Source organism: Hyla sarda, chromosome 1, assembly GCF_029499605.1.
Source record: "Hyla sarda isolate aHylSar1 chromosome 1, aHylSar1.hap1, whole genome shotgun sequence".
In the NCBI taxonomy this organism is placed as follows: Eukaryota; Metazoa; Chordata; class Amphibia; order Anura; family Hylidae; genus Hyla; species Hyla sarda.
Window position 1 is genome coordinate 602,575,688 of NC_079189.1, and position 136,192 is coordinate 602,711,879.

The 136,192-nt window shown below is 42.1% G+C and overlaps 2 protein-coding genes across 2 annotated transcripts; both read left to right on the top strand.

Moving 5' to 3' along the window:
- Positions 1-2,904: 2,904 nt before the first annotated feature.
- Positions 2,905-75,537, top strand: LOC130295582 (uncharacterized). Its single transcript, XM_056546464.1, has 11 exons — positions 2,905-4,751; positions 4,835-4,902; positions 9,854-10,550; positions 17,980-20,104; positions 23,422-23,556; positions 25,702-25,949; positions 30,025-30,215; positions 50,748-50,898; positions 50,982-51,049; positions 57,100-57,793; positions 72,198-75,537. Exons 1-11 carry the CDS (start codon positions 4,664-4,666, stop codon positions 75,287-75,289), a joined length of 7,557 nt encoding a protein of 2,518 aa, XP_056402439.1. The 5' UTR covers positions 2,905-4,663; the 3' UTR covers positions 75,290-75,537.
- A 13,688-nt stretch (positions 75,538-89,225) lies between these two features.
- Positions 89,226-118,471, top strand: LOC130296490 (zinc finger protein 665-like). Its single transcript, XM_056548067.1, is given in 3 exon segments — positions 89,226-89,914; positions 106,934-107,141; positions 115,973-118,471. Coding segments are annotated over 2 exon segments (2,679 nt in total). The 5' UTR covers positions 89,226-89,914; positions 106,934-106,936; the 3' UTR covers positions 118,447-118,471.
- Positions 118,472-136,192: the final 17,721 nt, after the last annotated feature.

Here is a 136,192-nt window from a genome sequence, read left to right on the forward strand (position 1 = left end):
GCTAGCCACAGTGTTATGGTAATCTCACAATTTAGCCATTTAGCCCCAAGACAAGCGCAGATCCTTCCTAAGCATGTCCATTACTGTCTGCCAGGTACCTATTAAAATCACCTTATGGTGGAGAAACCCTTTAAAGAAATGTGTCAAACATTTTGATTAGTCAGGGTCTCATTGCTGGGACCCCCACTGACCACATTACAGCGAGCGGGAAGGATCGAACAGTAATGCCCTTCACTCTCCAGCTCGCAGTAATTTCCTTCCAGCTTCCCTAGACGCCCCATAGACTTATAATGTGACTCGCTCCAAGAGCAGCGCCGCTTGTGCTGGAGGTCATATTATTTCTATTTAAAAAATGTTATCCTTCCAGTACTTATCAGCTGCTGTATGCTCTAAAGGAAGTTCTTTTCTTTTTGAATTTCCTTTCTGTCTGACCACAGTGCTCTCTGCTGACACCTCTGTCCATATCCGGAACTGTCCAGAGCAGGAGCAAATCCCCATAGCAAACCTCTCCTGCTCTGGACAGTTCCTGACATGGACAGAGGTGTCAGCAGAGAGCACTGTGGTCAGACAGAAAGGAAATTCCTGTGGAGCATACAGCAGCTGATAAGTACTGGAAGGATTAGGATTTTTAAATAAAGTGATTTACATTTCATTTTAACTTTCTGGCACCAGTTGATTAAAAAAAAAAAAATGTTTTCCAGTGGAGTACCCCTTTAAGATAACCTTTGTATATAAACATTGTGACTTGAGTATGAGTTGCGGGGATATTTCTGCTACGGTATACGTTGCTATTAACATTGCTCCTATTCGCTCGCTGTTAGAGTTGTCCCTTTAGCGCTGTTGGCCTTCGTTTGCTGTGCGTCCAGTTGTTACCCTTACATTATTGACAGTTTTGTTGCTCTATGCTTCATTCCTAAACATACGTTGTTTCTAGCATCGTTGTTGCATATATGTACTAGGGATGTCCCAATACCGATACTGGACATTATGTCACCGATACCTAATCCGATACCAGCGGGACCCCCACAGGCAGGTATAACGGAGGTGGCGAACTATGCAGCGCACCCATCAGCTGAGCGTGCGTCATAGCCGAGACCTGTGGCTAATGGCGAACATCACCGATCGCAGTCACGTCCGGCATTAACCTTTTAGACGCCACTATCAAAGTTAATTGCGGTGTCTAAAAGTCCTGAAGTTAACTGTCGGTTACCTCAGGGATACTGTGCGTAGTGAAATCGCGGTGTCCAGATCAGCTGTGAGGACGACCGGAGGTCCCTTACCCTGCTCTGTGCCGTCCAATTGTGGCTCCTTTACTGCTGCTAGCCATGGCAGGCACTATTAAAGGAGCGCCGATAACCCTGATCAATGCTATGCTATGGTATATCATTGATCAGTGTATACAATCTACAGATTGCATGTAATAGTGCCCTATGGGGACAAAAAAAAGTGGGAAAAAATGTGAATTAACCCCTTTTCTAATTAAAGTTTGAATCACACCTCCCCCTTTTAAATATAAAAAAGCCCTTCCTCGAATAAAAACCAAAAAAACACCCCTTTTTCCTGTAAAAAAAAAACAATTGGTATCGGCGAGTACTTTAAAAAAAGTATCGGTACTCGTACTTGGTCTTAAAAACATGGTATCCCTAATACGTACCTATGGTGTTCTTGCCATGTCACGTTACCTTTAAGCAGGTGTTTGGCGATTACTAATTTAGAGTTGGTTTTCGCATGTTACTTTAGCGTCCGTGCGTCGCAGGTTATTTTACCGTTGTTACATGTATAAGTTACTTTAGCTTTGGTGAAGTAAATGTTGTTACTACTCGTTACCTTAACGCGGGTCATTACACGGGTCTCCAGCTCCGGTTCTTGTACGCTCGTCACTTTAGATTTCTTCCGGCACATACGGTTATTACGTACACGGGTCTTACAGCTTCGTTACTGTGGCGCCTGAGCGTTGTTACCATTTATTTTACTCTTGCGTTACGGCAAGTTTCGTTATTTTCCACCATTGACGCATCTCATTGGTTCACTTGGGCATGGTTATTGCAGGGTAATTACAGGGCATTATTCATTACATATTTTATCACATCATGTGCATTTACACATTGTCAAGCAATTAATCATGATCCACTCGCAGCACATCCTTATAGATGCTATTAAATACTCTGCTTGTCTGCCACGTCCGCAGGGGAGTACACTAGATGACCTATTGTTTCTGACACGTTTTCAGAGCAATAGCAGCAGGACACATGGGCGGCTGTATACATGGCATGCCCGTCTTGTTTTCAGGTGAGATATACCGCTCACTTATTGTTGCTGACACATTTTACAGAGCAATAACATCACAACACATAGCCAGCTGTATACCTGTTATGCCTGTCCCGGTTTCAGGTGGGATGCACTGTGGGGCGTTGCTAGGTCTGCAAAAGACTGAGGGCTAGAACGCATAGCCCAAGCTATGCCCCTAACCACCCCCCAGTCACACCACATTACCACTGACTAATAACACTATATTTGTTACTGAATAAAATAAACTATACATCTGTGTACCATATAAGTGATTATATACAGAACCATATAAAGGTAAATACCAGATGTACACAGGATCTGTATACCATATAAGTGATTATACACAGAACCATATAAAGGTAGATACCAGCTGTACACAGGATCTGTATAACATATAAGTGATTGTATACAGAACCATCTAGAGGTAGATACCAGCTGTACACAGTATCTGTATACCATATAATTTATTATATGCAGGACCATATAGAGGTAGATACCAGCTGTACACAGTACCGAAAAGACAAAGAAAGTAACAGCTCAAATCCAAGGTTTCATTGTTCAAATCAGGGCTGAAGATTTATTGCATCATAAAACAAAGCATTTTCTGTTATATGGTGCAATAAATCTTCAGCCCTGATTTGAAAATCTAAACCTTGGAGTTGGACTCTATAAGTGATTATGGGTATGTTCACACCTGCGTATTTTCTGCTGGAAATTTGCTTCGCTGATTTTCACCAGTGGTCGCCCCCTTCCCATAGACTTTCGTTGAGGGGGCGGCCTCGAACACGGAAGCCCGCACCCAGTGTCTGTAGTAATAAACTTCCGGACGCTGCGAGCGGAACTCCGGAAGACAGGGCAGTGGAGAACCCCTTTAATGTCAGTGGGCATAGCCATAAAATGACATCTAGGGACTCACAATCACGTCTTTTCTGATCAGCGCCGTCCTCTTTCCTTTTCTTCTCCATTCAGATCAGACCAACATGACGGCTTCTTCCAGCCAAAACTTCATCTCTTCTGCATCTGCGGGACAAACATGTTAGACTCCGTATTTTGCTAGTGCCAGTGCCCTCCTCTACACAATCTCCCCATCTTTTCACTATGAGGTCTTTTCTCTTGTAGGTCCGTCATTGCTTTGAGGTTAGGTTAGAAACGCTACAGTCCCGTCATGTAGGTGGACGAGTGGCTTGTAGCAGTGGTTATAATCCAGGATTGGTCTCGTCAATCCCCTTTGTGGTCTTTGGGCGGAACTGGACCGATCACTGCTGTGGGCTCTAGAATTGAGCGCGGCCTCTCTCGTTCTCAAGTGATTTTTCTTTTCGGTAGGACTGGTTAAGTCTACACACACAGCGCACTTTTGTAATGTCCTATTCATATGGCTGTGGGGTTCTTATCATCGTTATTGTCCATACTTTTTCCTATGGCTTGTCGGGTTTGGCCCCTTTTGACATGCAAGCAGTGTATGATGGTCGTTTATTAGTGGGGGTCCACGTGGTCTAGTGGTGGGAGGAACCGGTTTTCATCAGTTTACCTGACAGGTTAATACGGTGAATGTGCACGTGGTGTTTAGGGAGTATTAGTGGCGTCTTGGCGAGTAAGGGTAATGGCAGGGGGGTCCTTAGTTCCACTGATACTTCACTAAGGACTGTTTGTGTAGGCCATGGTCCGTGTGCTAGTTCAGCAGTCGAGACCCTTGTCTTACCTCAAGTTTAAAGACTATGCTACTTCCCTATGTATGCTGGGGTTTGCCCTCTTAAGGTGTACCCCCCGATGGCAGCCTGGGCACACCTCTAGCTGCAGATTAGGTGAGGTAGGTATATGTTACTCGCACCTGTAGAGGCAGGTTAGGTGAGTTAGGGGTATGTGTCGCTTACACTTTCAGTCGTAGCTTAGTTTAGGTAGGTATACGTTCAGCATGCAAAAGGCCTTGGCCATAAATGATATATTTTATGTATTTTGCTTGGAGGTTTCCTTGTTTTCCTTGTAGATGTTTTTCAGTTATTTTCCTGAGTATCAAAATTATAATATTTGAGTAATTCTCTAATTTATTTTATTATTAATTTTGACACCTTTCTGTTTAGTGATAGTGACGTATACACTATTATTATTATTTTTATTAGTATTAATATTGTATAGTTTGTACGGTTGGAAAAAGCCTTAGGTCCATATGTCTGCAGATCTGCCATGCACAAGGCTCAAAACGTTGGTTATTCTGTATTTTTTTGTGCTATTTTCTGTACTTTCCTAATCTCACTAACCTGCCTGTCTGTGTCCCAATGGATGTAACTAATATAAAGTAACATTCCTTATATAGAGAACAGTGCTGAGGTCTCTCCAGGTTCCTATAAGGTGTCAGGACGTGGCGGTCTATTTCTCCATGGAGGAGTGGGAGTATGTAGAAGGACACAAGGATCAGTACAAGGATCAGGTGATGATGGAGGATCAGCAGCCCCTCACATCAGCAGGTAATAGACATGACTATATACACACGTCCTCTCATTATTTGTATGTAAAGAATGAATTCAGTCTCTGTATGTGTTCCCTACAGTCAGATCCAGTAAGAGAACAGCAGCAGAGAGGTGTCCCCGTCCTCTTCTTCCACAGGATCAGGATCAGGTAGATGGAGATATTCCCTATGATCTGTAGAAGGGCTGTGAAGCTCTTGTGTTCAGTCTTGTTTTATCCTACAGTATTATATGCTTTATACTTGTGGAATGAGAAAGGTGCACAGCTATGGGGCTCAGATAACTCCTCCTGTCATCTCAGTTTTGGCATCATGATAATGAAATGGTTACCATTATGGGGGGATGAATTTAGAGAGCACAGACACACAGAGACTGCACAGCGCTGGTCCTGGCAGCATTAACCCCATAGATGCCATTATCAATCCTGATCACGGCATCTGTGGTGTTGACAGGGGGAGGGTGCTCCCCCTGTTCACCAACGGCAGCTCCTCGATACGATCGCGGGTCGCTGTTGGTTACTATGGCAGCAGGAGGCCAGCTATGGAAGCCTGTGAGGTCCAGCCATAGTCTAGATCGCAGAGACTGTAGTGTGTGCAGCAGATCAGGTTATACTGTGCTGCAGTACAAATGTATTGCAGTACAGTATAACCTCTAAAAAGTGAAAAATAAAATAATAAAAGGTTCTTCAATAACAGTATAAAAAAAAATTACTAAATGCCCAATAAAAGCCCTTTATTATGGTAAAAAAAAAAACACACACACACAAATCATATACATACTAGGTATTGCCACATAATGACTTGTACTATAAAGCTATAATGTAAATTATCCCGCACGGAAAATAAAAACAACAAAAAAGCACAAAATTTGCCAACTTTGGTACAAATAGAGGAATAAAACGGATCAAAAGTTAGCACATATCACAAAAAATTTACCGCTGTCGGAACATAACACAAAAAATGGGAAAAGAAGAATTTTTCTCTGAAAAGGTAAAAGACCATAAAAAGCTATAAAAATGGGTATCGCCATAATTGTACTGACCCACAGAATAAATTTAACATCACTTTTACCGCACAGTGATCACCATAAAAAAATAATTAAATAAAAAACGCCCGAAATTTTCCAGTTTTTCACAATATTTTGGAGTTACTCACAAATAATGCTGGATGTGTCAACAAAAATGTACCGTATTTATCGGCGTATAACACGCGCCCCCATTTTAACAGGGAAATTTAAGTAAAAAAATAAAATGTAAAATAAATGACTTGGACTAAATGCCACATCATCCACCCAACTTCGTTTTCTTCTGCACCTCAGTTTGGTCCTGTCCCCTCCAGTGCCAAATCATTCCTTCCCTTTTATCAGTCCCTGTGCCACATTTACCCCTCTCATCACCGCCCCCCCCCCCCCATGTCTCATCATTTCCCCCTCATAGACCACCACTAGCCATACAGACATTAAGCATTTAGTGCCTCCCCCACCATCATTTCCCCCTGTCTCATCATGTCCCCCATCATCCCCCACCCTGTCTCATCATCCCCCACCCTGTCTCATCATCCCCCACACTGTCTCATCATGTCCCCCATCATTCCCCCCTCATCATTTCCCCCTGTCTCATCATCCCCCACCCTGTCTCCTCATCCCCCCAACCTGTCTCATCATCCCCCCAACCTGTCTCATCATGTCCCCCATCATTTCCCCCCCGTCTCATCATCCCCCACCCTGTCTCATCATCCCCCACCCTGTCTCATCATGTCCCCCACCCTGTCTCATCATGTCCCCCATCATTCCCCCCTCATCATTTCCCCCTCTCTCATCATCCCCCCAACCTGTCTCATCATGTCACCCATCATTCCCCCCTCATCATTTCCCCGTCTCATCATCCTCCCACCCTGTCTCATCATCCCCCACCCTGTCTCATCATGTCCCCCATCATTATCCCCCCACCGTGTCTCATCATGTCCCCCATCATTCCCCCTGTCTCATCATCCCCCCCACCCTGTCTCATCATGTCCCCCATCATTCCCCCCTCATCATCCCCCCACCCTGTCTCATCATGACCCCCATCAACCCACCCTCATCATTTCCCCGTCTCATCATCCCCCCCATCATGTTCCTCCTATGAGTGGTCTTCAACCTGCGGACCTCCAGATGTTGCAAAACTACAACTCCCAGCATGCCCGGACTCTTCCCCTTCCCTTACTTGTCTGCGCTTCGGCTGTCTTGTGGGCGGCGGGGTCAGTGCGGCATCAGGGGGCTCCTTGCGCGGTATCAGGGATGTCACTTTTCGGCGGCGACTACAGGAAATGAAAAGTGACGTTACTGATGCCGCGCAGAAAAGCCGACAGAGGACGTAACTCATCTGCTTCACTGACCGCAGCCCGCAAGACCCCCCGCCTGACCTGCCGAAGTGCAGCCAGGTAAGAAAAATAAACAAAACTATGAAAAGCAGGGAAAGGGGGAATGATGAGGGAGGGGGGAGGTAGGGGGAATGAAAAGTAAAACTGTCACTTGTTTTCTCCTGCACTATCCACAGGTACTGGTGTGGTGGATAGTGCGGGAGACGCTGATTAAAAGGTAGGGCAGATCCGGACAAGGTAGGGCTCATTTTAATCAGCGTCTCCCGCAGGGCTGTGGAGTCGAGAAGTCGGACGAAATTTTGGGTACCTGGAGTCGGAGTTGGCAAACAATGCACCGACTCCGACTCCTACAAAATTTTGATTGGAATAAAAAAAAAAAAAAGTACGTTTAAATGTCCCAATTTACAAAAAGTTATAATTAATGACTTCTCTACTTTAAGAATAAAGACCAATGCATGCAGTGCCTCACGTAACCGCAAAACGAACACGTTAAGTGACCGTGAAGAAGCATGCTTTTCATGTGCTTTACTTTATGGCACGCAACGCACAATTAGGAGCGGCAATACTTTCCATAGTGTTGTGTTCTGCTGTTACAGGGAACCCATGGGTAACCTAGCCTCTCACTGATAAGGGGTTAAGGAAATATGTTTTTTGCAGGACTAGAGACACTTGTATAAGTGAAGGGAATGGAGGGTCAATAGTTCAAGACTGAAGCGGTAAACCATTGGAAAAACTGCTGCCATTCAGCTAAGGCTATAAAAACTTGTAAACTCGATTGTTAGCTTAAAGGGGTACACTGCACCTAGACATCTTATCCCCTATCCAAAGGATAGGGGATAAGATGTCAGATCGCCAGGGTCCCGCTATCATTACTGCACAGTGCGAGTTCACTCTGTGCGTAATGACGGGCGATACAGGGGTTGGAGCACCGTTACGTCATGGCTCTGCCCCTTATGATGTCACGGCCAGCCCCCTCAATACAAGTCTATGGGAGGGGGCGTGGCGGTCTTCACGCCCCCTGCCATAGACTTGCATTAAGGGGTCGGGCCGTGATGTCACGGGGGGCAGAGCTATGACATTACGCTGCTCCGTCCACTGCATCGCTCTGTATACGTCCCCCGAACTCGCTCTGTGTAGTAATGAAAGCGCAGTGCCGCAGCGGCGATCCCGGGGGTCGCCAGCAGCGGGACCCCGGGGATAAGATGTCTAGGGGCGGAGTACCCCTTTAAACTTTAAACATGACTATGGGATTCTACAAGGGAAATCATGTTTCATAATAAATGCCCCTTCCTGGATCCTCCCACTGCCCTATCTTCAGCAGCAGATCAGCACACAAACTGTTCAATACAGTAGACTGTTGGCTCCCCAGCCAGTAGTCCTGTGGTAATGACAGGTATGTTGCCTTTCTTTCCTTCAAGGAATGTATAAAATACATTCGCATATTAATACAGGGGAGTCGGAGTCTGAGTTGGAAGTACAGAAAACTCCGGAGTCGGAACATTTATCTACCGACTCCACAGCCCTGGTCTCCCGCACTATCCACCACACCAGTACCTGTGGATAGTGCAGGAGAAAACAAGTGACAGTTTTACAGAGCGGGGAGGAGACGCCGCTGGTCACTGATTTAAAGTGGCCGCTAATACTTAACAAGCAGCCGCTTTAAATCGGTGACCAGAAGATTTATCGTCGTATAATACGCAGGCAGGATTTTTGCCTTAAATTTAAGTTTTAAAAGTGCGTTTTATACGCCGATAAATACAGTATATAAAGTACAATATGTCATGAAAAAACAATCTCCAAATCGCTCCGCTCTGAAAAAAACGTTCTAAAGGAATTCCCATTTAAAGGGACACATGTCAAAAAAAGAGCCTGCCATTAAGGTAAAAAATGGGTCCGTCCTTTAAGGGTTAATGGGCCAGTGCATGTGTTTCTAATATTTCCTTCACTTACCCTAGTTGTTTACCACCACTTTTCTACCTAAACTTGACTCCACTACCTCGCTTCCAGCCTACTACTAACACCTCCATACAGTCCCACCTCTGCCTGATTCCCGGTGCCTGCCACTTGGACCATCTGCCCCACTTGGCAAATGGCTACAGACACCAGGACCACTCACAGAAAATGTCCTGGTGTCTTCTACCAGCAGAGTTCCATCTTGAACATTCTGGAATGGGATAAAGGGTAGGAACCTTAGAGGGTACTTAGACTCGACAAGGTCACTCCCTGAGAGTAGTCCTAGCGCGGGTAGCTGCTTGCCAGGTAGGCGAAAAGGTCCCTATAGTGGAGTTGTACCCTACTCTGGTTGGGTAGAACAGCAGGTCCAGATCCATTGAATTTACCTCAATGCTTGATTTACAATGTAGACTACTCGCTACTGATCTGTAATGTCCTCCATGCTACAGCTGCTTTTTAGAGAGTACTATAAAGAGAAGAATAGGATCCTCTTCTCTGTGTGTGCAATGCATGGGAGACATCATAGAGGCTAGGCTGCACCCACCAGCTTAGGGACAACTAAAAATGAAAAATGAAGCCTCTAGAGCAGAAATCTGATGAAAAATGCCATATATGTTATTGTATATAATGGCCAGAAACAGCGCTACTTGTTATGTACACGCACAAGGAAGCTTATCCTGATAAGATACCTAAAATGACAGCTGTGCCTTAATAATCTTTTTTTTACCCTAAAACATTCTAAGTGACTTCTCCTACTGCCTGATGACTTCTACGATATTTCATCTACAGCTTATGGATCAGGGTAAAGCTCTGAACTATATTAATGCTACAGACATGAAGGAAGAAGAGACAGATGTGAGCGATAATGATCAGTATAAGGAGGACATTCCTACAGGGAAGGATCTGAACTATATTAATGCTACAGACATAAAGGAAGAAGAGGAGGAGACAGCTGTGAGCGGTGATGAGCAGTATAAAGAGGACATTCTTTCAGAAAAAGATCTGATTTATATTAATGCTACAGACATAAAGGAAGAAGAAGAGACAGATGTGAGCGGGATTGAGCAGTATAAGGAGGACATTCCTACAGGGAAAGATATGAACTATATTGATGCTACAGACATAAAGAAAGAAGAGACAGATGTGACTGGTGATGAGCAGTATAAGGAGTGCATTCCTACAGGCAAAGATCTGATCTATGTTAATGCTAGAGACATAAAGGAAGAAGAAGAAGAGACAGATGTGAGCGGTGAGGAGCAGTATAAGGAGGACATTCCTACAGGGAAAGATATGAACTATATTAATACTAAAGATATAAAGAAAGAAGAGACAGATGTGAGTGGTGATGAGCAGTATAAAGAGTGCATTCCTACAGGCAAAGATCTGATCTATGTTAATGCTACAGACATAAAGAAAGAAGAAGAAGAGACAGATGTGAGCGGTGATCAGCAGTATAAGGAGGAAATTCCTACAGGTAACCCACAAGGTGAGTAGTTACCATTAAATGTAGGGAAGCAGTTTCACAGGGAATTAACAAAAATATCTACAAATTAGTGTACGGCTGTTCTGTCACTTTTTGTGCTGTATATATTCCCCACTTAACCTAAATATGAATGAAATCTGGATAAAATTGTGACACTGTTATAGGCTATGACACATGCTGTGAGCTTATAATATGGATTTAGAATCATCTTCTGCTGTCAGTCATTATGAGGGAAATGTATTTTTTTTTACAGTTTTGGGGCTAAGACATATTGGGCCAGAGAGAAAAAGTGATTTTCCCAAAACAACCAATCACAGCTCAGCTAACGAGCTCTGGTAAACTGGAAGTTGAGCTGTGATTGGTTGTTGTGGAAAAATGACTCCACTTTTTCTCTTACACAGTTTGATAAATCTGGGCCAATATCATCTTTTATATGTTGGTGGATGTATTTGGAAGTCAGCAGGTGGCGCTGTGTTAAATGTGAATGTTTATCCATGTTCCTGGTTCCTCTGGTATTCTTATCCACTTTCCATCAGTCTTATCCACTTTCCATCAGTCTTCTCTGTATCCTCCATCTTATATCTCATGTACTTGTTCTCTGTTTCTAGTAAACAGGTAATTCTCGTACAATGTTTGAAGCTGAGGCTTATTTCCTCATCATCCATTGTCACTACTTAGAAGTGAAAAGTATTTTCCCAATTTTTTGACTATAAGCTCCTTTTATATGTAGATAAAAAGATAAAAGATTTGTTGAAATATAAGCAACAGCCGCAGATTTGTTAAATGTTGTCTGAAGTATATTTAAGTCAATAGGTGGCGCTGTGTTAAGTGTTTGTTGATGTGTACACTGATTTCTTTTGTATACAGAACCACTTTCTACAGTTATAAGGTTCATCTGCTCTGTGTCCTCCATCTTGGATCTGATGTACATGATGTTCTCTACATGTCCTAAAGAAGCACTCTGGCAAATGATTTGCTTATATAGTGCAGTATAGGCTATTGTTAGAGGACACAGAAGACAAACAAAAACAGACAGCAGAGGGGGAGGGGAGCACAAGAAGTAAGGGATCAAAAGAGGGATGGGAAGGGGTCAGGAAGGCCGTCCGTCTACCTAATGATCCCAGGGTTCCCATATGGAGGTAAATAAGTCCATAGTATTATTCAGTGAGGCTGTGAGGGTCTCCAAAGACCTAATTTCCTGTTCCCTGGCTATTAGGTCCAACAGGGAAGGGGGGGCTAACCTTTTTCCAGTATTTAGCTATCAGTGTTTTAGCCGCTAAAAGGACATGTAGAAGTAATATAACACCCTTCTACCCCAAGGAAGGAAGAGGGACAAGTGGAAGAGGTAAATCATAGGGTCCAAAGGTACAACCCCAAACAAATCCATCACCAACCGGCCAACCTCAGCCCAAAGCCCACCTATCAACGGGCATGACCAAAAGATATGAAGGGTCAACCCCCACCACCCCACCGCCATATCCCATATAACTGAGCAAGTGAGATTACCTATGAGCAGGCGCACCATCTCCCACCGGAGCATTATAAAATAGAGAACATATCATAGAGAAGGGCCTGGCTGCAGAGCTGTTCAAACTTCATAGGGATAGATAACGTCAGCGCCCCCAATTTGGAGACCATGATGGCGTATGTGTAGGTATCGCAGCCGTTCGGAGGAGGGAATTCTGTATTTAGGAAAGCAAAGTACAGGGAAATGGATCCACCACATCAGCGTAGCAAAAGAGGGTTTTTTGGGCCCCATATATGAACCATACCCGAAGTCACACTAGATGGGATTTCTGAGTGATAAAGGAAGAACTGCAGGGAGAAGAAGGAGAACAGAGCCCATACTTCCCAGAACAATAACCCCAGACATACTGGGAGAAGGACATAGGGCCTAGGAGGGGGTGTAATGGGGCAGTAAGAGGGTGGGTAGACCAAAGTAGGTAATTAGGGTGGATTGGGGTCAGCCTCAATTTATCAATCTCCATCCGCCTACTATAAACATAGGTAAATGAAAAGAAAACAATGCTCAGCTCACCACCCAATACGGACACGATGTAGAGGGACTCCGGCTGTAGTACAATTTCTGGAGCACGGACTATGCGGGCCGCTTCCCGGGTATAGAAAATGAATGGAGAAGGGGGTCCAGCTCTCAGATGAATCGCTGTTAAAACATAGCTTTTACTAAGTCATATTAAAACATGGAAAAGACAAAAAACTTAATAGTGCGTTAAAAACAGCACGCCGACGCGTTTCGAGCTTATGCCAAGTTCTTAGTCATGCCATAGCAATTTTACTGATAGTTTGCCTCAGACAGGCTGTGCCAGCATAGCATAGCATTGATCTGTATAAGCAATCTAGTGATTGCTTATAAATGCCCTTTTGAGAGACTTGGGGGAGAAAAAAAATGAATTTTAAGAAAAATATGCAAAGGCCATCCCCTAATAAAAATTAAAGTCACCTACACTTCCTTTTTTTTTTTTCAAATAAAATCTATGAACAAAAGAGAAAAAAATTCAGAATTATCAAAATATGTTATTGATCCCACATTGTAAAAGGAGTAATCAAAAAGAAATACTAAACGCCAGAATTGAGGATTTTTTTTTCATCTCAAAAAATGAAAGGCATAAAAAAATCTGTCAACAAATTCCCATCTACAAAATATGAGCCTCCATACAGACTTGGAGAGTGAAAAATAAAAAATTTGGACAATTGAAGGTCAGAATTGGGGGAGTTTGAATTGATATATATATATATATTTTTTAACAATAGTAAAATTAAACAAATGTTTTATAAAAAAATTAAGTAGTTTTGGATGCTTTAGTTTTTACAGTGCAATTTAGAGTAAAGCGGACCTGTTATTTTTTATTTTGTGGGTCAAGAAGATTAAAGCAAAGTGCACTGTAAAAACGAAAGCATCCAAAATTATTATTTCTCTTTTCTTTGTCTTTTTTTTTACCCGCAATTTTTTCCCCAGTTTTGAAGTACATTTTATGGTAACACGAAAGGTGTCATTACAAAGTACGATTGGTCTGTCAAAAAAACAAGCCATGGTTTAGGTCTGTGGGGAGGAAAAACGAAAACACAAAAATTAAAATTGACCCAGTCAATACATAATTAAAGGGGGTACTCTGGTGGAAAACAATAATATATATAATTTTTTTTTTTTTAAAGCATTTATTTATAACTTTTGCAATTTTAAACATTAAGGAAATACACACACGTGGCCGAGCACAAGGCCCCCAGCTCACCCCCCTGTGTACAACATCGAAGGATCACGTCAGGACCAATTACACCCCACAGGGAGTCCACACCCGGTCAACACTAAAACAGTAGACCCCTCAAATGTGGATGTAAAGTGATCTGCGGGTGCACTAGAGGGCTCAGAAGGGAAGGAACGACATTGGGCTTTTGGAGAGCAAATTTTGCTGAAATGGTTTTTGGGGGGCATGTCGCATTTAGGAAGCCCCCATGATGCCAGAACACATGGCTGCCAGCCTTTGGCTGTCTGGGCATGCTGGGAGTTGTAGTTTGCCAATTCCTAGAAGTCAGCAGTAAAGATCACTTTACGGCGATCTTTACTGCTACCTTCACCGCTGCTCCGCCGCCGCCGGTCTCGCAGCTGGTTGCCTGTCCCTCAGGTACCCACCGCCATCTTTCCCCCACTCTGCCCTGACATCCAGGGACGGGCAGAGCGGGTATTTCACCTTTAACCCCCCTATTTTCTGGGCTTTGGGGTCATCAGAGACCCGATCAGCCTGGAACCGCCACAAATCGCCGATCTGAATTGACCGGCGATTGCCAACATGGGGGGTCTCAGGACCCCCCTAGGCAATGCCACGGGATGCCTGCTGATAGATATCAGTAATCATCCCGGTCCCCGCCTGGCGCGCGGCGGGGACTGAAATTCCCACGGACGTACAGGTACGCCCTCCATCCTTAACCCCTTAAGGACTCAGGGTTTTTCCGTTTTTGCACTTTCATTTTTTCCTCCTTACCTTTAAAAAATCATAACCCTTTCAATTTTCCAAAATTGAAAAAAAAACGCCATTTTGTAAATTTTGGGGGCTTCCGTTTCTACGCAGTGCATATTTCGGTAAAAATGACACCTTATCATTGTTCTGTAGGTCCATACGGTTAAAATGATCCCCTACTTATATAGGTTTGATTTTGTCGCACTTCTGGAAAAAATCATAACTACATGCAGGAAAATGTATACGTTTAAAAATGTCATCTTCTGACCCCTATAACTTTTTTATTTTTCCACGTACGGGGCAGTATGAGGACTAATTTTTTGCGCCGTGATCTGAAGTTTTTGTTGGTATGATTTTTGTTTTGATCTGACTTTTTGATCACTTTTTATTCATTTTTTAATGTTATAAAAAGTTACCAAAATACGCTTTTTTGGCCTTTGGAATTTTTTTGCGCGTACGCCATTGACCGTACGGCTTAATTAATGATATATTTTTATAGTTCGGACATTTACGCACGCGGCGATACCACATATGTTTATTTTTATTTATTTTTTACACTGTTTTATTTTTCTTATGGGAAAAGGGGGGTGATTCAAACTTTTATTAGGGAAGGGGTTAAATGACCTTTATTAACACTTTTTTTTAACTTTTTTTTTGCAGTGTTATAGGTCCCATAGGGACCTATAACACTGCACACACTGATCATTGTCCCATAGGGACCTATAACACTGCACACACTGATCTCTCATCCTGATCACAGGCGTATATTAACACGCCTGTGATCAGCATTATCGGCGCTTGACTGCTCCTGCCTGGATCTCAGGCACGGAGCAGTCATTCGTCGATCGGACACCGAGGAGGCAGGTAAGAGCCCTCCCGGTGTCCGATCAGCTGTTCGGGACGCCGCGATTTCACCGCGGCGGTCCCGAACAGCCCGACTGAGCAGCCGGGATACTTTCAGTTTCACTTTAGAAGCGGCGGTCAGCTTTGACCGCCGTTTCTAAAGGGTTAATACCGCACATCGCCGCTATCGGCGATGTGTGGTATTAGCCGCGGGTCCCGGCCGTTGATTAGCGCCGGGACCCACGCGATATGATGCGGGATCGCGGCGCGATCCCGCTTCATATCGCGGGAGCCGGCGCAGGACGTAAATTTACGTCCTGCGTCGTTAAGGGGTTAAAGGGCTATTCCAGGAAAAAACTTTTTTTTTTTATATCAACTGGCTCCAGAAAGTTAAACAGATTCGTAAATTACTTCTATTAAAAAATCTTAATCCTTTCAATAATTATCAGCTGCTGAAGTTGAGTTGTTGTTTTCTGTCTGGCAACAGTGCTCTCTGCGGACATCTCTACTTGTCTCGGGAACTGCACAGAGTAGAAGAGGTTTGCTATGGGGGATTTGCTTCTAAACTGGGCGGTTCCCGAGACACGTGTCATCAGAGAGCACTTAGACAGAAAAGAACAATTCAACTTCAGCAGCTCATAAGTACTGAAAGGATAAAGATTTTTTAATAGAAGTAATTTACAAATCTGTTTAACTTTCTGGAGCCAGTTGATATATAAAAAAAAGTTTTTTTCCTGGATAACCCCTTTAAGTACCAGGACGCGATGGGGCGTACCTGTATGCCCTCCGTCCCCAACAGGTTAAGGAGGTTCTGTAAAATAGGAATCAGCCTCTCCTCATTCATCTGGTACCATCCCGAATCATACCATCTAATCCCGGGGTCTTTCCCGGCTGAAGGGAGGCAATAGCTACAGAGAACTCTTCATCCGAAAAAGGGGGCATCTAAAGTGTCCGCCTGGGCTGCAGTCAAGGGTGTAAGGGGCACACTCCTCAAAAAGGATACTAAGCCTTCAGGACCAGCTGGTAAATGGGAAGTATAAAGGTCACTATAAAAGTCCCGAAACACATTATTAATGACAACCGGGTCAGTTTCCAGTATCCCATTATCCCCTCTAATACAGGGAATAGCGGCCACAGGCCTACTCTCTATAGCCAGATACACCAGCAACCTACCATTCTTATCCCCAAATTCAAATATGGCCGCTTCCCTATCCTCCAATCGCTTCTGTACCTTCTCCTTCTGAAGGATTACTAGAGTTCCCTGGGCCTTTAACCAACAACAGGGGACGGGTCTCTTACACCTCCGCCTCCAAAACCCCAATTTTACAAATCTGTTTAACTGGTGCCAGAAAGTTAAACAGATTTGTAAATTACTTCTATATAAAAATCTTAATCCTTCCAGTACTTATCAGCTGCTGTATACTCCAGAGGAAGTTGTGTAGTTCTTTCCAGTCTGTCCACAGTGCTCTCTGCTGACGCCTCTGTCCATGTCAGGAACTGTCCAGAGCAGGAGAGGTTTGCTATAGGGATTTTGTCTTACTCTGGACAGTTCCTGACATGGACAGAGGTGTCAGCAGAGAGCACTGTGGTCAGGCTGGAAAGAACTACAAAGATAGATGTAAGGAGAATAGAAACAAGGTGACTCCATACACCAGTGTTTCCCAACAAGGGGGGCTTCAGTTGCCTTTGGCTGTCCGGGCATGATGGGAGTTGTAGTTTTGCAACAGCTGGAGGCACCATGGTTGGGAAGCACAGCCATACACAGTAGAGGAAAATATAATAGATTCTTTACTGCAGTGTAATATGCTGGGCTTTGTAGTGCCATCAGTGTTGTTGGGACATATCTGGGGATCAGAAAATGATTAGATCAGATGGGGAGAATGTTCTATGATGTCAATTTCTATTGTCAAATTCTATGATGTCCTGGAATAATTCAGCACTAACTATATATGTGACTGACTGGACATGTGACTGACTGGACATGTGACTGACTGGACATGTGACTGACTGTACATGTGACTGACTGTGCATGGGACTGACTGGACATGGGACTGACTGGACATGGGACTGACTGGACATGGGACTGACTGGACATGTGACTGACTGGACATGTGACTGACTGGACATGTGACTGACTGGACATGTGACTGTACATGGGACTGACTGTACATGGGACTGACTGGACATGGGACTGACTGGACATGGGACTGACTGGACATGGGACTGACTGGACATGGGACTGACTGGACATGGGACTGACTGGACATGGGACTGACTGGACAAGGGACTGACTGGACATGTGGCTGACTGTACATGGGGCTGACTGTACATGGGGCTGACTGTACATGTGACTGACTGGACATGGGGCTGACTGGACATGGGGCTGACTGTACATGGGGCTGACTGGACATGTGGCTGACTGTACATGGGACTGACTGGACATGTGACTGACTGTACATGTGGCTGACTGGACATGTGACTGACTGGACATGTGACTGACTGGACATGTGACTGACTGGACATGGGACTGACTGGACATGGGACTGACTGTACATATGTGCTAAATGTTTAAGGTTCTATTATTGATAAATAATAAACTGTTTTATCCTTGGCAGATGACTGTACCAGGAGATCAGAGGAGAATCTTCTATCTTCATATTATAAAGCAGATGATGATATCACACAAGATACATATGAAGAACATTCCATTATCCCAGATACACCCTCAGCCCTTCACAGACAAGATCTGTCATCTGTGAATGTTAAGTCACATCTTGTTGAGCATCAGAGAATTCACACAGGGAAGAAACTTTTTTCATGCCAAGAATGTGGAAAATGTTTTATTTTCAAATCGCAGTTTGATAGACATGTGAGAATTCACACAGGAGAGAAGCCATTTTCATGCCAAGAATGTGGGAAATGTTTTACTGTGAAATCGAATCTTGTTGCACATAAGACAATTCACACAGGGGAGAAGCCCATTTCATGCTCAGAATGTGGAAAATGTTTTATTTACAAATCACAGCTTGATAGACATGTGAGAATTCACACAGGAGAGAAGCCATTTTCATGTCAAGAATGTGGAAAATGTTTTACTATGAAATCATATCTTGTTGACCATCAGAGGATTCATGTGGAGGAGAAGCCATTTTCATGCTCAGAATGTGGAAAATGCTTTACTATGAAATCACATCTTGTTCGACATCAGAGAACTCACACAGGGGAGAAGCCATTTTCATGCCAAGAATGTGGGAAATGTTTTACTGTGAAATCACATCTTGTTCGACATCAGAGAACTCACACGGGAGAGAAGCCATTTTCATGTCAAGAATGTGGGAAATGTTTTATTTTCAAATCGCAGCTTGATAAACATGTGATAATTCACACAGGAGAGAAGCCATTTTCATGTCAAGAATGTGGGAAATGTTTTACTATGAAATCATATCTTGTTGACCATCAGAGGATTCATGTGGGGGAGAAGCCATTTTCGTGCTCAGTATGTGGAAAATGTTTTACTATGAAATCACATCTTGTTCGACATCAGAGAATTCACACAGGGGAGAAGCCATTTTCATGCCATGAATGTGGGAAATGTTTTACTATGAAATCATATCTTGTTGCACATCAGATAATTCACACAGGGGAGAAGCCCTTTTCATGCTCTGAATGTGGAAAATGTTTTATTTTCAAATCACAGCTTGATAACCATGTGAGAACTCACACTGGGGACAAGCCATTTCCATGCAAAGTATGTGCGAAATGTTTTATTTTCAAATCACAGCTTGATAGCCACGTGAGAATTCACACAGGGGAGAAGCCATTTCCATGCCAAGAATGTGGAAAATGTTTTGTTTTGAAATCACAGCTTGATAAACATATGCGAACTCACACAGGAGAGAAGCCATTTTCATGCCAAGAATGTGGCAAATGTTTTGCTATGAAATCAAATCTTGTTGACCATCAGCGGATTCACACAGGGGAGAAGCCTTTTTCCTGCTCAGAATGTGGGAAATGTTTTACTATGAAATCACATCTTGTTCAACATCAGAGAACTCACACAGGAGAGAAGCCATTTTCATGCCAAGAATGTGGGAAATGTTTTACTATGAAATCACATCTTGTTGCACATCAGATAATTCACACGGGGGAGAAGCGTTTATCATGCTCAGAATGTGGTAAATGTTTTATTTTCAAATCACAGCTAGATAGACATGTGAGAATTCACACAGGAGAGAAGCCATTTTCATGCCAAGAATGTGGGAAATGTTATACTATGAAATCATATCTTGTTGCACATGAGAGAATTCACACAGGGGAGAAGCCCTTTTCATGCTCAGAATGTGGAAAATGTTTTATTCTCAAATCAGAACTTTATAAGCATATGATTAATCACACAGGGAAGAAGCCATTTTCATGCCAAGAATGTGGGAAATGTTTTGCTATGAAATCAAATCTTGTTGACCATCAGCGGATTCACACAGGGGAGAAGCCATTTTCATGCCAAGAATGTGGGAAATGTTTTACTATGAAATCACATCTTGTTCGACATCAGAGAACTCACACAGGGGAGAAACCATTTTCATGCTTAGAATGTGGAAAATGTTTTGTGGAGAAAGCAAGGCTTGTTGAACATCAAAGAGCTCACACAGGGGAGAAGCCATTTTTATGTTCAGAATGTGGGAAATGTTTTACTCAGAAATCACATTTTGTTGAACATCAGATAATTCACACACAAAAGAAGCAAATTTCATGACCAGAATGTGGGAAAAATTTGTGTTGTTTAAAAAAAATAATAATTTTGGCGCAGTAAACGTGTTTTAGTTTTTTGTAACTTTTCATCTACCACACACTCAGTTTGGGTTCACTGGATGGTAATTTATGTGAAGTGCGAATTTCATGAACAGTTCCCAAAAAAACAACAACAATTGTATCCCATTTGTTCGTTGTGTATTTCACACACACACATACACTTGGTTATCTACACTATAATTGTGTGGAAATGAATAGTTTTTTTTATGGACATATATTATGTAATTAAAGGAGTACTCTGCCCTAAATATCTTATCCCCTATCCAATGCATATGGGATAAGATGTTAGATCACGAGGGTCCTGCCGCTGGGGACCCCTGCAATCGCTGGCGCGACGCCCTGTCGTTCAGCGCATGGAGCGAACTTCAATCTGTGCCCGATGACTGTCGATGCGGCCACCGCGCCCCCTCCATTCACTTCTATGGGAGGAGGCGTGACTGAGAGGTCATAGCCGTCACGCCTCCTCCTATTGACATAAATGTCACAGCGTGCTGCAAGCTTCCGCATTCCTATCACCGCCGCTGCTGCCGACACGGAGATCGCGGGGACACCGAATAAAGAAAAATAAATTTTTACCATAAATTGTACAGCGTGTAACCAAAACATTGCTGTTTTCTTTTCAATTTCCCCACACAAATAATATATTTTTTAATTTCGCCGTACATTTTATGGTAAAGTGAGTGATGTCATTACAAAGGACAACTGGTCACACAAAAAACAAGCCCTCATACTGAAGGGCGAGGAGGAAAAAACGAAAACGCAAAAATAAGTTTGTCTGCGTCCTTAAGGGGATTAATATCCCCATCATACAGGAGATATCTTTTATATTATAAGATGCAAAAAGAAACAGCGATTGGCAACAAAGTGGAAGCTTTATTCAGTGTTCGGTGCAAAGGCAGGCTTCAATCACCGGGACGCCGAGGAAGCTCGGACAACAGGTGAACAGCTGCTTTCGCACTGCTTTGTCAGACCAACCCCTTCCGGTACCTGGATCCAGGTAACTAGACCTCCCGGGGGCCACGTCACGGAAGGGGGTGTTACAAAACAAATAATGAACAAAAAAAGAATTACCCGTATTTTTCGTCCTATAGGACGCACCGGCGTATAAGACGCACCCAATTTATAGGTGCAAAATCTAAAAAAATAAAGATTTTGAACCCAATAGTGGTCTTCAACCTGCGGACCTCCAGATGTTGCAAAACTACAACTCCCAGCATGCCCGGACAGCCGTTGGCTGTCCGGGCATGCTGGGAGTTGTAGTTTTGCAACATCTGGAGGTCCGCAGATTGAAGACCGCTGCATAGGAGGTAATACTCACGTGTCCCCGCCGCTCCGGACCCGTCACCGCTGCCCTGGATGTGGCTCCATCGCTGTTGCCGTGTCCCCCGTCGCTCCGGAACGTCTCTGCTGCCGGCCGGGTATCCTTGCTCTCCGTTGCCGCCATCGCGTCGTTACACACGTACGCGACGACGTGATGACGAGGAAGGAGAGCGCCGGCCATACAGGGGATCCCTGAACAGAGAAGACACCGAGGAGGCAGGTAAGGTCCCTCCCGGTGTCCTGTAAGCACTAACCCGGCTATTCAGTCGGGCTGTTCGGGACCGCCGCGGTGATTTCACCGCGGCGGTCCCGAACAGCCCGACTGAACAGCCGGGTTAGTGTCACTTTCCCTTCAGACGTGGCGGTCCCGAACAGCCTGACTGAACAGCCGGGTTAGTGTCACTTTCCCTTCAGACGCGGCGGTCCCGAACAGCCTGACTGAACAGCCGGGTTAGTGTCACTTTCCCTTCAGACGCGGCGGTCAGCTTTGATCGCCGCGTCTGAAGGGTTAATACAGGGCATCACCGCGATCGGTGATGTCCTGTATTAGCCGCGGGTCCCGGCCGTTGATGGCCGCAGGGACCGCCGCGATAGGGGTGTATTCGCCATATAAGACGCACCGACTTTTCCCCCCCAGTTTTGGGAAAGAAAAAGTGCGTCTTATACGGCGAAAAATACGGTAGATTTGTGATTAACAAACAAATTTGAAAACAATTCTAACACATGGTTCCTTCACGGACTAGAATAAACAGAAACTAAATGAAAACATCCATTTCTAATCTGTCATTGAGTCCTGGATTACCCAGTGCAGTTGTCTTGAGAATCCAAGTTCCTTCCTTTTTACAAGAGGTTTGTACGTGTATCCACTCCATTGGCTGCATACACTCTTTCTATACCTAGGAATTGCAGGGCTGAGGGGTCACTATTATGTGACTCCCTTACATGTTGGATCAGTCTCGGGGAGCCTTTACCCGTTTTTAGGGAATTTTCATGCTCCCGAAATCTGACATTTAACGCCCGGGTAGTACACCCAATGTAGAATTTATGGCAAATGCAGCGAATGGCGTAGACCACGTTTTTTGTCCGACAACATATAAAATCCTTTTGTGGGATTTCTATGCCCCCCAAAGATACTAATGTATCTGTGCAACAATATGTGCGCCAGTTGCAACTGCCGCATTTACAAGTCCCCTTTAATGTCTGTGTTTTTTTAGATCGCTCCTTACCAGGAAATTTTTTTGACCTTTTAAAGGTTATTAGGGGACGACTACTTGACCATTGTTTTAAATCTGGGTCGTTTTGTAACAGAAACCAATTCCTATTTATCGTTTGTCTGATTCTGTCTGCTAAAGGGCTGTATACAAAGGAAAAGGAAAAACCTAGCCCGGTTTTTTTCTGTATTTGACTGTTTTTTAGAATTTCTTCGGAATTTCTTTTTCCCAAGTAGTTCATTCCTGTCAGAATTATAGGCTTTTTGAAAGGCTTCCTTCAGAACTTTTTCTGGGTAACCCCTTTGTTTTAACCTCGCCTGCAGTTCCCTAGCTTGCACTACAAAATCCTCCTCACGACTGTTAATTCGTCTCAGTCTGAGGAATTGCCCATAAGGGACAACTTTTTTCACGTGTAGAGGATGATAGCTCTCGTAGTGCAGTAGGGAATTGCAGGCGGTAGGTTTACGATACCCCTGGGTTGTAAAACCTTCATGTGACAGGATTACTTTAATGTCTAAAAATTCAAGCTCGGACCCTCCAATTTTCCAAGTAAATTTTAAGTTGAGGCCATTTTCATTGTTCGGGGCAGACACGAAGTCTACAAAGGTGGACTCCGTGCCTGTCCAAGCGATGAAAATGTCGTCAACAAATCTGTGATAACATGCTATTGAACTAATGTTTTTGTTCCTTTCTGAAAAAAATAAGCTTTTTTTCCAGCATGGCCACGTACAAGTTTGCCAAGGTGCACGCCACGGGTGTCCCCATGGCTACGCCTCCCACCTGTGTATACCACTCGTTGTTAAACACATTTGAGGATAACGCTAGTTTCAGGGAATCGCAGACAAAGTCGACGTAAGTGGAGCTTTTCCCAGAGCCAGCCAAAAACTCCCTAATAGCCTCTACACCCATTCCTTGTGGAATACTGGTGCATGTTATCACAGATTTGTTATGGTACATTCCTTAACCATATGGGCAATATAAGTACGTTCCTTAACCATATGGGCAACATAAGTACGTTCCTTAACCATATGGGCAACATAAGTACGTTCCTTAACCATATGGGCAACATAAGTACGTTCCTTAACCATATGGGCAACATAAGTACGTTCCTTAACCATATGGGCAACATAAGTACGTTCCTTAACCATATGGGCAACATAAGTACGTTCCTTAACCATATGGGCAACATAAGTACGTTCCTTAACCATATGGGCAACATAAGTACGTTCCTTAACCATATGGGCAACATAAGTACGTTCCTTAACCATATGAGCAACATAAGTACGTTCCTTAACCATATGGGCAACATAAGTAAGTTCCTTAACCATATGGGCAACATAAGTACGTTCCTTAACCATATGGGCAACATAAGTACGTTCCTTAACCATATGGGCAACATAAGTAGGTTCCTTAACCATATGGGCAACATAAGTAGGTTCCTTAACCATATGGGCAACATAAGTACGTTCCTTAACCATATGGGCAACATAAGTACGTTCCTTAACCATATGGGCAACATAAGTACGTTCCTTAACCATATGGGCAACATAAGTACGTTCCTTAACCATATGGGCAACATAAGTACGTTCCTTAACCATATGGGCAACATAAGTACGTTCCTTAACCATATGGGCAACATAAGTACGTTCCTTAACCATATGGGCAACATAAGTACGTTCCTTAACCATATGGGCAACATAAGTAGGTTCCTTAACCATATGGGCAATATAAACGGATAAGGAAAAACTGTACAGATGATGAAACCTTTAGAATGCAAGCAAATATCCTAACGAATAGGTTCAGGGAAAATAAATATCCTAAATCAATTATACAGGATGCATTCATGAAGGTGAAAGACAAAACACAAAATGACTGAAGACTAAAGATAAAATCATGGAAGAAAAACAGAGATTGGATTTTGTTACCACCTTTTGCAATTCTGCAAACAATATTAAAACAATCTTGAATAACCACTGGCATATATTGCAAAATGATGCGCTACTAAAAACCATAATACCCATGAGACCATTGGTCACTTTTAGGAGAGCTCCCACTCTCAAGAATATTTTAGCGCCCAGTGTTATTAAACAGCATAAATCCGGCCCCAAAAAAAGTAACTGTCACGATTCGGCTGGCTGGAGGTGGATCCTCTGTGCCAGAGAGGGATTGGCGTGGACCGTGTTGGTGGACCGGTTCTAAGTTGCTACTGGTATTCACCAGAGCCCGCCGCAAAGCGGGATGGTCTTGCAGCGGCGGTAGCAACCAGGTCGTATCCACCGGCAACGGCTCAACCTCTCTGACTGCTGAAGATAGGCGCGGTACAAGGGAGTAGACAAGAGCAAGGTCGGACGTAGCAGAAGGTCAGGGCAGGCAGCAAGGATCATAGTCAGGGGCAACGGCAGGAGGTCTGGAACACAGGCTAGGAACACACAAGGAAACGCTTTCACTGGCACAATGGCAACAAGATCCGGCAAGGGAGTGCAGGGGAAGTGAGGTATAAGTAGAGAAGTGCACAGGTGACGGTACTGATTAAAACCTCATGCGCCAATCAGTGGCGCACCGGCCCTTTAAATCGCAAAGACCCGGCGCGCGCCCTAAGGAGCGGGGCCGCGCGCGCCGGGACAGCACAGACGGGGAACAGGTCTGGTAAGCTAGTTGGGATGCGCATCGCGAGCGGGCGCGTCCTGCATCGCGAATCGCATCCCGGCTGGGAACATTATCACAGCGCACCCGGTCGGCAGGTCTGACCGGGGTGCTGCGAGAAGGAGAACGCTGTGAGCGCTCCGGGGAGGAGCAGGGACCCGGAGCGCTCGGCGTAACAGTACCTACCTATGGGTTCATATAGTTGTAACATGAAGAGGGGCCTATGTTGCAGGGAAATCAGAAACAAAAAAAAACTGATTTCATGTCGAATAGCACAGGAGAGAAGTTCAGAATGAAACATCAACTTACCTGTAACTCATCCTATGTAATATATCTTCTGGAGTGCAAATGCAGACTACAGTATGTGGGCCGGACCATTCAACCATTGAGGACCCGCCTGAATAACCATAGACAAAACATTAGAAACAAGTACCAGCTTCATGGAGTATCCAGACACTGCGCTTTACTCCACCCTGAAGTAACAGATGTCTACACGGTCATTCCCATCGATCATATCCCTGTTGAGTTTACCAACCGCTTTGATCTACTAAAAAAGAAAGAAATCTTTTGGATGTACAAATTATCTACGGTCGCACCAAAAGGTCTGAATGAGATAGTAGAAACAATATTATAGCCCCTCTGGTCAGAGCAAACCATTATTCTCCCCCTTATTTTAATATTTTAACACAACAATCTATCATCATTTTACACTTTGTTGTACTGTGTGTTTTGTAATGTATTCTTTCCTTTTTCTTGTTTCAAGGGGTCACGACTCTGCTCTTTGTTATATTTTGGACATTTACCGTATTTTTCGCCGTATAAGACGCACTTTTTCTGGGGGAAAAAGTCGGTGCGTCTTATTCGGCGAATACACCCCTATCGCGGCGGTCCCTGCGGCCATCAACGGCCGGGACCCGCGGCTAATACAGGACATGACCGATCGCGGTGATGCCCTGTATTAACCCTTCAGACGCGGCGATCAAAGCTGACCGCCGCGTCTGAAGGGAAAGTGACACTAACCTGGCTGTTCAGTCAGGCTGTTCGGGACCGCCGCGTCTGAAGGGAAAGTGACACTAACCCGGCTGTTCAGTCAGGCTGTTCGGGACCGCCACGTCTGAAGGGAAAGTGACACTAACCCGGCTGTTCAGTCAGGCTGTTCGGGACCGCCACGTCTGAAGGGAAAGTGACACTAACCCGGCTGTTCAGTCAGGCTGTTCGGGACCGCCACGTCTGAAGGGAAAGTGACACTAACCCGGCTGTTCAGTCAGGCTGTTCGGGACCGCCACGTCTGAAGGGAAAGTGACACTAACCCGGCTGTTCAGTCAGGCTGTTCGGGACCGCCGCGTCTGAAGGGAAAGTGACACTAACCCGGCTGTTCAGTCAGGCTGTTCGGGACCGCCGCGTCTGAAGGGAAAGTGACACTAACCCGGCTGTTCAGTCAGGCTGTTCGGGACCGTTTCACCGCGGCGGTCCTGAACAGCCCGACTGAATAGCCGGGTTAGTGCTTACAGGACACCGGGAGGGACCTTACCTGCCTCCTCGGTGTTTTCTCCGTTCAGGGATCCCCTGTATGGCCAGCGCTCTCCTTCCTCGTCATCACGTCGTCACATACGTGCGTCGGCGTGCGTAACGACGTGATGACGGCGACGGCGAGCGAGGATACCCGGCCGGCAGCAGAGACGTTCCGGAGCGATGGGGACACGGCGACAGCGATGGAGCGACATCCAGGGCAGCGGTGACGGGTCCGGAGCGGCGGGGACACGCGAGTATTACCTCCTATGCAGTGGTCTTCAATCTGCAGACCTCCATATGTTGCAAAACTACAACTCCCAGCATGCCCGGACAGCCAACGGCTGTCCGGGCATGCTGGGAGTTATAGTTTTGCGACATCTAGAGGTCCGCAGAATGAAGACCATTATTTCTTTAATTTTTTAGATTTTTCACCTAAAAATAGGGTGCGTCTCATACGCCGGTGCGTCCTATAGGGCGAAAAATACGGTAATTGTCGTGGTTAATGTCTGGGTCCTCGGCGTTGTGGACTCATGAATAGATATTTGGAAGACCTTGTGCCTATGAACAAACAACAGTTACCTACTTACAATTTACATCATTACACGATCAACAGCATATTTCCATACAGACCGTTATGGTCCTATCCGAGCGGTTCTCCACTACAGAGCGTTGACCGAGAACAAGCAGCATAGTATACACTAATCTCTCTTGGGGAGATTTATCAAAACCTGCCTAGAGGAAAAGATGCTGAGTTGCCCATAGCAACCAATCCGATCGCTTCTTTCATTTTTCACAGGCCTCTTTAAAAATGAAAGCAGCGATCTGATTGGTTGCTATGGGCAACTCAGCAACTTTTCCTCTGGACAGGTTTTGATAAATCTCCCCCCCCCCCCTATGTCCCATGCTCGGTGTGATGCAGTGTCTATTTACTTACTAGCAGCCTTGGTCTGATCGCATCCGCGCAAATGAGAGTCGGACACGTCATTTGTTCTTTGTTTACACGTTCCACCGTTCAGCCTCGTTCTGATTTTATTGCCAGAAATGGGAGCTGGACGCGTCAGGGCTCTCTGTTTACAAATCTCCACATGTCCGCCTCGCTCTGATCTCATCAGTACTGATAGACGCGTCAGGGCGCGTTGTTAACAATTCTTCCTTTTACGTGACCACCTCGTTTTAGTTTTATGAATGGCGCTGACTTGTGAGCCTCGTCCTTTAATTTAAGCTATAGCGCTGCTTGAGGATATGAGGTCGGGATATGGAGTTTATATATGTGGATTAGATACGAGGATAGGATATGAGGTCGGGATATGGGGTTTATATATGTGGGTAGGATATGAGGATAGGATATGAGGTCGGGATATGGGGTTTATATATGTGGATAGGATATGAGGTCAGGATATGGGGTTTATATATGTGGATTAGATACGAGGATAGGATATGAGGTCGGGATATGGGGTTTATATGTGGATTAGATACGAGGATAGGATATGAGGTCGGGATATGGGGTTTATATATGTGGATTAGATACGAGGATAGGATATGGGGTTTATATATGTGGATAGGATATGAGGATAGGATATGGGGTTTATATATGTGGATTAGATACGAGGATAGGATATGGGGTTTATATATGTGGATTAGATACGAGGATAGGATATAAGGTCGGGATATGGGGTTTATATATGTGGATAGGATATGAGGTCAGGATATGGGGTTTATATATGTGGATTAGATACGAGGATAGGATATGAGGTCGGGCCTCTTCTATGAATTATGATCTTTAGTTCTTTTCATAGATTTTCAATGGAATATAAGTCATGTGATCGGCCGGGCCATTTTAGCAGCTTTATTTCTTTCTGTGAAACCATTGTAGAGTTTCCTTGGCTGTGTGTTTGGGATCATTGTCCTCCCGAAATGTCCGCCCTTGTCTCATCATCATCCTGGTAGAACAATTTGCTGAAAAGCCAACCCCAACCCAAGATGTTCCCATCTCCAAACATCACTGTTGGTGTTCTTAGGGTGATGTGCGGGGACATTTCTCCTCCAAACATGATGTGTATTACGGCACCAGACAGTTCCACTTATGTTTTTATTTTGTTTTTTTAATTGTAATTTTTGAGGAATTTTTCATGGATACAAATCCAAATAAAGGAGAAAAAAAAAAACAACATACAAATGACAGCACAGAGGGCCGAAACCCAATAACAGTCGGTATGGTATGAATAAGAAAATAGGCAAATGGGAGGGCCAAGGGAGGCCAATGAAACCACGGAAATTCCGGCAAAGATGGTACCAAAATGTTAACATAATAAGACCATAACTTTAACCATTTAAAAGTTTAAACAGGCATAAGTCTACGCACTATCCTATAGAGGCAATTAGACCCAAAGGGCCACAAACAGTGGGAACACAATAACAAAGCACAAGAACCAAGGGGAAGAGAAGGGAAAAACAGAAGAGAGAGGAAAAGAAAGAGAAGGTGAGGCTGAGAAGTCAAAGTGGTCCCAAGGTTTCCAGACGGAGAGAAATGAGGGGATAGAATTATTTAAAGAGGCCTTGAGAAATTTCAAAGAGCGGATCTCATGTATACGGGTTACAGATCAGACTCAGAGGGAGGGAAGGTCCTCTTCCAATACTTAGCAATGAGGGTTTTAGCAGTTAAGGCAATATGCATGAAGAGCTTAAATGGCTTCTTAGATAGAGTGGGATGAGAGAGATGAAGAAAGTAAATAAGGGGGTCCAGAGGAACCGAAACACCCAGGGCATCAGATATCAAGCGCTAATCAGCCAAGAGAGGACAGGACCAAAAAATATGAAACGCTGTATCCAGCCCCACCCCACAATGCCAGCTTTGAGGAGGGATGTCAGGGTTTAGTCTATTCAACAGTTCCGGAGTGTAATACCAGCCCATAATCAGTTTATACTGGGTTTCCTTATATGCAGTGCAAATAGAAGCCTTATAAGCCCTCTCCCAGATAACATGCCACTGAGGTAGTGTAAAGGAAGCATTGAGAACATCCTCCCAGCGGCCCGCGTAGCGGTGAGACGGAGGGACGCCCTCAGGGGACTAGAGAATTAGGGAGTAAATGTCAGAGATAAGGCCCACCACGGCACAACCTTTCAAATCCAGTAGGCATAGAGACCACAGTGGAGCCAGTCATTGAGGACATAAAATGCCGCAACTGATAGTGAAAGCACTCAGATGTGGGGAGATCCCAACAAGCCTTCAATTGTTCAAAAGGCACGAGAGAACACGACAGAGGGTCCACTACATCCGCACAACAGAAAAGGCCTCGAGATCCCCACTCCCGCACCATAGCAAAAGACAGACCAGAAGGAAAGTCAGGATGATAAAGGTAAGATCGCAGAGGGGAGGAAGGAGAGAACAGTTTAAATTTCACGGAGCAATACCCCAAACATATCTAGAGAAAGATATGGGGCCTAAGAGAGAGGATAGAGAGATAGTAGACCCTGGTGGGGACCAAAGGAGAGTATTAGGGTTGATAGGAGCCAGACAAAGCTTCTCCAGCTCCATCCAGCGGCTGTAAGGGTGGTAAGAGGACCATGCCACAAGATTGCGCAGGTGAGCAGCCCAGTAGTATTTTGTTACATCAGGGACTGCTAGACCCCCCTCCCCCATTGTCCTGCTGGCCATCATGACAGACATTGGGAGTCGATGCCTGTTAGATAATTATACCGGTCATATTGAATGACACAGTCACCATTGGAGGAATAAATTACTCGGATTAAGTAAACAAAAATGCATGTATTGTAGGCTCATAGACAAATATGGCAGACAGAACAAATGAGTAAATCTCATATAAATAACAGTCCTTGCTTTAGTATTACAATAATCACAGTAGGATGTGTAGGCATGTTCTTAGAACAATCTCACCAACTGAGGCTTGTGTGGGCTGGATCCATCATGGAAAGTTCATCTAAGATGGCTTCTTCCTTCATCAGACGGGTTTGGCTCCACCTCCTTCCTCTTTAGCTTGGCTTAACTTCATCCATCAGTCTTGCTTCCTTGTTACTTAATGAGGCTGCCCCCTGGTGTTGTAGACTTCTTAGGCTGGGTTCACACCACGTTTTGTTAAATACGGCTCCCGTATACAGTTGGGAGGAGGGGGGCGGAGCTTAATTGCGGCACCCGCACTCAGCCGTATTCGGGAACCGTATTTAATGTATGTCTATGAGCCGACCGGAGTGAACCGCAGCCTCCGGTCGGCTTTGTTTTTTCGGCCGTATGCGGTTTCCCGACCGCAGGCAAAAACTAGATGATTGAGAAATTGAAAGGATCCAGAACGGTCAAAGTGCGTCTCCTGAAGAAAAACTATATCAGCCCACAACTCGACCAACTCCCGTTGTAACAAATACCTCTTAGAGGTGGAGTTCAGGCCTTTAAATGGGTACTCCGGGGAAAACCTTTTTTCTTTTAAATCAACTGGTGCCAGAAAGTTAAACATATTTGTAAATTACTTCTATTAAAAAATCTTAATCCTTCCAGTACTTATTAGCTGCTGAATGCTACAGAGGAAATTCCTTTCTTTTTGGAACACTGATGACATCACGAGCACAGTGCTCTCTGCTGACATCTCTGTCCATTTTAGCAACCGTGCATAGCAGATGTATGCTAAGGGCAGCATGGTGGCTCAGTGGTTAGCACTGCTGCCTTGCAGTGCTGGGGCCTTGGGTTCAAATTCCACTAAGAACAACAATAAATAAAGACTTATTATTATTATAACGTCAGCAAAGAGAACTGTGCTCGTGATGTCATCAGAGAGCATTCCAAAAAGAAAAGAATTTCCTCTTTAGTATTCAGCAGCTAATAAGTACAGGAAGGATTAAGATTTTTAATAGAAGTAATTTACAAATCTGTTTAGCTTTCCGGAGCCAGTTGATTTAAAAGAAAAAAGGTTTTCACCGGAGTGCCCGTTTAACATTCAGGGAGATGCACTTGACCATGGTGGATGATGAGAGGAAGAGTACTGCCAATGAAGAAACTTACTCACAAGAGATCCCGGAAGGACCACGGCAGACCGATGAGAAGGCGACTGGGGAACTCTGAGAAGAGCAGGGAGAAAAGACGGAAAAGGGAAGAAAATAAAGGGTGACATAAAGGCAAAAAAACAGACAACAAACCGACAGGACAAACAAAATACAATACTGTGCAAAAATGTGAACCATTGACCAATAAGCCAATGTGGGGGCCAAGACCACCAGATTGGACCAGGACCAAAGCATGGGCAGTTCACTGCTACAGCCTCGAGGGGGAGATATGGGAGTGCACCACCAAAGAACGACCACCAGAAAGGCAAGCACCCTACCCCGAGGCCACAGCAAAAGAACATAGTTGAAATAGAAAAAATAAACCATTGGTGACTAAAAATGCAATATTACAATAGCAACAGGAATATGCAAAAACAAGGCAATGCAGCATGGAAAGGAGGTTCCATGCCATTCAGGGAGAAACCAGAGATCAAGAAATACCTGGGCAAGGAACATCCAAGAGGAGACACAGGGCCACAATCGGCATCTCAGGGGGGAGCTCTAGGGGGGCCACAGAGTCACAAGGGGGAGACTTCCTTTGGTATCCAGACCAGCGAGACCGAACAGGCTGCCACAGAGGAGGAGGAGACATCAGATGCCAGTCCACCATCTGAGGTACCGGCAGTTCCAAGGTAGAGCAAAAGGCCGGGAGATCAGAGAAGGAACGTAAAACTGCAGAGCGTCCATCTCTACGGGCGTGCAGAGAAAATGGAAAGTTCCACCTATAAGGCACTTGGTGAGAACGAAGGACTGCCAGGAGGGGTTGGAGGGTCTGCAGTTTCCTAAGCGTCAGCCAGGACAGATCCTAGAATAATTGAATAGAGGCCCCATCAAAATTCCTCAGGGATTGAGTTTAGCCATGATGGCCTCCGTAACTTGAAAATCGTGCACACAGCAGATAACATCTAGAGGAGTGCCCATAGTAGATTTAGGGCGGAGGGCCCTATGAGCTCTGTCCAGTTTAATCTTATGGGAAGGGCGCTTTCCGAGAATAAGGTTAAAGATGGCTTCCAGAGTGACGAAAAACTCCTCCTCACGAGTAGCTTCTGGCAGCCCTCGCCCCCTTCCCCTATTGTCCAGGTCCTCTACATGGGTATGGAGATCACACAGAAAGTCAGTTTGAGAGGCAATTGTAGAGTGGAGCTGAGCGATATATGCTCTGGTGGTATCATGAGCGTCCTCCAAACCCTCCACCCCGTCAGAAACATGCTGGAGATCCTCGCGCAAGGAGGAAATTTCCGTCCGACAGGTGTCTTTAACCTCAGCAGTGAGTGAGCAGAAGTCCTCTTTAGTTGGAATTTGGGAGAGGAGCTATCCTAGGTTGAGTAGAGTAGATGAGGGCACAGATAAGTCCGAACAGGGCAGATCAAAATCTGAGAGGGTGTCCCAGGAGGTGGGAGCAGGCACTGGTACTGTGGGCACCACAGGCCCAGGAGGGAGATGAGGAGTCCCCTGAGAAGGCAGGCGGGGGGCACCAGATGACATCATGTTGGATAACTGGGTCCTCTGCGGTTTGGGAGAACCGGAGGCTATATAACAGGCAGCGAGGGGGTCTAGAGGCGCAGAGAGAGGGAGTTCAGGTGGAACAGACCTGGCCTGGGTGGGCAGCACAGAGGGGAGTTCAGTCCCCCAGGCAAGAGGGACAGGTGAGGGGAGGACTGAGCAGTCGGGAACCACTGCAGGCAACAGAGGGCTGGTTAGAGGAGATGGCCCAAGATTTCGGGTCAGCGCTCCGGCAGGGGGAGGAGTGCAAAGGCTCCACTTGTGAGTAGTGTTGGGCGTGAATATCCACATTTTGAATTTTTTTTCGCAAATTCGCGAATATTGCGAATATATTCGCTATATATTCCAAATTGTGAATATTCGTTTTCCCATATATGCGCATATTCGCATATGTGAATATTTGCATATGTGAATATTCGTATATTCCTTCTTTTCACTTGTGGGCCAATTAGAAGGATGCAAATACACTTGTCAGAGGTTAAGAACAACATCCCTAGCAACCAATAGTAAAGTTGCCCACCCCCTCACTGTTTTCTTCCTCGAATACGTGAATATGCAAATATTCACATATGCGAATTTGACGAATATAGGACAAATATTCGTCTATATATTCGCAAAATATCGCGAATTCCAATATGGCCAATGCCGCTCATCACTACTTGTGAGGGCAGCTAAGCAGCACAGAGGGGACGAGCGCACCCGGCCGGGAGGCTACGGGAGGCACTCACCGTCGGGTCCAGGAGCTGCAGAGGACTCCTCCGCTGGAGCGGTAGCAGGGGTCGGGAGCTCCGGATTCAGCACAGCGCCGGGATGGCCGGGCCACGGCACAGTCAGAGCAGCGGAGGCAGGCGGCAGCCGTCAGGAGGAAATCCCCAGGGTCTCAGGAAAATGGAGAGCAGATGATTCCACCTTCATAGAAAAAAGATAGGATCAGCTCACTCACTGTTTTAGAGTCCAAACATCCAGCACAACCTCTCCTCGTGGAAGCTCGAGAACAAAGCACTGAGGCTGGGTCCTCAGGTGTACTAATTGGCAAACAAAGAAACAGGGTTTCCGGCTTGAAAGGTTGGACCGGGCTGTCATTGTTAAATGCTGAAGGGCCAGGTCGGGACACAAGGCATTTCTTTTATGGACCTGAAGAAGGCACATGCTGGTGCCGAAACGCGTTGTCCTTTTGTTCTAAACCATAATAAACTGTCCTGTGCTTTATTGGCGTTCCGCATCCTTTTATTCTAGCAGTAGCGCTCGTCTAGTATCCCCATTTTCTACTCTCTTTTTCCTGGTTGTAATATTTCCGTACCCCCTCGCGGTCACGGACAGGGGGTCTCGAGCAGCACAACTGCCGCTATTACTTTCCACTCGCCAGGTGAGGTGCTGTCCCTGTTGATTTGAGCAGACAGGTTTACAACCGATGTATTTATTGCCTGTATTTCGGATATTGTTTCTTGGCCCTTTTGTATACCGCTCTTGTGCTTCCGCCCTGCACGGTGTTGTTTGCGCTTTCTCCTGGACTTTGCGCGTGGTCTCTGTTCAGATTGGGCGGATTCCCGTTTTTTGGCCACTGTGTAGCACTGTGGTTTGTTCCCGGCTGATTGTATGATGGTCGAGGGGTTATATTGTGTGGCTCATTATCGCTGTCCGTGCGATCGGTCCTGTAATCCGTAGCCCACATTTTTCTTCGAGGTGGTTGTGCTGGACTGGTGAACAGGTTTAAGAATAGACCTAGGCTTGTTAAATCTCTTCCTTTGCCAATCATAGACTGTATTAGCGGTATAGTCCTTTAGATCACGATTACATTTGTTCTTTTTAATATTCGTCACGGTTTCCTCCAGCTTGCGGAGATGATCATTCATAGTATTTTGCAACTGCTCAAAATCAACTGCTTGCTTGAACGGTTCCAGGGAGACCCAGATTTTATTGATGCTCAACTCTAGATCCGCAAGCTTAATTTCTTATGGTGAGTGCATCATTCTATCTAGTGGAAAAATCATCATCATAGGTGGTTGTGGATTTTTTGCGGATACGCAAGCCTCTAGGCATCATATGTTTCTCAATGTATTGCGAAAGAGTGGTAGCATCCCGGAGTGAGGTGAGCCCTCCGGAACAGGGGTGCAGACCCTGCTATGGCAGGCAGACTAGGCCGGAGGAGTCTGTAGGAATCGAAGGAGGCCTCTGGGTGGGGTGGAACTCAGTCGGGCCGAGGAGGAAGGATTCTGAGCCCTTCGGGGGTCAGTAGGGTCACCAGGAGTTCATAAGCTTTTTCAAGGCCACCGGAGCGGGAGCAGACTCAGTGTGCGGCCATCTTAGTTGGCGGCAAGCCAAGCCCCCCCCCCCCAGTTCCATTTTTGATTAGCAATGGAGTCTTGTGTGGTGAGCATGCATCAGTTGGGACTAAAGCAGCCAATTTACACTGACAAGGCGCCGGATTGCTTTTTAATTACTGATAGATTTCTGCTGTTGTCTTGGCTTTCCTGGCCTTTTTTGCACCTCTCTTTCCTCAGGAGATCAATACCTTTTCCCTGTGTGATTTCACATTATTAGTTTTGGTTTCCTTATATGTATAGATTACTTGGGTTGTTACCAACATCTGGTAAAAATTTTATGTCAATAACAACTGGAAATATATTTAGTCAGAAAAATGGTGACGTGTTCAATATTTATTTCACCTATTGTATACAGCTCAGCTACATGTCCATTACACATATACAGCTCAACTGTGTACACATACAGCTCAGCTACATGTACATTATACATATACAGCTCTACTGTGTACACATACAGCTCAGCTACATGTACATTACACATATACAGCTCTACTGTGTACACATACAGCTCAGCTACATGTACATTACACATATACAGCTCTACTGTGTACACATACAGCTCAGCTACATGCAAATTACACACATACAGCTCTACTGTGTACACATACAGCTCAGCTACATGTACATTACACATATACAGCTCTACTGTGTACACATACAGCTCAGCTACATGCACATTACACATATACAGCTCTACTGTGTACACATACAGCTCAGCTACATGCACATTACACATATACAGCTCTACTGTGTACACATACAGCTCAGCTACATGCACATTACACACAGCTCTACTGTGTACACATACAGCTCAGCTACATGTACATTACACATATACAGCTCTACTGTGTACACATACAGCTCAGCTACATGTACATTATACATATACAGCTCTACTGTGTACACATACAGCTCAGCTACATGCACATTACACATATACAGCTCTACTGTGTACACATACAGCTCAGCTACATGTACATTACAAATATACAGCTCTACTGTGTACACATACAGCTCAGCTACATGCACATTACACACAGCTCTACTGTGTACACATACAGCTCAGCTACATGTACATTACACATATACAGCTCAGCTACATGTACATTACACATATACAGCTCTACTGTGTACACATACAGCTCAGCTACATGTACATTACACATATACAGCACTACTGTGTACACATACAGCTCAGCTACATGTACATTACACATATACAGCTCTACTGTGTACACATACAGCTCAGCTACATGTACATTACACATATACAGCTCAGCTACATGCACATTACACATATACAGCTCTACTGTGTACACATACAGCTCAGCTACATGTACATTACACATATACAGCTCTACTGTGTACACATACAGCTCAGCTACATGTACATTACACATATACAGCTCTACTGTGTACACATACAGCTCAGCTACATGTACATTACACACATACAGCTCTACTGTGTACACATACAGCTCAGCTACATGCACATTACACACATACAGCTCTACTGTGTACACATACAGCTCAGCTACATGTACATTACACATATACAGCTCTACTGTGTACACATACAGCTCAGCTACATGCACATTACACATATAGAGCTCTACTGTGTACACATACAGCTCAGCTACATGCACATTACACATATACAGCTCTACTGTGTACACATACAGCTCAGCTACTTGCACATTACACATATACAGTTCTACTGTGTACACATACAGCTCAGCTACATGTACATTACACATATACAGCTCTACTGTGTACACATACAGCTCAGCTACATGTACATTACACATATACAGCTCTACTGTGTACACATACAGCTCAGCTACATGTACATTACACATATACAGCTCTACTGTGTACACATACAGCTCAGCTACATGCACATTACACATATACAGCTCTACTGTGTACACATACAGCTCAGCTACATGCACATTACACATATACAGCTCTACTGTGTACACATACAGCTCAGCTACATGCACATTACACATATACAGCTCTACTGTGTACACATACAGCTCAGCTACATGTACATTACACATACAGCTCTACTGTGTATACATACAGCTCAGCTACATGTACATTACACATATACAGCTCTACTGTGTACACATACAGCTCAGCTACATGTACATTACACATATACAGCTCTACTGTGTACACATACAGCTCAGCTACATGCACATTACACATATACAGCTCTACTGTGTACACATACAGCTCAGCTACATGTACATTACACATATACAGCTCTACTGTGTACACATACAGCTCAGCTACATGCACATTACACATATACAGCTCTACTGTGTACACATACAGCTCAGCTACATGTACATTACACATATACAGCTCTACTGTGTACACATACAGCTCAGCTACATGTACATTACACATATACAGCTCTACTGTGTACACATACAGCTCAGCTACATGCACATTACACATATACAGCTCTACTGTGTACACATACAGCTCAGCTACATGCACATTACACATATACAGCTCTACTGTGTACACATACAGCTCAGCTACATGCACATTACACATATACAGCTCTACTGTGTACACATACAGCTCAGCTACATGCACATTACACATATACAGCTCTACTGTGTACACATACAGCTCAGCTACATGTACATTACACATACAGCTCTACTGTGTATACATACAGCTCAGCTACATGTACATTACACATATACAGCTCTACTGTGTACACATACAGCTCAGCTACATGTACATTACACATATACAGCACTACTGTGTACACATACAGCTCAGCTACATGCACATTACACATATACAGCTCTACTGTGTACACATACAGCTCAGCTACATGCACATTACACATATACAGCACTACTGTGTACACATACAGCTCAGCTACATGTACATTACACATATACAGCTCTACTGTGTACACATACAGCTCAGCTACATGCACATTACACATATACAGCTCTACTGTGTACACATACAGCTCAGCTACATGCACATTACACACAGCTCTACTGTGTACACATACAGCTCAGCTACATGTACATTACACACAGCTCTACTGTGTACACATACAGCTCAGCTACATGTACATTACATATACAGCTCTACTGTGTACACATACAGCTCAGCTACATGTACATTACACATATACAGCTCTACTGTGTACACATACAGCTCAGCTACATGTACATTACACATATACAGCTCTACTGTGTACACATACAGCTCAGCTACATGTACATTACACATATACAGCTCTACTGTGTACACATACAGCTCAGCTACATGCAAATTACACACATACAGCTCTACTGTGTACACATACAGCTCAGCTACATGTACATTACACATATACAGCTCTACTGTGTACACATACAGCTCAGCTACATGCACATTACACATATACAGCTCTACTGTGTACACATACAGCTCAGCTACATGCACATTACACATATACAGCTCTACTGTGTACACATACAGCTCAGCTACATGCACATTACACACAGCTCTACTGTGTACACATACAGCTCAGCTACATGTACATTACACATATACAGCTCTACTGTGTACACATACAGCTCAGCTACATGTACATTATACATATACAGCTCTACTGTGTACACATACAGCTCAGCTACATGCACATTACACATATACAGCTCTACTGTGTACACATACAGCTCAGCTACATGTACATTACAAATATACAGCTCTACTGTGTACACATACAGCTCAGCTACATGTACATTATACATATACAGCTCTACTGTGTACACATACAGCTCAGCTACATGTACATTACACATATACAGCTCTACTGTGTACACATACAGCTCAGCTACATGTACATTACACATATACAGCTCTACTGTGTACACATACAGCTCAGCTACATGTACATTACACATATACAGCTCTACTGTGTACACATACAGCTCAGCTACATGCAAATTACACACATACAGCTCTACTGTGTACACATACAGCTCAGCTACATGTACATTACACATATACAGCTCTACTGTGTACACATACAGCTCAGCTACATGCACATTACACATATACAGCTCTACTGTGTACACATACAGCTCAGCTACATGCACATTACACATATACAGCTCTACTGTGTACACATACAGCTCAGCTACATGCACATTACACACAGCTCTACTGTGTACACATACAGCTCAGCTACATGTACATTACACATATACAGCTCTACTGTGTACACATACAGCTCAGCTACATGTACATTATACATATACAGCTCTACTGTGTACACATACAGCTCAGCTACATGCACATTACACATATACAGCTCTACTGTGTACACATACAGCTCAGCTACATGCACATTACACACATACAGCTCAGCTACATGCACATTACACATATACAGCTCTACTGTGTACACATACAGCTCAGCTACATGCACATTACACACATACAGCTCAGCTACATGTACATTACACATATACAGCACTATTGTGTACACATACAGCTCAGCTACATGTACATTACACATATACAGCTCTACTGTGTACACATACAGCTCAGCTACATGCACATTACACACATACAGCTCAGCTACATGCACATTACACATATACAGCTCTACTGTGTACACATACAGCTCAGCTACATGCACATTACACACATACAGCTCAGCTACATGTACATTACACATATACAGCACTACTGTGTACACATACAGCTCAGCTACATGCACATTACACATATACAGCTCTACTGTGTACACATACAGCTCAGCTACATGTACATTACACATATACAGCTCTACTGTGTACACATACAGCTCAGCTACATGCACATTACACACAGCTCTGCTGCAGACATATATAACACACACATACACAGCTCTGCACCACGCACATCACACACACACAGCTCTGCTGCATACACATAACTTCAGCTCATCCAGCAGCGATCACAACCAGCACAGCAGAGTCCTGCATACACTGAGCAGATGAGCCTAGAGCAGCAGCCCCTGATCATGTGACTCCTCCTCTTTCTCCATGTGACTGATCACATGACTGTGACATCATGGCAGGTGGTGTAAGCACAGGGTAAGTACACGGCTCTGTACAGTCTGCGGTGGAGGTATGTAGTGTATATATATATATATATATATATATATGAGGATTGTGATGTCATCAGGAGGAGTCGCAGTTCTCGGTGACGTCATTACGGGGGACATAGAAATTATTGAAGAACTTTTATTTACTTTGTATTTGTGGATGTAAACAGCAGCGATTCCTCCATTGTTACCATTAACCCTTTAATGACTCGGTGTATTTGCATTTTGTTTCCTCCTCGCCCTCTAATGACGCTTTTAGTTTCCCTCTTACAGACCCATATGAGGACTTGTTTTTTGGCAGCAGAGATTCCCTATCAGCCCCCTAAGTATATATCAGTATATTTAGATCAGTGTTTCCCAACCAGGGTGCCTCCAGCTGTTCCAGCACTACAACTCCCAGCATGCCCGGACAGCCATGCCGGTATCATCAAAGGGTTAATGGCGGCCAGCGATCGTGCTGATGTGCGGCATTAGCAATAACACATCTGCTTATAGGGTATGAAGCGCACTCAGCTTGTAATCTCGCTTCATACACCCGGAATGTAACCAGGGTGTACATGTACGCTGTGTGTCATTAAAGGGGTACTCCAAAGGATAGGGGAGAAGATGTCTGATCGTGGGGGGACCCACTGTTGGGCCCCCAACGCTATCTCCCGCAGCACCCGACATTCTAAACAAACGCCGGGTTCCTGCAGCAGTGGCCGTCACGGCTACGGCCCCTCATGATGTCACGACACGCCCCCTACATTTTTGTCTGTGGGAGGGGGCGTGTACCATGAACATGAATGGAGGGGGCGCGACTGTGATGTCAGAAGGGGGCGTGACTGTGATATCACGGCCTCCAGCTCCAAGTGTTCAGAACGCTGGAGCACTGGAGTAACCCTTTAAATTATTTATGAGATGTGTCAAACATTTTGATTAGTCAGGGTCTCATTGCTGGGACCCCCCACTGACCACATTAGAGCGAGCGGGAAGGATCGAACAGTAATGCCCTTCACTCTCCAGCTCGCAGCAATTTCCTTCCAGCTTCACTAGACGCCCCATAGACTTATAATGTGGTTCGCGCTTTTGCTGGAGGTCATATACAAGTCTAAGGGGCTTCTGCCAAATCCGTCTCAAGAGGCCGCTAGTCACAGAACGAGATCCGAGCTATTCTCTATTCCCGGTCCAGCAGTCAGTTGCAAACAGACGCGAGGTTGTGGTTGTCTAAGGGATTTTCCCTACCAGACGAGGGAGTCGTGAGTATGTGGGGTGACATTTCCACTGGCTCCGCCCACAGCAGCGGGAGTCGGGCAGCGTTCAGTTAATTATCCGGTGTAAGGTAAGTAAGCCCGGGCCACAGGGACATCGGCACGTGACTGCAGCGCTTGGGCTGCGCGCTGTCACATACCTCCTTGTTGAGAGGTTTTCTTTCTCCTATCAGCGGCACACGGGATCTGGGTGGTCTCGGGGGGACAGTTAGCATGACGGCGTGCCAGCAGCGGGACCCCCGCGATCAGACATCTTATCCCCTATCCTTTGAATAGCGGCTAAGATGTCTTAGGGTCGGAGTACCCCTTTAACACCTGTTTTGCTAGTGTGGCCCCACCTACCTATTAGTCTAATGTACCTGCCTGTCCTGGGAAGTAAGGCATATGTCCACCTCCAAGGTTTATCCAGCATGGCGCGCTATCCTAACGCCCTTCTCACAGCGAAGCCGGGGAACAGAATAGTTCGGGGTTATAGGTATCAGCCGTATTACAGCTTCCCCCGAATATACCTGAGTGCACAAGCGCCTAAAGCACTAGTATAAATCTGAATCCTGACGGAAGCGGGAAAGGAACTTCCGATTATGCGCATTGCCTTGGAGGTGGACATATGCCTTACTTCCCAGGACCGGCAGGTACATTATACTAATAGGTAGGTGGGCCACACTAGTATAACAGGGGTTAATTATTGTACTTCATTATTAGAATATAAATCTAGGATACGGGCAGGACTTAGTCACTCCTGAGGAAGCTGCCAGTCAGTGCAGAGGATCGTGTGTAACACTCGCGTTTCTGAAGACAGGAACTCCAGTGTATGTGGATCCGCTGGACCTGTAAGGCAGATGACTCGGACCGTACCAGGGAGCGGAGTCTAAGGTGCTGCTGGTTTTCATCAGGGCCCGCCGCTGCAGGTGACACCCAAGGGATTGGTATACCTGTGCCAATGTAGTTGCCCCTTCGACTACATTGGCAAAACAGTAAGAGAATTCTGGAGACTGTGAGCATATAACTGATATAAAACACAATCGTACCACTCCAGTGTCTAGACATGTGCATGATAAACACAATGGGGACCCTAAACATCTGAAATTCTCAATCCTGGAAGTTTTGCGCCCATCGCTACGTGGGGGAGATTTTGATAAACAGCTTTTTCAGAAAGAAACCAGGTGGATTTACCGGTTTAAATCAACCACCCCCCAAGACATGAATGAGGTCCTCTCATTTGCCTGTTAAATTTAATTTGTAAATAGGTTTACACATACCTACTCAGTCTAGGTTTACACTTACCTACTCAGTCTAGGTTTACACATACCTACTCAGTCTAGGTTTACACATACCTACTCAGTCTAGGTTTACACATACCTACTCAGTCTAGGTTTACACTTACCTACTCAGTCTAGGTTTACACTTACCTACTCAGTCTAGGTTTACACATACCTACTCAGTCTAGGTTTACACATACCTACTCAGTCTAGGTTTACACATACCTACTCAGTCTAGGTTTACACATACCTACTCAGTCTAGGTTTACACATACCTACTCAGTCTAGGTTTACACATACCTACTCAGTCTAGGTTTACACATACCTACTCAGTCTAGGTTTACACATACCTACTCAGTCTAGGTTTACACATACCTACTCAGTCTAGGTTTACACATACCTACTCAGTCTAGGTTTACACATACCTACTCAGTCTAGGTTTACACATACCTACTCAGTCTAGGTTTACACATACCTACTCAGTCTAGGTTTACACATACCTACTCAGTCTAGGTTTACACATACCTACTCAGTCTAGGTTTACACATACCTACTCAGTCTAGGTTTACACATACCTACTCAGTCTAGGTTTACACATACCTACTCAGTCTAGGTTTACACATACCTACTCAGTCTAGGTTTACAAATACCTACTCAGTCTAGGTTTACACTTACCTACTCAGTCTAGGTTTACACATACCTACTCAGTCTAGGTTTACACATACCTACTCAGTCTAGGTTTACACATACCTACTCAGTCTAGGTTTACACATACCTACTCAGTCTAGGTTTACACATACCTACTCAGTCTAGGTTTACACATACCTACTCAGTCTAGGTTTACACATACCTACTCAGTCTAGGTTTACACATACCTACTCAGTCTAGGTTTACACTTACCTACTCAGTCTAGGTTTACACTTACCTACTCAGTCTAGGTTTACACATACCTACTCAGTCTAGGTTTACACATACCTACTCAGTCTAGGTTTACACATACCTACTCAGTCTAGGTTTACACATACCTACTCAGTCTAGGTTTACACATACCTACTCAGTCTAGGTTTACACTTACCTACTTAGTTTCGCACTCTAAATCTCAACCATTGACTTCATGCTAAGGAACTACTTCTGGGTTATGATTATATTTTCCCATGCACACAACTGGGTCCAGGTAGTACCGAATATCCAGTTCGGATATTGGCACAAGAGTGTGCCCCATCCACTATATCTCCCTGACCGATTGGGTCAGAGACTGTAGAACCATTGGTGACATGCATTTTCATTGTTGTCCCCATGGGTCAGTTATTTATTTATTCATCATATATTCGGTATCTCCACGGGTTACATTAGAATACCATCGGTTCTGATCCCACCCCCAGCATATATCAACAGGCTGGGTAAGTACTTCTGAGTTAGTCACTTAAATCCCGGCTGGGATCCCGGCCGGGATTTATTCTCCCCCATAGTTTTTTTTTTTTCAAGAATATCGGTAATTGGGGTACTTTTGAATCTCTCCCTGCTCCCCGACTATTAATAACATCATCCAGATAATGATGGCTTCCATTATATTTGGATATGTTGACGGGAAACATGGTACTTCTACAAGACAGAATATGTCACTTAAATACAGTGGGGATCAAAAGTTTGGGCACCCCAGGTAAAAATTTGTATTAATGTGCATAAAGAAGCCAAGGAAAGATGGAAAAATCTCCAAAATGCATCAAATTACAGATTAGACATTCTTATAATATGTCAACAAAAGTTAGATTTTATTTATTTCCATCATTTACACTTTCAAAATAACAGAAAACAAAAAAATGGCATCTGCAAAAGTTTGGGCACCCTGCAGAGTTAATATCTTGTACTGCCCCTTTTGGCAAGTATCGCAGCTTGTAAACTCTTTTTGTAGCCAGCCAAGAGTCTTTCAATTCTTTTTTGAGGTATCTTTGCCCATTCTTCCTTACAAAAGTCTTCCAGTTCTTTGAGATTTCTGGTCTGTCACACACTGCTCTTTTAAGGCCTATCCATAGATTTTCAATTATGATGAGGTCAGGAGATTGTGAAGGCCATGGCAAAACTTTCAGTTTACGCCTCTTGATTTAATGCCCCGTGGATTTCAAGGTGTGTTTAGGATCATTATCCATTTGTAGAAGCCATCCTCTCTTTCACAGATGGCATCAAGTTAGCATCCAAAATTTGCTGAAATTTTATTGAATCAATTTTACCTTCTACTCGTGAGATGTTCCCTGTGTCACTGGCTGCAATACAACCCCAAAGCATGATTGATCCACCCCCATGCTTAACAGTTAGACAGAGGTTCTTGTCATTAAATTCTATCCTCCTTCTTCTCCAAACGTACCTTTGCTCATTCCGGACAAAAAGTTCCATTTTAACCTCATCGGTCCAGAGAACTTGTTTCCAAAATGCATCAGGCTTGTCTATATGTTCATTTGCAAAGTTCAAATGCTGATTTTTGTGGTGAGGACGTAGAAGAGGTTTTCTGATGAATCTTCCACGAAGACCATATTTGTACAAGTATCTATAGTGGAATAGTGTACCACAACTCCAGTGTCTGCCAGATCTTTCTGGAGGGATTGTGCAATCAAACATGGGTTTTTAATAGTTTTTCTCACGAGCGGTTCTGTCTGAAATTTTTCTTGGTCTTCCAGATCTTGCTTTAACTTCCACTGTTCCTGATGACTGCCATTTCTTAATTACATTCCGAACATAGGATATTGACATCTGAGAACGTTTTGCTATCTTCTTATAGCCTTCTCCAGCTTTGTGAGCGTCAACTATTTTCAGTTTCAGATTTCTAGACAACTGCTTAGAAGAACCCATGGTGCTGATTGTTGGGGCAAGGTCAGATGAGTCTGGGCATTTAAAACCTTTGAGATTGACTTCACCTGGTCTTCCCAGATGATGACTGAGAACAATCCATGACACTGGCAGGTCTCAGCTTTGCAAAGGGGGCAGTGCATGCTATAAATTCTGCAGGGTGCCCAAACTTTTGCAGACGCCATTTTTTTGTTTTCTGTTATTTTGAAAGTGTAAATGATGGAAATTAAAATCTAACTTTTGTTTACATATTATAAGAATGTCTAATCTGTAATTTGATGCCTTTTGGAGATTTTTCCATCTTTCCTTGGCTTCTTTATGCACATTAATGCAAAATTTTACCTGGGGTGCCCAAACTTTTGATCCCCCACTGTAATCTTTTTAGATGGTTGTATATGCATCTTTATTGGTTTATTCTTTGACCCTTTCAGATTTGGCACTACACCTTTGAATTGATATGCCACAGCATTTTCTGATTCATAATACATCCATTCCAATTCACCAGTAACGGACATTATGACAGCAGAGCATATATAGTGGCCAATGGACATCTATGGTCAGAATGTCACATTCATTTTCTGTGTGGAACCTGCACAGGCGCAGAGTCATGGAGTACGGACTTACCTAGGTGAATCGTCTTTAATCCTTCTACTTCGCACGCGCATAGAATTATCTATGCGTGCACAGTGACGCAATCCCCGTTTTTGCTCACTGCGTATGCGTCTGGTATGCGCATACACTGCGCAGGCGCCAGACATTCGGGAACACGCCAATGAATGCACGCTCTCTGGCCCAGCATAGTGATCATGTGATTTTCTCACATGACCGCCCTAGCAACCACTTGAGACTAGGGATTACCGCACAGATGCCGGGGATTTACTATAACCACTCTCCACGCCTCCATCAGGTCAGTGTGCACATCCAGTGCTACGTTTTCATCTTCTGAATGGAGTAACTGAGTGACACTCACCCAGCACTGTAATTGGCTGGGTTTGACCCGGGAAGCATATTTAAAGGGTACCTTTCATCAAAAAAACTTTTCATATATTATAGATTAATGTATGCAGAATAACTTTCCAATAGCATGTTATTAAAAAATATGCTTCTTTCTATTTAATTTTCAGCTTTGAAAAATGACCACTAGGGGTCTCCCTACCAGTCCTTTTTTTTTTTTTTTATAGATTTCAGAATCATGCAGGAGTCCTAAATCTCAAACTGCAGCCAGAACACAGACAAACTCAGCACTGCTCACTGCCAGGGAGCAGTGCTGTGCTTGTCTGTGTCCCGGCTGCAGTCTGAGATTTAGGACTCCAGCATGAGTCTGAAATGTATAAAAAAAAAAAAAAAAAAAAAAGGACTGGTAGGGAGACCCCTAGTGGTCATTTTTCAAAGCTGAAAATTAAATAGAAAGAAGCATATTTTTTAATAACATGCTATTGGAAAGTTATTCTGCATACATTAATCTATAATATATCAAAAGTTTTTTTGATGAAAGGTACCCTTTAAATATGCTTCCCGGGTCAAACCCAGCCAATTACAGTGCTGGGTGAGTGTCACTCAGTTACTCCATTCAGAAGATGAAAACGTAGCACTGGATGTGCACACTGACCTGATCATTTTCCAGCATCTTTGAGTACATCTATGAGAAACCTGTTAAATTAATCTATGCAGTGATCCAATTTCATTAAAATCTTGTATTTATCTATATATACTCCCCCCCAGACAAGCCCCTGGTTGCCACTGTCTCAATGGTAATTGACAATAGGTCTGCCTTCCCTTCTCCTATCCAACCTTAGGTAGGCAGTACCTTTTTAGTGAGCCCCCTATCTATGCTTTTAGCTAGGGCTAACATAATAGAGTGAGGGGTAGGTTCCAGAGCGGGGCCGTCCTTTTAAAGGGTACCTCTCATCAAAAAAACTTTTGATATATTATAGATTAATGTATGCAGAATAACTTTACAATTGCATGTTATTAAAAAATATGCTTCTTTCTATTTAATTTTCCCCTTTGAAGAAATGACCACTAGGGGTCTCCCTACCAGTCCTGGCAGCAAGCATTTCAGACTCATGCTGGAGTCCTAAACACTACGAGCTGCCAGTCTGCTTTGTTCACAAAGGAGAACACTCAGAGCTGCCAGCCTGCTTTGTTCACAGCCTGTTTGGCTGTGAACAAAGCAGGCTGGCAGCTCTGAGTGTTTAGGACTCCAGCATGAGTCAGAAATGCTTGCTGACAGGACTGATCGGGAAAAATACAATAGAAAGAAGCATATTTTTCATTAACATGCTATTGGAAAGTTATTCAACATTCATTAATCTAAAATATATCAAAAGTTTATTTGATGAGAGGTCCCCTTTAAGGACATCAACGCCGCCTAGGCATAGGGGGACCACGAGATAAGGGACAGCAGACAGTAGCCACACAACCATAGGCCGGTGATCCCCTATGACCCCCCGTATCTTTCCTTTAGAGATTGGTTATCCTGGACTCTATCTACATGTAAGTCTCCAGAATACTGGAGCATGTTCATTGTAACATGTTGCTTGCTTTGATTTAAGCACGTTGTACAGTGTCAGTGCTATAATCAATTGTGTTCTTTTTGTGGTCGATAATCACTATAATGGTTTATTATTATTGTTCTTTTTTGCTTTTGGATTTTAGTGGTCTCCATTAAAAGTAAAATTTTAGTGTCTTTCTGTGATACCCCTTTTTCTCTCACACAGTTAGATCTGGGCCATATATATCTATTTATCAGTGGGTGTGTAGATTACAGTGCTGCTTTATACAGCAACTTCTCTGATCAGCGTCGTTCCCTTCTCTTCTCCATCTGGTCGGGGCCATCATGACCATTTCTTTCAGCCACAACTCTTCACCAATAAACCTGCAAAACAAACCTATTAGGCCCCGCACTTTACCAGCATCAGCCTCCAGATTCCCCTTTTACAAGTGACGAGGAATACAGGGGTGTATAGGTGTAAAGGGGTAACAGAGGGGTGCAGAAAGGTGTATAGAGGGGTGTACAATGGTGACAGAGGGGTGTACATGGGTGATAGAGGGGTGTACATGGGTGATAGAGGGGTGTACATGGGTGATAGAGGGGTGTACATGGGTGATAGAGGGGTGTACAGCGGTGACAGGTGTGTAGAGGAGTGTACATGGGTGGCAGAGGGGTGTACATAAGTGACTGGGGGCGTAGGGGGGTGTACATTGGTGTTGGGGAGGACAGGGGTGGACAGGAGTGACAAGGTGGTAACGGGTTGACAGGGGTGACAAGGATGTGGTCAGAGGGGTGGACATGGGTGACGGGGATGGACAGGGATGACAGAGGGGTGGATAGGGGGATGGCCAAGGTGGACATGGAGGACAGGAGGGTGGATAAGCGGTTAAAAGAGGGGTGGACAGGAATGACAAAGGGACATAGAGTTGAATGGGGGGGTGGACATGGGTGACAGAGGTGTAGAAGGGGGGATGAACATGTGTGATGGGAATGGACAGGGGTGACAGAGGGGTGGACATGGATGACAGGAGGGTGAACAGGTATGAAAGGAGGGTGGACAAGGGGGAAAAGGTAAAAGAGGGGTGACAGGGGTGAATAGGGGGGTGGACATGCGCGACTGGTTGACTTGGGTAGACATGTGACTGGGTAGACTGGGGTGCGGACAGGGGGGGGTGAACAGGGGTGACAGGAGTGGACATGGATCAGATGGGTGAGAGGGGGGACAGGGTTAAAAAGGGGAAACAGAGGAGTGGAAAGGGTACAGTACCTTAAGCAAGCCATTTTTCTTCACTACACCGGCACTGGAATCGGGCGCAGCTTCCACGTTCCTCCCTTCTCCGGCAGGGCACCGACTGGGGGGAGGGGGGACGCTGGGGCACGGGTCACTATACCAGGACGGTAATCCGGCAGAGCACCGCCAGGGCACTCACTCACTTGGCCGCAGGGGGGAGGGGATGCTGTGGGAAGCAGGGGGACGCTGTATACGCAAGCACAGCAAAGCGCACACATACTTTCCTTCCCCCCGGCGGCGCCATGAGTCACAGGCGCACAGGCTAGGGCAGGAAATAAAAAAAAAAATTTTGAAAAAAATCCTGCGGCACCCCGGGCAGTGCCCCGGTAAGGAATCACTGGTAGGTTTACGTTCAGCACGCAAAAGGCCTTGACCATAAATGATATATTTTATGTATTTTGCTTGGAGGTTTCCATGTTTTCCTTGTAGATGTTTTTCAGTTATTTTCCTGAGTATCAACATTATAATATTTGAGTAATTCTCAATGTAATTTCTATTATTATTCATTTTGACACCTTTCTGTTTAGTGATAGTGACGTATACACCATTATTATTATTATTAGTATTAATATTTTATAGTTAGTACATTTGGAAAAAGCCTTAGGTCCATATGTCTGCAGATCTGCCATCCACAAGGCTCAAAACGTTGGTTATTCTGGATTTTTGTGGTATTTTCTGTACTTTCCTAATCTCACTAACCTGCCTGTCTGTGTCCCAATGGATGTAACTAATATAAAGTAACATTCCTTATATAGAGAACAGTGCTGAGGTCTCTCCTGGTTCCTATAAGGTGTCAGGACGTGGTGGTCTATTTCTCCATGGAGGAGTGGGAGTATGTAGAAGGACACAAGGATCAGTACAAGGATCAGGTGATGATGGAGGATCAGCAGCCCCTCACATCAGCAGGTAATAGACATGACTATATACACACGTCCTCTCATTATTTGTATGTAAAGAATGAATTCAGTCTCTGTATGTGTTCCCTACAGTCAGATCCAGTAAGAGAACAGCAGCAGAGAGGTGTCCCCGTCCTCTTCTTCCACAGGATCAGGATCAGGTAGATGGAGATATTCCCTATGATCTGTAGAAGGGCTGTGAAGCTCTTGTGTTCAGTCTTGTTTTATCCTACAGTATTATATGCTTTATACTTGTGGAATGAGAAAGGTGCACAGCTATGGGGCTCAGATAACTCCTCCTGTCATCTCAGTTTTGGCATCATGATAATGAAATGGTTACCATTATGGGGGGATGAATTTAGAGAGCAGAGACACACAGAGACTGCAAAGTTCCTGGTCTGCCCCCTAGAAACAGGGGCCCCAAAATTAATTAAAGTCTCCTCCATGTCTACAGCCTGCGTGCTCCTGCCGTTCCCAACACTCACTGCCGCTGGGTTCCCAATGACAAGTTTCGGCTTCTGCCTTCATCCCTCCTTCTGTTTCTTCCTCTGGCCCCTTACCCCTACAGGACGTATGCATATGTCTCAGCACCCGACATGTTCACGCGCTGAGACATATGCATACGTGCTGCTGATCTCCTGCTCTGCCGCGCGCAGCTTAGGAGATCGGCGGCAGGACCCAGCTGTCAATCACAGCCTGGCAGCATTAACCCCATAGATGCCATAATCAATCCTGATCACGGCATCTGTGGTATTGACAGGGGGAGGGGGCTCCCCCTGTTCAACAACGGCAGCTCCGCAATACGATCGCGGGTCACCCATTGGTTGCTATGGCAGCAGGAGGCCAGCTGATGGCCTCCTGTCTGCCAGCTACGGAAGCCTGTGAGGTCCAGCCATAGACTAGATCGCAGAGACTGTAGTGTGTGCAGCAGATCAGGTTATACTGTGCTGCAGTAAAAATGTATTGCAGCATAGTATAACCTGTAAAAAGGGAAAAATAAAATAATGAAAGGTTCTTCAATAAAAGTATATAAAAAAAAATATTAAATAAATGCCCCTTTCCCAATAAAAGCCCTTTATTATCATAAAAAAAAACGCAAATAATATACTGTACATACTATGTATTGCCATGTAACAACATATACTATAAAGCTATAATGTAAATTATCCCACACGAAGAAGAAAAACAACAATAAAGCACAAAATTCAACAATTTTGGTACAAATAGGGGAATAAAAAGGATCAAAAGGTAGCACATATCACAAAAATGATACCAATGAAAAGTACAGCTTGTCCTGCAAAAAATAAGCCCTCAGTCAATGGGAAAAATAAAAAAGTCACGGCTGTCGGAACATAACACAAAAAAAGGAAAAAGAAGAATTTTGCTCAGAAAAGGATAAAGAACATAAAAAGCCATATAAAATGGGTATCGCCATAATCGTACTGACCAACAGAATAAACATAACATCACTTTTACCGCACAGTGAACACCATAAACAAATAATAAAAAAAAACACCAGAAATTTTCCATTTTTTCACAATATTTTGGAGTTAATCACAAATAATGCTGGATGTGTCTACAAAAATGTACCATGGGTCCGTCCTTTAAGGGTTAAAGGGCCAGAGCATGTGTTTCTAATATTTCCTTCACTTATCCTAGTTGTCTACCGCCACTTTTCTACCTAAACTTGACTCCACTACCTCACTTCCAGCCTACTACTAACACCTCCATACAGTCCCACCTCTGCCTGATTCCCGGTGTCTGCCACTTGGACCATCTGCCCCACTTGGCAAATGGCTGCAGACACCAGGACCACTCACAGAAAATGTCCTGGGGACTTCTACCAGCAGAGTTCCAGCTTGCACATCCTGGAGTGGGATAAAGGGTAGAAACCTTAGAGGGTACTTAGACTCGACAAGGTCACTCCCTGAGGGTAGTCCTGGCGCGGGTGGCTGCTTGCCAATAGGCCAAATCAGGGATGTGGAAATCCTATCGCCCGACGCCCGGGACAAGTAGTTTTGGGCACCGGGTAGGTGATTTTTTTTTATAGATTTAGCCCTGTATCGGGCTAGCAGGGACAGACAGACTTCCCCCTTATTTTTCTTTAATGCCGGTGTGAGGTGTAGGAGCCGATGCTAGTCTACACCTCACACCGGCGCTCAGGGTATATGGAGGGGGCGGCGGTGTGAGGTGAGATTTCCAAACCCATCTCACCTCACAGTGGCCCCCAGCTGATTTCAGTAGTCGGGGGCCGCTGCTCAGAGCCCCCCCAGCCAGTGTGAGGGGATCTCGCCTCACCGCCCCTCCCCGCCGCTCTCCGAAGTTTGCCGAAGTTAGAGCGGGGAGGAGCAAGGGCAGAGCCCGTGGACGGTCTGCAGGAGATGATTAAGCCACGCCCCCTCATCCCCCTCCCGGAGGATGGAGAGCGCAGCTCTGAATACAGGAAGACAGGGGGAGAATGAGGACGTACACAGCCCCTCCCCTGCTCTGTCTACACAGGACCTCGCTTATCACGGGGAGGTTTCAAGTTTTCACAGGGGAAAACACAGAGCGGGGGAGGGGAGAGGACGTGTGTGAGGAGACATACTGCACTGCACACTGCACAGGCTGGGGATTTCACCTCACACAGGCATGTATGTATATGTATGTATTTTATGATTAGGGGGGTGTATCAGCGGCAGGTGTATGATGTGTGCAAATGTATGGTGTATTTGTCATGTGTATATATGATGTGTGTATGTTGTCTGTATAATGTGTGTATGTGTGATGTGTGTATGTAATGTATGATATAGGGGACAGCAGCCCGGTGTATGTGTGATGTGTGTATGTAATGTATGATATAGGGGGCAGCAGCCTGGTGTATGTGTATGTATGATGTGTTTATGGTGTATGTGTGATGTGTGTATGTAATGTATGATATAGGGGGCAGCAGCCCAGTGTATGTGTATGTATGATGTGTGTATGGTGTATGTGTGATGTGTGTATGTAATGTATGATATAGGGGGCAGCAGCCCGGTGTATGTGTATGTATGATGTGTGTATGGTGTATGTGTGATGTGTGTATGTAATGTATGATATAGGGGGCAGCAGCCCGGTGTATGTGTATGTATGATGTGTGTATGGTGTATGTGTGATGTGTGTATGTAATGTATGATATAGGGGGCAGCAGCCCGGTGTATGTGTATGTATGATGTGTGTATGGTGTATGTGTGATGTGTGTATGTAATGTATGATATAGGGGACAGCAGCCCGGTGTATGTGTATGTATGATGTGTGTATGTGTGTATGTAATGTATGATATAGGGGGCAGCAGCCCGGTGTATGTGTATGTATGATGTGTGTATGGTGTATGTGTGATGTGTGTATGTAATGTATGATATAGGGGGCAGCAGCCCGGTGTATGTATGATGTGTGTATGGTGTATGTGTGATGTGTGTATGTAATGTATGATATAGGGGGCAGCAGCCCGGTGTATGTGTATGTATGATGTGTGTATGGTGTATGTGTGATGTGTGTATGTAATGTATGATATAGGGGGCAGCAGCCCGGTGTATGTATGATGTGTGTATGGTGTATGTGTGATGTGTGTATGTAATGTATGATATAGGGGGCAGCAGCCTGGTGTATGCGTATGTATGATGTGTGTATGGTGTATGTGTGATGTGTGTATGTAATGTATGATATAGGGGGCAGCAGCCTGGTGTATGCGTATGTATGATGTGTGTATGCTGTCTGTGTGTATGTAATGTATGATATAGGGGGCAGCAGCAGGTGTATGTATGATGTGTGCATATGTATGGTGTGAGTGTATGTGTGATGTGTGTATATATGATGTGTGTATGTAATGTATGATGTGGGGGGGGGGCAGCGGCAGGTGTATGTATGATGGGGGAGATTTATCAAAACCCATCCAGAGGAAAAGTTGCTGAGTTGCCCATAGCAACCAATCAGATCGCTTCTTTCATTTTTCAAAGGCCTTTTCAAAAATGAAAGAAGCGATCTGATTGGTTGCTACGGGCAACACAGCAACTTTTCCTCTGGACAGGTTTTGATAAATCTCCCCCGATGTGTCTATGTATGATGTATGTATGTAATGTATAATATAGGGGGCAGTGGCCGGTGTATGTATGATGTATGTATGTAATGTATGATGGGGAAGCAGCGGCGGGTGTATGTATGTATGATGTGTCTGTATGATGTATGTATGTAATGTATGATGGGGAAGCAGCGGCGGGTGTATGTATGTATGATGTGTCTGTATGATGTATGTATGTAATGTATAATATAGGGGGCAGTGGCCGGTGTATGTATGTATGATGTATGTATGTAATGTATAATATAGGGGGCAGTGGCCAGTGTATGTATGTATGATGTGTCTATGTATGTATATACTGTATGATATAGGGGGCAGTGGCCGGTATATGTGTATGTATGATATGTGTATGCATGTATGTTTTGTACAGGGGCGGACTGACAAGTGCCGCCGCCAGTTGTGCTAATTTTTTTTATTTATTTTTAGTGGCTTCTGGCCACCCGCACTAAATTGCACCCCCAGAATCCCGCCCCCCTTCATACTCGCCCGCCGACCAAGAGCCCCACGGATGCACGCAAACACACCCGAACCAAAACTACAACTTCCAGCATGTTGCACCATAACCTAAACTGTAGAACTATAAAGTGTAAAATGCTGTAGTTTTGGTTCGGGTCAGCCGCAGAGCCATAGGCTACATCAGGGCATGCTGGGTGTTGTAGTTACTAACTGCAATTCCCAGTATTCCTTGATACAACCTATGGCTCTGCAGCTGACACAAACCAAAACTACAACTCCCAGCATGTTACACAATAACCTTAACTGTCCTACTATACAGTGCAACATGCTGCAACGCCCACACAACCATAGACTGCATCAGGGCATGCTGGGTGTTGTAGTTACTAACTGCAATTCCCAGTATTCCTTGATACAACCTATGGCTCTGCAGCTGACACCAAACCAAAACTACAACTCCCAGCATGTTACACAATAACCTTAACTGTCCTACTATACAGTGCAACCTGCTGCAACACCCACACAACCATAGGCTGCATCAGGGCATGCTGGGTGTTGTAGTTATCTAGTAACTAAATGCAACATAATGACACATAAATTAGTAAATAAAATGCACCATATAAACTGGAGAAGCAGAACACCCCCCCCCCCCCCCCCCCCAGTAACACAGCGGCGTTCAGTGTTTTCCAATCAAAAGACTCCGTGTATAAGTCCCTATGAAGACTGAAAAATTGTGATTAAAATATTTTATAAAAAGTGCGTATATATGTGAGTAAGCCCCTCTCCTAATAAAAGTTCTGATAATAAATGGTTCCAATAAAAACTACAGATCACGACACATAAGATTACCCTCATACATCCCTGTATATGGAAAAATTGGAGTTATAGGGGTCAGATGGGGGGGGGGGCAAAAGGAGCTAGCTACAGCTCTCCCTCCCGCCACTAATAGCCTGGCATGCTGCGATCGCTGTAGCCGCTATTAAACCATTAGATCACTGCTGTCTAAGTTGACAGCAGTGTCTAAAGGGATCTTATAGCCATCCCTGGTGGTCTAGTGGGGGGGATCGTACTATTTTGGTTGAAATTATTTTATCTACCAGGACAAGTGGATTTTCTTGAGGGACAAGTAGATTGTGTTCCGCTTTAGTCCCTTGGACAAGTAGTTTTTTTTTTTTAAATTTCCACACCCCTGCCAAATGGTCCCTATAGTGGAGTTCTACCCTTCTCTGGTTGGGTAGAACAGCAGGTCCAGATCCATTGAATTTACCTCAATGCTTGATTTGCAATGTAGACTACTCACTACTGATCTGTAATGTCCTCCATGCTACAGCTGCTTTTTAGAGTGTCCTATAAAGAGAAGAATAGGATCCTCTTCTCTGTGTGTGCAATGTATGGGAGACATCATAGAGGCTAGGCTGTACCCACCAGCTTAGGGACAACTCAAAATGAAAAATGAAGCCTCTAGAGCAGAAATCTGGTGAAAATGCCATATATGTTATTGTATATAATGGCCAGAAACAGTGATATTTGTTATGTACACACACAAGGCAGCTTATCCTGATAAGATACCTAAAATGACAGCTGCGCTTTAAAAATCTTTTTTTTTTTTACCCTAAAACATTCTTTCCCTACTGTCTGATGACTTTTACGATATTTCTTCTACAGCTTATGGATCAGGGTAAAGATCAGAACTATATTAATGCTACAGACATAAAGAAAGAAGAGACATATGTGAGCGGTGATGATCGGTATAAGGAGGACATTCCTACAGGGAAAAATATGATCTATATTAATGCTACAGACATAAAGGAAGAAGAGACAGATGTGAGCGGTGATGAGCAGTATGAAGAGGACATTCCTACAGTAAAAGATCTGACCTATATTAATGCTACAGACATAAAGGAAGAAGAAGAGACAGATGTGAGCGGTGATGAGCAGTATAAGGAGGACATTCCTACAGGAAAAGATCTGACCTATATTAATGCTACAGACATAAAGGAAGATGAAGAAGAGACAGATGTGAGCGATGATGAGCGGTATAAGGAGGACATTCCTACAGGAAAAGATCTGATCTATATTAATGCTAGAGACATAAAGGAAGAAGAAGAGGAGACAGATGTGAGCAGCGATGAACAGTATAAGGAGGACATTCCTACAGGGAAAGATATGAACTATATTAATACTGCAGACATAAAGGAAGAAGAGACAGATGTGAGCTGTGAGGAGCAGTATAAGGAGGACATTCCTTCAGGGAAAGATCTGATCTATATTAATGCTACAGACATAAAGGAAGAAGAAGAGGCAGATGTGAGTGGTGATGAGCAGTATAAGGAGGACATTCCTACAGGTAACCCCCAAGGTGAGTAGTAACCACTAAATGTAAGGAAGCAATTTGACAGGGAATTTACAAAAATATCAAAAAATTACGGCTGTTCTGTCACTTTTTGTGCTGTATATATTCCCCATTTAACCTCTTAAGGACTCAAAACAATCTTCGTTTTTGCATTTTCCTTTTTTCCTCCTCATCTTCTAAAAATCATAACGTGTTCAATTTAGCACCTACAGACCCATATAAGGTGCTTGTTTTTTGCGTCATCAATTGTACTTTGCAATGACTTATTTTATAACATAATCTGCAGCGAAACAAAAAAAATTATATGTGGGGGGAAATGAAGAAAAAAATGCCATTTCTCTATCGGCTCCATTGGGGGACACAGACCTTGGGTATATGCTGCTGTCTCTAGGAGGTGGACACTATGGTAACCAAAAAGTTGGCTCCTCCCAGCAGGATACACCCGCCTCCAGGCCACTGAGCAATTCAATTCAGTTTTAGCTTAGTGTCTTAAGGAGGTGGACACTGGTCTGGTGTTCTCCAGACCAGGTCTCATATTTTTTATTTTTTAGGTTTAGGGAATGTGTTCGTTTTTTTATTCCTTTTTCTTTCCGTTTTCAGGTAGGGACTCAGGAACTGCGGTTCACTGTTTCCCCATTGCGAGAGGTGGCAGGCATCTTGGATGTACTGTTAACCCCCTCTCGCCAACGGTCAGCGCTTGGGGTTGTACCTCATGGGTCCGGGTCCCCCTACCTCCCTGTTCGCCTCGCTATGAGCTTAGCTTGGTGCAGGGGATAATGCTGACTGAAGACTACATTCTGAAGACTTCTTTAGGTAAGTTCTTCAGCACAGGTGAGTATTTTTCTCTCCCTAGGTCCTGCAACAGCTGAAGACCCCTGTTTTTGGACCTATCCTTACTGAAGCTGGGGCTGGCCGTGGGATACTTTATTCTTCCCTGCAGGGGGATTGTTTTTTTATTATTGGGGGAGCATTGGAGCTAAGGGGCAGTGTTTCACAGTAAGGGGCACTTTATTGGGCAATGTGTGTTATTTCTACGCGCTGCAGGCTTCTCTCTGTGGGCGTGTGCGCCTTTTAGTTTCACTTTCGGCTGCTCCGTTCCCTGGGCGCATAGGAGCTCACTACAGGCGGCGTGTGCGCTCTGGGTTCGCCATTACTATGTCCCGCTGTATTCTTCGGCGTCCCGGCGGTCATTAGCTCCGCCCACGAGGCCGCATAAGCACTTCAGCACCGCGAAATGAGCCGCCAATCAGCACTGTGCGCGTGTTTGGGGCCGTGCAGGGGCCAATCACAGAGCCCTTGCCTCTGACCCGGCCTCTTTCTCCTATTGGCCGGCGTCTCTTCCCTCTCATCACAGCCACGGTGCAGAGTTCACCTCACAGCAGCTGCCTTGGGACACAGACTTGGGTGAGACTGTTCATTTTTTTGCTATGTCCGTGCCCAGAACTGTTCCTCCCTCAAAGCAGATATCAGGAATATTAGTTACCCATTACACTTGTAAAAACTGCTCTGCAAAAATGCCAGGTTCTGCTGAACCCACTTGTTCTGCCTGCTCCACTGCTCCCCCAGACCCCTCTGCTATTTCTAACCCAGGAGCTCCTTCAGACTCGGTGGGTTCGGCTGCCCCTCCAGCCTGGGTTTCCTCCCTCTCCTACTCTATATCCGACTTGGCACAGGTCTCCCGTTCTGTGGTGACTGCCTTGGAGAGCTCTACCCTTCACCGGCCCTCTAGAAGGTCCCGTTCCCCTTCTCCCTATGCTTCACATAAGCGTAATAGGGTTGTCTCCTCTGACTCATCCCCTGAGTCTTCTGGTAGACTCGGGCGTTCCTCTCGCAGGTCTTGCCCGACCGCTTCTTCAGGCCACGCGCGTCACTCTTCCAGAGGACGTTCCCGTGGTCACCGCTCTGGCTCTCCTGAGCCACGTACCAGGTCGGAGTCTCCCTCTTCTAGGGCCGCCTCCACTCGTTCACACTCTCCTGGAGAACTGGCGGACAAGGTTTCCAATTCGGCATCCGATTCAGAGGACCGTTTGGACTCAGTGGACACGGTGAACTCATTGGTTATGGCCATAAGAGACACCTTTAACCTAGAGGACCCAGGAACTTCAGACGTAACTCCAGAAGTATCCTTTCATCGTGCCCGACCGGCACCCAAAATGTTCAGCTCTCACGCTGAATTTGATGCCATTCTAGAATCTGCCTGAAAGCATCCTGAGAAGAAGTTTCAGGGACTGAAGAAAGTCCAAGCGCGATATCCTTTCACCAAGGACCTTGTCTCCAAATTGAATTCCTCTCCGTTGGTGGATCCTCCAGTTTCCCGCCTCTCTAAAGCTACTACTTTGCCGCTGGCGGATGCAGTGCCTTCAAGGATCCAGCAGACAAAAAGGTTGAGTTTTTAGCGAAGTATGCCTTTGAAGCAGCGGGTTCCTCCCTGCTTACTGCCTTCGCCTCCACCTGGGTGTCTAAGGCCCTTTCAGTTTGGCATTCCCAACTCCGTCAGGGCTTTCGTTCGGGATCTCCCCCGGAAGAACTGTCTGCTCTGGCCCTCCAATGTTCCAAAGCTGGAGACTTTCTGTGTTCTGCTTCCTTGCTGCGCTGCCTTTGTCACCGGTAATCTAGTGGCCCTCTGTCGTTCCATTTGGCTTAAAACATGGAACGCGGATGCTGCATCTAAGAAGTCTCTCACCGAGATTCCTTTTACCAGTTCCTGACTTTTCGGCAAGTGCCTGGATGAGATTATCTCTGAGGCGACAGGTGGCAAGAGCTCTTTATTACCTCAAAACAAGCCTAGCACTTATTTCCGTTGGAAGTCTTCTTCCTTTCTGTCCTTTCGGACGTCTGGCCCCTCTAAAGGGTCCAGCCAGGCCCCTCCACGTGACATGAAGGTCCCCTTTTTCAAGGCGCGTCCTTCTTGGAAGTCGGACACCAACCGTTCCGACCGTTTTGCGGCCAAATCGGCCAACCGCAAACCCACTTCTGCATGAAGGGACGCCCCCACCCGCAGCTTTTTCTCGGGTGGGAGGTCTCCTCTTGCTCTTTTGAGACATTTGGACCACGCACATTCAGGACTCCTGGGTCAGGGACGTGGTGTCCAATGGATACCGGATAGAATTTGCCTCCCTTCCGAGGGATTGTTTTTTTCAGTCCCGTGCTCCCCGATCTCCCTCGCTTGCGAGGGAATTTCCGGAGGCTCTTCAGCCCCTTCTCATCCAGGGTGTCATTGTCCCGGTTCCTTCAAGGGAACGCTTTCGGGGTTTCTATTCCAATCTTTCCTTGTTTCCCAAGAAAAACTGTTCTGTGCGGCCAATCCTGGATCTCAAACATCTCAACCAACATCTTCTTATCCGCCATTTCCGAATGGAATCTCTCCGTTTGGTGGTGGCGTCTATGGATCAAGGGGAGTTTCTTTCCTCGGTGGACATCAAGGATGCCTACCTCCACGTTCCAATTTTTCCCGGACACCAGTGGTACCTCCGCTTTGCGGTTCCGGAAGGTCATTATCAATTTGTGGCTCTCAGTGATACCCTACTTGGACGACCTCCTCATCAAGGCCTCCTCCAGAGCCCAAGCTCTGGAGAATGTGAGCCTCACTCTTCAGACCTTATGTCGCTTCGGGTGGATGGTCAACCGAGACAAGTCAGTTCTCTCCCCCACCCATTCTCTGGTCTTCTTGGGGCTTCAGTTCTACTCGGCCTCGGCTCGGATTCGTCTCCTGCTGGACAAATGTCTGGCCCTCTTGTCGGGAGTCCGCTCCCTCCGGATACCATCCCCGGTCACCATCCGTACCCTTTGCCCAGTTTCATTACCGTCCTCTTCAGCTGGCGATTCTTGCCCGGTGGGACAGGTCTCCATTCTCTCTCGATCGCAAGAGTGTTCTCCCTCTCCGGACCCGTCGGTCTCTGCGCTGGTGGCTCCGCTCCCCCCTTCTTCTTCAGGGGCGTTCGTTCCTTCCCCTCCACTGGCAGGTGGTCACGACAGATGCCAGTCTGTAGGGCCGGGGGGGTGTTTTCAGGGATCAGACGGTTCAAGGCCTCTGGCCTCCCCAAGAAGCTTTTCTTTCCATAAACATCCTGGAACTGAGGGCGATTTATCTTTGTCTGAAGCATTGGGAGTCCCTGCTTCAGGGCCACCCTGTCCATGTCCAGTCGGACAACGCCACGGCTGTGGTGTACATCAATTGGGCGGGGCGGCACTCGCAGCTCAGCAGCCATGTCCGAGGTGACAAAGATCCTCCTCTGGGCGGAACAAGTAGTTCCAGCCATTTCGGCAATTCACATTCCGGGAGTGCTCAACTGGGAAGTGGATTTCCTCAGTCGGTCCTCAGCCGACCCCGGAGAGTGGTCCCTTCTTCCGGAGGGGTTCGCACAGATCTGCGACCTCTGGGGGACCCCAGACGTGGATCTCTTCACCTCTCGACACAACCGGAAAATTCCGACGTTTGTGTCAAAGTCCAGGGACCCCCTGGCTCTAGCCGTGGATGCCCTAGTAATTCCGTGGTCGGGCTTTGTCCTGCCCTACCTGTTCCCTCTTCTCCCCCTCCTTCCCAGGGTTCTGCGTAAGCTCAAGGCGGAAGGAGTCCCCGCCATTCTGGTTGCTCCAGACTGGCCTCGAAGGGCATGGTACGCCAACGTGGTCTGGCTTCTGTACGACGTTCCGTTCCATCTTCCACTTCGTCCAGACCTACTTTCACAGGGTCCCGTTTGCCATCCCAATTTACAGTCACTGCATTTGACGGCGTGGCGGTTGAGACCACGGTTCTAAGGGCCTGCGGCTTCTCTTCCCAGGTAATGCGCACCATGCTCAGGGCTCGCAAGCCCTCCTCTGCGAAAATGTATCACCGTACCTGGTGGGCTTACTTTCGTTGGTGCGAAACTCAGACCTTTTCTCCAGTTACCTTTTCCGTTCCCCGTCTCCTCTCCTTTTTGCAGTCGGGGTTGGAACAAGGGCTGCCTCTCAGCTCCCTTAAGGGTCAGGTTTCGACCCTTTCCATTCTCTTTCAGCATCCTCTGGCTTCCAATTCGTATGTCCGGACCTTCCTTCAGGGCGTGGCAGAAGCTGTCCCCCCTTACCGGTCACCTTCTCCCCCTTGGGACTTGAACTTAGTTCTAGGCGCTCTCCAGGACTCACCTTTTGAGCCTCTTAGGGAGGTTCCCCTTCACCTCCTATCCTGGAAGGTAGCTTTTCTTATAGCCATTACTTCCATTAGGAGAGTATCTGAACTGGCAGCTCTCTCCTGCCGTTCTCCTTTCCTGATAGTTCATCAGGACAAGTTGTTTTCCGGCCAGATCCGTCCTTCTTACCTAAGTTCGTTTCGGCTTTTCATCTCAACGGGGACATCGTCCTTCCGTCCTTTTGTCCTGCTCCTTCTCATCCCAGGGAGCGACTGCTCCACAAATTGGATGTGGTACGGGCTGTTCGGACTTATCTTTCTGTCACCTCTTCCTTTCGTCAGTGCGATTCTTTTTTCGTCGGAAGGTCGTCGGAAGGGTCAGCTTGCTTCCAAGGCCACTATTTCTCGGTGGATCCGATGTGCTATTTCAGAAGCTTACCGCTGCAAGGGGAAGATCCCACCCTTCAGGTTTTGGCTCATTCCATCCGCTCTGTGGGAGCATCCTGGGCTCTCCGAAACAAGGCCTCGGCCTCGCAGATCTGTAAATCGGCCACCTGGTCGTCTTTGCACTCTTTTTCAAGATTCTACCAGGTTCATACTTTCGCATCGGCTGATGCTATTCTGGGCCGTAAAGTGTTGCAGGCGGCGGTGGTACAGCCGACTGCCTGACCTTTTTTCTCTGCCCACCCTAGGGACGGCTTTGGTATGTCCCAAGGTCTGTGTCCCCCAATGGAGCTGATAGAGAAAAGGAGATTTTTTTTAGACTTACCGTAAAATCTCTTTCTCGAAGGATCCATTGGGGGGACACAGCTCCCGCCCTTTTCTGGGGTTCCTATTTGGTTATCTGTCCAAGGGAGTGTTCAGTTAATTTTTCTTCTGGTTCTCGGACAGTTCATGATTTTTTTCCTTTGACCTGTCGGTCTCCTCCTATTGCTCTGGAACTAAAACTGAATTGCTCAGTGGCCTGGAGGCGGGTATATTCTGCTGGGAGGAGCCAACTTTTTGGTTACCATAGTGTCAAGCCTCCTAGAGACAGCAGCATATACCCAGAGTCTGTGTCCCCCAATGGATCCTTCGAGAAAGAGATTTTACGTTTAGTCTAAAAAATCTCCTTTTTGTAACTTTTTAGGGCTTCTGTTTCTACGCAGTGCACTTTTCGGTAAAAATGACACATTATCTTTTTTCTGTAGGTCCATACGGTTACAGTGACACCCAATTTATGTAGGTTTTATTTATTTTACTACTTTGACCCCTTAAGGACATAGGAGGAGATTTATCAAAACCTGTGCAGAGGAAAAAATGGAGCAGTTGCCCATAGCAACCAATCAGATCTCTTCTTTCATTTTACAGAGGCCTTAAAAATGAAAGAAGCGATCTGATTGGTTGCTATGGGCAACTGCTCCACTTTTCCTCTGCACAGGTTTTGATAGATCTCCCCCATAGCATTTTTCAGTTTTTGCACTTTCGTTTTTTCCTCCTTACCTTTTAAAAATCATAACCCTTTCAATTTTGCACCTAAAAATCCATATAATGGCTTATTTTTTGCGCCACCAATTCTACTTTGTAATGACATCAGTCATTTTACCCCAAAATCTACGGCGAAAGCAAAAAAAAATAATAATAATTGTGTGACAAAATGGAAGAAAAAATGCAATTTTGTAACTTTTGGGGGCTTCTGTTTCTACGCAGTAAATGTTTCAGTAAAAATAACACCTTATCTTTATTCTGTAGATCGATACGATTAAAATGAAACCCAGTTATATAGGTTTGATTTTTTTATTACTTCGGAATTTTTTTTAACTACATGCAGGAAAATTTTGCCGTTTAAAATTGTCCTCTTTTGACCCCTATAACTTTTTTATTGTTCCATGTATGGGTGGTATGAGGGCTCATTTTTGCGCCGTGATCTGAAGTTTTTATCGGTACCATTTTTGTTTTGATCGGACTTTTTGATCGCTTTTTATAAATGTTTTATGGTATTAAAATACGCTATTTTGGAATTTTTTTGCGCATTCGCCATTGACCGTGGGGTATAACTAACGATATATTTTTATAATTCGGACATCTCCGCACACGGCGATGCCACATATGTTTATTTTTATTTACAGGTTTTGTTTTTTTTATGGGAAAAGGGGGGGGTGATTCTTTTATTAGGGATGGGGTTAAATGATCTTAACTTTTTTTGTTCACTCTTTTTTTGCAGTGTTATAGCTCCCATAGGTGGCTATAACACTGCACACACTGATTTTTTACACAGATCACTGCAAAGCCAGAGCTTTGCATTGATCAGTGTAATCAGCGGTTGATTGCTCAAGCCTGGATTTCAGGCTTGCAGCAATCAATCGCTGTACTGGCGGAGCAAGGTAAGGCACCCTCCTGCTGAATCCTAGCTGATCAGGACATCGCGGGATGCTTTCACTTTTACTTTTAGACGCGGCGATCAACTTTGATCGCCGCGTCTAAAGAGTTAATGCCGAACATCTGCCGGAACGGCGATGTCCGGCATTAGCCACGGGTCCTTTTGCGCTTATGAAGGCTTATTTTTTGCGCCCTGGTCTGTAGTTTTTATCGGTACCATTTTTGTTTTGATGGGACTTTTTGATCACTTTTTATTAATATTTTTATGGAATATAAAGTGACCAAAAATTCACTATTTTGGACATTTGTATTTTTTACTTGTACACCATCGACCATGCGGTTCAGCTAACCTTATATTTTAATACCTCGGACATTTACGCACGCGGCGGTACCACATATAAAAAAATTTTTAGCTCTCTTACGATGCTATACTATGCAATCTTCTGATTGCATACACTGTTCAATGCTATGCCATATGCATAGCATTGATCAGTGTTACCGGCGCTGTGCAGGCATGGAGCAGTAGATCGCCGATCGGACGAAGACGAGGAGGCAGGTGAGGACACTCCTGTCGTCCAGTAAGCTGATCGGGACATTGTGATTGTGTCGTGAAAGTCCCGATCAGCTCCGCTGAGCTTCCGGGTTAGTTTCACTTTAAGTTTAGACGCCTTGATCAACTTTGATCGCGGTGTCTAAAGGGTTAATGCCAGGCATCGGCCCGATCGGTGGTGCCCGGCATTAGCCGTGGGTCCTGGCTGGCCGTAGTAACCGGGACCGAGGGGATTTAACCCGTTCTCCGCTTGTGAGAACGGTTTAAACCCCGTTAGCGGGACACAGGACATACAGGTATGCCCTGAGTCCTTAAGGTGTTAAACTAAATATGAATGAAATCTGGATAAAATTGTGACACTGTTATAGGCTATGACACATGCTGTGAGCTTATAATATGGATGTAGAATCATCTTCTGCTGTCAGTCATGATGAGGGAAATTTATTTTTTTACAATTTTGACATATATATATATCTTCTTTTATATATTGGTGAATGTATTTGGAAGTCAGCAGGTGGCGCTGTGTTAAAGGGGTGCTCTGCTGGCAAACCTTTTTTTTTTTATCAACTGCTGCCAGAAAGTTAAACAGATTTGTAAATTACTTCTATAAAAAAAATCTTAACCCTTCCAGTACTTATCAGCTGCTGTATGCTCCACAGGTAGTTCTTTTCTTTTTGAATTTCCTTTCTGTCTGACCACAGTGCTCTCTGCTGACACCTCTGTCCATGTCAGGAACTCTCCAGATCAGGATAGGTTTGCTATGGAGATTTGCTCCTACTCTGGACAGTTCCTGACATGAACAGACGTGTCAGCAGAGAGCACTGTGGTCAAACTGAAAATAAATTCAAAAAGAAAAACACTTCCTCTGGAACATACAGCAGCTGGTAAGTACTGGAAGGATTAAGATTTTTTAATAGAAGTCATTTACACATCTGTTTAACTTTCTGGCGCCAGTTGATTTAAAAATGTTTTTTTCCAGCGGAGTACCCCTTTAACTGTGAATGTTTATCCATGTTCCTGGTTCCTCTGGTATTCTTATCCACTTTCCATCAGTCTTATCCACTTTCCATCAGTCTTATCCACTTTCTATCAGTCTTCTCTGTATCCTCCATCTTATATCTCATGTACTTGTTCAATGTTTGAATGCTGAGGTTTATTTCCTCATCATCCGCTGTCACTACTTAGAAGTGAAAAGTATTTTTTTTGAGTAATGAACTATAAGCTCCTTTTATATGTACCTGAAAAGATAAAAGATTTGTTGAAATACAAGCAACAGCCGCAGATTTGTTAAATGTTGTCTGAAGTATATTGAAGTCAATAGGTGGCGCTGTGTTAAGTGTTTGTTGATGTGTACACTGATTTCTTTTGTATAAAGAACCACTTTCTACAGTTATAAGGTTCATCTGCTCTGTGTCCTCCATCTTGGATCTGATGTACATGATGTTCTCTGCATGTCCTAAAGAAGCACTCCGGAAAATTATTTGCTTTTATAGTGCAGTATATGATATTGTTAGAGGACACAGAAGACAAACAAAAACAGACAGCAGAGAGCGAGGGGAGGGGGGCACAAGAAGTAAGGGATCAAAAGAGGGATGGGAAGGGGTCAGGAAGGCCGTCCGTCTACCATATGATCCCAGGGTTCCCATATGGAGGTAAATAAGTCCATAGTATTATTCAGTGAGGCTGTGAGGGACTCCAAAGACCTAATTTCCTGTTCCCTGGCTATTAGGTCCAACCTAAGGGGGGCTAACCTTTTTCCAGAATTTAGCTAGTTTTTTAGCTGCATAAGGACATGTAGAAGTAATGTAACAAGTGGAAGAGGTAAATCATAGGATCCAAAGGTACAACCCCAAACAAATCCATCACCAACCGGCCAACCTCAGCCCAAAACCCCCCTATCAACGGGCATGACCAAAAGATATGAAGGGTCAACCCCCACCACCCTACCGCCATATCCCATATAACTGAGCAAGTGATATTACCTATGAGCAGGCGCACCATCTCCCACCGGAGCATTATAAAATAGAGAACATATCAGAGAGAAGGCCCCAAATTTGGAGACCATGATGGCGTTTGTGTAGGTATCGCAGCCGTTCGGAGGAGGGAATTCTGTATTTAGGAAAGCAGAGTACAGGGAAATGGATCCACCACATCAGCGTAGCAAAAGAGTGTTTTTGGGCCCCATATACGAACCATAACCGAAGTCACACTAGATGGGATTTCTGAGTGATAAAGGAAGGACTGCAGGGAGAAGAAGGAGAACAGAGCCCATACTTCCCAGCACAATAACCCCAGACATACTGGGAGAAGGACATAGGGCCTAGGAGGGGGTGTAATTGGGCAGTAAGAGGGTGGGTAGTCCAGAGTAGGTAATTAGGGTGGATTGGGGTCAGCTTCAATTTATCAATCTCCATCCGCCTACTATAAACATAGGTAAATGGAAAGAAAACAATGCTCAGCTCACCACCCAATACGGACACGATGTAGAGGGACTCCGGCTGTAGTACAATTTCTGGAGCACGGACTATGCGGGCCGCTTCCCAGGTATAGAAAATGAATGGAGAAGGGGGTCCAGCTCTCAGATGAATCGCTGTTAAAACATAGCTTTTACTAAGTCATATTAAAACATCGAAGAAACTAAAACAAAAAACCTAAGAGTTAAAAACAGCACGCCGATACATTTCGAGCTTATGGCAAGCTCTTAGTCATGGCATGACTACCTTGCCGTTAGCTCGAAACACATCGGTGTGCTGTTTTTAATGCACTATTAGTTTTTTTTGTTTTCGTTTCTTCCATGTTTTAATGTGACTTAGTAAAAGCTATGTTTTAACAGCGATTCATCTGAGAGCTGGACCCCCCTTCTCCATTCATTTACTATAAACATAGTATAAGGACCTGGCAGAGAGATGGTGGAGATGGTCCGCCAAATAATACTTCCGGTACTGCCGGAACAGACATGAGCAAATGATGCCGTTTGTCGTTAAAAATGAAGCGGAAAATTGCTGATTGCATGAAGCGGATCTCCCTGCTGCACCCGTCATTCGTTTAGAGCATCGGGTGCAGCGCCGTAGACTCGTGACATCACTGCCATGCCCCCTCAATGCAAGTCCTTCCCATAAACTTGCATTAAGGGGGCGTGACATCACAGGCCTCCGGCTCTGCATTGCCAGTCATCCGGCGTGGAGTGAAGTTTGCTCCGTGCACTGGATGTCTGGGGTGCCGCAGCCAAGATCGCAGGGGTCCCTCGCAGCAGGATCCTCGCCATCAAACATCTTATCCCCCATCCTTTGGAAAAGGGATAAGATGTCTAGGGACAGAGCCCCTTCCTATAGACATCAATGGAGGGGCGTGGCCATGACGTCACAAGGGAGCGTGGTAGTGACGTTACAACCGTGGCCGCTGCTCCAGGCCTTTTGAACCAGATGTTCAGAAGGCTTAGGCACCTAAGTACCCCTTTAAAGGGTTCCCTTGTCCTGTGGAAATCAACAGGGTTGAAGACTTTTCACTAAAATGTATGTGGAATATAAAAAGGGAGTGAAGAGTATATTTTGGATTATTTGATAGATTGCGCCTTTGTTAACAGCAGATTCACAAATTGTTGACCGCAGGTTTACTGATTCAAGAGGCCAATGTCATGCAGACTCCTGTACATGTATGACAGCTGCGCTCTAACAGAAAATATATATGGCGGGTGTCGGCTGCTATCAGCACCCTGCACTTTCTGACAATGACTGACATCAGTGATCCCGCTGATGTTGGTTATTTGAGCCTTTAAATGCCTCAAACAAAAATGCTACAATTTATTGCGGCATTTAAAAGGCTAAGTGTCAGGTGCCCGATTGGCATCCCTGCAATGTGATTGTGGCGCTGATCGGTCACTATGGCAGCCGTGTGCCCACCATAGTAATTCTACCGATAGTTTGCCTCAGGCAGGCTGTGCCAGCAAAGAACTGATCTAACTAGCATAGTGTTGATCTGTATAAGCAATCTAGTGATTGCTTATAAATGCCCTTTTGAGAGACTTGGGGGGGGGGGGGGAAGAAAAAAAAAATTAAAAAAAAAATATGAAAAAGACCCTCCCATAATAAAAATTAAAATAACCTGCACTTCCATGTAGGAAAGATAAAAAAAATATTAGAATTATCAAAATATATTATTGATCCTACATAGTAAACAGAGTGATCAAAAAGAAATACTAAACGCCAGAATTGAGGATTTTTTTTTGTCTAAAAACAATTTAAAAATGCAGAAAAAATGTATAAAAAAAAATCTGTCAAAAAATTCCAATCTACAAAATATGAGCCTCCATACAGACCTGTAGAGTGAAAAATAAAAAAGTTGGACAATTGAAGGTCAGAATTGGGGGAGTTTGAATTGATCATTTTTAATTTTTTTTAACAATAGTAAAATTTAACAAATTCTCTTTAAAAAATAAAGTAGTTTTGGAAGCTTTAGTTTTTACAGTGCAATTTAGAGTAAAGCGGACCTGTTATTTTTTTATTTTGTGGGTCATTAAGATTAAAACAAAGTGGACTGTAAAAACGAAAGCATCCGAAATGTTTCCAGTTTGGCTGTACACTTTCTGGGAACACGAAAGGTGTCATTACAAAGTACAATTGGTCTTTCAAAAAACCAGCCATGGTATGGGTCTGTGGGGGAGGAAAAACGCAAAAATGAAAATTGACCCGGTCATTACGAAATTAAAGGGGTACTCTGGTGGAAAACAATATACAGTGACCCCCCGACCTACGATGGCCCCGACATACGATCATTTCAACATGCGATGGCCTCTCAGAGGTCATATTGAAGGCAGCATCAACATACGATTCTTTTGTATGTCGGGGCCATCACATAAACGGCTATCCGGCAGCGCAGACTGCTTCAGCTGCCACCGGATAGCCGTTTACGGTGCCCCGTGTGGTCCGGTGATGATCACTTACCTGTCCTCGGGGCTCCGGCGTGTCCTCTTCAGGATCCCCTGCATCGTCGGCGCTCTCCATCGTCGTCATCACGTCGCACGCACGCCGTCCCGTCATCCAATAGGAGCGGCGTACGTAACGATGTGATGGTGGCGACGGAGAGCGAAGATGCCGGGGAAGCAGAGACTTTGCCGGAGGGTCGGGGACACGGCGACAGCGATGGACGGCGACATCCCGGGCAGCGGTGATGGGCCGGAGTGGCGGGGACAGGTGAGTACAACTTCCTCTAACAGTGGTCTACAACCTGCGGACCTCCAGATGTTGCAATACTACAACACCCAGCATGCCCGGACAGCCGTTGGCTGTCCGGGCATGCTGGGTGTTGTAGTTTTGCAACATCTGGAGGTCCGCAGGTTGTAGACCACTGTCCTATACTTTACATTGCACGGATCCCTGCGATGGTTTCAACAAACGATGGTCCGTTTGGAACAGATCACCATCGTATGTTGAGGGACCACTGTGTGTATATATATATATATATATATATATATATATTTATTTTATTTTTTAAATCAGCTGGTGCCAGAAAGTTAAACAGATTTGTAAAATACTTATATATAAAAATCGTAATCCTTCCAGTACTTATCAGCTGCTGTATACTACAGAGAAAGTTGTGTAGTTCTTTCCAGTCTGACCACAGTGCTCTCTGATGACACCGCTGTCCATGTCAGGAACTGCCCAGAGCAGGAGAGGTTTGCTATGTGGGATTTGCTCCTACTCTGGACAGTTCCTGACATGGACAGAGGTGTCAGCAGAGAGCACTGTGGTCAGACTGGAAAGAACTACAAGGATAGATGTAAGGAGAATAGAAACAAGGTGACTCTATACACCAGTATTTCCCAACCAGGGGGGCTTCAGCTGTTGCAAAACTACAACTCCTACTGGGAGTTGTAGTTTTGCAAACAGCTGGAGGCACCCTGGTTGGGAAGCACAGCCATACACAGTAGAGGAAAATATAATAGATTCTTTCCTGCAGTGTAATATGCTGGGCTTTGTAGTGCCATCAGTGTTGTTGGGACATATCTGGGGTTCAGCAAATGATTAGATCAGATGGGGAGAATGTTCTATGATGTCAATTTCTATTGTCAAATTCTATGATGTCGTGGAATAATTCAGCAATAACTATATATGTGACTGACTGGACATGTGACTGACTGGACATGGGACTGACTGTACATGGGACTGACTGGACATGGGACTGACTGGACATGTGACTGACTATATATGTGACCGACTGTACATGGGACTGACTGTACATGGGACTGACTGTACATGGGACTGACTGGACATGGGACTGACTGGACATGGGACAGACTGGACATGGGACTGACTGGACATGGGGCTGACTGGACATGTGGGCAAAATGTTTAAGGTTCTATTACTGATAAATAACATAAATTGTCTTATCCTTGGCAGATGACTGTACCAGGAGATCAGAGAAGAATCTTATATCTTCATATTATAAAGCAGATGATGATTTCACACAAAATACATACGATGATCAGAAAATCCACACAGGAGGGAATCCACTTTCATGCCAAGAATGTGGGAAATGTTTTATTTTCAAATCACAGCTTGATAGACATGTAAGAACTCACACAGGGGAAAAGCCATTTTCATGTCAAGAATGTGAGAAATCTTTTATTTTCAAATCACAGCTTGATAGACATGTGAGAATTCACACAGGAGAGAAGCCATTTTCATGCCAAGAATGTGGGAAATGTTTTACTATTAAATCATATCTTGTTGCACATCAGAAAATTCACACAGGGGAGAATTTATTTTCATGCCAAGCATGTGGGAAATGTTTTATTTTCAAATCACAGCTAGAAAAACATGTGAGAATTCACAAAAGGGAGAAGCCATTTTCATGCTCAGAATGTGGGAAATGTTTTACTATGAAATCATATCTTGTTTCACATCAGAGAATTCACACAGGGGAGAAGCCCTTTTCATGCTCAGAATGTGGAAAATGTTTTATTCTCAAATCAGAACTTGATAAACATGTGAGAAATCACACAGGGAAGAAGCCATTTCCATGCCAAGAATGTGGAAAAATGTTTATTTTCAAATCCCAGCTTGATAGACATGTGAGAATTCACACAGGAGAGAAGCCATTTTCATGCCAAGAATGTGGGAAATGTTTTACCATGAAATCATATCTTGTTGCACATCAGAAAATTCACACAGGCGAGAATTTATTTTCATGCCAAGAATGTGGGAAATGTTTTATTTTCAAATCACAGCTTGATAGACATGTGAGAACTCACACAGGAGATAAGCCATTTCCATGCCAAGAATGTGGAAAATGTTTTATTTTCAAATCCCAGCTTGATAGACATGTGAGAATTCACACAGGAGAGAAGCCATTTTCATGCCAAGAATGTGGGAAATGTTTTACTATGAAATCATATCTTGTTGCACATCAGCGGATTCACACAGGGGAGAAGCCCTTTTCATGCTCAGAATGTGGAAAATGTTTTATTCTCAAATCAGAACTTGATAAACATGTGAGAACTCACACAGGGGAGAGGCCATTTTCATGCCAAGAATGTGGGAAATGTTTTACTATGAAATCATATCTTGTTGCACATCAGCGGATTCACACAGGGGAGAAGCCCTTTTCATGCTCAGAATGTGGAAAATGTTTTATTCTCAAATCAGAACTTGATAAACATGTGAGAACTCACACAGGGGAGAGGCCATTTTCATGCCAAGAATGTGGGAAATGTTTTACTATGAAATCATATCTTGTTGCACATCAGCGGATTCACACAGGGGAGAAGCCCTTTTCATGCTCAGAATGTGGAAAATGTTTTATTCTCAAATCAGAACTTGATAAACATGTGAGAAATCACACAGGGAAGAAGTCATTTTCATGCCAAGAATGTGGGAAATGTTTTACCATGAAATCATATCTTGTTGCACATCAGAAAATTCACACAGGCGAGAATTTATTTTCATGTCAAGAATGTGGGAAATGTTTTATTTTCAAATCACAGCTTGAAAAACATGTGATAATTCACACAGGGGAGAAGCCATTTTCATGCCAAGAATGTCGGAAATGTTTTACTAGGAAATCATATCTTGTTGCACATCAGATAATTCACACAGGGGAGAAACCCTTTTCTTGCCAAGAATGTGGGAAATGTTTTATTTTCAAATCACAGCTTGATAGACACCTGAGAACTCACACAGGGGATAAGCCATTTCCCTGCCAAGAATGTGGAAAATGTTTCATTTTCAAATCACAGCTTGATAAACATGTGAGAACTCACACAGGGGAGAAGCTGTTTTCATGCCAAGAATGTGGGAAATTTTTTGCTATGAAATCAAACCTTGTTGACCATCAGCGGATTCACACAGGGGAGAAGCCATTTTCCTGCTCAGAATGTGGGAAATGTTTTACTATGAAATCACATCTAGTTCGACATCAGAGAGCTCACAAAGGGGAGAAGCCATTTTCATGCCAAGAATGTGGGAAATGTTTTACTATGAAATCATATCTTGTTGCACATCAGCGGATTCACACAGGGGAGAAGTCCTTTTCATGCTCAGAATGTGGAAAATGTTTTATTCTCAAATCAGAACTTGATAAACATGTGAGAAATCACACAGGGAAGAAGTCATTTTCATGCCAAGAATGTGGAAGATGTTTTATTTTCAAATCACAGCTTGATAGACATGTGAGAATTCACACAGGAGAAAAGCCATTTTCATGCCAAGAATGTGGGAAATGTTTTACTATGAAATCATATCTTGTTCACCATCAGAGGATTCATGTGGGAGAGAAGCCATTTTCATGCTCAGAATGTGGAAAATGTTTTATTTTCAAATCACAGCTTGATAGCCATGTAAGAACTCACACAGGGGAGAAGCCATTTCCATGCCAAGAATGTGGGAAGTGTTTTATTTTGAAATCACAGCTTGGTAAACATGTGCGAACTCACACAGGGGAGAAGCCATTTTCATGCCAAGAATGTGGGAAATGTTTTGCTATGAAATCAAATCTTGTTGACCATCAGCGGTTACACACAGGGGAGAAGCCTTTTTCCTGCTCAGAATGTGGGAAATGTTTCACTATGAAATCACATCTTGTTCGACATCATAGAACTCACACAGGGGAGAAGCCATTTTCGTGCCAAGAATGTGGGAAATGTTTTACTATGAAATCATATCTTGTTGCACATCAGATAATTCACACAGGGGAGAAGCCTTTTTCATGCTTAGAATGTGGAAAATGTTTTATTCTCAAATCACAGCTTGATAGACATGTTAGAATTCACACAGGGGAGAAGTCATTTTCATGCTTAGAATGTGGACAATGTTTTGTCGAGAAAAAAAGGCTTGTTGAACATCAAAGAACTCACACAGGGAAGAAGCCATTTTCATGTTCAAAATGTGGGAAATGTTTTACTCAGAAATCAAATCTTGTTGTACATCAGAGAATTCACACACAAAATAAGCTAATTTCATCACCAGAATGTGGGAAAAGTTTTTGTTGTTAAAAAAATTACAAATTTTGTCGCAGTAAACATGTTTGCTTTTCGTGTGACTTTTCATCTACCACACACTCAGTTTGAGTTCACTGGACGGTAATTTATGTGAAGTGCGACTTTCATGAAAAGTAAAAAAAAACAAAAAACAATTGTATCCCATTTTTGTTGTGTATTTCACACACACTTGGTTATCTACACTGTAATCGTGTGGAAATGAATTGTTTATTTTATGGACATATATTATGTAATTAAAGAGGTACTCTGCCCCAAACAATGCATAGAGGATAAGATGTTAGATCGCGAGGGTCCTGCCGCTGGGGACCCCGTGATCGCCGGCGCGGCGCCCCATCTTTCAGCGTATGGAGAGAACTCCAATCTGTGCCCGATGACTGTCGATGCGGCCACCACGCCCCCTCCATTCACTTCTATGGGAGGAGGCGTGACTGATACTTCATAGCCGTCACGCCTCCTCCTATGGAAATAAATGTTACAGCGTGCTGCAAGGTTCCGCATTCCTAACGCCGCCGCCGGCACGGAGACCGCTGAAGTCCCCAGCAGCGGGAACCCCGCAATCTAACATCCCCTATCCTTTGGGTTGTTTGGATGCCCTTAGACTTTACCGAGAGCGGCCTCAATATTACTATAGGATCGTAAAAAGTAGATCTATGTTACCCCAAATTTAACACGAGAGAAGCTACGGTCAAAAGCTAGTAATCAATAAAGATCGCGGCAGTGCAGTCACTAAAATGGATGATTGGATCTCCCGCTGCGCTGCCATGGGAATCTGATCATCCAAAATGGTGGAAGGAGGTCCCCTCACCTGCCTCCATCCGTCTCCACGGGTCTTCTGCTCTGGTCTGAGATCGAGCAGACCAGAGCAGAAGTTTGCCTATAATACTGATCAGTGCTATTCCCTATGCATAGCACTGAACAATATTAGAAATCAAATGATTTAAAGTGTAGAAAAAAAACCAAAAAGTGAAGAATCCCCTCCCCCAATAAAAAATGTAAATCGTCCCTCTGAACTATTAAAATATATTGTTATTGATCCCTTTATGGTGAATGGTGTAAACGTAAAAAAAAAAAAAAGGCCAAAATTGCTTCTTTTTGGTCACACAATATTGAAAAAAAAAATTTATTAAAAGTTTAATATATGCAAATGTGGTATTAATAAAAAGTACAGATAACAACGTAAAAAATGAGCCCCCATACTGCCTCTTATATGGAAAAAGATATAGGTCATAGGAATTTCAAATGCACTAATTGGGTGAAAAAGTTTGAGATTTTTGTTAGATATATATTATCTTGGGTATCATGACCCACAGAATAAAGAACACGTCATATTTACTGTAAATTGTACAGCATGAAAACTAAACCTTCCAAAATTAGCAAAATTGCTGTTTTCTTTTTAATTTCCCCACACAAATAGTATTTTTTATATTTTGCCGTACATTTTATAGTAAAGTGAGTGATGGCATTACAAAGGACAACTGGTTGCGCAAAAGATAAGACCTCATACTAGTCTGTGGATGAAAATATAAGAGTTATGATTATGTCCCCATCATACAGGAGATATCTTTATATTATTATATACAATATATTATGTCCCCATCATACAGGAGATATCTTTATATTATATACAATATATTATGTCACCATCATAAAGGAGATATCTTTATATTATTATATACAATATATTATGTCACCATCATACAGGAGATATCTTTATATTATATACAATATATTATGTCACCATCATACAGGAGATATCTTTATATTATTATATACAATATATTATGTCCCCATCATACAGGAGATATCTTTATATTATTATATACAATATATTATGTCCCCATCATACAGGAGATATCTTTATATTATTATATACAATATATTATGTCCCCATCATACAGGAGATATCTTTATATTATTATACACAATATATTATGTCCCCATCATACAGGAGATATCTTTATATTATTATATACAATATATTATGTCCCCATAATACAGGAGATATCTTTATATTATTATATACAATATATTATGTCCCCATCATACAGGAGATATCTTTATATTATTATATACAATATATTATGTCCCCATCATACAGGAGATATCTTTATATTATTATATACAATATATTATGTCCCCATCATACAGGAGATATCTTTATATTATTACATACAATATATTATGTCCCCATCATACAGGAGATATCTTTATATTATTACATACAATATATTATATCACCATCATACAGGAGATATCTTTATATTATTATATACAATATATTATGTCACCATCATACAGGAGATATCTTTATATTATTATATACAATATATTATGTCCCCATCATACAGGAGATATCTTTATATTATTATTATTATATACAATATATTATGTATCCATCATACAGGAGATATCTTTATATTATTATATACAATATATTATGTCACCATCATACAGGAAATATCTTTATGTTATTATATACAATATATTATGTCTCCATCATACAGGAGATATCTTTATATTATTATATACAATATATTATATCACCATCATACAGGAGATATCTTTATATTATTATATACAGTATATTATGTCCCCATCATACAGGAGATGTCTTTATATTATTATATATACAATATATTATGTCCCCATCATACAGGAGATATCTTTATATTATTATATACAATATATTATGTCCCCATCATACAGGAGATATCTTTATATTATTATATACAATATATTATGTCACCATCATACAGGAGATATCTTTATATTATTATATACAATATATTATGTCCCCATCATACAGGAGATATCTTTATATTATTATTATTATATACAATATATTATGTATCCATCATACAGGAGATATCTTTATATTATTATATACAATATATTATGTATCCATCATACAGGAGATATCTTTATATTATTATATACAATATATTATGTCCCCATCATACAGGAGATATCTTTATATTATTATATACAATATATTATATCACCATCATACAGGAGATATCTTTATATTATTATATACAATATATTATGTCCCCATCATACAGGAGATATCTTTATATTATTATATACAGTATATTATGTCCCCATCATACAGGAGATATCTTTATATTATTATATACAATATATTATGTCCCCATCATACAGGAGATATCTTTATATTATATACAATATATTATGTCCCCATCATACAGGAGATATCTTTATATTATTATATACAATATATTATGTCCTCATCATACAGGAGATATCTTTATATTATTATATACAATATATTATGTCACCATCATACAGGAGATATCTTTATATTATTATATACAATATATTATGTCACCATCATACAGGAGATATCTTTATATTATTATATACAATATATTATGTCCCCATCATACAGGAGATATCTTTATATTATATACAATATATTATGTCCCCATCATAAAGGAGATATCTTTATATTATTATATACAATGTATTATGTCCCCATCATACAGGAGATATCTTTATATTATTATATACAATATATTATGTCCCCATCATACAGGAGATATCTTTATATTATTATATACAATATATTATGTCCCCATCATACAGGAGATATCTTTATATTATTATATACAATATATTATGTCACCATCATACAGGAGATATCTTTATATTATTATATACAATATATTATGTCCCCATCATACAGGAGATATCTTTATATTATATACAATATATTATGTCCCCATCATACAGGAGATATCTTTATATTATATACAATATATTATGTCCCCATCATACAGGAGATATCTTTATATTATTATATACAATATATTATGTCCCCATCATACAGGAGATATCTTTATATTATTATATACAATATATTATGTCCCCATCATACAGGAGATATCCTTATTATATACAATATATTATGTCTCCATCATACAGGATATATCTTTATATTATTATATACAATATATTATGTCACCATCATACAGGAGATATCTTTATATTATTATATACAATATATTATGTCCCCATCATACAGGAGATATCTCTATATTGTTATATACAATATATTATATCACCATCATACAGGAGATATCTTTATATTATTACATACAATATATTATGTCCCCATCATACAGGAGATATCTTTATATTATTACATACAATATATTATGTCCCCATCATACAGGAGATATCTTTATATTATATACAATATATTATGTCCCCATCATACAGGAGATATCTTTATATTATTATATACAATATATTATGTCCCCATCATACAGGAGGTATCTTTATATTATTATATACAATATATTATGTCCCCATCATACAGGAGATATCTTTATATTATTATTATATACAATATATTATGTCCCCATCATACAGGAGATATCTTTATATTATTATATACAATATATTATGTCCCCATCATACAGGAGATATCTTTATATTATTATATACAATATATTATGTCCCCATCATACAGGAGATATCTTTATATTATTATATACAATATATTATGTCCCCATCATACAGGAGATATCTTTATATTATTATATACAATATATTATGTCCCCATCATACAGGAGATATCTTTATATTATTATATACAATATATGTCCCCATCATACAGGAGATATCTTTATATTATTATATACAATATATTATGTCCCCATCATACAGGTGATATCTTTATATTATTACATACAATATATTATGTCCCCATCATACAAAAATCTTAATTCTTTCAGTACTTATGAGCTGCTGAAGTTGAGTTGCGCTCTCCGATGACACCTCTGTCTGTCTCGGGAACTGTCCAGAGTAGAAGCAAATCCCCATAGCTTACCTCTCCTACTCTGTGCAGTTCCCGATACAGACAGAGGTTTCAGGAGAGAGCATTGTTGTCAGACAGAGAAGAACAACTCAACTTCAGCAGCTGATAATTATTGGAAGGATTAAGATTTTTTAATAGAAGTAATTTGCAAATCTGTTTTTTTTAACCCCTTAAGGACCAGACCAATTTTCACTGTAGGACCAGATTTTTTGCACATCTGACCACTGTCACTTTAAGCATTAATAACTCTGGGATGCTTTTATCTTTCATTCTGATTCCGAGAATGTTTTTTCGTGACATATTCTAATTTATGTTAGTGGTAAAATTTAGTCGATACTTGCATCATTTCTTGGTGAAAAATTCAAAAATTTTATGAAAAAATAGAAAATTTAGCATTTTTCTAACTTTGAAGCTCTCTGCTTGTAAGGAAAATAGACATTTCAAATATATTATATTTTGATTCACAAATACAATAGGTCTACTTTATGTTTGCATCATAAAATTGATGAGTTTTTACTTTTGAAAGACACCAGAGGGCTTCAAAGTTCAGCAGCAATTTTCCAATTTTTCTCAAAATTTTCAAAATCTGAATTTTTCATGGACCAGTTCAGGTTTGAAGTATATTTGAAGGACCTTCCTATTAGGAATACCCCACAAATTACCCCATTATAAAAACTGCACCCCTAAAAGTATTCAAAATGACATTCAATAAGTGTGTTAACCCTTTAGGTGTTTCACAGGAATAGCAGCAAAGTGAAGGACAAAATTTTCATTTTTTACACTCGCATGTTCATGTAGAAGGAGAAAAATCCTCTCAAAATTTGTAACAATTTCTCTCGAGTAAGCACATACCTCATGTGTATGTAAAGTGTTCGGCGGGCGCAGTAGAGGGCTCAGAAGGGAAGGAGCGACAATGGGATTTTGGGGAGGGAGTTTTTCTGAAATGGTTTTTGGGGGGCATGTCATATTTAGGAAGCCCCTATGGTGCCAGAACAGCAGAAAACCCCCACATGGCTTACCATTTTGGAAACTACACCCCCTCAAGGCACGTAACAAGGGGTCCAGAGAGCCTTAACACCCCACAGGTGTTTGCCGACTTTTTGTTAAAGTTGGATGTGTAAATGAAATTTACCAAATTTACTATTTTTACAAAGGGTAAGGGGAGAAAATGTCCCCCAAAATGTGTAACCCCATCTCTTCTGAGTATGGAAATACCCCATGTTAGGACATAAAATGCTCTGCGGGCGAACTACAATGCTCAGAAGAGAAGGAGTCACATTTGGCTTTTGGGAAGCAATTTTTGCTGTAATGGTTTTTGGGGGGCATGTCGCATTTAGGAAGCTATAGTTACTATAAAATGGATACAGAGTCACAGGTCTACAATATAGGAAGACTCTAACAAGGGTCAATCCCCTATTTTACACCCTCACTAAACCCGCTTTTCCCTGGAGGGATTGTGCAGTCAAACGTGGGTTTTGAATTGTTTTTCTCACAATCCTGCGAGCTGTTCTGTCTGATATTTCTCTTGGTCTTCCAGATCTTGCTTTAACTTCCACTGTTCCTGATGACTGCCATTTCTTAATTACATTCCGAACAGAGGATATTGACATCTGAAAATGTTTTGCTATCTTCTTATAGCCTTCTCCAGCTTTGTGAGCGTCAACTATTTTCAGTTTCAGATTTCTAGACAACTGCTTAGAAGAACCCATGGTGCTGATTGTTGGGGCAAGGTCAGAGGAGTCTGGGCATTTAAAACCTTTGAGATTGACATCTCTAGGTCTTCCCAGATGATGATTGAGAACAATCCATGACACTGGCAGGTTTCAGCTTTGCAAAGGGGCATGCATGCTATAAATTCTGCAGGGTGCCCAAACTTTTGCAGATGCCATTTTTTTTCTGTTATTTTCAAAGTGTAAATTATGGAAATAAAATCTAACTTTTGTTGACATCTTTTAAGAATGTCTAATCTGTAATTTGATGCCTTTTGGAGATTTTTCCATCTTTCCTTGGCTTCTTTATGCACATTAATACAAATTTTTACCTGGGGTGCGCAAACTTTTGATCCCCACTGTAATTTTAGAGGCATCCCGGAATCCGTCTCCCCCTCTGCTCTTAAACAGTTCCTGCAGGATTGTATTAAAATGGTGCTCCCACACTGCTCTGCCCTAGATTTAAAGGGGTACTCCGGCACTTACACATCTTATCCCCTATCCAAAGGATAGGGGATAAGATGCCTGATCGCGGGGGTCCTACCATTGGGGACCCCCGTGATCTTGCACGCAGCACCCCAGTTAAAATCAGGGGTGGAGTGTGACGTCACACGGGGGCGGAGGCGTGTCGTCACGTGCCGCCTGCCCCGTGGTGGCCGGTAATCAGACCTGGAGCGAACATGCTCCGGGGACTGATTCTAACTAGGGTGCTGCGTGCAAGATCACGGGGGTCCCCAGCGGCGAGACCCCCGCCATCAAGCATCTTATCCCCTATCCTTTTGGATAGGGGATAAGATGACTAAGCACCGGAGTACCCCTTTAACCATTGACAGGGCTCACAGTGCCTAAGCCAAAGCACCTAGGTGAAGATATGCCACGTGATGTTCTGGCACAGCTACACTACTTTCACATCAAAGATGAGTTTATGATTGCTGCCAGAAAAACTCCACCTCTGCCTGGTGATTTTGGTAAAATAAACCTTTTCACTGATTTATCGGCTGCGACACTTCAGCAAAGACGGAACTTCTTCCCTATTACCTCTTCCCTGAGAAGACAGAAAATACTATATCGATTTCCATTACGACTACTGGACCAAAAGGACAACATGTTGCATGTTATTAAAATGGCGGAGGAAGGTTTTTGGCTGTTGAGTAAATGGAACATTGTTCCAGATGACACAGTTTCTTCCTCACGCCCTCCACCCAATCGAGTGGTACCGGACTGGCATACCGTAGGTCCAGTTAAGTGACTTTATTTTTTCCATACTAGCAGGTCTCAATGATTGGCCCTGCCGGCACAAGTGGACTATGCTCCCACACGAACCTCCTGCAGCAACGTGCTTCTGCAGAATTCTTCCAGATGTTTTTTGTCTGTTTGTTTGTGTTCTGTGTTGTTTGTTGTGTTCTGTTTCCTGTTCTTTTTTTCAGGTGGCTCGGGACTCTCTTCTCCATAACCAAGGATGGTTGTCACCTGCTACGTATGTGTGGGATATATACAGCGTTCCCTATGAAATGCCATAGTGTTGAAAGAAGTGTCTTTTAAATGTTAATGGTCTTAACAGCCCTTTCAAACGAGCTCTTTTGTGGGCTGAAACGCAAAAGTTAGCGAGAGACATATTATGCATTCAGGAACCCCATCTCCTCCGGAGGGATGCCCATAGAATTAAGCACCATAACTATCCTAACATTTTTCATTCTCATGCACCCACAATAGTCAGAGGGGTTTTTATTGCTGTCAAAAATTCTGTTGCCTTTTCCCTTAAGAAATGTATTGCAGATCCTCAGGGCCGTTTCCTTATTGTTATTGGAACCTTCAATAATGCTCTTCTTACCATTGTCACAGCGTTTGCTCCCAATAAAACCCCGGCAAGTGACCACAATTTTGAAACTACACCCCTCACAGAAGGTAACAAGGGGTACAGTGAGTACTTACACCTCACAGGTTTTTTGAACAGTGGGCCGTAAAATGAAAAATTAGATTTCTTACACACAGATGCTGGGGTTACCCAATTTTTTACATTTTCACAAGGGCTAATTGGAGAAATTGGGTAACAAATTTTGGAGGGCTTTTTCTCCTATGGAAATACATCCACATATGGGGTAACGTGCTGGGCGGGCGCACAACAAGGCTCAGAAGTCATAGAGGTCACTTTGTATTTGTGACCTTTGGCATATCAGTAGCTGACGGTTACATACATTCCGAGGAAAATACAAAAATTAAACACCCAAATGTGACACCATTACAGAAAGTACCCACCCTGAGGAATGGGTATAGGGGTAAAGAGGACATGTTGAATGCACGGGTATTTCCTAAATTTATTTTCCAAGAATGGATGAAGGGTTGTTTGGGAAAATTGCAATTTTCAACCTATACTCTGCTTCATCTTTCTGGGAACAACTAACATGTGACTCCGAATTGTCGCCTGGAAATACGACAGAGCTCATGAGTGAGAACTCTTCGCATTTGAGGCGGATGTTTCATATAGACCTGACAGTTACATACATTCAGAGGAAAATACAAGAAAGGAACACCCACATGTGAGAATATTACAAACAGTACACCCCCTAGGGAAGGTGTATAGGGTGAAGTGGAGATTTGGAACAGACGGGTGTTCCCTAAAAATTTTTTCCAGGAATAAATGAAGTGTAGTTTGCGGAAAATGAAAATTGCTATTTTAGTACTGATATGCCAATTATATTGGCAGAATGATGACCCAGAGTATAGCCAAAAGTTAAAATGATGCCCGCCCCAAACCCTATACTCTGAATCATCATTCTGGGAAGGGGATGTGTGGGGCCGTCCCTATTCTTTTTTTTTTTCTAATTCAAAAGTGTTTATTGAGTATATAGAAGCACAACAAAATAAGAGGATATCAGTGCAGTAACATCATTGGTCTTGCAAGACCAAAACTCGAGCAATATGCAATAGAAACAAATGGTCAAACATTTCAGAAGGCATACACCAAATAAATCTTAAGGCATAACTAGATTGAAACCAGTTTGACAGGCCGCAACTTCTGCCAAGATGAAGAGAAATAGTCAACAGAGGCAAGGAGGTAGAATGGCAGAGTGCAAGAAAGGCCGAGTAACAAGGTAGAGGAGAATAAGGATAAAAAGGAAAAGTAAAAGATCTGAACTCGGAGAAAGCGTAATCAGAAAAAGAGGAAGACCAGTAGCAAAGAAAGAAGGGGAGAAGTAGGGAGATTAACCATAGAGCAAAACATGTAGAAACAGACATACCGAAATACGTTAAGAAAAGGGGGGGGGGAACCACAAACATACACAAGGACAAAAAGACAAAAAAAGAAAAAAGGGGGGGGGGGGGAAGGGGGGCTGGAGAGGGGAGACTAGAACAGAGACACAGCCAAAGCGGAAGCCGCCAGGGCAAGGGTTAACAGCAATAACGCCAGCAGTGAAGCGGAACACATCCAGGCAAAGGCTTAGCGCAATAGTCTATAAGCTGGGGACGAGCAGAATTCTGACCACGGGAGCCAGGGAGCCCCGAATCTGGAAACATCATCGGGTGAAATGGCCAAAAGTTCCTCCATGTGTTTAACATGTGCAATCTCAGACAGCCATTCATCTAAGGAGGGAGGATCCTGACTTTTCCATCTTCTGGGAATGATCATTTTAGCCGCCTGGAGAAGGTGATTTTTTATATTTGGCAGTTCCTATTCTGTTACCTCAAATACGCACCCCGCTCAGGTGGAGAGAGAGCGCTGCGCATTTGAGGCAACTGCAAACCCCAATGCTGTTGACTCTGTGTCCCATGACCCATTTTTGGAGAAAATAAGAAAGATATTATCAGGGGTATTATGAAAGAGGGTTTTTTTTTTGGGGGGGGGGGGGGTTATGGTTTAAAATGTGGAAGATAATGTACTCTGGACTGGTACATTGGAGTAGAATTCTGAGAAATTAAAATAAGGGAAAAGGATAAAAAATGTAGTGCTCCATGGAAGTGTGATACTCCCTGAAGCAATCTCTAATGCAGAGGCCCCGATGATCGGGGCAAGTGTCCCACTTAGTGGTGGAGTCCTTCCGAATCCCCCTCTCGTGACACAATCTGCATTTCTTCCGGTCACCAAAGATCAGGGCCTTTAGAACTTTCTCTTGGAACTGCAGGAATGTCCCTGTGTTGCCAGCGTACTGGGACAGTACAAAAAAGTTGTACATGGCAACCTGTACCATGTAGACCGCAACCTTTTTGTACCATACACGTGTTTTCCGCATGGCGTTATATGGCCTGAGGACTTGATCAGAGAGAGCAACTCCCCCCATATACCGATTGTAGTCCAGAATACAATCGGTCTTGTGGACCGGTCTCGCGGTACCTCGCACAGGGACAGGGGTCCTGCTGTTCCCATGAATTGTAGACAGCATAAGGACATCCCTCTTACCCTTATACCTGACCAGCAACAGGTTTTCATGGGTAAAGGCACGGGACTCACCCCGGGGGATAGGTGTGTGGAGGGGAGAGGTCGAGAGGCCTCTTTGATTCTTCCGGAATATCCCACAAGCGAGCGTGGAGACGGCGGCGAAGGATGTGAAGAGAGGGATACTAGTATAAAAGTTATCCACGTAAAGGTGGTAACCCTTATCCAGCAATGGGTGCAAAAGGCCCCAAACTATTTTCCCACTAACACCCACAGTGGGGGGAACATTCTGGGGGATACAGGAATCTCGTCCTTCGTACACCATAAACTTGAAAGTGTACCCTGAGGTACTCTCACATTATACATCTTCACGTCATACCGCGCTCACTTAGTGGGAATGTACTGCCGGAAGGTAAGTCTCTTCTTAAAGCCGATGAGAGACAATAGAGACCTCCCGCTCAGGGACATAGGCCTCCCAAAATTTGGCATTATGTACATTAAACACATACAGCTCAGCTACATGCACATTACACATATACAGCTCTACTGTGTACACATACAGCTCAGCTACATGTACATTACACATATACAGCTCTACTGTGTACACATACAACTCAGCTACATGCACATTACACATATACAGCTCTACTGTGTACACATACAGCTCAGCTACATGTACATTACACATATATACAGCTCTACTGTGTACACATACAGCTCAGCTACATGCACATTACACATATACAGCTCTACTGTGTACACATACAGCTCAGCTACATGTACATTACACATATACAGCTCTACTGTGTACACATACAGCTCAGCTACATGCACATTACACATATACAGCTCTACTGTGTACACATACAGCTCAGCTACATGTACATTACACATATACAGCTCTACTGTGTACACATACAGCTCAGCTACATGTACATTACACATATACAGCTCTACTGTGTACACACACAGCTCAGCTACATGTACATTACACATATACAGCTCTACTGTGTACACATACAGCTCAGCTACATGTACATTACACATATACAGCTCTACTGTGTACACATACAGCTCAGCTACATGTACATTACACATATACAGCTCTACTGTGTACACATACAGCTCAGCTACATGCACATTACACACAGCTCTGCTGCAGACATATATAACATACACAGCTCTGCACCACGCACATCACACACACACAGCTCTGCTGCATACACATAACTTCAGCTCATCCAGCAGCGATCACAACCAGCACAGCAGAGTCCTGCATACACTGAGCAGATGAGCCTAGAGCAGCAGCCCCTGATCATGTGACTCCTCCTCCTCCTCCTCCATGTGACTGATCACATGACTGTGACATCATGGCAGGTGGTGTAAGCACAGGGTAAGTACACGGCTCTGTACAGTCTGCGGTGGAGGTATGTAGTGTATATATATATATATATATGAGGATTGTGATGTCATCAGGAGGAGTCGCAGTTCTCGGTGACGTCATTATGGGGGACATAGAAATTATTGAAGAACTTTTATTTACTTTGTATTTGTGGATGTAAACAGCAGCGATTCCTCCATTGTTACCATTAACCCTTTAACCCCTTAAGGACTCAGGGTTTTTCCGTTTTTGCACTTTCGTTTTTTCCTCCTTTCCTTTTAAAAATCATAACCCTTTCAATTTTCCACCTAAAAATCCATATTATGGCTTATTTTTTGCGTCGCCAATTCTACTTTGCAGTGACATTAGACATTTTACCCAAAAATGCACGGCGAAACGGAAAAAACATCATTGTTTTTTGGGGGCTTCCGTTTCTACGCAGTGCATATTTCGGTAAAAATGACACCTTATCTTTATTCTGTAGGTCCATACGGTTAAAATGATCCCCTACTTATATAGGTTTGATTTTGTCGCACTTCTGGAAAAAATCATAACTACATGCAGGAAAATTTATACGTTTAAAATTGTCATCTTCTGACCCCTATAACTTTTTTATTTTTCCACGTACAGGGCGGTATTTTTTGCGCCGTGAAGTTTTTATGGGTATGATTTTTGTTTTGATCGGACTTTTTTTGCGCGTACGCCATTGACCGTGCGGTTTAATTAATGATATATTTTATAGTTCGGACATTTACGCATGCGGCGATACCACATATGTTTATTTTTATTTATTTTTACACTGTTTTATTTTTTTTTATGGGAAAAGGGGGGTGATTCAAACTTTTATTAGGGAAGGGGTTAAATGACCTTTATTAACACTTTTTTTTTTACTTTTTTTTTTGCAGTGTTATAGGTCCCATAGGGACCTATAACACTGCACACACTGATCTCTTATACTGATCATTGTTATCCCATAGGGACCTATAACACTGCACACACTGATCTCCTATGCTGATCACTGGCGTGTATTAACACGCCTGTGATCAGTGTTATCGGCGCTTGACTGCTCCTGTCTGGATCTCAGGCACGGAGCAGTCATTCGCCGATCAGACACCGAGGAGGCAGGTAAGGGTCCTCCTGGTGTCCTGTCAGCTGTTCGGGATGCCGTGATTTCACCGCGGCGGTTCCGAACAGCCCGACTGAGCAGCCGGGTCACTTTCACTTTCACTTTAGAAGCAGTGGTCAGCTTTGACCGCCGCTTCTAAAGGGTTAATACCGCACATCGCCGCGATCGGCGATGTGTGGTATTAGCCGTGGGTCCCGGCCGTTGATGAGCGACGGGACCGACGCGATATGATGCAGGATCGCGGCGCGATCCCGCTTCATATCGCGGGAGCCGGCGCAGGACGTAAATATTAAGGGGTTAATGACTCGGTGTATTTGCATTTGGATTATTTTTCCTCCTCGCCCTCTAATGACTCTTTTATTTTCCCTCTTACAGACCCATATGAGGACTTGTTTTTTGGCAGCAGAGATTCCCTATCAGCCCCCTGAGTATATATCAGTATGTTTAGATCAGTGTTTCCCAACCAGGGTGCCTCCAGCTGTTGTAAAACACCCAGCATGCCTGGACAGCCAAAGGGTTTAAATCAACTTTGACTTCGGTATCATCAAAGGGTTAATGGCGGCCAGCGATCGCGCTGATGTGCGGCATTAGCCAAAACACATCTGCTTATAGGGTATGAAGCGCACTCAGCTTGTAATCTCGCTTCATACACCTTCATGACGTCACGAGTGGGCGTGGCTGTGATATCACGACCTCCGGCTCCAAGTGTTCTGACGCTGGAGTATCCCTTTAAAATAATAAAGAAATGTGTCAAACATTTTGATTAGTCAGGGTCTCATTGCTGGGACCCCCCACTGACCACATTACAGCGAGCGGGAAGGATCGAACAGTAATGCCCTTCACTCTCCAGCTCGCAACAATTTCCTTCCAGCTTCACTAGACGCCCCATAGACTTATAATGTGACTCGCTCCAAGAGCAGCGCTGCTTTTGCTGGAGGTCGTATACAAGTCTAAGGGGCTTCTGCCAAATCCGTCTCAAGAGGCCGCTAGTCACAGAACGAGATCCGAGCTATTCTCTATTCCCGACCCAGCAGTCAGTTGCAAACAGACGCGAGGTGGTGGTTGCCTAAGGGATTTTCCCTACCAGACGAGGGAGTCGTGAGTATGTGGGGTGACATTTCCACTGGCTCCGCCCACAGCAGCGGGAGTCGGGCAGTGTTCAGTTAGCAGAGAATTATCCGGTGTCAGGTAAGTAAGCCTGGGCCGCAGGGTCATCGGCACGTGGCTGCAGCGCTTGGGCTGCGCGCTGTCACATACCTCTTTGTTGAGAGGCTTTCTTCATTATTCTAAGTTGTCAGTCTCCGGCCGGCGGTGTTTTGTATTTTCCCGCCAGCTCCACTCCTATCAGCAGCACACGGGAGCTGGGTGGTCTTGGGGGCGGTTAGCGTGACGGCGTGCCAGCAGTGGGACCCCCGCGATCAGCCATCTTATCCCCTATCCTTTGGATAGCGGATAAGATGTCTTAGGGTCGGAGTACCCCTTTAACACCTGTTTTACTAGTGTGGCCCCACCTACCAAGTTTTCTACCATGAGGCCAACAAATTACATGAACGATTCCCCCCTCCCATAGACATGAATGGAGGGGGCGTGGCGTGACGTCACATCCCCAGTCCCAGATTTATAAAAGCCTGTGAAAATAGGCCCAGTTGCCCATAGCAACCAATGGCTTCTTTCATTTTTCGGAGGCCTTTTCAAAAAAGAACAAAGCGATCTGCACAATAGATATGGAAAACTGCACAAATATTGCTCTAGACAATACACACATTGAAATATACTTCCGAAACGTGTCCGTCGCCATGCTGGGGGAACACTTTTGCGCTCAGACATTTTGACTAGAGATGAGCGAACTTACAGTAAATTCGATTCGTCATAAACTTCTCGGCTCGGCAGTTGATGACTTTTCCTGCATAAATTAGTTCAGCTTTCCGGTGCTCCGGTGGGCTGGAAAAGGTGGATACATTCCTAGGAAAGAGTCTCCTAGGACTGTATCCACCTTTTCCAGCCCATCGGAGCACTGGAAAGCTGAACTAATTTATGCAGGAAAAGTCATCAACTGCCGAGCCGAGAAGTTCGTGACGAATCAAATTTACTGTAAGTTCGCTCATCTCTAATTTTGACTGTCCAAAAAATAATTAATTAAATGAACATTTAATTTCCTATGCAATTACACCTACCCACTACCACCACCAACACCCCTCCCCCCCGACAACCCCACACCCCAAATAAAACATGTCCTAATAAACATTGCAATATATAGGGCAGCACATGTACAGTAAAAAATACTATACAGACTCAATCCATGCTGAATCTTTGCCATCCTTGCGCTCACCTTTGTCATTTTGTACTTCCTGTTGTTTACTTCCTGGTTCATGACACCTCTTCTGAGCATGCTCAGAACAAAATAGAGGTCAAAAACGGATTGAAATTAACGGGGACAAACGGGTACATTTAAAGGGTAACCCGTTTCTCATAGACTTCAATGTTAAATTTAAAAGACCCGTTTTTCACCCGTTATTTTGGACGGGCAAAAAGAATTGCGCATGGAACGTCTTTTGTCCGTCAAAAATAACGGGTTACAAACATAACGGGTGCAAACGGGGGATAAAGGACTGTAAAAAAAATCCCATTGAGATCAATGGGAACCATTTACAGCCCTTTACAACCCGTTTGCAAAATTTGCCATAATAACGGACATTCTTTGGCGGGAGCAGGCGGCTGTGTGAATGAGTCCTTAAAGAGACACATGTAAAAAAAAAAAAAAAAAAAAAGAGCCAGGTCATTAACCTCTTGGGGACACAGGGCGTATGCTCGTGTTGCTCGCCGGGCGGGGACCGGATCGGGATGCCTGCTGAAATCATTCAGCAAGCATCCCGTGACAACGCCTGGGGGGTCCTGAGACAATTCAGATCAGCGATTTGCGGCAATTCCGGGTCAATCGGGTCCCCAGTGACCCAGAAAAAAAAGATGATAGGTGCCGTCCGAGATGGCACCTATCATCCTTTAGCAGCAGGAGTGAGGTGGCACTGGTGCCACCTCACGATCGTCCTAATTCATCGTCCGTTACCGGCCAAGGAATCAGGACACCTGCTGTAGGGGTGTCCCTAACAGCCCCCGGTCTGCCGCTGTTCCGAAGGGCGAGAGTGGGTGCCGGGAGCCCTCACCCCCGGCAATGGGGCCCCAGGAGTGGAGTCGGCGGCGACGACGGCAGGCGGATCTTCACTGCGCAGCAGCAGGAGGTAAGGCTGGCCTCCTGCTGTTGCTAAGCAACAACTCCCAGCATGCACACAAGGGCATGCTGGGAGTTGTTGTTATACAACAGCAGAAGTTACAACTACAACTCCCAGCATTCCCTTTGGTAGTTTGTGCATGCTGGGGGTTGAAGTTATGCAGCAGCTGGAGGCACATTTTTTGAGCCTCCAGCTGTTGCATAACTACAACCCCCAACATGCAAGGACAGCCAAAGGGCATGATGGGAGTTGCAGTAGTGTGCCTCCAGCTGTTGCATAACTACAAGTCCCAGCATGCTCTCCGGCTGTAAGTGCATGCTGAGAGTTGTAGTTTTGCAACAGCTGAAGGCACACTGGTTGCAAAACACTGAGTTTGTTACCTAACTCAGTGTTTCACAACTAGTGTGCCTCCAGCTGTTGCAAACTATAGCTTTCAGCATGCACTGATAGACCGTACATGCTGGGAGTTGTAGTTTTGCAACAGCTGGAGGCACACGGGTTGCTAAAAACGGAGTTAAAGGGGTACTCCGGTGAAAACCTTTTTTCTTTTAAATCAACTGGTGGCAGAAAGTTAAACATATTTGTAAATTACTTCTATTAAAAAATCTTAATCTTTCCTGTACTTATTAGCTGCTGAATACTACAGAGGAAATTCTTTTCGGAATGCTCTCTGATGACATCACGAGCACAGTGCTCTCTGCTGACGTTCTTATAATAATAATAACGCTTTATTTATTGTTGTCCATAGTGGGATTTGAACCCAAGTCCCCAGCACTATAAGGCAGCAGTGCTAACCACTGAGCCACCATGCTGCCCTTAGCATACTTCTGCTATGCACGGTTGCTAAAATGGACAGAGATGTCAGCAGAGAGCACTGTGCTCGTGATGTCATCAGTGCTCCAAAAAGAAAGGAATTTTCTCTGTAGCATTCATCAGCTAATAAGTACTGGAAGGATTAAGATTTTTTAATAGAAATAATTTACAAATATTTTTAACTTTCTGGCACCAGTTGATTTAAAAGAAAAAAGGTTTTCACCGGAGTACCCCTTTAAGTAACAAACTTCCAGTGTTTTGCAACCAGTGTGCCTTCAGTTGTTGCATAACTACAACCCCCAGCATGCACGGGCAACCAAAGGGCATGCTGAGAGTTTTAGTAGTATGTCTCCGGCTGCTGCATAACTACAAGTCCCAGCATGGCCTTCGGCAGTCACTGCATGCTGAGAGTTGCAGCTTTTTGCAACAGCTGAGTCTTTTACCTAACTCAGTGTTTCGAAACCAGTGTCCCTCCAGCTGTTGCAAACTACAACTCCCAGCATGCACTGATAGAAAGTACATGCTGGGAGTTGTAGTTTTGCAACAGCTGGAGGCACACTGTAAGGCTTAAAGGGGTACTCCGGCCCTGAGACATCTTATCCCCTATACAAAGGATAGAGGATAAGATGTTTCAACGCGGGGGTCGCGCCGCTGGGGACCCCCGCAATCTTGCATTCGGCACCCACCTCTTTGAGCTGCATGCTGCGGTGCCAGCTCACAAACAGCCGGGTGCCGACCACGGAGCCGGAGTTTTGTGACGTCACGACTCCGCCCCTGTGTGATGTCACCCTCCCCATAGACTTGCATAGCTGGGGGTGGGGGGTGACATCACACGGGGGCGGAGTAGGGGATAAGATGTCTCACCACAGGGGCCGTCACGCCCCCTCCCATAGACTTGCATAGCGGGGGCAGGGGGTGACATCACACGGGGGTGGAGTTGTGATGTCACGATACTCCGGCTCCGTGGTCGGCACCCGGCTGTTTGTGAGCTGGCACCGCGGGGTGCAGCTCAAACAGGTGGGTGGCGAATACAAGATTGCAGGGGTCCCCAGCGGCAGGACCCCCACGTCGAGACATCTTATCCCCTATCCTTTGTATAGGGGATAAGATGTCTCAGGGCCGGAGTACCCCTTTAAGCCTGACAGTGTGCCTCCAGCTGTTGCAAAACTTCAACTCCCAGCATGTACAGTCTCTCAGTGCATGCTGGGAGTTGTAGTTTGCAACAGCTGGAGAGACACTGGTTTCAAAACGCTGAGTTAGTTAACAGACTCAGTGTTTTGCAACCAGTGTGCCTTCAGCTGTTGCAAAAAGCTACAACTCTCAGCATGCAGTGACAGCCGAAGGCCATGCTGGGACTTGTAGTTATGCAGCAGCCGGAGGCATACTACTAAAACTCTCAGCATGCCCTTTGGTTGCCCGTGCATGCTGGGGGTTGTAGTTATGCAACCAGTGTTTGTGAGCTGGCACCGCGGCATGCAGCTCAAACAGGTGGATGGCGAATACAAGATTGCGGGGGGGTACCCAGCGGAGGGACCCCCCCACGGAGAGACATCCTTTGTATAGGGGATAAGATGTCTCAGGGCCGGAGTACCCCTTTAATCCTAGGACTAAAAAGCAATGTATATTCGTATATTATTGGATTTCTCTGACAAGATTCTAGTTTGTGGTGTAATGTTCATTTAACTCTTTCACGCTCTTCAATGGTAGATACTTACATTTGTTTACAGGAAAGTAACACACAATGGAAGTGTATTAAGTCCAGATGTCCAAAACCCAAATTTGAGACAATGGTCTGTATACAGTGTTTTACCAAACAATGGCGGAGTCCTGAGATAATCAAATACTAGTAAATCTCTCAATCTCAACACAATGGGGGAGATTTATCAAAATCTGTCCACAGGAAAAGTTGCCCGGTTGCCCATAGCAACCAATCAGATGGCTACTTTCATTTTTAACAAGGCCTCTGCAAAATGAAAACAAATCGATCTGATTGGTTGCTATGGGCAACTGGGCAACTTTTCTTTTGCACAAGTTTTGATAAATCTCCCCCAATAGCCCTGGATTTACCAACCCTGACACACAAGGAAGTTTATATAATCACAATGGGGGAGATTTATCAAAACCTGTGCAAAGTGAAAGTTGCCCAGTTGCCCATAGCAACCAATCAGATCACTTCTTTCATTTTGCAGAGGTTTTGTTAAAAATGAAAGAAGCGATCTGATTGGTTGCTATGGGCAACTGGGCATCTTTTCCTCTGCACAGGCTTTGATAAATCTCCCCAAATTATTGTCCCTGAAAGTGTTAACCCCAATCTAATGTGCAAATGTGGCAGAGGGGAAATACAGGTTCATACATTTCTATACAACCATTCCTATATATGATCTTAGAATATGATCTCTGTAGCATTAATATACTTTGCCCTATTGTATCGATGTTTATGTGTGTGTATATATATATATATATATATATATATATATATATATATATATATATATATACAGTGGTCCCTCAACATACGATGGGAATCCGTTCCAAATGGACCATCGTTTGTGGAAACCATCGTATGTTGAGAGATCCGTGCAATGTAAAGTATAGGACAGTGGTCTGCAACCTGCGGACCTCCAGATGTTGCAAAACTACAACTCCCAGCATGCCCGGACAGCCGTTGGCTGTCCGGGCATGCTGCGAGTTGTAGTTTTACAACATCTGGAGGTCCGCAGGTTGAAGACTACTGGTATTGGAGGTTATACTCACGTGTCCCCGCCGCTCCGGACCGTCACCGCTGCCCTGGATGTTGCCGTCCATCGCTGTCGCCGCGTCCCCGTGGTGTCCCCGACGCTCCGGCAAGGCCTCTGCTTCCCCGGCATCCTCGCTCTCTGTCGCCGCCATCACGTCGTTACGCACGGCGCTCCTATTGGATGACGGGACGGTATGCGCAGCGACGTGATGACGATGATGGAGAGCGCCGACGATGCAGGGGATCCCGAAGAGGACGCGCCGGAGCCCCGAGGACAGGTAAGTGATCGTCAGCGGACCACACGGGGCACCGTAAAAAGGCTATCCGGTGGGAGCTGAAGCAGTCAGCGCTGTCGGATAGCCGTTTATGCGATGGCCCCGACATACAAAAGCATCGTATGTTGATGCTGCCTTCAATATGACCTCTGAGAGGCCCCATCGTATGTTAAAATGATCGTATGTCGGGGCCATCGTAGGTCGGGGGGGGGGGGGGTCACTGTATGGGTGTATATATATATATATATATATATATATATAAATATATATATAAACTGATAGTTATGGCATTATAAGGTTTATTTTTGTTATGTATAGTTATGTAGCTAAATGCTGTGTTAAATTGTCTAAATAATGTTTGGGGGGGGGGGGGGTCCAATCTTATAATTTGAGTTGCCAGATCAGGAATAATATTATCTTAGGTTAGATGGACAATGATATCCTATTATATAATGGTGGAAATAGGCAGATATAGCTAAATAATATATTTCATATACTTTCTTATGGTATTATCCAATAGTAGTGTTATGATATGACTAGAGATGAGTGAACTTACAGTAAATTCGATTCGTCACGAACTTCTCGGCTCGGCAGTTGATGACTTTTCCTGCATAAATTAGTTCAGCTTTCAGGTGCTCCCGTGGGCTGGAAAAGGTGGATACAGTCCTAGGAGACTCTTTCCTAGGACTGTATCCACCTTTTCCAGCCCACGGGAGCACCTGAAAGCTGAACTAATTTACGCAGGATAAGTCATCAACTGCCGAGCCGAGAAGTTCGAGACGAATCGAATTTACTGTAAGTTCGCTCATCTCTAGATATGACCATACAAATGTTATATATAATTTAGGCATATTAAGATACCGGCCATGTAGATTGGAAACACATGTGGATACCACTTTAATACATTATATCCATCTATTTCCAGTCATCTATTTGAGGTTTAGATTTGTGGATATTATTCTGATCTAATTGGACAGGAACATCAAACAGTTATATTAAATAGATTGTATAAATATTATAGTCACATGACATACCTATTACCCCTATTATAGAAAATATGGCTGTCCTTAAAATCAATACCCTGTCACAGACTGCCCCCTATAGATAATGCTAGGAATAGCACAAGTGAAATTGTAAGGGTAATTGCATAGTCACACCCACCAGATGACATCATAATTGATGGGGGCGGGCTTTAGATAAAGAAAGGCTTAAAAACCTGTGGAGGAGAGAGCTTGGGGAGGAGCTGATCAGCCGATCATCAGACACCACATCAGAGAGACCAGACTTCATCCAAGGAGCTGACCTTCCTAAGGACCCTGGATATTGTCTGCATTCCTGAACCTACTAGGCCCAGATATCTGGTAAGTAATAACTTTGATTACCTGTGGTAAGGGTTATAATTAACTGGCTTGATATTTAGTCATTCCTGCCTTATTGCAGAGATGTAATGTTAAAGGTGTTAAAGTCATTATTAGTGCTATCCGGTAAAGAGGCATATTATCGAATATTGTATCTAAATTGACTCCGAGGAAAATCTCTGCCCTGGAATCCATAGTCTGGGGAGTTAATAATATACAGTGGTCTCTAAACTGTAGCCCTCCAGATGTTGCAAAATTACAACTCTCAGCATGCCCTGACAGCTGTCTGGGCATGCAGGGATTTGTAGTTTTGCAACATTTGGAGGGCCACAGTTTGGAGATCACTGTGCAGTGGTCTCTAAACTGTAGCCCTCCAGATGTTGCAAAACTGCAAATCCCAGCATGCCCAAACAGCTGTCTTGGCATGCTGGGAGTTGTAGTTGCGTACCTCCAGCTGTTGCATAACTACATCTCCCAGCATGCCCTTCGGCGATCAGTACATGCTGGGAGTTGTAGTTTTGCAACATCTGAAGACGCACTGGTTGGAAAATACTGAGTTGGGTAACAGAACTTAACTGAAGGTTTTCCAACCCGTGTGCCTCCAGCTGTTGCAAAAGTACAACTCCCAGTACATTCACACGGGCGAGTTTCCTGCTTGAAGTTTGAGCTCGCAAACTCCTAGCAGGAAACTCACTGTAAATCTCTGCCAGTGCCCTAAAAACACTACACTACACCACACTAACACATAATGAAGGGTAAAACACAACATATACACCCCCTTACACTCTTCCCCCCCCCCCCCCCCCCCCCCATAAAAATGAAAAACATAATTTACGGAAGTTTCCAAAATGGAGCCTCCAGCTGTTGCAAAACATCAACTCCCCGCATTTCCGGACAGCCACTGACTGTCCAGGCATGCTGGAGTTTAGCAACAGCTGGAGGACCCTGTTTATAAATAACTGGTGTAGAATACCCCTATGTCCACCCCTATGCAATCCCTAATTTAGTCCTCAAATGCACATGGTGCTCTCTCACTTCGGAGCCCTGTCGTATTTCAAGGAAATAGTTTAGGGCCACATATGGGGTATTTCCGTACTCGGGAGAAATTGCACTACAAATTTTGGGGGCTTTTTCTCCTTTTACCCCTTATGAAAAGGAAAAGTTGGGGTCTACACCAGCCTGTTAGTGTAAAAAAATAAAAATTTTTACACTAACATGCTGGTGTTGCCCTTTACTTTTTATTTTCACAAGCATTAAAAGGAAAAAAAAGCCCCCCAAAATTTGTAACGCAATTTCTCCTGAGTATGGAAATACACCATATGTGGGCGTAAAATGCTCTGCGGGTGCACAACAAGGCTCAGGAGTGAGAGCGCACTATGTACATTTGAGGCCTAAATTGGTGATTTGCACAGGGGTGGCTGATTTTACAGCGGTTCTGAAATAAACACCAAAAAATAGATACACACATGTATCCCCATTTTGGAAACTACACCCCTCACGGAATGTAACAAGGGGTATAGTGAGCCTTAACACCCCACAGGTGTTTAACCCCTTAAGGACCCAGGGTTTTTCCGTTTTTGCATTTTCGTTTTTTCCTCCTTACCTTTAAAAAATCATAACTCTTTCAATCTTTCACCTAAAAATCCATATGCTAGCTTATTTTTTGCGCCATCAATTCTACTTTGTAATGACGTCCTGGGTTCTTAACAGGTTAATGAAAATTCTTCAAAGTTGGATGGAAAAATGAAAAAAAAAAATTTTCACTAAAATGCTGGTGTTACCCTAAATCTTTCATTTTCACAAGGGAAAATAGGAAAAAAAAGCGAACATACCCCATATGTGGATGTAAAGTGCTCTGCGGGCGAACTACAATGCTCAGAAGAGAAGAAGCGCCATTGAGCTTTTGGAGAGAAAATTTGTCCGGAATTGAAGACCATGTGTGTTTACAAAGCCCCCATGGTGCCAGAACAATGGATCCTCCCCCACATGTGACCCTATTTTGGAAACTACACCCCTCACGTAATGTAATAAGGGGTACAGTGAGCATTTAAACCCCACAGGTGTCTGACAGATTTTTGGAACAGTGGTCCGTGAAAATGAAAAATGTAATTTTTCATTTGCACAGCCTACTGTTCCAAAGATCGCTGGTGGGGTGTAAATGCTCACTGCACCCCTTACTAAAGGGGTGTATTTTCCAAAATGGGGTCACATGTGGGGGTGTCCACTGTTCTGGCACCATGGGGGGCTTTGTAAACGCACATGGCCCCTGACTTCCATTCCAAACAAATTCTCTATCCAAAAGCTCAATGGCGCTCCTTCTCTTCTGAGCATTGTAGTTGGCCTGCAGAGCATTTTACATCCACACATGGGGTATTTCCATACCTATTTTGAGGGGCATTTTCTCCTATTACCCTTTGCTAAGGCTCACTGTACCCAAAATAGTATAGTATGCAATGTTTTATTCATTTATTTATTTATTTTTTGCTATTCTGGCACCATAGGGGCTTCCTAAATGCAACATGCCCCCCAAAAACCATTTAAACAAAATTTGCTTTCCTTCCCTTCTGAGCATTGTAGTGCACCAGCAGAGCCGTGAGAGACGTGCACACATGGGGTATTTCCATACTCAGAAGAGATGGGGTTACAAATTTGGTGGTGGTGGGGGGGGGGATTTTCTCCTATTACCCCTTGTAAAATCTGGGGAAAAAACTGTGAGAAAAAAATTTTGTTTTCATTTACACATCTGACTTTAACTAAACGTCGCCAAAAACCTGTGGGTTGTTAAGGCTCACTGTACCCCTTGTTACATTCCTTGAGGGGAGCAGTTTCCAAAGTAGTATGAAATGTGTTTTTTTTTTTTTTTTTTTTTTTTTTTTTTTTGCTGTTATGGTACCATAGGGGCTTACGAAATGCGACATGCCCTCCAAAAACCATTTCAGCAAAATTCACTCTCCAAAATCGCATTGTCGCTCTTTCCCTTCTGAGCCCTCTAGTGCACCCACAGAGCACTTTACATCTACATATGAGGTATTTTCTTACTCAAGAGAAATTGGGTTACAAATTTTGGGGGGGATTTCTCTCCTTTTACTCCTTGTAAAAATTTTAAAAATGGCTCTACAAGGACATGCGAGTGTAAAAAAATTACGATTTTGAACTTTCTCCTTCACGTTGCTGCTATTCCTGTGAAACACCTAAAGGGTTAACAAACTTTCTGAATGTCATTTTGAATACTTTGAGGGGTGTAGTTTCTATAATGGGGTCATTTATGGGGTATTTCTCACGGAAAAGCCCCTCAAATACACTTCAAACTTAACTGGTCCCTGAAAAATTCAGATTTTGAATTTTTCCGTGAAAATTGCTGCTATACTTTGAAGCCCTCTGATGTCTTCAAAAAGTAAAAACATGTCAACTTTATGATGCAAATATAAAGAAGACATAGTGTATTTGTAAATCAAAATATAACTTATTTGGAATGTCCATTTTCCAAATAAATTGGAAAGTTTCTAATTTACAAAAATGCTAAAATTTTCGAAATGTTCATGGAATTTTGGGATTTTTCACCAAGAAAGGATGCAAGTAACGAATTTTTTTTTACCAGTATGTTAAAGCAGAATATGTCACGACAAAACATTGTCGGAATCAGAATAAAATGTGATAGCATCTCAGAGTTATTAATGCATTAAGTGAGAGTGGTCAGAATTTGAAAAAAGGGCTTAAAGGGTACCTCTCATCAAATAAACTTTTGATATATTTTAGATTAATGAATGTTGAATAACTTTCCAATAGCATGTTAATGAAAAATATGCTTCTTTCTATTGTATTTTTCCCGATCAGTCATGTCAGCAAGCATTTCTGACTCATGCTGGAGTCCTAAACACTCAGAGCTGCCAGCCTGCTTTGTTCACAGCCAAACAGGCTGTGAACAAAGCAGGCTGGCAGCTCTGAGTGTTCTCCTTCGTGAACAAAGCAGACTGGCAGCTCGTAGTGTTTAGGACTCCAGCATGAGTCTGAAATGCTTGCTGCCAGGACTGGTAGGGAGACCCCTAGTGGTCATTTCTTCAAAGTGGAAAATTAACTAGAAAGGAGCATATTTTTTAATAACATGCAATTGTAAAGTTATTCTGCATACATTAATCTATAATATATCAAAAGTTTTTTTGATGAGAGGTACCCTTTAAGGTAAAAAATGGGTCCGTCCTTTTAGGGTTAATGGGCCAGTGCATGTGTTTCTAATATTTCCTTCACTTATTCTAATTGTCTACCGCCACTTTTCTACCTAAACTTGACTCCACTACCTCACTTCCAGCCTACTACTAACACCTCCATACAGTCCCACCTCTGCCTGATTACCGGTGTCTGCCACTTGGACCATCTGCCCCACTTGGCAAATGGCTACAGACACCAGGACCACTCACAGAAAATGTCCTGGTGACTCCTACCAGTAGAGTACCAGCTTGCACATCCTGGAATGGGATAAAGGGTAGGAACCTTAGAGGGTACTTAGACTCAACAAGGTCACTCCCTAAGGGTAGTCCTGGCGCAGGTAGCTGCTTGCCAGGTAGGCCAAAGGGTTCCTATAGTGGAGTTCTACCCTACTCTGGTTGGGTAGAACAGCAGGTCCAGATCCATTGAATTTACCTCAAGGCTTGATTTACAATGTAGACTACTCATTACTGATGTGTAATGTCCTCCATTCTACAGCTGCTTTTTAGAGTGTACTATAATGAGAAGAATAGGATCCTCTTCTCTGTGTGTGCAATGTATGGGAGACATCATAGAGGCTAGGCTGCACCCACCAGCTTAGGGACAACTAAAAATGAAGCCTCTAGAGCAGAAATCTGATGAAAAATGCCATATATGTTATCTATATATATAAAACTAAAACTCAACGTGTGTGTGTGTATGTTTGTATATATGTGTGTATGTATGTGTGTATGTATGTTCCGCAAAAACTTTCAAACGGCTAAAGATATTAACATGAAACTTGGCACACATGTTACTTATATGTCAACAACAAACATAGGATAGGTAATTTAACCCTTACTCACCCCCATTTGCCAGGGGCGGTGCTTATGTTTAAAGTCCCATGCAAGTCAATGGGAAATTTATGTTCCCATATAAATTCCGTGCGGCTGGAGATATTTCAATACCTGGTACACATATTACGAGTCGGGATGGGAGGTCGGGATGGGAGGACGAGATATGAGGTCGGGATAGGAGGTCGGGATAGGAGGACGGGATAGGAGGACGAGATATGAGGTCGGAATAGGAGGTCGGGATAGGAGGACGGGATAGGAGGTCTGGATAGGAGTTCGAGATAGGAGGTCGAGATAGGAGGATGGGATAGGAGGTCGAGATACGAGGACGGGAAAGGAGGTCTGGATAGGAGGTCGGGATAGGAGGATGGGATAGGAGGTCGAGATAGGAGGATGGGATAGGAGGTCCAGATTGGAGGATGGGATAGGAGGATGGGATAGGAGGATGGGATAGGAGGACGGGGATAGGAGGACGGGGATAGGAGGACGGGATAGGAGGTCGGGATAGGAGGACGGGATAGGAGGTCGGGATATGGGGTTGGGATATGACAACAATATATGAGGACTGCATATGAAGTCAAAAGCTTCCTCCTTTGTTTATTTTCCTCCCCAAAAAGGATTTGGAAGGAAAAACCGGGCAACGCCGGATACTCAGCTAGTATATATATATATATATATATATATATATATATATATATATAAAACTCAACGTGTGTATGTATGTATGTATGTATGTATATATGTATGTATGTATGTATATATAGTTACATAGTTAGTATGGTTGAAAAAAGACAAACGTCCATCAAGTCCAACCAGGGAATTGAAGGGAAGGGTGTAAGGGGATAAGGGGAAGGGATGTAGTTTTATAATTCTGCATAAGCATTAATGTTATTTTGTTCCAGGAATGTATCTAACCCTGTTTTTAAAGCTGTTAATTGTTCCTGCTGTGACCAGTTCCTGAGGTAGACCGTTCCATAAATTCACAGTCCTCACGGTAAAGAAGGCGTGTCGCCCCTTTAGACTAAACTTTTTCTTCTCCAGACGGAGGGAGTGCCCCCTCGTCCTTTGGGGGGGGTTTAACCTGGAACAGTTTTTCTCCATATTTTTTGTATGGGCCATTTATATACTTATATACGTTTATCATATCCCCCCTTAAACGTCTCTTCTCAAGACTAAACAATTGTAACTCCTTTAATCGCTCCTCATAGCTAAGATGTTCCATGCCCCATATTAGTTTAGTCGCGCCTCTCTACACCCTTTCCAGCTCCACAGTGTCCCTTTTATGTACAGGCGACCAAAACTGAACAGCATATTCCAGGTGAGGCCGTACCAATGCTTTATAAAGGGGGAGTATTATGTCCCTGTCCCTTGAGTCCATGCCTCTTTTGATACATGACAATATCCTGCCGGCTTTGGAAGCAGCAGCCTGACATTGCATGCTATTCTGTAGTCTGTGATCTACAAGTACACCCAGATCCTTCTCTACCAGTGACTCTGCCAGTTTAATCCCCCCTAAGACATACGATGCATGCAGGTTATTAGTACCCAGATGCATAACTTTACATTTATCCACATTGAACCTCATTTGCCAAGTGGATGCCCAGACACTTAGTCCATCCAAGTCATCTTGTAACTTATGCACATCCTCTATAGACTGTACCGTGCTACAAAGCTTGGTGTCATCTGCAAAGATAGAAACAGAGCTGTTAATACCATCCTCTATATCATTGATGAATAAATTAAACAACAGCGGTCCCAGTACTGAACCTTGGGGTACACCACTAATAACCGGGGACCAATCAGAGTACGAATCATTGACCACCACTCTCTGGGTACGATCCATGAGCCAGTGTTCAATCCAGTTACAAACTAAAATTTCCAAACCCAAATACCTTAACTTACCTGTCAGACGTCTATGAGGGACAGTATCAAACGCTTTAGCAAAATCCAGAAACACTATATCCACAGCCATTCCTCTATATCCACAGCCCCCCTCTATATACACAGCCCCCCTCTATATCCACAGCCCCCCTCTATATCCACAGCCATTCCTCTGTCAAGGCTTCTACTCACCTCTTCATAAAAGCAAATTAGATTGGTTTGACAACTTCTATCCTTAGTAAACCCATGCTGGCTATCACTTATAATACTATTATCCCCTATGTATTCCTGTATGTAATCCCTTATAAGTCCTTCAAACAATTTACCCACAATGCACGTTAGACTTACCGGTCTATAGTTTCCTGGCGAAGACCTAGAGCCCTTCTTGAAGATTGGCACCACATTAGCCTTGCGCCAGTCCCTTGGCACAATACCAGACACCAGAGAATCTCTAAATATCATGAACAGGGGTACAGATATTACTGAACTTACCTCTTTAAGAACTCTTGGGTGTAGTCCATCCGGCCCTGGAGATTTGCTTACATTTATATTACTTAACTTGCCTTGTACCATCTCTACATTAAGCCAGTTCAGTACATTACATGATGTGTTACCAGCACTGACCTGGCCAATGTCAGCTCCTTTTTCCATAGTGTATACAGAACTAAAGAACCCATTCAGTAGCTCCGCCTTCTCTTGATCACCCGTGACAACCTCCCCATTATCATTATTAAGGGGTCCTACATGCTCTGTCCTTGGTTTTTTGTATTTATATATCTAAAAAAAATATTTAGGATTAGTTTTGCTTTCTTTGGCCACCTGTCTCTCGTTTTGAATTTTTGTTGTTTTTATTACATTTTTACAGATTTTATTAAGCTCCTTGTACTGTTTAAATGTTATCGCTGACCCATCAGATTTGAATTTTTTGAAGGCTATTTTTTTGTTGTTTATTGCTCTTTTAACCTCATTTGTCAGCCATGTAGGATTTCGTTTTAATCGTTTATATTTGTTCCCCTTTGGTATATATTTATATGTATAGTTATTTAGAGTTGATTTAAAGATGTCCCATTTACCTTCTGTATCAGTATTTGAGAACACCTCCCCCCAGTCTATGTCCTGTAGTGCAGCCCTCAACCCAGGGAAGTTTGCCTTTTTAAAGTTAAATGTTTTTGCCTTCCCCGCCTGTCTTTGTTTTCTACATTTTAAGTCAAAAGTAACTATATTGTGGTCGCTATTACCAAGGTTTTCCCGCACAGTTACATTACCAACCAGCTCTGCGTTGTTGGAAATGATCAGATCCAACAAGGCATCACTTCTTGTTGGGTCCTCCACAAACTGGCCCATAAAATTATCCTGCAATAAATTTAGGAATTGTCGCCCCTTTGTAGTTTTAGCCAACCCCGGACCCCAATCTATATCTGGATAGTTAAAATCTCCCATTATTACCACTGTACCTGCCCGGGCGGCCCTCTCTATTTGTTTATACAGCCGACCTTCTATCTCTTCAGTGATATTAGGGGGTCTGTAAATTACACCAAATATTATTTTTTCAGTATTTCCCTCCTTTTGTAATTCTACCCACAGTGATTCCACCTCCTCAGAATCATCACACACTATGGCATCGTTCACATTGACTTTCATACCACTTCTTACATACAGACAGACTCCACCACCTTTTCTGTTCATTCTATCCTTGCGAAACAATGTAAACCCCTGCAGATTAACAGCCCAGTCATGTGAGGAGTCCAGCCATGTCTCAGTGACCCCAACTATATCACCAGCCATGTCTCAGTGACCCCAACTATATCAATATGTTCCTCCAGTATCAAGGCCTCAAGTTCCCCCATTTTATTTGCTAGGCTTCTGACATTTGTGAACATACACTTTCCATTTCCATTAAGTTTTACACATATAGTCTCACTAATGGGATTTTCAGAGTTATTGGGGTTAATGTTATTTTTTGAGTTATGTTCCACAAAAACTTTCAAACGGCTAAAGATATTAACATGAAACTTGGCCACATGTTACTTATATGTCAACAACAAACATAGGATAGGTAATTTAACCCTTACTCACCCCCATTTGCCAGGGGCGGGGCTTATGTTTAAAGTCCCATGCAAGTCAATGGGAAATATATGTTACAGCATAACTTCCAAACGTCTGGAGATATTTCGATAATACTTGGTCACATGTTACTTATATGTCCACTTAAAATATAGGATAGTTGATTTAACCCTTAACTACCCCCATTTGTGAGGGTAGTTTTTTTTTTTTTTTTTTTTTTTAAAGGCTCATGCAAATCAATGGGAAATGTATGTTTCCATATAATTTCTGCACGGCTGGAGCTATTTCAATACCTGGTACACATATTACGGTTCAGGATAGGAGGTCGGGATAGGAGGTCGAGAAAGGAGGACGGGATAGGAGGTCGGGTTAGGAGGTCGGGATAGGAGCTCGAGATTGGAGGACAGGATAGGAGGTGGGGATAGGAGGATGAGATAGGAGGTCGAGATAGGAGGTCGGGATAGGAGCTCGAGATTGGAGAACAGGATAGGAGGTGGGGATAGGAGGACGGGATAGGAGGTCGAGATAGGAGGACGAGATAGGAGTACGGGATAGGAGGTCGGGATATGGGGTTGGGATATGACAACAATATATGAGGATGGGATATGAAGTCAAAAGCTTCCTCCTTTGATTAGGAACGAAAACCTTGTATATAATGGTCAGAAACAGTGCTACTTGTTATGTACACACACAGGGCAGCTTATCCTGATAAGATACCTAAAATGACAGCTGTGCTTTAATAATCTTTTTTTACCCTAAAACATTCTAAGTGACTTCTCCTACTGTCTGATGACTTTTACGACATTTCTTCTACAGCTTATGGATCAGGGTAAAGATCTGAACTATATTAATGCCACAGACATAAAGGAAGAAGAAGAGACCTATGTGAGCGGTGATGATCAGTATAAGGAGGACATTCCTACTGGGAAAGATCTGATCTATATTAATGCTACAGACATGAAGGAGGAAGTAGAAGAGACAGATGTGAGCGGTGATGAGAAGTATAAGGAGCACATTCCTACAGGTAACCCCCAAGTTGAGTAGTAACCACTAAATGTAGGGAAGTAATTTCACAGGGAATTAACAAAAATATCTAAAAATTAGTGTGCGGCTGTTTTGTCACTTTTTGTGCTGTATATATTCGCCATTCAAACTAAATATGAATTAAATCTGGATAAAATTGTGACACTGTTATAGGCTATGACACATGCTGTGAGCTTATAATATGGATGTAGAATCATTTTCTGCTGTCAATCATGATGAGGGAAATTTTTTTTTTTTTTTTACAATTTTGGGACCATGACATATTATCTTCTTTTATATGTTGGTGGATGTATTTGGAAGTCAGCAGGTGGCACTGTGTTAACTGTGAATGTTTATCCATGTTCCTGGTTCCTCTGGTATTCTTATCCACTTTCCATCAGTCTTATCCACTTTCCATCAGTCTTCTCTGTATGCTCCATCTTATATCTCATGTACTTGTTCTCTGTTTCTAGTAAACAGGTAATTCTCGCACAATGTTTGAATGCTGAGGCTTATTTCCTCATCATCCTCTGTCACTACTTAGAAGTGAAAAGTATTTTCCCAATTTTTTAAACTAAGGAACTATAAGCTCCTTTTTATATGTAGATAAAAAGATAAAAGATTTGTTGAAATATAAGCAACAGCTGCAGATTTGTTAAATGTTGTCTGAAGGATATTGAAGTCAATAGGTGGCGCTGTGTTAAGTGTTTGTTGATGTGTACACTGATTTCTTTTGTATAAAGAACCACTTTCTACAGTTATAAGGTTCATCTGCTCTGTGTCCTCCATCTTGAATCTGATGTACATGATGTTCTCTGCATGTCCTAAAGAAGCACTCTGGGAAATTATTTGCTTATATAGTGCAGTATAGGCTATTGTTAGAGGACACAGAAGACAAACAAAAACAGACAGCAGAGGGGGAGGGGAGCACAAGAAGTAAGGGATCAAAAGAGGGATGGGAAGGGGTCAGGAAGGCTGCCCGTCTACCAAATGATCTCAGGGTTCCCATATGGAGGTAAATAAGTCCATAGTATTATTCAGTGAGGCTGTGAGGGACTCCAAAGACCTAATTTCCTGTTCCCTGGCAATTAGGTCCAACAGGGAAGTGGGGGCTAACCTTTTCCAGAATTTAGCTATCATTGTTTTAGCCGCTAAAAGGACATGTAGAAGTAATGTAACACCCTTCTACCCCAAGGAAGGAAGAGGGACAAGTGGAAGAGGTAAATCATAGGGTCCAAAGGTACAACCCCAAACAAATCCATCACCAACCGGCCAACCTCAGCCCAAAACCCCCCTATCAATGGGCATGACCAAAAGATATGAAGGGTCAACCCCCACCACCCCACCGCCATATCCTATATAACTGAGCAAGTGAGATTACCTATGAGCAGGCGCACCATCTCCCACCGGAGCATTATAAAATAGAGAACATATCAGAGAGAAGGCCCTGGCTGCATAGCTGTTCAAACTTCATAGGGATAGATACAGTCGGCGCCACCAATTTGGAGACCATGATGGCGTATGTGTAGGTATCGCAGCCGTTCGGAGGAGGAAATTCTGTATTTAGGAAAGCAAAGTACAGGGAAATGGATCCACCATATCAGTGTAGCAAACAAGTTTTTTGGGGCCTCATATACGAACCATACCCGAAGTCACACTAGATGGGATTTCTGAGTGATAAAGGAAGGACTGCAGGGAGAAGAAGGAGAACAGAGCCCATACTTCCCAGCACAATAACCCCAGACATACTGGGAGAAGGACATAGGGCCTAGGATGGGGCGTAATGGGGCAGTAAGAGGGTGGGTAGACCAAAGTAGGTAATTAGGGTGGATTGGGGCCAGCCTCAATTTATCAATCTCCATCCGCCTACTATAAACATAGGTAAATGGAAAGAAAACAATGCTCAGCTCACCACCCAATACGGACACAATGTAGAGGGACTCCGGCTGTAGTACAATTTCTGGAGCACGGACTATGCGGGCCGCTTCCCAGGTATAACAAATGAATGGAGAAGTGGGTCCAGCTCTCGCTGTTAAAACATAGCTGTTACTAAGTCTTATACCTGCATCCCCGATCCTTAAGGACTCAGGGCGTACTTGTACATGTTTTATCATCCCCCTCAGAGTCATAAAAGTGCCATCTTATTTAAGAAAGAAAGGGAGGGGGGTAAAAAGATATGTGTGAACCTGGGTGCTTAACCAACATTATATGAAGCCAACACTACAACAAACCCAGAAATAATGTATGAATGGAAGCACACCAAAAATTATTCAATTAATGCAAAATATAACAATCTTTATGATTGACATAGCAAAAAAACACACAACACAATAATGACAGGCCCGTTGAGAATCATAGGTACATATGATAAGGCAGAAAGTGACATCAGGAACATTATAACCAGGTATTGGCACATCCTAAAAATGGATCCTGATCTAATAGAGGCAATCGGGGGAAAGACCGCAAATCACATATAGGAAGGGACAGAGCATTGGTGATAGACTGGTGCAGAGTCACCTCAAGACAGATCCTGTATTTACTACCTGGCTAGACAGACCCCCCCCCCCCAACACACACAAGGTTGCTTCCCATGTGGTCATTACAAGGCATGCAAATTTATTAAGAAGATTTAAAAAATTACCGAGATGTGGCAGACGAATCAAACAGTTTATTAACTGTTCATCTAAAGGAGTCCTATACATTGCATCCTGCACTTGCCCACTGCTATATGTAGGGAAGACCCTACGTTAATTACGCAGAAGGGTAGTAGAACATATAGGGGATGTACGCAACAATCGGGATACGTCTCTTGCTAACCACATCAACATCCATGATGGGGGGGGGGGGGGGGGGGGGGAGATACCGTACATCATGCCTACAATTTGTAGGCATAGACCAACTACAGAGACATTCCAGGGGTGGGAATTTCGATAGATTACTTTTACAGAAGGAGACCAGGTGGATATACGACCTGGAAACAGTAGCCCCCAGGAGGGTTAAACAAACAGAATAATTTTGCTTGTTTTTTGTGACAGTCGGAAATGGCAGTGAGATGCGGTTAGGGAGAACCGTAGTCGGTTCTACCAGGAGGTGGTGCATCTCATAGACATACGGGCACCTAGGAGAATAGACAGGAGGTTCCAGTGCGGGACCACCTGCCTAGGCATAGGTCAACACTACAGACCCCGTAACAGGGATGGTTTAGCTCCAACCTAGGTCCCTGTTATTTGCCCCTGCCCCAATACATAAGTAGCCCTTGCCATATATTTTTCTGCCAACCCGACTGTACCCACTAACCTATCCCTCCAAGTTATTTATTATATTTTTTGGCTCCCACCATTTGAACATCCACCTATTGTGTTACATTATAATACCGCATAGTAGGCTGTCCTGTGGTGAACTCTGCATACAGTAGTATAGTCTACCCATTAAAACGGGAGAGACCAGAAGTTCCATAGTGGAACGAAACGGACGTTGTCTATTGTTGCTCACGTCTCTGTTCCTGCTCTTCACCTACCTGCACCCTCTTGTCCTTTTGGAGATGTTTTATGAAATAAAGAAGTGTTTTTGATACGGCGAAGCGATGAGTTCCCGTCCTATTTCTTTTCTCAAGAAGTGAAATATATATAACTGTATGTTTTATTAGGACGTAGAGAACCACTTGCAATATGAAGCAGATCTAGATCCTGTGCCATGGCGGCATAAAGACCTAGGAATTGTACACTAATACAGCAAGTAGTGCCTGGCGGGACTCTTCTTTCTAAAACGACCCATTAAAATGCTTTTGTCCATATTATCTACCTATATACTGTTGGTACTACATCTAATAGTATAATAAGTATTACTCCTTACAGTAAAATAATTTTCTCCATCCTGCTAGTATCTTATAGCTTAATGCAACGATCCACAAACAGCGGGATAGAATAATTGTGCTAAGACTGTACATAATACACTCAGCAACACACGAGAGGTATTAATGCCAGTATACTTATTAATACATATCAATATACACATGTGGATCCGTTAAGTTAAGACCCAGTGTTGGCTTTCATACCGATAACCTTCTATTGGCCAGCAATATGCATAGTACGAGCGTAACAAACACTGCCAGTGGTAACTCACTTCGCTACACTCCTTTAAAGGAGTACTCTGGTGAAAAAGTTATTTTTTTTTTAAATCAACTGGTGCCAGAAAGTTAAACAGATTTGTAAATTAAAAGAATACCGCTCTCACCAGCGCTGGAAACCTCACGCACCTGTGCAACGGACTGCCGGCACCGCCTCCTAAGTACTGGAAGGATTAAGATTTTTTAATAGAAGTAATTTACAAATCTAGAAAAGAACTCCGTCCGGCACCTAAATACGGGGTAAAAGGTTTGTCTTTATTTCTTCCACAGCAGGATACATACAGGTCAAGATGTCTGACGCGTTTCGCCCTTTACAGGGCTTAATCGTAAACTCAGTCTACGATTAAGCCCTGTAAAGGGCGAAACGCGCCAGACATCTTGATCTGTATGTATCCTGCTGTGGAATAAATAAAGACAAACCTTTTACCCCGTACTTTGGTGCCGGACGGAGTTCTTTTCTAGATTTGTAAATGACTTCTATTAAAAAATCTTAATCCTTCCAGTACTTATTAGCTGCTGAATATTACAGCGGAAATTCTTTTCTTTTTGAAACACAGAGCTCTCTGCTGACATCACGAGCACAGTGCTCTCTGCTGACATCTCTGTCCATTTTATGAACTGTCCAGAACAGCATATGTTTGCTATGGGGATTTCCTTTTACCCTGGACAGTTCCTAAAAATGGACAGAGATGTCAGCAGAGAGCACTGTGCTCGTGATTCAGCAGACAGCTGTGTTCCAAACGGAAAAGAATTTCCACTGTAGTATTCAGCAGCTAATAAGTACAGGAAGGATTAAGATTTTTTTAATAGAAGTAATTTACAAATCTGTTTAACTTTCTGGCACCAGTTGATTTAAAAAAAAAATAATAATAATTTCACCGGAGTACCCCTTTAACCTCTTAAGGACGCAGGACGTAAAGGTACGTCCTGGTGAGGTGGTACTTAACGCACCAGGACGTACATTTACGTCCTGTGCATAACCGCGGGCATCGGAGCGATGCCCGTGTCATGTGCGGCTGATCCCGGCTGCTGATCGCAGCCAGGGACCCGCCGGCAATGGCCGCCATTAACCCCTCAGGTGCCGGGATCAATACAGATCCCGGCATCTGCGGCAGTGCGCGATTTGAATGAATGATCGGATCGCCCGCAGTGCTGCTGCGGGGATCCGATCATTCATAACGCCGCACGGAGGTCCCCTCTCCTTCCTCCGTCCGGCTCCCGGCGTCTCCTGCTCTGGTCTGTGATCGAGCAGAAGATGACCGAAAACACTGATCTGTTCTATGTCCTATACATAGAACAGATCAGTATTAGCAATCATGGTATTGCTATGAATAGTCCCCTATGGGGACTATTCAAGTGTAAAAAAAAATGTAAAAGTAAAAAAAAAAAAAAAGTGAAAAATCCCCTCCCCCAATAAAAAAGTAAAACGTCTGTTTTTTCCTATTTTACCCCCCAAAAAGCGTAAAAATTTTTTTTTATAGACATATTTGGCCTACTTTTTTAATACATTTTATAAAAATAAAAAAAAATTATAAAGTATTAAAAGTTTTTTATATGCAAATGTGGTATCAAAAAAAAGTACAGATCATGGCGCAAAAAATGAGCCTCCATACCGCCGCTTATACGGAAAAATAAAGTTAGAGGTCATCAAAATAAAGGGATTCTAAACGTACTAATTTGGTTAAAAAGTTTGTGATTTTTTTTTAAGCGCAACAATAATATAAAAGTATCATTTTAATCGTATTGACCCTCAGAATAAAGAACACACGTCATTTTTACCATAAATTGTACGGCGTGAAAACGAAACCTTCCAAAATTAGCAAAATAGCTTTTTTCGTTTTAATTTCCCCACAAAAATAGTGTTTTTTGGTTGCGCCATACATTGTATGATATAATGAGTGATGTCATTACAAAGGACAACTGGTCGCGCAAAAAACAAGCCCTCATACTAGTCTGTGGATGAAAATATAAAAGAGTTATGATTTTTAGAAGGCGAGGAGGAAAAAATGAAAACGTAAAAATTAAGTCCTTAAGGCCAAAATGGGCTGAGTCCTTAAGGGGTTAAACATATGTCTCCTATCCTCCCTGTAGGCGTCCAATCGCGTCAATAGTGGGTGTGTCTTAGACGGCACCCCTCATGGCTTCCCCGTTGACGTCAGACGTGGGAGGTTCGTTGACTGCAGTGACACGGGCGCCCAGGGGAATATGAGGTCAGACGCCGGGGATTCACCGGTAGCCAGATGCATCGGCTCCCTGCTACAGAGCAGGTTCTGCTCAGCGCCGAGGCTGTATGACGATACCCTAAAGGGGTACTCCAGTGAAAAACTTTTTTTTTTTTAAATCAACTGGTGCCAGAAAGTTACAGACTTGTAAATTACTTCTATGAAAAAAAATCTTAATCCTAAAAAAATCTTAATCCTTCCACTACTTATTAGCTGCTGAATACCACAGTGGAAATTCTTTTCCGTTTGAAACACAGAGCTCTAGGAGAGCTAGGAGTAAGAGAAAATCACCATAGCAAACATATATGCTGCTCTGGACATTTCCTAAAATGGACAGAGATGTCAGCAGAGAGCTCTGTGTTTCAAAAAGAAAATAATTTCCGCTGTAGTATTTAGTAGCTAATAAGTACAGGAAGGATTAAGATTTTTTTTAATAGAAGTAATTTACAAATCTGTTTAACTTTCTGGCACCAGTTAATTAAAAAAAAAAAGTTTTCTACCAGAGTACCCCTTTACCCGCGAGTAACAACACAGCTGTATAAAAACTTTTTTCACAGGACATGGAAATCCAATCCAAGCAGCAAACACTGCGGTTGTTTTTGTATTTCTCTTTTTAGGTCCTGCCTTGACCCTGCACAGGCACCTTGGAGGCTGTAATTGACGGATGATATATGAGCTGAATATAGAACATGATTCTAAACGCCCATTATGGATTTGTCTCTAGGCTGGGTTCACACTACGTTTTTGCCATACTGTTTTCAATCCGTTTTTCTAAAGAAAACCGTATGGCAAAAAAACGGATGGAACAGTATGGAAAAAAGTAAACCGTATGCGTTTTTAAACAGTATATTGTTTTTAAAAGTGCATACAGTTCCGTCCGTTTTTATAAAAAAAAAAAACATAAGTTTTTGAAAATGTTGTCCATTTTTAATGGGAGGGGTCTTGGATGGGAACTTTAAAATTCAAATGCACATGTGCAAAGTAAAAACTTATAAGTTTTTCCCGTATGGAACCGTATTCGTGTGCATTTACCATTGGCGTCCATGTTAAAAAAAAAAAAAACGTATGCGGTTGCAGTACGGTTTTTAAACCGGAGACAAAATTGTGGTCAACCACGGTTTTGACTGCAACCGCATATGTTTTTTTTAACATGGACGTCAATGGGAAAGGCACGTGTATACGGTTCCATACGGGAAAAACTTATACGTTTTTACTTTGCACATGCGCATTTGAATCCTAAAGTCCCCACCCAAGACCCCTCCCATTAAAAATTGACAAAATTTTCAAAAGCGTATGGGTTTTTTTTCTATAAAAACTGACGGAACTGTATGCACTTTTAAAAACAGTATACTGTTTAAAAAACGCATACGGTTTACTTTTTTCCATACTGTTACATCCGTTTTTTTGCCATACAGTTTTCTTTAGAAAAACGGATTGAAAACAGTATATGGCAAAAACGTAGTGTGAACCCAGCCTAATCCAGGATATGCACATGTCATTGTTCCCTTACAGTCTCTCATTAGGGGCAGAGGACAAATCCATTGGTGCATGCTTTAGTGTATGTTTTGTATACAATCTTCTTTGCTGGCGTCGCTCTTTCTTAAAGACATCTTGTTTGTGATATTATCCCAATCTGATATGAGTTCTACTTACGTTGGCCATCTAATGCTAAATATAAGTAGCTATACATGGATTTGCCATCCTGATGAAGTCAGCAACAACTACCTGACAGAAACGCGTTGTAGGGAAATACTTACCCTTATACACGGTTATGAACTTCTAAGATCTCGTTCTGTAAATCCTGAGAAGTGAGTTAAATACTCAGGTACTGTATATAGGAGATATGGCAGTTGACCCTTGATGGTTATTTTTTTTGCTGCTATGTGTTACCTATTTCTATATGGTAAAGGAATCACGTTTATTGTGGTGATTAATTTTAGTTAATATATTAAAAGGTAAGTTTTAGACACAGTTTTTTAACAGCTGGAGGCACCCTGGTTGGGAAGCACAGCCATACACAGTAGAGGAAAATATAATAGATTCTTTCCTGCAGTGTAATATGCTGGGCTTTGTAGTGCCATCAGTGTTGTTGGGACATATCTGGGGATCAGAAAATGATTAGATCAGATGGTGAGAATGTTCTATGATGTCAATTTCTATTGTCAAATTCTATGATGTCCTGGAATAATTCAGCACTAACTATATATGTGACTGACTGTACATGGGACTGACTGGACATGGGACTGACTGGACATGGGACTGACTGGACATGGGACTGACTGGACATGGGACTGACTGGACATGGGTCTGACTGGACATGGGTCTGACTGTACATGGGACGGACTGTACATGGGACGGACTGTACATGGGACGGACTGTACATGGGACGGACTGTACATGGGACTGACTGTACATGGGACTGACTGTACATATGTGCAAAATGTTTAAGGTTCTATTACTGATAAACTGTTTTATCCTTGGCAGATGACTGTACCAGGAGATCAGAGGAGAATCTTATATCTTCATATTATAAAGCAGATGATGATATCACACAAGATACATATGAAGAACATTCCATTATCCCAGATACACCCTCAGCCCTTCACAGCCAAGATCTCTCATCTGTGAATGTTAAGTCACATCTTGTTGAGCATCAGAGAATTCACACAGGGAAGAAACTTTTTTCATGCCAAGAATGTGGGAAATGTTTTATTTTCAAATCACAGCTTGATGGACATGTGAGAATTCACACAGGGGAGAAGCCATTTTCATGCCAAGAATGTGGGAAATGGTTTTCTGTGAAATCATATCTTGTTGCACATCAGAAAATTCACACAGGGGAGAATTTATTTTCGTGCCCAGAATGTGGAAAATGTTTTATTCTCAAATCAAAGCTTGATATCCATGTGAGAACTCACACAGGGGAAAAGCCATTTTCTTGCCCAGAATGTGGGAAATGTTTTACTCTCAAATCACATCTTGATAGACATTTGAGAACTCACACAGGGGAAAAGCCATTTTCTTGCCAAGACTGTGGAAAATGTTTTCATACGAAATCACATCTTGTTCGACATCAGAGAATACACACAGGGGAGAAACCCTTTTCATGCTCAGAATGTGGAAAATGTTTTATTCTCAAATCACAGCTTGATATCCATGTGAGAAATCACACAGGGGAAAAGCCATTTTCATGCCAAGAATGTGGAAAATGTTTTATTTTCAAATCGCAGTTTGATAGACATGTGAGAATTCACACAGGGGAGAAGCCGTTTTCATGCCAAGAATGTGGGAAATGTTTTGCTATTAAATCAATTCTTGTTGACCATCAGCGGATTCACACAGGGGAGAAGCCATTTTCCTGCTCAGAATGTGGGAAATGTTTTACTATGAAATCATATCTTGTTGCACATCAGAGAACTCACACAGGGGAGAAGCCATTTTCATGCCAAGAATGTGCGAAATGTTTTACTATGAAATCAGATCTTGTTGCACATCAGAGAACTCACACAGGGGAGAAGCCATTTTCATGCCAAGAATGTGGGAAATGGTTTTCTGGGAAATCATATCTTGTTGCACATCAGAAAATTCACACAGGGGAGAATTTATTTTCATGCCCAGAATGTGGAAAATGTTTTATTCTCAAATCAAAGCTTGATATCCATGTGAGAACTCACACAGGGGAGAAGCCGTTTTCTTGCCCTGAATGTGGGAAATGTTTTACTCTCAAATCACATCTTGATAGACATTTGAGAACTCACACAGGGGAAAAGCCATTTTCTTGCCAAGAATGTGGAAAATGTTTTACTTTCAAATCACAGCTTGATATACATGTGAAAACTCACACTGGGGAGAAGCCGTTTTCATGCCAAGAATGTGGGAAATGTTTTTTTATGAAATCAATATTTGTTGACCATCAGCGGATTCACACAGGGGAGAAGCCATTTTCCTGCTCAGAATGTGGGAAATGTTTTACTACGAAATCACATCTTGTTCGACATCAGAGAACTCACACAGGGGAGAAGCCATTTTCATGCCAAGAATGTGGGAAATGTTTTACTATGAAATCATATCTTGTTGCACATCAGATAATTCACATAGGGGAGAAGCCCTTTTCATGCACAGAATGTGGAAAATGTTTTATTCTCAAATCACAGCTTGATATCCATGTGAGAACTCACACAGGGGAAAAGCCATTTTCTTGCCCAGAATGTGGGAAATGTTTTACTATGAAAAAATATCTTGTTGGCCATCAGATAATTCACACAGGGAAGAAGCCATTTTCATGCTTAGAATGTGGAAAATGTTTTGTGGCGAAATCACATCTCGTTGCACATCGGAGAATACACACAGGGGAGAAGCCCTTTTCATGCTCAGAATGTGGAAAATGTTTTATTCTCAAATCACAGCTTGATATCCATGTGAGAAATCACACAGGGGAAAAGCCATTTTCATGCCAAGAATGTGGAAAATGTTTTATTTTCAAATCACAGCTTGATAGACATGTGAGAATTCACATAGGGGATATGCCATTTTCATGCCAAGAATGTGGAAAATGTTTTATTTTCAAATCACAGCTTGATAGACATGTGAGAACTCACACAGGGGAGAAGCCGTTTTCATGCCAAGAATGTGGGAAATGTTTTGCTATTAAATCAATTCTTGTTGACCATCAGCGGATTCACACAGGGGAGAAGCCATTTTCCTGCTCAGAATGTGGGAAATGTTTTACTATGAAATCTTATCTTGTTCGACATCAGAGAACTCACACAGGGGAGAAGCCATTTTCATGCTTAAAATGTGGAAAATGTTTTGTGGAGAAAGCACGGCTTGTTAACCATCAAATAACTCACACAGGGGAGAAGCCATTTTCATGTTGATAATGTGGGAAATGTTTTACTCAGAAATCACATCTTGTTGAACATCAGAGAATTCACACACAAAAGAAGCAAATTTCATGAACAGAATGTGGGAAAAGTTTGTGTTGTTAAAAAATAAAAAAAAATTGGCGCAGTAAACGTGTTTGCGTTACTTGTGACTTTTCATCTACCGCACACTCAGTTTGGGTTCAGTGGACGGTAACTTATGTGAAGTGCGACTTTCATGAAAAGTTCCAAAAAAACAATTGTTTGTTGTGTATTTCACACACATACACTTGGTTATCTACACTATAATCTTGTGGAAATGAATTGTTTATTTTATGGACATATATTATGTAATTAAAGGGGTACTCTTCCCCAAACCAGTTATCCCCTATCCAATGCATAGGGTATAAGATGTTAGATCATCGTGAGGGTCCTGCCGCTGGGGACCCCGAGATCGCCGGTGCCCCATCATTCACCTTATGGAGCGAACTCCAATCTGCGCCCGATGACTGTCGATGTGGCCAACGCCCCCCCCTCTATTCACTTCTATGGGAGGAGGCGTGACGGATACATCATAGCCGTCACGCCTCCTCCTATTGACATGAATGTCACAGCGTGCTGCAAGCTTCCGCATTCCTAATGCCGCTGCTGCCGACACGGAGTTCCCCAGCAGCGAGAACCCCGCGAACTAACATCTTATCCCCTATTCTTTGGATAGGGGATAAAATGGTTGGGGGGAGGGGGGGAGTACCCCCTTTTTTTTTTTTCAACTGTAAATTTTTATTAAAGAATTTATCATAAACAGAAATCCAAAACAATGGAGAAAAAGTACACTGAAAACATCAAAAAGAGGCCAAATCAATGTCATAGTAAATAGAACCACACAAGAGTGGTAATATGGCTAATAACAATGGAGCAGTACATCAACTGGAGTAATACACAAAGTGGCTCAAGCCCACAGCTCCTCATGTGTAGGCAATGAGGCCCAAGGGCCACAACAAAAGGAAAGAACGTGGGGAGGGAGACAACAACAAGGACCACAAAGACAAACACCGAACAAAACATAACACCAAAGGAAGGGAGAAGGGAAGAAAAAAGGGGGAAGAGAGGACAGGGGAATCAAGGCGGCTGGTGATCGGAAAAGTGGTCCCAAAGTTCCCAGATAGAATTGTTTAGAGAGGCCGTGAGGAATTCCCAGGAGTGAATCTCACGAATACAGGCCAACAGATCTGATTCAGAGGGAGGAAGAGTCCTCCTCCAACACTTAGCTATGATGGTTTTAGCTGCCAAGACAATATGCATGAAAAGTTTAAAGCGTTTCTTAGAAAGGGAAGGGTGAGATAGGTGAAGTAGATAAAGTCTAGAGCAGGGGTGTCAAACTCCAATTCATCGGGGGCCGCATCAGCAGTTTGGTCACCCTCAAAGGGCCGGTTGTATCTGTAGGATAAATTCCCCCCCCCCCCCCCCATACCGTATATGCCAGCGTATAAGACGACTGGGTGTATAAGACGACCCCCAACTTTTACAGTTAAAATGTAGAGTTTGGTATATACTCGCCATATAAGACTACCCCTCCTACTGCAATGTACAGTACAGTAACCCCCCCGACATGCGATGGCCCAGACATATGATAAAATCGACATACGATGGCCTCTCAGAGGCCATCGCATGTCGATGTCAGCATCGACATATGATGCTTTTATATGTCGGGGCCATCGCATTAACTGCTATCCGACAGCGCAAAATGCTTAAGCTGCTGTCGAATAGCAGTTTAAGCATGCCGGGCAGGTTCGCTTACCTATTCCCGCTGCTCCGGGTTCACTTAGTGATCCTCCGGCGTCTTCTGTATCTTCTCCAGGGTCCGGGCCTCACTTTCCGGCATCGTTATTACGTCACTACGCACGCCGCACCGGCGCAGCAGCGTAATAACGTCACCAGAAAGCGAGGTCCGGACCCCGGAGAAGATGCGGAAGAAGCTGGAGGATCGCAAAGAAGACACCGGAGCAGTGGGACAGCATCGGGAGCGGTGAGGATCTGGTCTGGAGCGGCGGGGACAGGTGAGTACAGCTTCCTATACTTTACATTGCACGGATCCCTCAACATACGATTGATTCGACAAACGATGGGTCGTTTGGAATGAATTACCATCGTATGTTGAGGGACCACTGTACCTTGTAGTTTCCCCCACATTAGGTTGGCAGTATAGTTCCCCCCACATTAGGTAGGCAGTATAGTTCCCCCCCACATTATTTAGGCAGTATAGTTCCCCCTACATTAGGTAGGCAGGATAGTTCCCCCCACATTAGGTAGGCAGTATAGTTCCCTCCACATTAGGTAGGCAGCATGTCCCCCCACATTAGTTGGCAGCATGTTCCCCCCACATTAGTTGGCAGCATGTTCCCCCCACATTAGGTAGGCAGCATGTCCCCCCCACATTAGGTTGGCAGTATAGTTCCCCCCACATTAAGTTGGCAGTATAGTTCCCCCCACATTAGGCAGGCAGCATGTTCCCTCACATTAGTTGGCAGCACCCCACCCCTCCCCACAAACATGCAGCCTCCAGCCATATACAGTGTATGGTTGGGGGCTGTATTTCTGTGTGCTGCCCCCACTTTGATCCGGTCACCACTCCTCTGGCCCGGGGTCACAATCTACTGCTATGGCCTATGGACCATAGCAGTAGGTGCCAGGACCGGTCGAGCGGTGACCGGAATGCTGAAGAAGATAACGCGCCGCCGGTCACTTACCAGGCCCCGGCCGGCGCGTGTCCTGTGATGATCCTGCCGTTCTCCTGGTCCTCCCGCGTCTCTATGGTTGTACGCACGGGGCGTCACTGACATCCCGTGCGTACAACCATAGAGGCTAAGGACTAGGAGGACCGAAGGAGGATCAGGAGGGCAGACGTTCTCTGGCTTGTAGGCTGCCGCGCATGCGCTGAAGAGGCGGCTTTCTTGTGTCAAAAAAAAAGCGAGAATAAAAGGTGAAGGCTGGCGTCGGCTACGCGGGCCACATGACTAGGTCTGGCGGGCCGGATTCGGCCCGCGGGCCTCATGTTTGACACCCGTGGTCTAGAGGGACGTAAACTCCCAGTACATCAGAAACAAGGCTCTGTACTTTACCCCAATAGTCCACTATGAGAGGGCAAGACCAGAAAATAGGATACACCGAACCCAGCTCCACCCCACAACGCCAGCATTGAGGAGGTACATCAGGATTCAGTCTATTCAACAACTCTGGGGTACGATACCAGCCCATAATCATTTTATACTGAGTTGTAGGCAGTGCAAATGGAGGCCTTAGAAGCCCTCTCCCAAATAACTAGCCACTGAGGTGTGGTAATGGTAGTATTCAGGACAGTCTCCCAGCGACCCATGTATCGGTGCAAGGGAGGGTCACCATTAGGGGGTTGAAGAAATAAGGAATGGATGTCCGAGAGAAGACCCCTTGTCTGAGGACCCCCCCTCCCCCCCCCCCCCCCCCCCCCCGACACAACCGCTCAAAATTAGTGGGCAGAGAAACCACAACATAGCCGGTGCCCGAGGATAAATAATGTCTCAATTGTAAGTGGAGGCGCTCAGACGAGGGGAGCTCCCAGCGATTCATCAACTGGTCAAAAGGCAGGAGAGAGCGAGATAAGAGGACATACCAGAGGGGAAGTCCGGGTGGTAAAGGAAGGACCGCATAGGGGAAGAGGAGGAAAACCGTTTGAATGTCACAGAGCAGTAGCCTCAGACATATTTAGAGAAGGTCATTGGGCCTAGTAGAGGAGAGAATGACAGCGTAAATGCAGGCGCCGACCAGAGGAGCGCGTTAGGGTGGACAGGAGCCAACCAGAGCTTCTCTAACTCCATTCAGCGACTAAACGCATGATAGGAAGTCCACGCCACTAGATGGCGCAGGTGTGCAGCCCAATAGTACTTAACCACATCAGGGACCGCCAGATCCCCCCCATAACTCTACTAGCCATCATGACGGACATCGGCAACCAAAGTCTCTTTCCGACCCAGATGAACCGGAAAATAGCGGATTGATCGTCATTTTAACCACCGCTATACGACCAAAAAAGGAGATATAGTGTGACCACCATTTCTCCAGGAGTACCCCTTTAACACCTTAATTAATGACATAGGAGGTAAATGTACGTCCTTGTGCCCTGGTACTTAACGCACCAGGACGTACATTTACGTCCTATACATGACCGCGAGCACCGGAGCGGTGCTCGCGGTCATGTATATTATATACAATATATTATGTCCCCATCATACAGGAGATATCTTTATATTATTATATACAATATATTATGTCCCCATCATACAGGAGATATCTTTATATTATTATATACAATATATTATGTCCCCATCATACAGGAGATATCTTTATATTATTATATACAATATATTATGTCCCCGTCATACAGGAGATATCTTTATATTATTATATACAATATATTATGTCCCCGTCATACAGGAGATATCTTTATATTATTATATACAATATATTATGTCCCCGTCATACAGGAGATATCTTTATATTATTATATACAATATATTATGTCCTCATCATACAGGAGATATCTTTATATTATTATATACAATATATTATGTCCCCATCATACAGGAGATATCTTTATATTATTATATACAATATATTATGTCCCCATCATACAGGAGATATCTTTATATTATTATATACAATATATTATGTCCCCATCATACAGGAGATATCTTTATATTATTATATACAATATATTATGTCCCCATCATACAGGAGATATCTTTATATTATTATATACAATATATTATGTCCCCATCATACAGGAGATATCTTTATATTATTATATACAATATATTATGTCCCCATCATACAGGAGATATCTTTATATTATTATATACAATATATTATGTCCCCATCATACAGGAGATATCTTTATATTATATACAATATATTATGTCCCCATCATACAGGAGATATCTTTATATTATTATATACAATATATTATGTCCCCATCATACAGGAGATATCTTTATATTATTATATACAATATATTATGTCCCCGTCATACAGGAGATATCTTTATATTATTATATACAATATATTATGTCCCCGTCATACAGGAGATATCTTTATATTATTATTATATACAATATATTATGTCCCCATCATACAGGAGATATCTTTATATTATTATATACAATATATTATGTCCCCATCATACAGGAGATATCTTTATATTATATACAATATATTATGTCCCCATCATACAGGAGATATCTTTATATTATTATATACAATATATTATGTCCCCATCATACAGGAGATATCTTTATATTATTATATACAATATATTATGTCCCCATCATACAGGAGATATCTTTATATTATATACAATATATTATGTCCCCATCATACAGGAGATATCTTTATATTATTATATACAATATATTATGTCCCCATCATACAGGAGATATCTTTATATTATTATATACAATATATTATGTCCCCATCATACAGGAGATATCTTTATATTATTATATACAATATATTATGTCCCCGTCATACAGGAGATATCTTTATATTATTATATACAATATATTATGTCCCCGTCATACAGGAGATATCTTTATATTATTATTATATACAATATATTATGTCCCCATCATACAGGAGATATCTTTATATTATTATATACAATATATTATGTCCCCGTCATACAGGAGATATCTTTATATTATTATATACAATATATTATGTCCCCGTCATACAGGAGATATCTTTATATTATTATTATATACAATATATTATGTCCCCGTCATACAGGAGATATCTTTATATTATTATATACAATATATTATGTCCCCATCATACAGGAGATATCTTTATATTATATACAATATATTATGTCCCCATCATACAGGAGATATCTTTATATTATTATATACAATATATTATGTCCCCATCATACAGGAGATATCTTTATATTATTATATACAATATATTATGTCCCCATCATACAGGAGATATCTTTATATTATATACAATATATTATGTCCCCATCATACAGGAGATATCTTTATATTATTATATACAATATATTATGTCCCCATCATACAGGAGATATCTTTATATTATTATATACAATATATTATGTCCCCGTCATACAGGAGATATCTTTATATTATTATATACAATATATTATGTCCCCGTCATACAGGAGATATCTTTATATTATTATTATATACAATATATTATGTCCCCGTCATACAGGAGATATCTTTATATTATTATTATATACAATATATTATGTCCCCATCATACAGGAGATATCTTTATATTATTATATACAATATATTATGTCCCCATCATACAGGAGATATCTTTATATTATTATATACAATATATTATGTCCCCGTCATACAGGAGATATCTTTATATTATTATATACAATATATTATGTCCCCATCATACAGGAGATATCTTTATATTATTATTATATACAATATATTATGTCCCCATCATACAGGAGATATCTTTATATTATTATATACAATATATTATGTCCCCGTCATACAGGAGATATCTTTATATTATTATTATATACAATATATTATGTCCCCGTCATACAGGAGATATCTTTATATTATTATTATATACAATATATTATGTCCCCATCATACAGGAGATATCTTTATATTATTATATACAATATATTATGTCCCCATCATACAGGAGATATCTTTATATTATTATATACAATATATTATGTCCCCATCATACAGGAGATATCTTTATATTATTATATACAATATATTATGTCCCCGTCATACAGGAGATATCTTTATATTATTATTATATACAATATATTATGTCCCCGTCATACAGGAGATATCTTTATATTATTATTATATACAATATATTATGTCCCCATCATACAGGAGATATCTTTATATTCTTATATACAATATATTATGTCCCCATCATACAGGAGATATCTTTATATTATTATATTATATACAATATATTATGTCCCCATCATACAGGAGATATCTTTATATTATTATTATATACAATATATTATGTCCCCATCATACAGGAGATATCTTTATATTATTATATACAATATATTATGTCCCCATCATACAGGAGATATCTTTATATTATTATATACAATATATTATGTCCCCATCATACAGGAGATATCTTTATATTATTATATACAATATATTATGTCCCCATCATACAGGAGATATCTTTATATTATTATATACAATATATTATGTCCCCATCATACAGGAGATATCTTTATATTATTATATACAATATATTATGTCCCCATCATACAGGAGATATCTTTATATTATTATATACAATATATTATGTCCCCATCATACAGGAGATATCTTTATATTATTATATACAATATATTATGTCCCCGTCATACAGGAGATATCTTTATATTATTATATACAATATATTATGTCCCCGTCATACAGGAGATATCTTTATATTATTATATACAATATATTATGTCCCCGTCATACAGGAGATATCTTTATATTATTATATACAATATATTATGTCCCCGTCATACAGGAGATATCTTTATATTATTATATACAATATATTATGTCCCCATCATACAGGAGATATCTTTATATTATTATATACAATATATTATGTCCCCATCATACAGGAGATTTCTTTATATTCTTATACACAATATATTATGTCCCCATCATACAGGAGATATCTTTATATTCTTATATACAATATATTATGTCCCCATCATACAGGAGATATCTTTATATTATTATATACAATATATTATGTCCCCATCATACAGGAGATATCTTTATATTATTATATTATATACAATATATTATGTCCCCATCATACAGGAGATATCTTTATATTATTATATACAATATATTATGTCCCCATCATACAGGAGATATCTTTATATTATTATATACAATATATTATGTCCCCATCATACAGGAGATATCTTTATATTATTATATACAATATATTATGTCCCCATCATACAGGAGATATCTTTATATTCTTATACACAATATATTATGTCCCCATCATACAGGAGATATCTTTATATTCTTATATACAATATATTATGTCCCCATCATACAGGAGATATCTTTATATTATTATATACAATATATTATGTCCCCATCATACAGGAGATATCTTTATATTATTATATACAATATATTATGTCCCCATCATACAGGAGATATCTTTATATTATTATATACAATATATTATGTCCCCATCATACAGGAGATATCTTTATATTATTATATACAATATATTATGTCCCCATCATACAGGAGATATCTTTATATTATTATATACAATATATTATGTCCCCATCGTACAGGAGATATCTTTATATTATTATATACAATATATTATGTCCCCATCGTACAGGAGATATCTTTATATTATTATATACAATATATTATGTCCCCATCATACAGGAGGTATCTTTATATTATTATATTATATACAATATATTATGTCCCCATCATACAGGAGATATCTTTATATTATTATATACAATATATTATGTCCCCATCATACAGGAGATATCTTTATATTATTATATACAATATATTATGTCCCCATCATACAGGAGATTTCTTTATATTCTTATACACAATATATTATGTCCCCATCATACAGGAGATATCTTTATATTCTTATATACAATATATTATGTCCCCATCATACAGGAGATATCTTTATATTATTATATACAATATATTATGTCCCCATCATACAGGAGATATCTTTATATTATTATATACAATATATTATGTCCCCATCATACAGGAGATATCTTTATATTATTATATACAATATATTATGTCCCCATCATACAGGAGATATCTTTATATTATTATATACAATATATTATGTCCCCATCATACAGGAGATATCTTTATATTATTATATACAATATATTATGTCCCCGTCATACAGGAGATATCTTTATATTATTATATACAATATATTATGTCCCCGTCATACAGGAGATATCTTTATATTATTATATACAATATATTATGTCCCCATCATACAGGAGATATCTTTATATTATTATATACAATATATTATGTCCCCATCATACAGGAGATTTCTTTATATTCTTATACACAATATATTATGTCCCCATCATACAGGAGATATCTTTATATTCTTATATACAATATATTATGTCCCCATCATACAGGAGATATCTTTATATTATTATATACAATATATTATGTCCCCATCATACAGGAGATATCTTTATATTATTATATACAATATATTATGTCCCCATCATACAGGAGATATCTTTATATTATTATATACAATATATTATGTCCCCATCATACAGGAGATATCTTTATATTATTATATTATATACAATATATTATGTCCCCATCATACAGGAGATATCTTTATATTATTATATACAATATATTATGTCCCCATCATACAGGAGATATCTTTATATTATTATATACAATATATTATGTCCCCATCATACAGGAGATATCTTTATATTATTATATACAATATATTATGTCCCCATCATACAGGAGATATCTTTATATTCTTATACACAATATATTATGTCCCCATCATACAGGAGATATCTTTATATTCTTATATACAATATATTATGTCCCCATCATACAGGAGATATCTTTATATTATTATATACAATATATTATGTCCCCATCATACAGGAGATATCTTTATATTATTATATACAATATATTATGTCCCCATCATACAGGAGATATCTTTATATTATTATATACAATATATTATGTCCCCATCATACAGGAGATATCTTTATATTATTATATACAATATATTATGTCCCCATCATACAGGAGATATCTTTATATTATTATATACAATATATTATGTCCCCATCGTACAGGAGATATCTTTATATTATTATATACAATATATTATGTCCCCATCGTACAGGAGATATCTTTATATTATTATATACAATATATTATGTCCCCATCATACAGGAGGTATCTTTATATTATTATATTATATACAATATATTATGTCCCCATCATACAGGAGATATCTTTATATTATTATATACAATATATTATGTCCCCATCATACAGGAGATATCTTTATATTATTATATACAATATATTATGTCCCCATCATACAGGAGATATCTTTATATTATTATATACAATATATTATGTCCCCATCATACAGGAGATATCTTTATATTCTTATACACAATATATTATGTCCCCATCATACAGGAGATATCTTTATATTCTTATATACAATATATTATGTCCCCATCATACAGGAGATATCTTTATATTATTATATACAATATATTATGTCCCCATCATACAGGAGATATCTTTATATTATTATATACAATATATTATGTCCCCATCATACAGGAGATATCTTTATATTATTATATACAATATATTATGTCCCCATCATACAGGAGATATATTTATATTATTATATACAATATATTATGTCCCCATCATACAGGAGATATCTTTATATTATTATATACAATATATTATGTCCCCATCATACAGGAGATATCTTTATATTATTATATACAATATATTATGTCCCCATCATACAGGAGATATCTTTATATTATTATATACAATATATTATGTCCCCATCGTACAGGAGATATCTTTATATTATTATATACAATATATTATGTCCCCATCGTACAGGAGATATCTTTATATTATTATATACAATATATTATGTCCCCATCATACAGGAGGTATCTTTATATTATTATATTATATACAATATATTATGTCCCCATCATACAGGAGATATCTTTATATTATTATATACAATATATTATGTCCCCATCATACAGGAGATATCTTTATATTATTATATACAATATATTATGTCCCCATCATACAGGAGATATCTTTATATTATTATATACAATATATTATGTCCCCATCATACAGGAGATATCTTTATATTATTATATACAATATATTATGTCCCCATCATACAGGAGATATCTTTATATTATTATATACAATATATTATGTCCCCATCATACAGGAGATATCTTTATATTATTATTATATACAATATATTATGTCCCCATCATACAGGAGATATCTCTATATTATTATATACAATATATTATGTCACCATCATACAGGAGATATCTTTATATTATTATATACAATATATTATGTCCCCATCGTACAGGAGATATCTTTATATTATTATATACAATATATTATGTCCCCATCATACAGGAGATATCTTTATATTATTATATACAATATATTATGTCCCCATCATACAGGAGGTATCTTTATATTATTATATTATATACAATATATTATGTCCCCATCATACAGGAGATATCTTTATATTATTATATACAATATATTATGTCACCATCATACAGGAGATATCTTTATATTATTATATACAATATATTATGTCCCCATCATACAGGAGATATCTATATATTATTATTATATACAATATATTATGTCACCATCATACAGGACATATCTTTATATTATATAAAATATATTATGTCACCATCATACAGGAGATATCTTTATATTATTATATACAATATATTATGTCCACATCATACAGGAGATATCTTTATATTATTATTATATACAATATATTATGTCACCATCATACAGGAGATATCTTTATATTATTATATACAATATATTATATCCCCATCATACAGGAGATATCTTTATATTATTATATACAATATATTATGTCCCCATCATACAGGAGATATATTTATATTATTATATCCAATATATTATGTCCCCATCATACAGGAGATATCTTTATATTATTATATACAATATATTATGTCCCCATCATACAGGAGATATCTTTATATTATTATATTATATACAATATATTATGTCACCATCATACAGGAGATATCTTTATTATTATATACAATATATTATGTCACCATCATACAGGAGATATCTTTATATTATTATATACAATATATTATGTCCCCATCATACAGGAGATATCTTTATATTATTATATACAATATATTATGTCCCCCTCATACAGGAGATATCTTTATATTATTATATACAATATATTATGTCCCCATCATACAGGAGATATCTTTATATTATTATTATATACAATATATTATGTCCCCATCATACAGGAGATATCTTTATATTATTATATACAATATATTATGTCCCCATCATACAGGAGATATCTTTATATTATTATATACAATATATTATGTCCCCATCATACAGGAGATATCTTTATATTATTATATTATATACAATATATTATGTCACCATCATACAGGAGATATCTTTATATTATTATATACAATATATTATGTCACCATCATACAGGAGATATCTTTATATTATTATATACAATATATTATGTCACCATCATACAGGAGATATCTTTATATTATTATATACAATATATTATGTCCCCATCATACAGGAGATATCTTTATATTATTATATACAATATATTATGTCCCCATCATACAGGAGATATCTTTATATTATTATATACAATATATTATGTCCCCATCATACAGGAGATATCTTTATATTATTATATTATATACAATATATTATGTCACCATCATACAGGAGATATCTTTATTATTATATACAATATATTATGTCACCATCATACAGGAGATATCTTTATATTATATACAATATATTATGTCCCCATCATACAGGAGATATCTTTATATTATTATATACAATATATTATGTCCCCATCATACAGGAGATATCTTTATATTATTATATACAATATATTATGTCCCCATCATACAGGAGATATCTTTATATTATTATATACAATATATTATGTCCCCATCATACAGGAGATATCTTTATATTATTATATACAATATATTATGTCTCCATCATACAGGAGATATCTTTATATTATTATACACAATATATTATGTCCCCATCATACAGGAGATATCTTTATATTATTATATACAATATATTATGTCACCATCATACAGGAGATATCTTTATATTATTATATACAATATATTATGTCCCCATCATACAGGAGATATCTTTATATTATATATATACAATATATTATGTCCCCATCATACAGGAGATATCTTTATATTATCATATACAATATATTATGTCCCCGTCATACAGGAGATATCTTTATATTATTATATACAATATATTATGTCCCCATCATACAGGAGATATCTTTATATTATTATATACAATATATTATGTCCCCATCATACAGGAGATATCTTTATATTATATTATTATATACAATATATTATGTCCCCATCATACAGGAGATATCTTTATATTATATACAATATATTATGTCCCCATCATACAGGAGATATCTTTATATTATTATATACAATATATTATGTCCCCATCATACAGGAGATATCTTTATATTATTATATACAATATATTATGTCCCCATCATACAGGAGATATCTTTATATTATTATATACAATATATTATGTCCCCGTCATACAGGAGATATCTTTATATTATTATATACAATATATTATGTCCCCATCATACAGGAGATATCTTTATATTATTATATACAATATATTATGTCACCATCATACAGGAGATATCTTTATATTATTATATACAATATATTATGTCTCCATCATACAGGAGATATCTTTATATTATTATTATATACAATATATTATGTCACCATCATACATGAGATATCTTTATATTATTATATACAATATATTATGTCCCCATCATACAGGAGATATCTTTATATTATCATATACAATATATTATGTCCCCGTCATACAGGAGATATCTTTATATTATTATATACAATATATTATGTCACCATCATACAGGAGATATCTTTATATTATTATATACAATATATTATGTCTCCATCATACAGGAGATATCTTTATATTATTATATACTATATATTATGTCCCCATCATACAGGAGATATCTTTATATTATTATATACAATATATTATGTCCCCATCATACAGGAGATATCTTTATATTATTATATACATTATATTATGTCACCATCATACAGGAGATATCTTTATATTATATACATTATATTATGTCACCATCATACAGGAGATATCTTTATATTATTATATACAATATATTATGTCCCCATCATACAGGAGATATCTTTATATTATTATATACAATATATTATGTCACCATCATAAAGTTGATATGTTTTTACTTTTTGAAGACATTAGAGGGCTTCAAAGTATAGCAGCAATTTTCCAAATTTACACGAAAAATTCAAAATCTGGTCTTTTCAGGGACCAGTTAAGTTTGAAGTGGATTTGAGGGGCCTTTCTGTGAGAAATACCTCATAATGGACCACATTATAGAAACTGCACCCCTCAAAGTATTCAAAATGACATTCAGAAAGTTTGTTACAGGGGTTATGCAGGAAAAAAAACTTTTTTATATTTCAACTGGCTCCAGAAAGTTAAACAGATTTGTATATTACTTCTATAAAAAAAAAATCTTAATCCTTTCAGTACTTATGAGCTGCTGAAGTTGAGTTGTGCTCTCTGATGACACCTCTGTCTCGGGAACTGTCCAGAGTAGAAGCAAATCCCCATAGCCAATGTCTCCTACTCTGTGCAGTTCCCGAGTCAGACAGAGGTGTCAGCAGAGAGCACTGTTGTCAGACAGAAAAGAACAACTCAACTTCAGCAGCTGATAATTATTGGAAGGATTAAGATTTTTATAATAGAAGTCATTTACAAATCATTTTTTTTTTTTTTTTTTAGATCCCATATGTGCCTGCGTGGAGAGAAAAAAAAACACACACACAACCACAATGCCCAAGTGGTCTCAAACTCTTTCCTTCTTTTCTTAGAGCCTCCAACTCTCACTTTTTAAAACTTTTTTGTTTTATTAACTAACTCTTTCCACTCGCTAATATTAGGTGCCCTCGATGCAAACCATGTACAAGCAATAAGGTATTTAGCCAAGATAGTCAGTTTTGGTATAAATCTTTTCAGCATGCCCATCTCCAAATCCCACCCGAGCACCTCAGAATTGATGTCCCATGCACCCTTATAGTTAAGTTTACTTTCAAGGAGTTCCCTAATGTGCCCCCAGAAATCAGCCACCTTCGGACATGTCCATACAAGCTCTGCTTTGCCCACATTTTGGACAATTTACAAATCTGTTTAACTTTCTGGAACCAGTTGATATAATTTTTTTTCCTGGAATACCCCTTTAACCCTTTAGGTGTTTTACATGAATACCATTAAAGTGAAGAAGAAAAATCAAAATCAAAATTTTTTCCACTAACGTGTTCATGTAGCCCCATTTTTTTCATTTCTACAAGGGGTATAGGGAGAAAAAGCCCCACAAAATTTGTAGCCCAATTTCTCTCGAGTATGGAAATACCTCATATATTGACATAAAATGCTCTGCGGGCGCACAACATGGCTCAAGAGGGAAAGGGCAACTGTGGGATTTTGGGGAGCGAATTTTGCTGTCATGGTTTTTGGGGGGGCATGTTTCATTTAGGAAGCCCCCAAGGTGCCAGAACAGCAAAAAAAAAAAACCTCCACATGGTGCATTATTTGGGAAACTACATCCCTCAAGGAATGTAACAAGGGGTACAGTGAACCTTAACACCCCACAGGATTTGAGGGGTTTGTTCTGAACGTGGACGAGAAAATGAAAAATTAGATTTTTAACACTAAAATGCTGGTGCAAATTTTTCATGTTCACGTAGGAGAAAATGGACCTCAAAATTTGAAGCCCAATTTCTCTCAATTAAGAAAATGCCCCCTATGAGGACGTAAAGTGCTCTGTGGGCGCACTACAGGTCTCGGAACAGAAGGAGCGCCATAGGGCTTTTGGAGAGAGAATTGAAGTCGGGGGGGCCATGTGAGTTTACAAAGCCCCCATTGTGCAAGAACAGCAGAAACCCCCCCACATGTGACACTATTTTATAAATTACACCCCTCCAGGAATGTAATAAGGGTTACAGTGAGTACTTACACCTCACATGGTTTTTGAACAGTGGGCCGTAAAAGTAAAACATTTAATTTTTAAATGATGACTCAGAGTATAGTCAAAAGTAAAAATGATGCCCGCCCCAAACCCTATACTCTGAATCATCATTCTGGGAAGGGGATGTGTGGGGCCGTCCCTATTCTGTTACCTCAAATACGCACCCCGCTCAGGTAGGGAGAGAGAGCGCTGCGCATTTGAGGCAACTGCAAACCACCCCCAATACTGTTGACTCTGTGTCCCATGATCCATTTTTGGGGAAAATAAAAAAGGTATTATCAGGGGTATTATGAAAGAGTTTTTTTTGTTTTTGTAATTTTTTTTTTGGGGGGGGGGGGGGGGGGGTGTTTGGGTTTGAAATGTGGAAGTTAATGTACTCTGGACAGGTACATTTTAGTAGAATTCTGAGAAATTAAAATACGGAAAAGAATTAAAATATTGTGCTCCATGGAAGTGTGATACTCCCTGAAGCAATCTCTAATGCGGAGGTGTCCTTCCGAATCCCCCTCTCGTGACACAATCTGCATTTCTTCTGGTCACCATAGATCAGGGCCTTTAGAACTTTCTCTTGGAACTGGAGGTATGTCCCTGTGTTGCCAGCGTACTGGGACAGTACAAAAGAGTTGTACATGGCAACCTGTACCATGTAGACCGCAACCTTTTTGTACCATGTCCGTGTTTTCCGCATGGCGTTATATGGCTTGAGGACTTGATCAGAGAGAGCAACTCCCCCCATATACCGATTGTAGTCCAGAATACAATGGGGCTTGTGGACCGAGCCCGCGGTACCTCGCACAGGGACAGGTGAGCTGCCGTTCCCATGAATAGAGGTCAGCATAAGGACATCCCTCTTATCCTTATACCGGACCAACAACAGGTTCTCATGGGAAAAGGCACGGGACTGACCCTGGGGGATAGGAGCATGTAGGGGATGGGGCGGAAGGCCTCTTTGATTCTTCCGGAATATCCCACAAGCGACCGTGGATCTGGTGGCGAGGGATGTGAAGAGAGGGATACTAGTATAAATGTTATCCACGTAAAGGTGGTAACCCTTATCCAGCAATGGGTGCAAAAGACCCCAAACTATTTTCCTACTAACACCCAGAGTGGGGGGACATTCTGAGGGTTCAATACAGGAATCTCGTCCCTCATATACCATAAACTTGCAAGTGGTTCCCGGAGGTACTCTCACATTATACATCTTCACGTCATACCGCACTCACTTAGTGGGATTGTACTGCCGGAAGCTGAGTCTCCCCTTAAAGCTGATGAGAAACAATAGAGACCTCCCTTCCAGGGACATAGGCCTCCCAAAATTTTACATTATGTACATTACACATATACGGCTCTACTGTGTACACATACAGCTCAGCTACATGTACATTACACATATACAGCTCTACTGTGTACACATACAGCTCAGCTACATGTACATTACACATATACAGCTCTACTGTGTACACACACAGCTCTACTGTGTACACATACAGCTCAGCTACATGCACATTACACATATACAGCACTACTGTGTACATATACAGCTCAGCTACATGCACATTACACATATACAGCTCTACTGTGTACACATACAGCTCAGCTACATGCACATTACACATATACAGCACTACTGTGTACACATACAGCTCAGCTACATGTACATTACACATATACAGCTCTACTGTGTACACATACAGCTCAGCTACATGTACATTACACATATACAGCTCTACTG

Coding starts and splice junctions, on each gene's coding strand:
- LOC130295582 (XM_056546464.1), top strand. CDS start 4,664: ATGGAGGAGTGGGAGTATGTAGAAGGACACAAGGATCAGTACAAGGAT. Junction 4,752..4,834: donor GCAGCCCCTCACATCAGCAG/GTAATAGACATG, acceptor TGTTCCCTACAG/TCAGATCCAGTAAGAGAACA. Junction 30,216..50,747: donor GGAAAGTCAGGATGATAAAG/GTAAGATCGCAG, acceptor TTCCTTATATAG/AGAACAGTGCTGAGGTCTCT.